General features: G+C 44.6%; 4 protein-coding genes and 1 long non-coding RNA gene across 13 annotated transcripts; 3 read left to right on the forward strand and 2 right to left on the reverse strand.

Annotated features, from left to right (window-relative positions):
* The first annotated feature begins 8,638 nt into the window (after positions 1–8,638).
* On the forward strand, positions 8,639–39,648 carry Sparcl1 (SPARC like 1). Its single transcript, NM_012946.2, is given in 11 exon segments — positions 8,639–8,975; positions 23,060–23,124; positions 26,004–26,126; positions 26,505–27,458; positions 28,987–29,056; positions 29,777–29,895; positions 30,752–30,872; positions 31,895–32,031; positions 33,297–33,445; positions 33,986–34,134; positions 39,207–39,648. Coding segments are annotated over 10 exon segments (1,905 nt in total). The 5' UTR covers positions 8,639–8,975; positions 23,060–23,070; the 3' UTR covers positions 39,236–39,648.
* On the reverse strand, positions 11,712–24,957 carry LOC148001196 (uncharacterized). Its single transcript, XR_015637247.1, has 2 exons — positions 24,817–24,957; positions 11,712–12,643 (listed from the first exon to the last, which is right to left on the reverse strand). It is a non-coding gene; the product is annotated as an uncharacterized LOC148001196 (long non-coding RNA).
* A 1,478-nt stretch (positions 39,649–41,126) lies between the features above and the next one.
* On the forward strand, positions 41,127–49,884 carry Scpppq1 (secretory calcium-binding phosphoprotein proline-glutamine rich 1). Of its 2 annotated transcripts, NM_001195414.1 has the most exon segments (10): positions 41,127–41,171; positions 42,086–42,202; positions 43,790–43,822; positions 43,910–43,978; positions 44,963–45,001; positions 45,498–45,524; positions 47,746–47,775; positions 47,857–47,868; positions 48,595–48,631; positions 49,727–49,884. In NM_001195414.1, coding segments are annotated over 8 exon segments (273 nt in total). In that variant the 5' UTR covers positions 41,127–41,171; positions 42,086–42,145; the 3' UTR covers positions 48,601–48,631; positions 49,727–49,884.
* A 1,283-nt stretch (positions 49,885–51,167) lies between these two features.
* Nudt9 (nudix hydrolase 9) lies at positions 51,168–68,983 on the reverse strand. Of its 4 annotated transcripts, none has more exons than XM_087582824.1 (8): positions 68,902–68,983; positions 65,209–65,448; positions 61,085–61,180; positions 59,703–59,789; positions 58,518–58,629; positions 57,105–57,251; positions 55,186–55,270; positions 51,168–51,593 (listed from the first exon to the last, which is right to left on the reverse strand). In XM_087582824.1, exons 2-8 carry the CDS (start codon positions 65,403–65,405, stop codon positions 51,415–51,417), a joined length of 903 nt encoding a protein of 300 aa, XP_087438950.1. In that variant the 5' UTR covers positions 65,406–65,448; positions 68,902–68,983; the 3' UTR covers positions 51,168–51,414.
* Positions 68,929–118,799, forward strand: Hsd17b11 (hydroxysteroid (17-beta) dehydrogenase 11). Of its 5 annotated transcripts, none has more exons than XM_087582403.1 (8): positions 68,929–69,126; positions 87,655–87,957; positions 90,934–91,041; positions 98,885–99,016; positions 100,171–100,277; positions 106,598–106,735; positions 116,329–116,445; positions 118,067–118,799. In XM_087582403.1, exons 2-8 carry the CDS (start codon positions 87,748–87,750, stop codon positions 118,149–118,151), a joined length of 897 nt encoding a protein of 298 aa, XP_087438529.1. In that variant the 5' UTR covers positions 68,929–69,126; positions 87,655–87,747; the 3' UTR covers positions 118,152–118,799.
* Positions 118,800–126,907: the final 8,108 nt, after the last annotated feature.

Below are 126,907 nucleotides of genomic sequence, written 5' to 3' on the forward strand. Positions count from 1 at the left end.
TCGATGTAGCCACAAGCCAAAACATATCAGGGGTCCTGAGAGCTGCCAAAGAGAGGACAACGGAAAGGATTCCCGAACAGCATCTGGAAGGGGCATTGCCTGCTGACATCTTGACTGTGGCCTTTCAGCCTTCAGAACTCACCTCTGTCCACTTAGGCTCTCCAGTTTGTAGAAAGCTGTTGGGACAACCCTGGGAAATTGGCATACACTTCTTAAAATGATATAGAATCATGTCATTGGCATTGCTCTATGCTAAGATAAGCTTTTGTTTTATTTGTTTTTTTAATCTACAAGGTGAAGAGATTTGGAAGCACTAGCAAGTTATTTAATTTTATTGCACTGTATTGTATCTTTTATCATGTGTGAACGTGAGGGGCAGCATGCAGGGATGAACCTTTGTAGGTCAAAGGAATTGCTTCTCTCCATGCACTTTTATGCTGGGTCTGGCAATGAAGTCGTGTTGCCAGGCTTCAGTGACAAGTGACCCAGTGAGCCATATTCGTGGTCCTATACTTTAAATTTTTAATTGACAAATAACATCACATCTTTACTGTGCCTGACATGATGTTTGGAAGTATAGTCCTGTGTTGCTTAATGATGGGAACACATTGGAAAGAATGTGTCATTAGTTGATATCACTGTGCAAACACAGAGGAATTTACACAAACTAAGGCTACTATGATAGTACAAGGCAATATGACTTAATGGGACGCCACTATGTATTTGCCCCATCACTGGCTGAAACATTGTATATGATGCATGAGGCTGCAAATGGTTAAATCTAGCAAATCATCAAATGCGTTAACTTACATTGTTACCATGCTGAGGTGAGAGCACAAAACCCCTGCTCTCTGTTTTTAAGAATATAGTGTTTCGTTAATAACATAACTTTTCTGGGTGGCATAAATCCTGAAATTTATTCTTGCTCCCACTGGAATTATGGAGTCTTGGGCCAATATCTACTCATCTCTCCAACCACAATAGCCACCATTTGTTCAACTCCACTTTGTGAGAGAAAACTTGTTGTGGATTCAATGTATGAGTGAGATTCTGAAGTATTGGTCCCTTTGTGCTTGGCACTTCACTTAGCATGATTTGGGAACTCAGACTCCTGGCTTATCTGTGCTGTAGCATATAAAAGGATTCCATTCTCCTCCCTCTCCTTCTCCTTCTCCTTCCCCTCCCGCTTCCACTCTTCCTCCCCCTCCCTTCACTGTCCTCCCCCTTCCCCCTCTCTCTCTGTCGTGTGTGTGTGTGTGTGTGTGTGTGTGTGTGTGTGTGTGTGTGTGAGAGAGAGAGAGAGAGAGAGAGAGAGAGAGAGAGAGAGAGAGAGAGACTCTACTGATGGGCATTTAGGCTGCTTCTGAGTATTCATTACAGCAGATATTGCTACAGTGAACACGGGAAATGCAGGGGTCTCCTTGACAAACTAGTTTCAGTTCCTTTGACTGTGTGTTCAGAAGCAATATCATATGGTGATTTGGGTTTTAAATGTGTCAAGACGCTGTTTTCTGTAAGGGTTGTGGTAATCTTTCATCCCATCAATAATGTGCAAGCTTTACTTTTCTCTACATTTTCACAAACATGCTTTGTTCTGAGGTTTTGTGTGCGTGTGTTTGGTTGGTTCTGTTTTCCTAGTAATGGCATGCATGCATCATGGTTTGGCCCTCGAATGTTCCCCAAGAGTTCATGTTGTCATTGAGTACTGGGAGAGGCTTTGTGAAGTGGGGCCCAGTGGGAAGAAGTTAGATCATGGTAGCATGGCCTTAAGGAGTGTTCCATCTCCCTCTCCCTCTCCCTCTCCCTCTCCCTCTCCCTCTCCCTCTCCCTCTCCCTCTCCCTCTCCGTCTCCGTCTCCCTCTCCCTCTCCCTCTCCCTCACCACACTTTCTCTCCCCCACCCTCTTTCCCCCATCATGCTCATCCACCTACTCATAGCCCCAAAGAACAATATGACCATTGATCAAAACCTCTGAAACTTCCTCCTTTCAATTTGTTTTTTATTAATATTTTATTTATTTACATTCCAGCCATTACTCCCCTTCCCACAGTTCCTCATCCCATCCCCCTCCCCCTTGCCTCCGAGAGTGTGCTCCTCCTCTCCTCCCCCCAAGCAACCCCTTCCCTGGGGCCTCAAGTTAGGTACATTTTCTCCCACTGAGGCCAGACCAGGCGGTCCTCTGATGTGTATATGCCAGGGGCCTTGGACCAGCCCATGTATACTGCCTGGTTGGTGGTTCAGTCTTTGGGAACTCCCATGGGTCAGGATTAGTTGAGACTGCTGGTCTTCCTACGGGGTCAACCTCCCCTTCAGCCCCTTCAACTCTTCCCCTGTAGGGTTCCCAGACTTTAGTCCAATGGTTGAGTATAACTATCTGTATCTGTCTCTGTCAGTTGCTGGTAGAGCCTCTCAGAGGACAGCCAGGCTAGGCTCCTGTCTGCAAGCACAACATGGCATCAGTAAAAGTATCAGGTCTGGTGTCCTCACCCCTTATGAGATAGATCCCAAGTTGGGCTGGTCACTGTGTAACCTTTCCTTCAGTCTCTTCTCCATTTTTGTCCCTGTATTTCTTTTAGACAGGAACAATTCTGGGTCAGAAATTTTGACTGTGGGTTAGTAACCCCACCCCTCCACTTGAGACCCTGTTTATCTACTGGAGGTGGACTCTGAGTTCCCTCTCCCCATTGTTGGACATTTTGGCTAAGATCACCCCATTGATTCCTGAGAGTCTCTCACATCCCAGGTCTCTGGGACTTTCTAGGTCACCCTACCTCCCACGCCCTGAGGCTGCATATTTCTATTCATTCTCTCCCATCTTCCTCTGTTTAGGGTTTTACTGCTGTGAACAGACACCATAAGCAATGCAACTCTTATAAGGACAACATTTAATTGGGGCTGGTTTACAGGTTCAGAGGTTTAGTCCATTATCATCATGGCGGGAGCAGGGCAGCATCCAGGCAGGCATGGTACAGGCAGAGCTGAGAGTTCTAATCTTCATCTGAAGGCTGCTAACAGAACACTGACTTCCAGGCACCTAGGATGAAGGGTCTTAAAGCCCACACCCACAGTGACACACCTACTCCAACAAGGCCACACCTCCCAATAGGTGCCACTCCCTGGGCCAAGCTTATACAAACCACAACACCACCATATCTAATCTTGTTCTCTTTCCTCCTCTACCTTCCCTCTCCCACTCAGGTCCCTCCCTCCTTCTGCCTCCTGTGATTTTCTTCCCCCTTCTAAGTGTGATTGAAGACTCCTCACTGAAGCCTTCCTTCTTGTGATCTCTTGGTTGTATCCTGAGTATTCTGTCCTTTTTGGCTAATATCTGCTTATCAGTGAGTACATACTTTGTGTGTCCTTTTGGGTCTGGGTTACCTCACTCAGGATGATATTTTCCAGTTCCAACCATTTGCCTTCGAATTTCATAAAGTCATTGTTTTTGATAGCTGAGTAATATTCCATTGTGTAGATGTACCACATTTTCTGTATCCATCCCTCTGTTGAAGGGCATCTGGGCTCTTTCCAGCTTCTGGCTATTATAAATAAGGATGCAGTGAACATAGTGGAGCACGTGTCTTTGTTATATGTTGGAGCATCTTTTGGGTATATACCCAGGAGAAGTATAGCTGGGTCCTCAGGTAGGACTAAGGAACTGCCAGATTGATTTCTGGAGTGGTTGTACCAGTTTGCAGTCCCACCAGCAATGGAGGAGTGTACCTCTTTCTCTCCATCCTTGCCAGCATCTGCTGTCACCTGAGTTTTTGATTTTAGTCACTCTGATTGGTATAAGATGGGAATTCAGGGTCGTACTGATTTGCATTTCCCTGATAACTAAGGATGTTGAACACTTCTTTAAGTGATTCCTGGCCATGAAAGATTCCTCTTTTGAGAATTCTCTGTTTAGCTCTGTACCCTATTTTTTAATTGGATTATTTAGTTCCTTGGAGTTTAACTTCTTAAGCTCTTTATATATTTTGAATAGTAGCCCTCTATTAGATGTAGGGTTAGTGAAGATTTTTTTTCCCAACCTGTAGGTTGCCGATTTGTCCTATTTGATGTGTTTATAAAACAATACAGAAAGGAGGGAAGATGTTTTGGTGGAGGTGCGGTGAAGTGTGGGGGAAGGGAAGTGCCCACGCTGAGGTGTCTCTTCCCCCTGAAGGATCAGCCACACAAGGGTATAGTATAGAATACAGTTTATTCAGAGCACGGAGGGGAGTTGAGAGGGTAATAGAGGCAGAGAAAGGCAGAGAGAGAGAGAGAGAGAGAGAGAGAGAGAGAGAGAGAGAGAGAGACAAAGAGAGAGAGAGAAAGACAGAGAGAGAGAGAGAGAGAGACAGAGAGAGAGAGACAGAGAGAGAGACAGAGAGACAGAGACAGAGAGACAGAGACAGAGAGACAGAGAGACAGAGAGAGAGAGAGAGAGTAGAGGAATAGATAAATAGAGCGCGGCCTTGAGCATGTGGAGACAGAAGGGGGAAGGGAATGGGGAGAGAGTAGGAGCAAGAAGGAAAGAGTGAGAGCAAGAGAGGAGGGGGGAGATCAGTCCCTTTTACAGTGAGTCAATCACATCTGGCTGGTAACTGGGACAGAGCTTAGACAAAATGCTGTTGATGGTACCCTTTGCCTTACAGAAGCTTTCCAGTTTCAAGAGGTCCCATTTATCAATTGTTGATCTTAGAGCCTGAGCCATCGGTGTTCTGTTAAGGAAATTCCCCCCTGTGCCAGTAAGTCCGAAGCCCGTTCCCACTTTCTCTTCTATTAGGTTCCATGTATCTGGTTTCACATTGAGGTCCTTGACGCACTTGGACTTGAGGTTTGTGCAAGGTGATCAATATGGATCTATTTCCATTCTTCTACATACACGCTGCCACTTAGACCAGTACCATTTATTGAAGATGTTTTCTTTTTTCCACTGTGTGTTTTTGGCTTCTTTGTCAAAAACCAAGTGTCTATAAGTATATGGGTTTATTTCTGGTTCTTCAATTCTATTCAATTGATCAACCCCCCTGTCTCTGTACCAATACCATACTGTTTTTATCACTATTGCTCTGTGATACAGCTTAAGGTTGGGGATGGTGATCCCCGCCCAGAAGACCTTTATCATTGAAAATTGTTTTGGCTATCCTGGCTCTTTTGTTTTTCCATATGAAGTTGAGAATTGCTCTTTTCCATGTCTATGAAGAACTGTGTGGGAATTTTGATGGGGATTGCATTGAATCTGTAGATTGCTTTGTTAAGATGGCCATTTTCACCATGTTAATCCTGCCAATCCATGAGCATTTTGCCACATCGAGTGAAAGCTAGGGTGTGGAGTTTGGGGAGCCCTGAGTGAGTGTGAAGGAGATGTGAAGTCCTAGGTGAATGAGTATTGTTGACATGAGTGTAGCTATATCACGCATCCAAATGATTCAGACCTGGGGGGCTGCCCTGCCTTGCCCAGTTCAGGCTCTGGGAGTTGGCAAAGCCTTCCTCCGGGCTGTGTACAGACGTTGACAGTGTGTATAGGGAGTGTTAGCTAACTCTTCCATGGTAGCCATGGAGCCCTCCTACCAAGATTAGCGAAACCTGCCTACCCGTTCAGCTGCTTACCTGGAACCCGCCTGCTCAGCTCAAGTGTATATGTACGTGCAGAGTTTCCAGGATGCTGCTGGGGGTGATGCCCTGTGTCAGAGCAAGCACAGTGTACCTGATTCCCATGGTTCTCTAAATGTGTTCATGTGCCTGTCCATTACCTCATCATCCCAGTCAGGTTTCCAGAACCAAGCTGTGCAAACCACGGAGATGATACATTATTCCGAACGGAGGGAAGGGTCGTTCTGTTGTCATTTTTATCTGCATTTGCTGATGATCAGAAGTGAAAGTCCGTCTGTCATACACTCCGTTTCTATGTCTGCATTTGTAGGCCTCCTACTGAAAAATGTGTTTTGCACGATTTGAGTTTTTCTGTTTCGCTTTTGTTTTTGCTGTTATTTTAATTCTTTGTGCATTTTATATATTAAAACTTTCCATTTCTGCTGTCCAGTTTGCTCAAATTATTTTTGTGTCTTATAAATTTACTGCCCCCTCTGTGTGGTGTGTGTGTGTGTGTATCTGTGTATGTTAAACAGAACATGACATTAGTGTGTGTCAGATCTCCTGGCCAAAGTTGGCATCCTGGTATCATCTCACATGCAATCATAAAGTCTAGCCGTTATTGAAGTCCTGCTGCTTTCATAGAGAGGTGGTGTGAGTCTTTCTGGGCCTGGCTTGCAGCTCCATCTGTTAGCTGACTGTTGTTGTAGGTTCATTGTTCTCAGCATGGAGGGCTGTAGACTGTTCTAGAAATGACAGACTCTTAAAGCAGTAAGAGCTTGGGTATCTGCCAGTGAACATTCCAAAAATAAAGCCATGCTTAACAACACCGTGAAGTCAGCGCCCTTTTATGTGTCTTTAGTGAGCCTTCTGTTTCCTCCTTTGTGAGTCTGTAGTTATAGATTGCAATGTCCTGAGGGTCTTATGCCTGAACAGTGGATCTCACTAGTCATAAAACTGGGTCAAAATCCTCAAGCTTTACAAGACAAACTTGCTCTCCTCGTACATAAAATCACATTTAAGCCTTCATTCCAGTGTGCCTTGAACAGTCTGTCTGCGAGGAACCTCGTTTTCAGCATTTCACCAAAAATGTGTCAAATTTAGTATTAGGAAAAAAAAAAGTGAGTTGGTCAAGAGGTTGTTTTTATCGCTCCCCAAGTAAAACTTTCTCTTTACTCTCATGTAATTAATCTCATTGCCTGGAATCAAACTCATAAAGCCATCTCAAGTAAGTGGAGAATGCTAGTTAAAATGAGTTAATTTTTGAAGTCTTCCAGAAAATTCTTTAACCAAAAAAGTCAAACCCTTTTCTATATGACCCGACTGGTCTCACAGCTCCATGATCCCTCAGGACACCATTGCAGAAATGGCGCCAGGGTCCTCTATGCTGCCAAGACCAGAGAGATGCATGCAGATGTGTGTGCAGAGGCCTTGGAAGAAACAAACCCTTGTCCCTTCCTCAGAGGAGCTGCTCACGCTCCAGACCTGAGCTGAGGAAAAAACACCCCATTGTCTGAGGCATCCAGACGTCACATCCTTAGCCCTCTCTATGAGGAGCCATAATCCTGACCCTAGACACGTGCGCCCTTCCCAGCTAGAAGGCCTCTGGCAAACTGCCCGGCTTCCTCTGCTCCCAGACTTCCCCACTGCAAAACAGAGATAAGTGTCTTACCTTTCTACTTCAATGTTCTGAAAATAAGTGAGACAAAATGTTCTGGGGTCCACAGAGAGAACTGACTTGAGGCAAACTTTATAGCCCAGGGTCTGATTTCACTTTTCTTGGCTTTTGCTTTTATCGTTCTGTTTGTCACACACTTGGAAAGCCTAAATTATGTTAAATAACAATTTCGCACCTAACCTTCGTGGAGAATGTATAGTACCAGAAGCGTTTGGGCTAGTCACCTGGGGAAGGGAGAGGCATCATCTCCCCCTCAGGGAAGTGCTTGCTCAGTGCTAACAGGTGAGAGGCAAGGAGAATACCACTTTACAATTCCAGTCAGACCCAGGAGAAAGCAATTAGCCCTCCTGAGCTTTGCTGTTTTCTGACATAAACCAAAAACCAAAACAGTTACCATTTGCTGAATGTCTACTCCATGGTAGGAGTTTTATGCAGTTTGTTTGCATTGAGTTATTTAAACTCAGAACAATTACCTGGGGTGGTCATTTCCATACCTGTAGCCTCGGTTCAGAAATAAGAAAGCAGGCACTGGGAGAGATGATAACTCGCTTCGGTTAGGGTGTGGGGAAGCCAAGAAGAAAACCCCAGCTGCCTGGTCTTAAATCTTCAGTGTTAACATTACACTAGACTATCTTTAAAATGGGAACATAGTGAAACCTCCAAGGCTTGTCAGACCTAACTGCCATGATACAGAGAAAGCTGTTAGCGCAGGGTCTGACACACGCAAATGTGCAATAAATGTAGACAGGCACAGCCTTTGAAATGATGACACACATACATGCAGAAGCAGAGCCCGGCCTGCTGCCGCTCCTTTAAACTCAGCACGCAGGAGGCAGAGGCAGACAGGTCTCTGTGAATTCCGGATCCTCTCCCACAGCAGGGTACCATCTTGGGCTCACAGAGGGTGGCTGCGCTGGAGAAGAGCAGGCTGCTAGCCACAGCTTCTCTACACCCGCACGTTTATGCTCTGTGAAGAGCAAGCAACTTCAATTTCCAGAGCTGCTTATGCGTAGGACTGTCAAGGCGTCCGGAACGATCCTCTGTTGACGCTCAGGCTGCAGCCCTGAGGATGGTTTCCAATGGAGCGATGTAAAAGTAAATGCAACAGCTGCAATTAGCCTTCTGCCCTTTAACCCCGGCTTTGCAGTCGCCCTAGGAATAAACAATAGTGTGAAGTCTCTTTTCGACGTCTTAGAATCACCACCCCCAAGGGATCCCGATCGTACGATCTCCCAGGGTTGTTTGGAAGAAAGAGAGAAAAAAAAAAATGCACGGAGAGCCAAGCGCTCACGCTCTGGCCAAGTTGGGAGCCTATGAGAAGGAGAGGCTAGGGGAGGGCTGTTCGCTCCTTGTATGCAGCAGAATTAGCTCTCTCCCTCTGGGTCTGCGCTGCCTGCGAAGCTCTGCAGCACGGAGCCAGCGAGGGAGGGAGATCCAGGAATCCGCAGCAGAAACCATGACATCCTGAGACACCCTGTGGTGCCAACCTTCAAACTCTCATCTGTCACTCTAGACCCTGACGGGCTGGCAGAGCGGCAGAATTTCAACCCCAGTACACTTGAATGGGCTTCCAGGCAAAGCAGTCAAGCTAACGAGGAAGGGGGGTGGAAGAGCTCCTCTTGGGCGTTTGTCAAACTTTTACCTCCTGGCTGTGTGCAAAGAGGGGATTCAACTTCAGCTTCAAGCTACCCAGGCTCTGGATCCATCCACCTCTCAGCAGGTAAATGTTAACATTTGCATCTATTGCCCAACTGCATGTGTTAAACTGACTTCCCTGATCTAAAAAAGACTGCTTGATGATTCTGCTTAAATAATTCAAAGGCGTGTGTTTGTTTTTAAGATCTCATATGGGGGGGGGGGGAGAAAACTTTACTTTTTGTGGTCATGTCTCTTTTCCTTCTACAAAATGAAATGTCAAGCACTAATAAACCATAGTTTTAGTAATGACCAAATAAGAAGTGTAGATATCAAAATCAGAAAATGCGTGTTTGTCATGTTTAAATTCCCTAGCCTTATCCGTCATGGTCATGGACCTGATAGCAGTGTAGAAACACTTTGGTTTTTTTAGTTAAATCTCTGTACCAGTATATTCATCCTCGGTTATTTCCCAGTTATCCCTTCCCTAACAGTGTTAACAGCTCTTTCTCGCCTCCTACTATTCATCGTTTGTTAAGATGTACCCAAGGGACTATGCCCAATTCCTGAACGTGTCTTCTTTGAAAGACAAAATGCAAAAAGGAGAATTTAGAGCTAACAACCACTGTGCTGTCTCTGGGAAGATTCTCCCATCTGGCTCTCCTCAAATGCATGCATTTACTGCGAGCCTTGCTGTCTCGTTCCTTCAGGAACAAGATCACCCTGCAGGAGAAAACTATAACCCCACTTTCAGCTGCCGATCAATACAGTGGAAAAGGTGCCCGGAGAAGTCCTGCAGCACAGTCTCTTCTGCAGTGCCTTTTGTCTGCACAGAGGTTAAACGCGCCACCTTGACATTGCAGACTCCTCTGGGGCAGGCTCGAGCCACACTGAATAGACATGTGACCACAGTGGGGGTGGGGGGGGAGGATTATCCTCTCTTTTCTCCTAGATCTCAGGTTCTTCTGTTTTTAGTTTATAGCTCGGTCAGCTAAGTCTTTGTTTCTGACCGGTTTCCTTTGTTTTTCTTAAAGACCTCCCTTTCTTAGGGAAGATTTGGATCATCTAGTGGAGTCCAGCCAGGTAGAGCAGTCTGTTTCCTCTGCTTGTCAATCACAGGACATGACTTCCCACATCTGGGGAAAGAATGTGTGTGTGGTTGGCAGATCGTGCCCCCACCCCCACTTTTTTCGAAGAGTTTTTGTACAGCCATTGAGCGGTTAGAATACTGGGATGTTTTCCTTGCCCTTCAGTGTCTCTCCAGCAGGCTGTGACGGCACAGACCCACAGTAAAACGACAGATAGTGGCGACCGATGAGGTGGAGCATCTGGAAAACTCCAGAACGTCCCTTTCATTCTCTCTGGACTCATGTTCCTTCTCAGCTGACTTGCAGCCAGACACGGACATGGCCGATTTGGTTAGGTTTAGCATAATCAAAACATATCAGATGACATAAACACCTTGTCAAAAGGTTTGAAGTGTGTCAGATTTTCTTATCATCCTGGAACAATCTTCAGTGGGTGGAAGCAAAAAGCCATAAAGCCAGGATGAGCTCTCACAGGTTTCCCAGGATGCCTTCTGCAGAAGCTCCAGTTGGGGCCGTACCACCACCTAGCCACAGCCTGCTTCTTTGTCGTGAACATCAAAGGATGCACAGAACTCTGGAAGAAAGTGGCTGCTTCAAAGACAGCCAATCTAATTAACATGATGAAACGGGCTCCGGTTCGTACTTGATGACCATATATCTCTGACTTACTTAGACTACATAGATGTGGTTTGTATGCACAGTGTCACAAGAGATAGCTCAGGGGCTCTGGACAAACGACTTTGCCTTTTTGTGCCAAAAGAACCCTTTGTCATAATCATGAATCAGAATCGTGAAAACAATAGATACTGAACAGATTGAATGGGAGGACTAACTGGAAAACAGATGAATGCCTAGTATATATTAATGATAGCAAATGTGAAAGTATTAGTCTGGCTTTATTTCACTGCTTAAACTCTGAAAGGGCATGGACTCTAGCCTCCCCCATGTACTTATATGGTCTGCTCTAACAATCTTCAGAAATCAGACTGAAGTCGCCAAGGCAGCATAGAGAGTGGACAAACATGGCTGCCGAGTCTGATACACCTGAGCACCAATCCCATCCCCATCCCCATCCCCATCCCCCATCTCATCTCCATCCCCATCCCCCATCCACCCATTCCCACCTCACCCCCACCCCCATCCCCATCCCCATCCACCCATCCCCATCCCCATCGACCCATCCCCACCCCCTACCCCATCTCCATCCCCATCCCCCATCCCCCATCACCATCCCCCATCCACCCATCCCCACCCCCATCTCCATCCCAATCCCCCATCCCCATTCCCATCTCCATCCCTATCCCCCAACCCCACCCCGTACCCCATTCCCATCCCCCATCCACCCATCCCCACCCCACCCCATTCCCTATCTCCATCCCCAGCCCCCAGCTCCATCCCCAACCCCATCTCCCAACCCTACCCCCCTACCTCATCCCCATCCCCTATCCACAACCCTATCCCCCATCCCCTACCCCCTGACCCCACCCCTGCAAGTTGTGTGAGTTTGGCCAGTCACATCACACCTCAGGGCTCAGCTAACCATCTCTTTGGCAAATGATACCCACAGATGAGGTTGTTATAAGGATCAGATGCGGTATTTATTAAATACAAGTATGGCCCCACTGGACTCATCAAAAAATTTACCAACTACCGTTGGAAATCCCATATCCTAAGCTATCTATTATGAATTTGGGATGAGGCTTCTAGTACCAAAATCAGGAAGGAAGAAGGAATTATTTCCTAAGTTATCTTTTCTTTATTCAAAGAAACGTAAAAGAAACCATCATAGGACCTCAGCACAAGGTGTTTGTTAAGTCTCCCTGCTTTGTCATTTAGCAGCTTCTGCAATGGCCAAGTCTATCAGAAGGGAGTGCCCTAGGCGCCAGCCCTTCCTTCCGGAGGCTCAGAGGAGCCATGCCAGTCTGCAGTGGGCCCTGCTGGAGGGGTCTCTTTGGACCAGGGGAAATGGCCCCAACACTTTCCTTTCAGATCTTTCTTGAAGGCAAGAATAGAGGTTTTGACTTGCTCTGGGGGGTGTTCTCTCTGTTGACAGGCAAACAAAAAGGCTTTTTTTTGATGGTGGTGGTTGTGTTTTTTGTAAACCTCTCCCCTGTGTTCCTAGCATTGAGATGTCAGCTGCTTTTCCTGGCTGCGTGAAGTAGGGGCTGCCTGTTGTCATAGCGATGAAAGGGTATAGAGGGAGTCCCGAGTCATGACCGGCTCTGTGAAACAGCCCTTTGCTGGCCTTAAAATGCTTCTGTGGGGATGAAGTCTCCAGTCCTGGCTTGTTTCTTTCCTATTATGCAACCAACTTGAGTGCAGCGGTAACTAAATGTTTCCTTTAAGGCTTCGGTGACTAGGAGGCATTGAGCAAACAGCTAGAGCAGAAGCAACCTCCCCCGCGGGGAAAGGAGAAATGGCGGTCAGCCCGCTCGCTCTCAGTGGCTGACACAGCGTTATCACACAGCATCTAACCTGCGAGTCAAAAGCCTCAGTTTCCCCTGTTATTGATGAGGATGATAAAACAAATCCCGCTAAGCACCCACGCGGCACCTCATGCTCTTCATGAGGTCAGCGCTGACAGGGATGGCCCTTTTGAACTTGGAGCCTCCCAGAGAGTGAAACAGCCACAGAGGAATCATCGCTCAATTGTGGACCAGTGAATCTGTAAAGAAAGAGGAAAGGGAATAATTATCCATGTAGGAGTTGATTGGGTTTGTTTGTTTATTTTACATTTAAAAAGGAGACAAAGTCTTTTCTTAGTACTACTTAGACGAAGGTGTAAGACACTTTGTCTCCCCTGAAATGTTAACTTTCACGGCTTCTGTTTCTCTGGAGACTTCTAGGTCAGGCAATTGCTTACGATGCTATTTTTATCTGATGCCTCAAGGTGCTGATGCAGTCACTGCCCCTCACCCAGTGAGATGCCGGGGAAGCAGCAAGGGACAAAACTGGCGCAGGACAGGGTTCCTCAGGCTGAGTGTGGAAAATGGTCATTAATCAAACCATCTCAGGAATGAAAGCTGCCAGTGCAAGCATAAGGTGACCTCGAGGAGGACAGGGCCACCTTCATTTTTCTGGTGCCTTTGGCCAAACCAAAGGTACAAATGAGCGGTGTACGGTAATGCATCCTTAAGAATCCTAACTCACTTCAGGGAGATTTTAAAGATTTTCTGTATTTTATTATCTCGCACTCCCTGGGTTCTGCGGAGAGCCTCCCCTGAGTCTGTCTGATCCACCCTGTAGCTGACTGACAGTGAGCTCCTCTATCCCACCATTATGATTTACCTTTGAAAACCTGCTGACTCTGGGAGAGTAGCCCCAGGCACAAATTCTCATCTGCATTTTAATTACTCACCGCCCTGCCTCTTCCAGTGTTTGCTAAAGCTTATGTAAAACCAGCTAAGTCTGCGACTGAGACTCCAGAACTGGTGTCATTTCAACGCCCGCAGTGATGAAGTCATCCCTTAAGCACAGTGATTAGATCTGCTATATTTCTTTTCTCGCCCATTTTTTTCAAGGTTGCGGGGAACGAAAGCAGGCAAAACTTGAGGCCACCTCAGATTGGTTTCCTGAACAGTTGGGCTTGATGCTCAAAATGAAGTAATTCAGACCATGTGCGTTAGGGAGAGAGACTGCAGGAGCACTGACAATGAATCAGTCCGTTTATGCAGCATGGGTTTTGAGGGTAAATTTCACCCTATATCTGAGCGCACGTTGTATATGATGGTAGCTGAAACCTGTGTTGCATTGGGTGACACATGTTTGTCCTCAGAGAGTTTGATGGAGCTTAACCTCTACTCAAGGTTAAAAGTGGCTTCTCCCCGCTCCTCCCTCCCCACCTCTGCCCCCTGAAGGCTAATCAGAGGTTAATTGTGTGTGGCGGGAGTAATCGTGAATGCCTTGTGCACAGACCTTAGATCTGGAAGCACCACAGCCTACAGTGACAGTTGAACAGAGAAGGAGATGCAGATCTTCAGTTACCCACAATGCAGCACTTCGCCATTAAATATGGGGACTCCCCCTGATTTGGGTTGCAAGGGCAGCTCGACATACTGGTGGCTTTCTGATGCGATTCAAAGCCTTGATGGCCATGAGCCTTGTCTACCCCAAAAGAAAGGAGATTCAGTGGGGGAAGACAGAGGTGTCTGTGGTCTGGGGAAAGTCTAACAATGTCACTCACTCCCAGAACTGCTCTCAGACGGTGATTCAGCAGAAAACTGGAAACAGGAGAGCTTTGTGGGATCCTTCAGAGGATTTTAATGCCGAGCTGTAGACCTCTCCCTGGAGACTCATTAATACTTTAAAAGCCCCAGAGCGCCAGTGTTAACTCCAGATCAGGTAGCGACATGCATTTGGTAGCTGAAACATGACTAAAGGATTTGCTCTGGCATAGGAAAGCCTGTGAGTCTCCTGTGAGACGAGGGGAGCCCGAAGGGTCTGACTACCAAGGGCCTAAATAGCCATTTGTTTACTACCTAACCCAGAAAGGAAATTTTTCATAGCGACAGTAACTACTAAAAATAGCGGCCTACAGGCTTCCTCTGATACAAACAACCTCAGCAGAGGATACCTGGCCTTATTTGGAAGTGTGGATGTACATGTTCCAGGAAATAAACCGTTAATAAGATGGGGAAAAGCAGAGAGAATAGTCAAGGCAAGTGTCTCCCTGCTTTAGGGCCCCTGGTAGGTCTCTCTCAATGGCTGTCCATCGTGGAGACCAGATCCTGAAGGCAGTCTCCACGGTCAGGAAGGGAAGGGGCTCAACTGTCTGGCGACTCAAGGCAAAATGAGGCCAATTAAGGCAGGAGGCCAAACTGTCAGCACCAAGGTTTCCACATAGCACGATGTGGCCCGCAGAAAAGAGGAATCTTTCAGAGGTGAGAGTGACTGCAACAGACAGTGAGGGTCATGCTAAGAAGGCCTGAGTGCTAAGCTAGTCTAGAACTTAAGAAATAAAGTTTAATTTACTTTAAATGTACGTATGTTCTAAATTAATATGATGATTTAATTAATGTTCTTAAAAGTTATGCAAACTAGAAAGAAATTAATAGAAAAGTGTACTCTGCCGAACCCTTACTTGTAAATGTCTACAAAATGTTACAGAGACTGGAATGGAAAAGATTACAAGCACAGAAGAACTCAAAGTGAGCTGACTATTTAATCTGCATGGAGAGTTATGTTCTAGTGTGTGACAAACTTTAGACACCTCGCCCTCTAGGAGACAGACACTTCTAGACAGAGTTAGAGGTCAACCAAAGGCTTCCGTTAGGGGGAATGTCCCGTTCCAGATCCCGGTCTTCAGTCTGGAGGACCCTCCTCTTGTTCCCAATGGCCAAAGCTAGACCTGCTCTCCCAGAGATGAGGGGCGGCTGTCCCAGGTAGAGCCCCTCCCTGTGCCTTGCAGACCTGTGCGTGTGTGTCTCCAGGTCAGTCTGGATTTCCATCTGAAGAATAGAGCATTCCAGCTCTATGGATTGCTTTCCCAAGCATGGAGCTTGAAGGAGCTGCTAAGAAATCTAATTACGACTTCCTTTCATGCTGAAACCCAATTCTCCATCGTTGAAAGGCAATCCTCTTAACACAAGAAGAGGCCAAACAGAGGGGCTGTGTGCTCATCCTTGTTACAATGGCATAACTCTCAGCACTGGTGACTCTGCAGAGAGGTTGCAAGGACCTTGGCTAGGATTGTCATGACCTATTTGCTATCCCTTTGCCCCTGAAGAGGGAAAAAAAAAAATACATATGATACCAGGAATTTAAGGGAATTTTCTAAAGATCTATTAGCTATGACAAAGTAAATTTTGAGCTAGCATCTACTTCCTTCACACAGCTTTTTGTTTGTTTGCTTGTTGTTTGTTTGTTTGTTTGTTTGAGTTAAGCAAGATGGCTTTTCCAGAGCTAAAGAGATGCTCAGCCACTACGAGCTGCTCTTCCAAGGGACCCTGAGTTCAGATGCTAACACCAACAGCTACTGGCTCACAACTGACTGTGTGTAACTCCACCTCCTGGGATTCAACACTTTCTCTAACCTCAGCTTGCACTTAGACACACAGACACAGAGAAAGACAAATACATCTGAGTGTTTTTAAAAGATGGCTTTCCCCTTGTTGAACCTGGAAGGCAAAGTTAAGTAAGTCAATAGAATAAGCTACCTAGGCCGCATTCTGTTTGCGACCACACTATATGTTGCCACACTATGTGCTAACACTGTAACAGCACCTCTCCGCTGGCAGATAGTGCGGAAACAGTTGATGTGGTCTGGAGAGCCGTCTCCCTGACTTCTTCAAACCCAGCCTAAGTGAGTGGAGACAAGTTTGTTTACAGAAATATGCATTTTATAAATATTTGGGATAAATATTTATAAATTGGGTAGAATAATGAAATTGTACATTCCATCGGAATCTCTGTCACACACTACAACCTAACCACTGGAACGCGTCCAGATTTGTAACTTTCAATGAGAAGAGTACACAGATTTTTGGTTTGCCTACGAACATCCATCTCACTTCTGGGTTTTAAACAAAAAGCAAATGGAACGCAGGTTGAGAAGTACTGGCTTTTTATAATAGCATAAACTTCCCCCTGAGTAAAGTACCCTAACAGAATGCTACACACACACACACACACACACACACACACACACACCCCCGCATGTGTGCACACAGGAACACGCACTCACACACGCGCGTGCAACGTAGCTCTAAAGTCAAAGCAGTGTTTCTGTATTGATCCAACTTGAGCTGTCAAGCTACTGACAGGAATTTTCCGGGAGGTCATCCGATGTTCAGAGGCTGAAAAAAAAAAATCACAAGAATTTACCTTCTTTATGGCAGTGGATGGTGTCACACACCACCATGCTATGCTGTAACACTGGAGCCATTTGTACTTCCGGAGCAAGCCACTCCACCAACCTTTTATTGGCTACCAAAAACGACGTTGAGAGACCTCTCTCTGAATGAATGCAGCACTCCGAGAGCATTTGGAAGAAGGAAAACCCAAGTGTCCGTCTTCCTTCCTTTCTTCCAACCCCAGCTCTACACCACTACATCTGAAGACCTTATACTAGAGTGAGGCATAATCGCTATGCAAAAACTTATAATTTTCTAAAACATGGGGAGAATAAAACACTAGAAACCTGTTTAAAGGAAGGGAAAACGTTTAGACCTCAGTGCCACCAACCACGTTTATTCAGTAGTTTTCTAGACAGATGCAGGAGGGCTTCAATGACGTCTCCTTGTGATGGAAAGTCAAGAGAAGCTGCTGTTCTGTTATCGCTTGATTTTTTTTTTTTCTGGGCAAGAATGAATATATTACCCGTGGCCTGAAGTCTAGACGGTGTAGGTTTTGTTGTTCTTCCCACGAGGGACACAGGATGCCAACATATGTTTCTGTTGTATCTGGCTCTGTCATTGTGTTTTTCTCAAGCCCTATGTGTTTGAAGGCTGACTGTAGTGAGGTCTGAGACTGGGTCACATTGAAGAAAAATGTCTAATTTGCCCCACTGCAAAAAAGGGCTCTGGCATCTCACAAGCAAAACAGGGCTCCAAGTGTTAGCATTTTGTCTAAGCTCCGCCCCACAGTTACCTGGCAACAGCCAGGTGTTCCTGACTCACTATAAAAGGGGCTGCTTGCCCCCCCCACCCCGTCAGCGCTCTTGCTCTCTCGCTTTCTTCCTCCCACTCCCCCATTCTCCCCATTCCCTTCCCCCCTCTCTCTCCATGTGTTCATGCTTGCCTCTTCTCTCTCTCTCTCTCTCTCTCTCTCTCTCTCTCTCTCTCTCTCTCTCTCTCTCCCTCCCTCCCTCCCTTTTTCTGCCTCTACTACCCTCTCAACTCCCCTCCCCATGCCCTACCAAGGCACCCTCCTTTCCCACACCTTACCACACATCCACCAAAATATATTCCCTCTCTCTTTATCTTTGTATAAACACAAAACCAGGAATCCATAGTCTAGTTCTTGAAATTGATGGACACATTATTTTGTGTGTACTATGAAGCCAGAATTGTCATAAAAAGAAAGAAAGAAAGAAAGGAAGAAAGAAAGAAAGAGGAGGAAGAAAGAAAGAAAGATTCTCCTGTACATTATTAATTAACTAAAATACAATTATATTTACATTCGGCTGACTGTGTTACTCTTGATTAGATAAAATTGTACGTGTCCTAAGACTAAGTGCAGTGTGAAGGACCCTGGAATAAAAGTAAACAGAACAAAACACGACAAAAGGAATGAGCTACACAGCACCTAAAGGGCCCAGGATGTGGCATCCCCTGGAACGTGAGGTCAGGAGATACTCAAACCCAGGACATCTGCATCTTTTGATCAAAGGTTGTTATCAATCAAAAACCCAGAGAGGAAATAATGGTTCCAGGCAAGAAAATCAAATTTGAGAACCCGAGAATATGATTATGATTATGAATATGATTATGAGTTTACCCAAGTGTGGGCTTTTAGGAACAGGGGACTAAAAACTAGGTTTGTAAATAAGAGAGGAGGGAAACTTCTCCGAACCCAGGTGAAAATGCTGTGAGAGAGCCGTCAGGGAGGGCCTTCAAGACTGAGCGCAGTCACCTGCAGGGAGCTGCAAACTGCAGACCCTGGCCTCATTTTCCTTTAGCTATAACTTTCGGGGCTCCCTGTTGGCTGAACCCAACAGGAACTGGATAAGGAAACCTGTTGAACCCAATCCTGTGGGCCCCACACAGCTGAAGATGGGGGTTTGGGGGAAATCTCTTTCCAGAGTGGAAGGAAACTGTGAACAGTCACAACCCACTGTGTGTTAGCCTTCCTTGGGGAGAGTCCTCCTATGGCTTTCTCTCAAAAGGCAGAAATAAAACTACGGCCTCTACCCTTTACCCAAGAATTCCTAACTAGTTCCAGAGGCAACACTCTTTAGAACTAGTTGCAACTGGGAGTGGTGAGCTAAGCTGCACCACTGGGTAAGCAACTGCTGTCTTCCTAAAGGTGTTGTCCTTCACCAGGCAACATGAGACACTCCTACCATGTGCTGAGTCCTGGAGGGACTACTTGGAGTGCTTTCATTTCCCGCTCACACAGGAGCCAAGACCTCCTCAAAGCACACCACTATTCCCCAAAGGCGCCTGAGACCATGAGAATCAGGCTACTTGGAACTGTGTCTGGGTATTATTTGCTGTTTTTCTTAATCCTGAAAGAGAACTCCCCCAGTGAATAAGTCCTGGTCCATTCACACAGTTGAAAGCACTTGAAATGCCTCTTGACTAGAAGCGGACAACTGACTTCCTTAATGAAAGGGACAATTTCCACTGGGGCCGGCAGCTTGATTTTGTACTCATGGAGTTAAACTACTAAGAGAAATTCAAAGAGCAGTCAGAGGAGAAAGGCAGAACCGGGCATGTAGGGGGGAAAGAGATCTAAAGGTAGGAATCGGATATCTGATCACAGCAGGAGCCGGCCTGCAGATGGGAGCTGCCCTGCTTTAAGCAACATGAGCACATCGCTGTATTATTAAGCCCCTACTGTATCGTTCTTAGTGTCGGGTGCAATGGGCCTCCAGAGGCGCCACACTGAGTTGTGCGGGATTCATGGAACCAGAGTTTGCGTACCGTATGGAGCCTTCTTTGTTAAAATAAAGGAAACACTATCAGGCTCTGAACTCCCTGTGGCTCACACGCAGATGAGGACTCTGAAACTTGAGTCTCTTGGTTTGTGATACGTCTGTCACTCAAGCATCTAGTTAATGATAGATGGATATAGATAGATATGTTGATAGATCAATAGATGATAGAGACATAGGTAGATAGATACATAGATAGATGGATAGATAGATGATTGGTAGAGACATAGACACTAGATGATAGATAGATAGATAGATAGATAGATAGATAGATAGATAGATAGATAGACATGAAGACATAGACAGATAGATGATTGATAGAGAGATGGATGATAGATAGATAGATAGATAGATAGATAGATAGATAGACAGACATGAAGACATAGACAGATAGATGATTGATAGATGGATGATAGATAGATAGATAGATAGATAGATAGATAGATAGATAGATAGATAGACATGAAGACATAGACAGATAGATGATTGATAGAGAGATGGATGATAGATAGATAGAGAGAGAGAGAGATAATTTCAGATATTTACATCTAAAAGGATATGCAAAAATACTGTTGAGCAGTAAATAACATAAAAATGAAGACCCCCTGCATGCACAGAGAAAGGAGAATAGGACCAGTGCTGTAACCAAATTGACAAAGAATAAATACGACCAGAATGACTTCCCTAATTGCACTATGAGGTGGAGTAAGACAGAGGCATGCTAAAGGCCAATTCCTGAGGGGAAAAACACTGAGAACTGCTTTGCAGGTCCGCACCTCCACCTCGCTGGAGGGCAGGAATGAGACAGAGGGAGATTAGCATGTGGTGTGATAAGAGGAGGAGTTCTGAGGGGGATGGCAAAGAGGTTTGCCAAAGTGCTCATTGCAGCCTTACCCTGAAAAGCCTGTGGGATCCTCCAAACATAGTTAAAGTAATCCCTCAATAACACGGCCCAGAGTGAGAGAAGGGAGCCGTGAGGATGCCCATGCAAAGCGCCTGTTGGGGGAGATATGATTTCCATGACCAGAATGGGTACACTGGCAAAACAGCATAGGAGCAAAGTGAAATGTTGGCACAGTTCTCCTCGGTGGGCAGCGCTGAGGAATGGAGGTGAGGTCACAGGTAGAGTACCTGAGGGGCACACAGGGAGAGCTCTGGCCTGCAGAAGTAGCTACTGTTAAAAGTGTGAAATGAAGGCACTTTTTCAATGAAATTGCACTTTAGGAAGCACTAAGAGACTCAATTTCTATTTCAGTCATCTATTGCAGATTACCACAGCGACCCAAACAGTAGCCCTTGTAACGTCTCTAGAGTTTATGGATCAGGAATCTGATCTGATGAGAGTGTCATTCCCGTGTCAGCGAGCTTTACCAAGGACACATGAAAACCCGAGATCATCAGGAGTGGCTTCACGTCCTCTGACGTATGGCTCGGGGCTCCAGAAACAAATGTTCCAAGAGATAAAGATTTAAATTCCGAGACCTGGATGCAGATGTTTGGAACATGGCTGCCAACATGGTCGCGTCATCAAGCAAGTCGCCAACTTGCTGACAGCCCAGGTTTGAGGACAGAAATAAGACTGCATTTGATAAGAAGAGCAGCAGACTTTACCGCCTCCTCACCATAGTGTCCTTATGTAGAGAAACGTGACACGTCCAGACGGCTAAACAGCATCTCTTGGGATACAGCGGGTACCTGTGCAGCTTTGACATCCTAGTAGGAAATCTCTTTCTGCTGCTGAATGCCTCATCTGAATATGGTGCATATTGAGTAGCCAGTGGGAGAATTCTAGACGGTTCAGACTCTCAATGCTGGGTTTCCCTAGAAAAGCCTTACCCATAGCATGAGTCTAGCTGCCACCCTTAAAAGTTTCAGCTTAAGTCCTCTGTCTGGGAAGAGGCATCCTCTTCTGTACCAGAGAAAAAGGCTCCCTACCTCCCTCCAACTTCAGCCTCCCTGGGTTTACGTCGATAATAAACACTGGTGTGTAGGAAAGGACATGAGAATACGCAGTGTCAAAAGGATCTTAAATCTGTGCACTATTCATGTCCAGAGTTACTAAACTGTTTTCTGCCTTGGAGTGTTTCAAGAAACAGACAACTTCTCACTTCCTGTCACAGATGTGGGGAGTTCCAGATGGCTAGATGTTCCCATTCGGATCTCATGGGAAAGTCTAATTCTTTCCCTGTTTTGTAGATGAAGAAATGTCTTGAGCAAGGTCTTTGGGCTGTTGGAAGGCAGTTCCTGCCTGCAGTTCAGATCTCTCTGCCCAATGCTCTTTCCAATGTCCTGCTTTGAGGAGGCTGGTAGACCTGGAGGAGAACTCCCATCGTCTTACCCCCACAGCACAAAATAGAGTCATCGAGTGTAATTCCACACGCAAAATTGTGTTTCTCTCTTCATCTCTCATCTAGAGTTTCATCTGGGTCTAAAAACAAAGTCTGCATCTGTAGAAACAGCACACCAAGTCTAAATGTCTCAAAGGATTTTTACACTTATCCCAGAATAAATGGTATTCATCAGACAGAGCAAGGACATAGTGGGTTTTCATCCTCAAAGTACACTGCAAGCATCAGAAAATTAAGCCTCCTGAGTCTTCAGGCTGGCAGTTGTTTTCAAAGCATCTCGTGTTTCCTAGTATGGCCGCCTGCTTCTTTATACAAATCAGCACATTCAAATCAGAACCTACAGACCATGAAATTGTTCCCCTCAGTGTGAGATAAACACAGTGCCCTTGGCGAGTCAGCATGCCCTTACCTTAAGGGCAAGAAACACACAAGAACCCTCTCCCATTTTTTAATAAAAGACAAGCAAGTATTTACCAATGGCTTACTGGTCGTGTGTCATCTTCCATAGTTGTTATATCATATTAAAAATTACTTTTTGAAATAAAGAAAAAGGATACTGCCTTTTCCTATGATTCTTTACAATTAGCGCTCACTGAGAGAATCAAGGATTTTTGAACTATCATCAGTCATCAGACATCTTCTGTGACCCCTCTAAATTTAGTATTTACTCTAAATTTATCTTATTTTTGCTCTTGATTCCATAAATGAAACATTGTCATTTAAATGTAATACATTTTTGCATGTATTACAATGTTTCTACGCCTTCCTCTTGGGGGTCCCCCTTCCCCTGGGAAAATATTTACTTTTGATACAATAGTCAAAACATACTTCAGAGAAAAGATCGTCTGGGGGTTATGAAGTGTATGGGGTTACCATTGTCTCCCTAATAAAACACTACAGTTGGAGAAGAGCTGGAGGTCTCCATTTTCTCACTGTACAGGGAAACATAAAGGGTCAGTTTTTATGGGGATAAAATGAGGTAAGAACGGAAATAAATTTGCCCTTTCAGGTGCATGAGACTACTAGAATGATAGTCACTTCTAGAGCGGACAATGTCCAACTAGCACTTGTGAAATTATCTGTGAATCTTCCTGAAGGAAACCTCCACAGTCACTGACGCTGTCTTCTTCCTTTGCAGGTCTAGCCAGCATGAAGGCCGTGCTTCTCCTCCTGTATGCCTTGGGGATCGCTGCTGCAGTCCCGGTACAGGTCCTCTCTTCTGTGTTATGTCTCTCCCTCTCTGTCTGGGTTTTGGAGATGCTAAATTAGGAGGCTCCAAAAAGACCCAGTCCCAAACACACACACACACACACACACACACACACACACACACACACACACAGTTCTTTTAGGATGGCTTTGGATTCTTTTCCATTTCAAACTTGATTGCCCAAGAAGTAAATGTATAAGATAAAAAAAATCAAGATAATACACTTTAAAAATATTTTTCCAATTAGGTAAAATAAATGTGCAGCAGAAAATGCCGACTGTCATCTTATTAGACAGAGTGCACCCCAAGCAAACAGCCAGGGAGAAACAAATTAACTTACGGATCTGTGGGAAAATAAAAAATTTAACATGTGTCACACAGCCATTCTCCTCCAGCATTTTCTCCAAGATCAAATGCATGCTATCTGATTTCTCAGACTGAGACTCTCTCCTGATCATCTATAACAATAAAAACAGGGATCGGCGTACTAGGACAGTACAAATGCTGTGGTGGTAATCATAGAATGGCTGCTACTTCATCCCTGGGCTGTCCTAGAAAGTGCGCTCCCAGTAGTATGACTAGAGCATCCTGTAGTTCATGGTCAGGCACACTGGCCCCACCACGGTCAACAAGCAGGAAACCTGCTGCACCTAAGTCATTCCCGTGGGGACCGTGTCTCAGTCTGAGCACCGTAGGAAGGTTTCCTTTTAAAGTACATCCTTGTGACCGTTTCTGATGTCCCACAGATGGCCTGTGTCATCTTTCATTTGTCTGTTTTTCTTTACCCAATGGAAGAGCCAACCTCCTCTAAATAGGAATTTCTTGTGTAAAATTTTGTCCTTGGGTTTTTTTTGTTTGTTTGTTTTGTTTTGTTTTGTTTTTTTTCCCCGGAGCTGAGGACCGAACCCAGGGCCTTGCACTTGCTAGGCAAGCGCTCTACCACTGAGCTAAATCCCCAACCCCTGTCCTTGGGTTTTAGAAGAACGGGAGCTGGTTTCTGACAGCTGTATCAGCAAAAACAAGCCCCATCCCACCCTGATCAAGCAGTTCAACGATAGAAAGAATTTATGACAGACGCTAAGAAGCCACGCTTAACTCGTGTGGAGTAGTCCCGTTGAATTTACAAACAGAACTCTGAAGTCAGAAATATGGGACACACTAACATAGAGCAGAGTTTACCACAGAATCGTCGGTTTTTCTCCCGAAAATATGTTTTCCCTTTGGAGCGGTCATGGATTCGTCTTTGTAAACAGGCACCAAGAGTCTTTGAACCAAATGTTTGGTGACACGCCCACACGTAGACACAAGCCAGATGTTTCCTTTCCGGGACAATTTATTATAAGCAGACCCAGCCAGAGGCTGAGAAGCGAAGTGACTTCACAAGCCTGGCCAGTTTAAACTCTCTGTAGGGTTTTCCAAGCCTGCTTGAATCCTTCAGCAACTCATTTTCTGCCTGGCTGGGAGATTCCAAGCAGACTTCTCCAGAGGCCGTGAGTAATATAGACGTGACCATGATAATGAAATAGATTTCAATCGCCGGAAACTTCTGAAAGAAATGAGCTGCCTGCCGTACTAGTGTGCACTTCTTGGGGCTAGGAGGAACATGGAGGTTCATTCAATAACAAGCCTAACCTCTCCGCTACCTCCACTGTCTCCCAGGACACTCTGAGGATGAGAGGACTTACCAAAACACCCTTCGGCCTTCTTTCAAAACGTTTTCGGTGTTATTCCTCTTAGCTGAGAAGCAGGAGGGATGCAAAAGGGCAGCCAAATCCTCACAGATCCTGCACCCACTGGCTCTCTTCCTAGACCTCAGATCGCTGCCTGGGACACTGACAGCGCATGCGTGCTACCATCGCGGACCACTACTATCGGGGAGTCATTCTAACTCCCTGAGCTTTACAAAATAGTTTACATGCTCACTCTGTGTGTTTCTGCACACCTCGCCAGTGCTGATACAAATCAGCCACTTGTGGAGCCCCAAAAGAGACTAACAAGCAGTCAAGGCTTGAAGGGAGATTTCCCTCCAGGTCTAAATCCTCGGCTTCCCCGGCTTCACTGCCCAGCTCTTCCCTGATGGGAATCTTGAGGGAAGCCATTGTTCTTCGAAGCCAGACTTCACCGCTGCTGTTCCCTAACAGGCTCCGCGCCCCGTCCCACACAATCTTTAAGTTAGTTCTAAATTAAATCGCTTTTTAGTCAAAGATTTCCTGGAGCATGTTGAAACCAGCGGGGCTCAGAAAAATAAGTAAGCAATTTAGCAAAACTCGTACAATCTTTTCTGCTAATTATCCATGAGAACTTAAAAGCAGTCAAGGGGCTGGACAGCACTATTTTGCTTTTCTTCAACTGTGTGTTAAATAACATTCTTCAAGATTATAAAATATAACTGTTTTGGTCAACGTTTGAAAATTCCAAAACTCGGAGAGATGGCTTAGTGGTTAAAAGCACTGACTGCTCTTCCAGGGGTCCTGAGTTCAAATCCCAGCAACCACATGGTGGCTCACAACCATCTGTAACGGGATCCAATGCCCTCTTCTGGTGTGTCCGAAGACAGCTACAGTGTACTTATATATAATAAATAAATCTTAAAAAAAAAAAAGAAAGAAAATTCCAAAACTCAAGGATGATCGTTTATTGAAATATTTTTCAACCAGTCTTTATATATATATAGCCTTTCATAAATTTGACTATATATATATATAAACAGTATGTTTCAGGCATTTGCTTGTAGACTAGAAAATTCTAAAGAATACCATTCGTTAGTGTTATCAGTAAAAATCCCAGTACTGGTAATAATGACAAGAACAACACAGTTTTTTTTTCCAGTAGGTACCTATATATTAGTAACATAAAGTCTTCACTTTTTCAGACAACGTTTCTCTCTGATCATTCCAACCCAACTTCCGCAACACTGCCGACACTGGAAGATGCTACAGTCCCCACTGTCCCAGCTGAAGCTGCAGCAGACATAGAAAAGCACCCCAACGATAAGGTAAAAATAATCATTACATTAATGTCATCATGCTTTTCATTTTCCCTGAGAGTTCAGTATCAAGGCATGCTTACAAGTTTAACAGTTTCATTTCTCAGTTTAATCTTGTAAGTACAATAATCATACAAACTATCTGCAAACACTAGAAGTTATGGTGACTAAGAGTGTACCCCCTGCAGTGAAGGGCTACACACCCATTTCATTTTACAAAATTCAGATGCAGGCTAAACCTGTGCCCTAGAGTGGAAAGAACAACACGACTATGTTCACAAGCTAACTCTGAAGAGACAGAAGGAGGAATGTTTAACGCTAGCTTCGTAGTGGTAAATGAGAATACCATGTCATATGTTTCAAAACACAAACTTTTGTTCATTTAAGGCTGAAAAACCTTCAGCACTGAACTCAGAAGAGGAAGCCCATGAACAGTCGACAGAGCAGGACAAAACCTACAGCTTCGAGGTGGACCTGAAGGATGAGGAGGATGGGGATGGGGATTTAAGTGTAGATCCGACGGAAAGAACGCTAGATCTACAGGAAGGGACAAGCGAACCGCAGCAGAAAAGGCTCCCGGAGAACGCCGATTTCCCTGCTACTGTGTCCACTCCTTTTGTGGATTCTGACCAACCTGCAAATATCACAAAGGGAGAGGAGAGTCAGGAGCAACCTGTAAGTGACTCGCACCAGCAACAGGACGAGAGCGGCAAGCAGACCCAAGACTCGATGACTGAAGAAAGCCACAAACAAGATCCGGGTATTCCCAATGAAGAAAAGGAAGAAGAGGAAGATCCAGAAGACGTTGGTGCACCCAGTGATAACCAAGAGGAAGAAAAAGAACCACCCGAGGAGCAGCCTACCAGCAAGTGGGAAGGAAACGGAGACCAATCTGAAGACATCTTACAAGAGTCCAGTCAGCCAACTCAGATAAGCAAGACAAAGAATGATTTCGAGCAAGGAAGCCAAGGGCAAGAGGGTGACTCTAATGCAGAAGGGGAGGACAAGGCAGCAGGCAGCAAGGAACACCTTCCGCATACGGAGTGGCAGGGCCAAGAAGGGAGAGCTGGCCTTGACGCTATTGGCAACCGGAAGGACACAGATGAAGAAAAGGCTGTTTCCACGGAACCTACCGATGCTGCCGTCGTGCCTAGGAACCACGGAGCCAGTGATAACGGGGGCGGGGATGACTCTAAGCATGGTGCAAGCGATGACTACTTCATCCCCAGCCAGGAATTCCTAGAGGCTGAAAGAATGCATTCCCTCTCCTATTACCTCAAATACGGAGAGGAGACGCCGGACGAGAGCGAGAACCGAAGTGAGGCTGGAGACAACCAAGGGGTGAGCTTATTTACGCTGACGCTTGTCCAATCAGTTAAGCGAGAATAGTCGCAGCTGCTCCGCACATTCCCCTGCCCTGTTGTGGGCCTTTGTAGCAGTGCATTACTAAAATACAGGGCAGGCTGGGCATCCCTCATCTGACCTGACTGTCACCAAAGGAGTTGCGATTGCTTTTTTTTTTTTTTTTTTTTTTTTGAATTTTGAAACTGCATATAGATGGCGAGACATCTGGCAAATTGAATCCATGTTTAAGCACAAAATTTATTCTTTTTACACACTCTGTGCGTGTAGATAACTTAAGTGTAATTTTGTACACTATTTTCTTATGTGACTCTTTGAACTGTGACCTGTCGCACGAGGTCACGTGTCAAGTCTCTACTTTTGTGACCCTGTCAGCATGCACTCAAACAGTAGTTGGATTTTGGAGAATTACTTATTTCAAGCACTCAGATTACGGATTCTCGCCTTGAAATATACATATATATTTATATTTATATATTCTGCCTGTCTCCATCATTAGACTGAAAACATGTTTTATTTGGCCTCCCATTAGAAGCTGACCTTAAATCTGAGTGACAGTTAGAAATGTAAACATTACATAGGGAAGGAAAAGAACCTAACAACAATACCCTTATTGAATTCATAAGATAGCAAACAAAAACCTTTCAAGGATTATTATGTTTGGGAGAATGGGAGCTGGCACACTTATTTTGTCTGGTTCTTGCTGGAGAAGTAATAATTCCCCAACACATTCAGTTTTTGAACAGGTCAGGCAGATATCTGTGGTTGAGGGTGCTCAGAAATGTAGATGATAGAATTTAAAATCCCTGGAGCTACCTGGTGGTGACACACACCTTTGATCCCAACACTCCACACGGGGAGGCAGGTAGATCTCTGAGTTCAAGGCCAGTGTGGGATACAGAGTGAGTTTCAGGACTCAGATAAATGCTGAGTCTGAAATAAATGAGTGAAACAAGCACATGAATAACTCCGTCCCTGGAGCTGGCTGGAAATGTTGACAGACCTGAAGAATGAGGCTGGCATCATGCTGATCCTGCAGAGCCACTGTGTCTGTCAGAACACCCCCAACAGAACCAGAGAGCCAGCAGTATTTGTAAAATTAAAGTACTGTTCTATTACACAAACACATGCCCATGAGAAAGTTTACCAGCACCTCCACCTAGGTGACTGATGGACCCCCATTCTCAGGACAGAATCCCAAGTAATTTTACAGGAACAGTGCTTTCCCAACTCTGAAGGGAAGGTCCTACCTCACATGGGGTGACTCTTGCTCTCCAAGGGTTGCTGTCTTGCTCCGCAGTTGCAGGGGTTTCCCAACTCAGATCTGAGCATGCACGGTTCTACAGAGCTATGCAAAACCCCGTGGAGGTATGCCCAACCCTGTGAAGGTAGGCCGCTCTGAAGAGGTATGCACGGCTCTTTGGAGGTATGAACAGTGCACAGTAATACAGAAGCACATTACTGTTCTCTTGGTAGCCCTGAAAGTCTGCTCTTGTTCTTTTCAAAGGCCAAGAAAGCTGAGAGCTCACCAAATGCTGAACCGTCCGATGAGGGCAACTCAAGGGGGCACAGTGCTGGTGAGTGGATGCTGTGTGAGCTGCAGCTGGTCCAGGAGGGATGGCATCTACCATTTGGTCAGCAGCCCTTCCATTATGACCCAGAAATCCACCTCCCCAAGGAAATAGTTCATAAAGTGTTGGTATTTCTAATGTGTGTGCTTGATAAACTGTGGGTCAGCGTGCTTACAAACAGAAAGACCTGTTGAGATTGTACACAAAGCTATCTGTACTACACATACACACACACACACACACACACACACACACAGAGAGAGAGAGAGAGAGAGAGAGAGAGAGAGAGAGAGAGAGAGAGACTCCACCCTGCTTTCAATTCTGAGAAGGATTGATTTCTGCTGCTTATTCTCAAACCTATCTTTCCCCCAACCACAAACATCTTTAATTTCAAAAAAATTAAAGTCTCCTGGCTTAGCCTCAGACCTCTCTGCACCTCGTTTTCTACACCTGAGATTCCAAGGGTCTTAGGCAAGCCAAGAAAAGCTAGGGTCCTCTTCCAGCTCCAATCCAGTCTGTTGTAAGAAGATATCTAAACTCTTGTGCACAAGTCTGATGCCAGAGAGTCCGTCTGCAGATTAGCACATCAACTAAAGTGGTTCCCAGCATCTTCCCGCTCTCACGTTTTCAGGGATCTGACTTCCTGTCTCATTAGCTAAAATGAAGTTGACCATCTGACTGACTTCCTATTTAATACACAATTCCCTTTCCAATTTTTCCCGTTAGATTCTTGCATGAACTTCCAGTGTAAAAGGGGACACACTTGCAAAACGGATCAACACGGAAAACCCCACTGTGTTTGCCAAGATCCAGAGACGTGTCCCCCTGCAAAAATCCTCGACCAAGTAAGTATTCTAAAGAATAGTCCCCAAGATACACCAAAACTCTTGAGTTTCTTGAGTGGAAATAGTTTGCAATTAAATCTATTTTATGAGTAGGGGCACAGGTTATTAATGTTTGAAGAAATATTGAGTGGGAACAGACACCTCGGAAATCAAAGTATTTGAACTGTGCCATGAAAAATTAATAGTGGGGTTGAGGAGATGGCCTAGTCTTCTAGGTAGGTCTAAGGATGGGAGTTGGGAATCTCCAGTACCCACATAACTGCTAGGTGGCAGTGGTAACCCTGGGACACTCAGAATGCAGAGATGGGGCTCCCTGGAGCCAGATGGCTGAGAAGACTATGGATGAGCTCTGGGTTCAACTGAGAGAGTCTGCCTCAGCAAATAAGGTTTGAGGAGAGATCAAAGAGAACAGCCAGCATCAGCCTAAGCCCTGCCCATCTTCAGCTAAGGCTCTCCCAACACCAACCTAAGACACACACACACACACACACACACACACACACTGCCATGCATGTATGTGCATCTCCCGCGGGTTCATACAGAAACACAGAGTCTAGCGTGTGTATTACACCCGTAGCACATAAAATATTTTTATGTCGATTTCAAAAGATGGTGCCAGCATTTGAGGAGGAGAAATTTTGAATTCCTTCTATCCTTGGGACACTCACAACTACAGTTCTATGGAGACAGATCTATCTGGAGCTAAGTTACCACCACTGGCTTGAGTTGCTAATTGGGTGGACTCTACCAGAGCTCGCCTTTGGCATAGTACAGTACCAGGTGTTCTTCGAGTTCCAGGGAAGTGTTCTCCAGTGAGTATCTTGTTCCTTCACTGCTCCTTGCTTTCCTTGCCTAGGCTTGTGGCACTGACAACCAGACCTACGCCAGCTCCTGTCACCTGTTTGCTACCAAGTGCATGCTGGAAGGGACCAAAAAGGGACACCAGCTGCAGTTGGATTACTTTGGAGCTTGCAAATGTAAGACACTGACTACCACTGTCAAACATCATTTGTGGGTGGATTTGGGGTGATTTTTGTGCCTCTCTGAATTCTACATATACTGATCAAAAAAAAAGTTTATATAGTTATGAGAGAAGTCTGAAACTAAGACCGAGTCAGGAGTTCCCAGGTCCTGATCTTAGGAGACTCTGATTCCATGAGACCACAATGGAAACATAGTTTTGTTTTACTATTTGTTTCCTCAAGACACCGAGACAATTCCAATCCTCCCCACCCCACTCAGGTCAGAGGCACCATTGTAATAAGCAGGTATAGACATGAAAGATGGGGGTTTTCTGAATACTTCCTCCCAATTTAACCTCTTGGTTGAGAACTGTATTACAGTAAGTTCTTCCAGAAGTTGTTTAACACCATCTTCCAAGATTTTCTCAGTTGCGTCTGGCTCCCCTTGGCTCTTCCACAGCTCACTCATGTTTCTGCTTCTCCTCAGTTTCTACACACACAAGATTAAGTCCACTGGGCCCCCTCAATGTTAAGTGTGAGCCTCTGACTTGCTCTGTCCACTAATGTGGACAGATTCATCTATGTACATTCTAAGCAAAAGCCCATGGAGGCTGGTATGTTACTCTGCGGTCTCTCAGCTTGTCACCACACACTCTAAAGCCTTGAGTTGAGGTAGTAGCCACATTGTTGAGGCCCAGGATAAGCGTGATGAAATGAGCCCTCTTGACGGCTGGTACAGACTTGGGTGGTCTGGGAACAGGCATGGGACTCTTTAAATGTGGAGATGTAGCATGATTTGCTACAAGACCTGAGCCCAACGTTATCTTCTGAGGCTCATCAACCTCCATTTCTAAATTCCTGGTCCTTGATCTTACAGCAGTGGCCCTCAGTCCTTTACTGCATGTCAAGATTATTTAGAGATCTCTTAAAACATCCGGATATGCAGGCACAAAAAATACCCAACAACTGGAGGCAGGCAAGGAGCTTCCTGTGACGTGTTATTTGAAGTATGGTCACGACTTTTCTGCTTACCACAGCTATTCCTGCTTGTACGGACTTCGAAGTGGCTCAGTTTCCGCTGCGGATGAGAGACTGGCTCAAAAACATCCTCATGCAGCTTTACGAACCAAACCCCAAACATGGCGGCTACCTAAATGAAAAGCAAAGAAGCAAAGTAAGCCACCTGCGCATGTGCAATCTGCTGCCGGAAGTGTCTCTCCTCAGGACCTGAGTGGGGAAGGGTGTGGTAGGAGTGTCGCACAGCAGAGAAGCCTTCTCTGCTTTTCTGCATCTGGTTAGCCAGCACGCATTAACATTGTGCAGTGGTCACCTTTCAGGTCACTACCTTCATGATATGGCCAAAGTGCCCGCATTCCACTCAAGGGCAGTGTCCTGGAAAGTGTCCCTTTAGTTGTATCTACAGAAGGCGGCGATAGGGAAAAGTTAACAAATTCAGCATTTACGTGGTCAGTTTTCCATGACTGGAATAAATACTGGTAATAACACAACTTAAAGAAAGGTTCCGGGGGTTGGGGATTTAGCTCAGTGGTAGAGCGCTTGCCTAGCAAGCGAAAGGCCCTGGGTTCAGTCCCCAGCTCCGAAAAAAAAGAAAGAAAGGTTCCTTGGCTCACTCCTTTGGGAGTTCTAGTCTGTGACTGAGACTGGCCGTGTTGCTTTGGGCCTTTGATATGGCGTTATCTTGTGGCCAGGAACATGTATTCACTTCATGGTGGACCAGAGAGCAAACGAAAAAGAGGTGCTGGGCTTCCCATGTCCCCGTCAAGGGCGTGCTCCCATATGACCAGGAAACATCCAACTAGGCCCTATCTCTGAATGGTTCTACCTCCTCCATGGTAATGCCGTGTGCTGGGGACTAAGCCTTTGGGGTTTTAGTCATGGGCCATTGGGGGACATTGTTTTCTCAGTCCCAACATGTTTAAATCTAGCATTTCTGCCCTCATAAGCCAGATACAAATTCTGCTATAAAGAGAATTAATTGCTCATTGTGTTAGCAACAGGTTAAGGGTTAAAAGTGTAGTAATTGACTCCAGAAGTTTCGAGGGAAGATTCATTCATCAGGTAGTTATTGAATACATCCTAGATGCCAGAAGTGACCTAAGTAATGGAGATACAGCAATGGACACATAAAATTTCCACCTTAAGACATTTACATTCAAAGTGAAAGGACAGATTACCATAAGAAAATAAGTTCCTCTGTGTACAGTGTCCAGCAACAAACTGAAATTTTATTCTGCTGAGTTATTCTAAAACAAAAATAAAGGCAGGCTGGCTGTATCAATTAAAATCCATTTCATCTGAACCAGACTTCATGCCCTGGGAAGGTTTTCCACTGTCTGTTACCCTTCAAGTAAGATTGACAGGTGACAGTCCTATGACAGTCACCTGGCGTCTGACAACCTTCTCGCATCTTAATCTCAGGTCAAGAAAATTTACCTGGATGAAAAGAGACTCTTGGCTGGAGACCACCCCATTGAACTTCTCTTAAGGGACTTCAAGAAAAACTACCACATGTATGTGTATCCTGTGCACTGGCAGTTTAACGAATTGGATCAGCATCCTGCGGACAGGTAAAACCCCGTACATTTTCTGGTGTGATGATATCTATGTGAAACGGAACTTGAGACCCAGTTGGGAACGTTTCCAGCTTCAATTTCAAATACTAAATATAAACCACCATGTTAGGAATCTAATTAAAAAATCACCTAGAAAATAATTGAACATGGCGACAGCACAGCTCCCGAATTACCATACTGAGTTTCCTTATTAAATCTCTGGAGAGATGCCTTCAGTTTTCATTCTTGAACTAAATCCCCAATATAATCATCTATCGGCCCAACTTGGGTCAAGCGCCACTTCTGGGACAACCCAGGCTGGCCAGGAAGTCAGAGACAGCTCACACAAGCACAACTTCCGGGTGCGCAATCAGAGACTGGGATTGGAGGATTCTCAGTGAAGAGGCAAGCCTCGGGCGCCACAACCTGTTCTCCCCTGTAGCTTTTCGTTTGGCATACACAGTGACCTTGTAGAAGGAAATGATCTCGGTGACCGAGACTTAAGTCCTCATGCACAAGCCAGGCAGTTAGCTGACTGTCATTGTCCTCTTACAGGATCTTGACACATTCTGAACTTGCGCCTCTGCGAGCTTCCCTGGTGCCCATGGAGCACTGCATAACGCGCTTCTTTGAGGAGTGTGACCCCAACAAGGACAAGCATATCACCTTGAAGGAATGGGGCCACTGCTTTGGAATTAAAGAAGGTAAGTTCATTATCAAAGAAAAGTGTCTTCTCAGATAAACGTTCAGCTAAACAGTGGCCTAACATGTAAGATGTGTGTGTGTGTGTGTGTGTGTGTGTGTGTGTGTATTCATATATGGGGGTGCATATGTGTATACATGCACATGGAGGTAGGAGATAACCTCCGTTGTCTTTCCTCCAGTGCTGTCTATCTTTTCTGTTTTTTTGTTTGTTTGTTTGTTTGTTTTCATTTTTTTTTTTTGGTTCTTTTTTTCGGAGCTGGGGACCGAACCCAGGGCCTTGCGCTTCCTAGGTAAGCGCTCTACCACTGAGCTAAATCCCCAGCCCCTTGTTTTCATTTTTTAAGGCAAAGTCTCTCGTTGGCCTGGAATAGCTGGCCAGTAAGTCCTAGAGATTCACTACTTTCTTCCCAGTGCTGATATTACAAGCAGGCACCACCACATCGGCTTTTTTTATGTGGGTTCTGGAAACCAAACTCAGATCTCCAGGTTTGCAGAGCAGGCACCTTACCCAGTGAACTAGGTCAAGCAGCCACCTCAAGGTCATGTCTCACTCACTGCCTTGGTGCATAGCAAGAATGAGTATCCATGGGGAAGCCAGCAGTTAAGCCTAAGAAAGCCACTCAAAACCAGAGATCTGTGCTGAATCTCAGAAGGAAAGACTGTACATCTTCGTTAGCCTAAGTCTAGGACAAACATCTCAAAGTCATAGGAGGATAAAATAGCAAGCTTCTCACAGGGGGACGTTACCACCAATACCTTGGAATTCAGAACCCACCAACTCAACACAGACTCTCACATCACAGGCACTACCTAGGGGTTATTCTCGAGTGGCCGATGGCTGCATCTTCAGAAACAGGTGAAGGCGAAGATGGGTTTTTATTGCCCTTACAATAGCAAATTTAAATTTATTTACACATTGTTGGACTGTGTTGTATCTCAATCTGCGTCCTTTCCTTTTCTTAGGAGTTTACATTCATGAGTAACTTTTAGTAATCAGTTATGAGATATGCCCCAACTGTGTGCATTGAAACTGTTCATAGAATGCAAGTCAATAGTGAACATGGGAGAGAAAAAGACAGAGACAGACAGACAGACTACAGACAAGCAGACAGACAAAGACAGAAAGAGAAACTGTTGGACACAGAAGATGGTTCCTTCAGTACACTATTTGTCCTGTGAGCATGAAGACCTGGTTAGATCCCCAGCACCCTTGTAAGAACACCAGGCCATGTTGGCAAGGATTTGTCATCACGGTGCTGACCGGAGAGCACGTCTGGTCTCCTTACAAAGTTCCAGATGGGGAGAGGCCACATCCAAGATGGGTTAAGGGACTGGAGAAACAGCTCATTGGTTAAGAGCACTTGCCGTTCTGGAAGAGGACCCAGGTTCAATTCCCAGCACTCAGTAGAGCCTCCCAACTGCCTGCAGCTGCAGTTCTTAGGGACCTGATGGTTCTGACCTCCAAGGGCCTCTTTCATGCACATGATAAACACATCTACACTCAGCAACACACAGACACATACTTGTGAAAAAGTAAATAAAATAGTATTTGCTCTGTGTGTCTGTGTGTCTATGTGTCTGTGTGTAGAGGCCTTTAATCCCAGAACTCAGAAAGCAGGGATAGGTAGATCTCTCTGTGTTCCGGACATAGTGAGTTCCAGGTCAGCCAGAGCTGCATTGAAAAACCTTGCCTCAAAATAACAATAACAGTAACTAGGAAAATACTGAGTGACAGCGCTGAGGTTGCCCTCTGGCTTCCATGCACACCTACCCATTTGTACACCACTCTCCCACCTCAGTGCACACACAGACATGCTTTATGGAAGTGTTTAAAAACATGTATGGATGAATATACATTCAAGCAGTAAGAAAAGCAAGACCATCGAACGTCAGAATTTCCCTTGAAGAGGTTATCTGTGTGACCCTCACCCTAAAAGTGAGACCTGATAGTGTCAGAACTGAGTTGTTTAGAGCTCAGCTGCTGTGAGATCCTGCTGCTATAAACGGTTCTCTCTGAACACGGCGAGGAGCCTGTCTCCGTGAGCACCTTGATTTGCTTCATAACAGGTCATCCCCAGAGTAGGGTCAGGAGTCTGGAAGTCACTGGCCTGGACTGGTCTAGCTTAGGGTCATGTGATCAATCTGTGAGCTAATCTAGTGGCTGTCTGCAGGATCAGAGTTTCAAAGGTAGCTCCCTGGGCTGGCTTCAGGCCCCTACCACATGGTAGCCACCTGCAGCATGGGACCTGGTTTCTCCCTTAGTAACCTGTGGCTGAAGTCCATGTCACCGCACCATGTACACAGTCACACAGGACAACCCTGCTCTCTCATGTAGGGGAATATGGGCCATGAGGGATCATCGGAAGCCACTTTGGACACTGGACCTTCTTGGTACTGATAAGAAATTAATATTTTAATAGCTTATTAGACTCAGACCGAAATGAAAATATCAGTTTCCTTTCCAATGCCTATTCTTCAAGTCAGATATTTATATACTCAAATATATCTACTTCAAAGAGAATATTTATATATTCCAATATATCCCCCCTTCCCCAATGGTTTAGTCTGTGCAACTCCTTTTGGGAGAGACAATGCAAATCAACATGAACTAGGCTGGGCCCAGACATTTTTATACGTCTTCTTACAGGACTTGGGATTTTAAAGTCCTGATTTTTAAAAAGGCAATTTTGCATAAAGGCCATTTACTGAAGGAAAGAGTTTTTCTTCTTTGGATCCTTTGCAAAAAAATGCCTGCAAATCCTTCCACATGTCAGCCTGCCAGGCTCTGCAATGGGAGGTTGTCTGGGAGGAGTCAGAGAGGTCAAAGCCCAGTGACTTGCAAAACTACTAATTGTCTTGTTTGTCACTGTGGTCTGGCTGGTGTGGTGCTATTTTGAAGTCGGGAGAAGATTATCGCATACCAAACCAATAAGATGGTCATTAAATGTTCCATTAGAGTAAGTAAACAAGTTATCACATCAGATACAGCAGGGCGGGACAGAGAGAGAATGGCATCTTTTTAGAACTGTACTTCCTTGCCTGCGGAAGCTAATACGAGCACAGAAAGGGAAGAAAAACTTTAGCCAGCATTTTCCTGAATTTCAGCTGCCCGTCCTCTAAACTAGCCATGCCCAATAGCACAGCTCCACCTTTGGCCAGCTATGCGCATCAGGCCGCCTGACCTAAGTCGGTCTCATCTTCAGCTGTAGAAACGAAGTTCAGAAAAGTTGTGGGAGGGTCTTCATTTATTTAGCACTGCTGATGTCCCGTGTCTTAGTTAGGGTTTCAACTGAGAGGATCAACAACATGACCAAACCAACATTAGGAAAAAGGGCTCCTTCCAGCTTACAACTCTCGGGTCACACGATCCCTGAGGGAAGTCAAGCAGGACAGGAAGCTGGAGGAGGAGCTGACACAGAGGCCATGGAGGGTGCTGCTTACTGGCTGGCTCTCCAGAACCCAGAACCTCCTGCTGGTCCCACTACACTGGGTGGGGTCCTTCTACATCAGTCATCAACCAAGAAGATGGTTGTCTACACAGGCTTGTCTGCAGGCCAATCAGGTGGGAACATTTTCCCAACTGATGTTCCCTCTTTCTGGATGACTCCAGTCTGGGTCAAGTTGAAAAACAACAACAACAAAAAGAAGAAAAAAAAAACCAAAACACCAATAATCCACCTATTGACATCTACTCCCATTATTCTTAGGGGAAAACTTCCAAAGTAACTACTAGGGCAATAAGTCAGGCCACACGGGGTGCATCACCAAACAGGAGAGTCCTGTGGTCACATCGTGGAGAGAGTAAAGAACCGCTGAGGATCTTGTGGTAAAACCAGGAGTTGATAAGAATCGGACTCAGAAGTGTCTGTGGGGAAGAAAGCAGTATGGTCAAGACATTGTAAAAACAGGCACATACCCAGCCTGTGCAGCCTTGGGCTATAAGGAGGCAAAGGCTGGAAGGAAAGCTCAGGCAGGAAGCAGACAGCTGAGGGAATCCGGAGAAGGCCCACAGTGTCCCGTTCCTACCTTGGGCCCAGCAAGATAGCTAGAGGCGCTTTGCTCTGAGGTAGGGAACAGAAGGCCAGGAGCAGATTTGGGGCAATGACAAATACCATTTGGACCGGGTGAAATTTTAATTACTGGCAAGACCAGTACAACCCATAGCTCAACGTTGAGTCTGGGTTTCAAGGAGAGTTTAGAGATTGGAATACACACTTGGGGAGTTATGGATATAATTCAGTGGTAGGATTCTCACCTCTCATGTCAATGGCCCTAGGTTTATTCCCAGCAAGAGAAAGAGAGGGATCTAAGCACACGGGAAGTGATTGAAACTAAGGAAGGGGATTATTATACTGAAGAGACTTTATTAAGTGATCAGGGAACGCTCTATAATCCAACACCAAGGAACTATAAAGTGCGGATGGCAGACAGTAGAGAAGGGGTTCAGAAAGGAGAATGAGCAGTCGCCCCCAAAATGAAGAACTACAGGAGAGTTCTGTGTGAAGGCGGTGCAAAGAGAGGAAGAGACCGTGCTGGTTGTAAGATGATCAAAAGCAGAAAATGTTCACAGGTCTGGTGATGGAGAAATAGCAGTGCCCAGGCAGCCATGGAACAGTACATGTGTCCACTGGTGGGGCTGGGAGGGTAAGGCTGTGTCTGCTATCCAAGCAGCAACAGGCATATCTGCAGGTGACTCTGTTCAGACCCCAACTAAGCTGCACCTAGATTCTCTCTGCCACACTTCAGCCACCCTCCTTACCTGGTACTTCTCGGTCTGATCCTCCTGGTCGCCTGCCCTTCCTCCTTTGATGGTTCTCAGTGGTACAAAGACTTTCAGAGCTGCCTCAGGATCCATGTGACAGCTGTCTGCCCCAGGGATTCTTATTCCAGAGGCCAGGGGCAAGACCTGGACACATTTTCAAAAGTTCGAATTATGACTGAGAATCACTATCCTACCGCCTTCTTAGATGGTTTTGCTCACTCGTGGCTCTACCCTTCCTTGGCTTCTCAGATGACTTCCTAAAACTCTGTCTGTCTGTCTGTCTAACCATTTGTTTATTTGTTTTTGCAGAAGACATAGATGAAAACCTCCTCTTTTGAATTAAGACTCGAGAGAATCGAAACTTTCCATCAGCCCTGCTTGCTTTAACCACTTCCGCGTAGGAGCCGCCATGACACTCTACATTCCTATGTAGCAAAACGTGTTTGCATGTAAGAGAAGACAATGATAGTAATTGCTTCTTAGAAATATATATATATTAACTTAGTAAATAAAACTTTAAAATTAAGTAGAGTCGATGTCTAAAAGACTGTCCTGCCTGGGGACAGTTACCCATGGTAATGTCACCCTGTGCATCTGCGTTTGTAATTGATAATTACAAACTATTAAAAACAGCGTTTGTACTGTCCATGACACCTGATGCATGCTAAGGAAGTGGGATATTGTTCTTTCGAGATTAATATACCTTATTGTCAGTATCCTGATGTCCTAATAAAAAGTCTATGAAACCTCAGATGTCTGCTCAAGATTATTTCCAGCTCTTAAACAATCAAATGTAAAAGACCGACCCAGGGCTTACGTTAGAGAATAAAACAGAACGGTGCCTGAAATAAAGAGGTGCCCTTAAAGGAAAGATGGAGTTGTTTTCTGTGGCAAACAAACTGTTACAAACTAATTGTGAATGCCCTCGTCATTATGTGAGGTGTGATGGCGGGGGGCTTCAGCTTAAAATGTGGGTGTTTCTACACTGCTTTATCCAAACAATTCAAACTCTGTGCAGTGGGGCATGTGCATCGGAAAGACAGGGGTCTGAAAACTTTCTGTGTTTCAAATCTCAAAATGAAAGGGAGAGTCAAAGAGCCGTGGGGTTGCTGTGATAGCCAACACTGTGAAAGAACAGCACTTCTACTGGGGTTTGATTATGTCTTAGAAATGTATGTTTCCAGTTGGGCTTTCCTGTTATGCTAAAAGTGTGGGCATAAAAGTACTATTATATTCTTAAAACAACATACTTATATATTATTTATGTGTAATATGTATATATTACAAATAGTATATTATATATACCCATGTATATATTTATAGTGTATAGTTATATAAGCACCATATAGTTTTCCAATATCTGAAGTGAGGCCCCAAAAGTTCCTCAGACCCATTTTTTCCCACTTTTATAATGTCTGTAAGAAAGTGGGAGGTTATGTAGTTTTTCTATTGAAATCAATCAAAAGATATCAATACAAATATCTTCAATTGTTTTTATACTTTATGAGATCAATAAGTCACTTGTTCTTTAACTAAAACTGCATTAAACCATTGACCTTTCTAGATAGTTGGGTTCAATTTGACTAGCCAAAGTCTAATTATTTTTATCGAATAGGAAATTAATTTTAGAAATTATTCTAAACTTCATACCACATTTATGGATACTAAAGTTTCTTAATTAGAAGCCCATTTTAGAAGCTGTTTTAGAAACCACACTTTATAATTATAAAGTGGCATATGTCACTTAGGCTTAAATTTTATTTCACTCAACTTTATAAAAACTCTTTAAAAGTAAGGAAAACTGATTTCATATTATTAAGGATGCCGTCAAACGGTTACTTAAAAATTTTTATGTGGAAAAAGATCACTTTCACTTTGAAATGAAAATCCTAAGAATGGAGATATTCAAATCTTACACAAATCTAAGGACCCCAAATACAGACCTAGAGGACAGGTCTCAGAAGCACATTCATGTTCTCGGTGGTTGGTTTTTAATAACAAGTTGGTTATGATAAAGAACTGCTCTGATCCCAGCCAGGGAGCTGAAGCCGTTTTCCTAGTAATCAGTCTTTAAGTCTGTCTCTGTAATTGTAATCTTTCAGAAAGCTGAGTTTCTCGTCTGAAGCCAATTGCTCAGTTTAGCGTTGACCTGGTGAGTCATGTTACCCATGACCATGTAGGCATTAGTGATACAGCTTAAATACTAGCCAGGTGTAGGGATGCCGGTCCACACTGCTTCCGAATCTGTGGCTCCAAGGACCATTTGAAGCAAAGGTAATTAAAGCGATATCATCTATTACCGTTTAAAGTATGTGGGACAGTCTTGGGTGGACTAGCTCAATGATTTATACCGTGTCTACGTACTAAGATAAGGAGATTTTAGAGTTTGGATCCTGAAAATATACCAGAGGAAAACACGAGACAGAAAGGGTGAAAAGGGAGCCTGAGTTCACACAAAATGATACAAACTCAGCCTGAGTTAAGCTTCAGTATGTCGCAGAAGCTGGCAGATAATCCATAGGTAGATGGAACTTGCCTCGAATGTTGGGGACCAGGCTTCATTAAAATATGGTGAAGCTGTTCTTTTATAACCAAACTCCATAGTACAATGATTTATTTCAAAATGCAGTGGGTAAGTTAATTCTAAATAAGTCTGATTTTACAAACGTGAAGGTTTACTTCAGAAATGTGGGTTCCCAAGGGCGGCGCAGGCCTTCTTCAGTTGCTTTATCGAGGTTGCTAACGTTACACTTTTTCTTATCAACCTTTCTTGCCTTGCAAATGTTTCTCATATCATTTCCTTCCTAGAGGACTCTAATTGTCAGCGACATCCAGGGCCTACGGACTGGTCAGTCTCATGAAGGCACAAAATTTGTGCACTCCCCAGAGACTGTTCTTGCCTTTTAGCTGTGACAGCCACATCCTCACTATAACATTAAAGACAAAAACATTTGTAGAAACATCACTGTCTCAAGTCACTTCGAGGGCAGCACAGCTGGATGTAGGCAGAACTGTAAGGTGTAAGGGAGGGGAGCTGGTGCTGCAGGTAATGTAATGAGCCAGAGGATGTCTCATCCGAACACTTCTTAAAGTTTTTCCAAGCTTAAAAATAAGAAATGCAGGTCTAGAGTCGGGATTTCTCCTGACCACTGTCAGCGTGTCTACCTCAAATCGTCTGTTGGAAACAGGACAAGGAAGGAAACTAGACTCCATCACCTAGTTCTTTACCTCCAAGCTCTCCCTTCAGAATGAAGCTTTTGCTCCTGGCCTCCCTGCTGAGTGCTGCAGCCGCTCTGCCAATCCCTGTAAGTACTCTGCTCTTCCCTCAACTGCATGGTGAGAGGCTTCAGATGTCCGGGCTAGGAAGTATCTTGTTCATGGAAGGGGAAAGTGAGTTCAGTTCAGGAATGTACTGGGGCCTGTAATCTCCCTGGGTCTACCACTCGTGTATCAAAGCTCAGCTTCTGCAGACAGTTGCTAGATGGGTGGACCTTGGACAGGAACTAAGTTATGCTTTCCCTGTCAAATGAGTTAGGATGATTCCACAGTGTATAAATAATCGAAAATGGCTCTAAAACGCTTAAAAATCCTACTTGCAACAGAAAGCTCTTAGCAGTGTAAAACAGGCACTCTACAGGGACCCATGTGGGAAGATAGCCATTGAACTGAGTGTCATTTATACTGCCCTACATCATCCGGGGAAAGGCTTCTCTCAAAGGTGCCCTGACACAAAGACTAATATTAAAAAGCTTACGTCTGAAACATACATCGCAGGAGTGTGGCAAACCATTAAAATATTACACATGAATGTCTCTCCTGTACCATCTTGGGGAAAGAAGTTCAGATAACAACCCATGCCCATGTGCGATGTGCCCAGATAACAAATCAGTCTCTTGTATTAGATCTGCACCTCTCCTTGCACCGTTAACAAGAACTGTTGGTGGAATGCACTCGCGGTAGAGCTGGGGATCGAACCTGGGGCACTGCACGTTCAGGGTGTGTATGCTCTTTCACCCATCTCCAGCCCTGGACGGTCCTCCGTACCAAATGAGAGACACTGCTTGTCTCTGTGGGAACGCCGAGCTAATAGAACTGTTGCAGCATGCACGGTTAACTATGGTCAGCACGCCTTTTCTTCATCTGTGAGCCTCTCTGGAAACGAGTATTGTCTCACCCACGCTGTGCTAAGGCACCCTGCCCACTTGCCAGCAACACTTGCTCTGTTCTGTGAAATAGTGGTGCGTTTTATGACACCATACTGAACACATAAGACACAGCGACAAAACACAACACCAGCTGAACTTTTTGTTGTGCACTGACGACAGCCACACTCTCCACATCCATAAGAAGTGAGACCTGTAGGAACAACATGTTTATTGTAGAGAGTGTCCAGCACCAGTTAAGCATGAAACCCTCTCCCATGCACATTTCTGCAACAAGGGGGCTTTCAAAGGAATGATAGGTTATTCAGAAGTTGTGGGGAGGTTACAGAATTTAGGCTAAGACTTGCACTCCCTTCACCTTGAACTTCTAGATTTAAAACAAGTCTAGAGCCATACTAATGCTAAACATACCAGTATAAAGCATACATACCTCACCAATATGAGGTGTATAATCTTAAAAAGAACTTTTGGGAGTAAAATTTTAAAGAAAAAAAAAGAAAGAAAGAAAAGAAAAGAAAAAAAAAGAAAAAAAAACGCCTGGTGGTCTGTCATTGGACAAAAATCAATTCAGCGTTTCCCTGTTAAAAAATGAAACTTACTTCAGTGGATATGCAAGGCTGTCGGGCAGAATGCTCACGGGACGCTTTTGGGCTGTTCTCATATATAATGAAATGTCTTGATGGGTAACGTATACAGCTGCTTCACCTTGCTGCTTTTCTTGTTTTCAAGCTTGGACAATCTGGAGGGAGTTCCAGTGAACAGGTACACCGCACTTCAAACGGCACCTTGGCCACTTAAAAGCTGTCAAGTTCACAATCGGGACCGTTCACACTGTGTTTCTGTTTACAGAGATTTAACTTGTACCCACCACAAATCCTGCCGTTCTTTCCTCAGTTTCCCCTTCCGCAGGCTCCTCTGGTAAGTAGGGTGTGGGACCTCTCAGGCCTATCATGGTTATTAAACTTTCCAAACTGTGTCCCAGAAATATGACACGTTAAAAAAAGAAAGCTACCGGCTCTGGCTGTTCACAGTCCTCTCCCAGCACAACTTGTATTGGACAGTGACAGTCAACTGGTCAACCTGTGTTCAGCACTGTGACTTGCCTCTGGCACTGTGGCCTCTCCCCATGTTCCTCCTTAGTCAACACGTGCTTGGGCTAATGACGCTGACTGTGAAGAGCCTCACTCTTCCTGAGGTAAAACAGTGGCCGCTGTGACAGCCATTCTTTTTTTTTTTTTTTTTTTTTTTTTTTTTTTGGTTCTTTTTTTCAGAGCTGGGGACCGAACCCAGGGCCTTGCGCTTCCTAGGCAAGCACTCTACCACTGAGCTAAATCCCCAACCCCTGTGACAGCCATTCTTTGGCTGTTACTAAATCACTTTGCCGCTTTCTTTTCTCCCATAAAAATGTCCTTGGGTTTCTATAAGTTTTTGTTAAAAGTCAAAGCAAATGCTTTTAGATATGTTCCCAGACAAAAGTCAACACTGCCTAGGCTTTAACTCAAATCCTTCCCAAAGAAACAGGCCCTGGGCAAGGAAAAGAAATCCATGGTGTAAGGTGGAAACCTCCTTCCGGCCAGCAGAGGGCACCCTGTGTGTTAAAGCAAGCGGAAGGTGCACGTGTGGAGGAGAAATTGAAGGGCTTGCAAGAAAATCAACACTGGACACACGGCAGATGCCTGGGCACTTAGTTTAACTAATTACGCAAAATATAACTCCTAAAAGGAAAATAACATATCTGATCCAGAGCTTCGTGAGGGCAGTGGTCTTGGTTATGGCTGCCCCACACTCAGTGCACACGGAGAGCTTAAAGGGAATTAAGAACAGAAAACAGCGAGGGGGCGGGGTGGGGTGGGAGGCTTGGCTGGTCTCACCCACAATTCACCCGTTCTTTCCTTTGTGTAGATCCCGATTCCTTTTCCCTTCCCTTTTGATCCTAATCAGGTAAGTGTACTTAAAACCTCCCTTAAGAAGATACTTAAATGACTAAAACTTAAAACCTGTTTTGTTTGATTTAAAGAATTAATCCACAGTTCCCACATATCTCTGAGCTTATTTGTCTAAGCTATGTGTTTTATATTATATCATCCAAAAATGTAAATACTATTGGAATTGTGAGAGGAAACCATTGGCTTTCTTCCATGGCCAGTTTGCCCTACCTACAACACAGTGAGCACATGTGAGTTATCACTTATCACAAAATGTCCCTACTGTGCTGAGACCCCCACAAGGCAAACTGTGGAGTGCACATTTCCAGAGAGAGTTTTTTAAGAGGTGTGGGAGGGGTTGTAAACTATCAGTGATATGATTTAATGATGGAGTTTTAGAACTGCTGGGTGTTCTTAAAACTGTTTCCACTTACCAGGGTAATTCAAAGTTGTAACTCCACATTGTAATGCTACATTGTAACTCTTGGTTTGTTCTGTTTCCTTTCTTCAAGGTTCTGACACCTAACCAACTTCTGGCGGTAAATATATTCTGTTCTGTGGATCTATGGGGTCTTTAAGAATACAGCACCCAATAGCATAAAAATGAGCCAGTTTATTCTGGAAACCACTGCACTTATCCAGTTCATCCTGGCACACAGTAAAGACACCTGTTAAATCCAAAGGCCAAAACCAACCCAGTACAGGAGAAGAGCTCTTTTCATTCATTCAATTCATCCATCCATAACGTGACGAGATTATGTCTTTATTACTGATATGAGTTAAGTGACATAGTGGAGGAGTCGGGAAATCTAGAGGAACAGAATAAAGTGCTTTAGGAAGAGAAGATAGATTCCACCACTAATGAATTGCCACAGCATGTAATATGTGAGGCCTTATCAAATCTAAACCCCAAAGGAGGCTTGCTTGTTTTTGAGACAAGCTCTATATAGTCCTTGGTGGTCTGGAACTCAGTGTATAGACCAGGCTGGTCTCAACTTCTGAGATAACGCCTCTGCCTCTGCCTCTGCCTCTGCCTCTGCCTCTGCCTCTGCCTCTGCCTCTGCCTCTGCCTCTGCCTCTGCCTCTGCCTCTGCCTCTGCCTCTGCCTCTGCCTCTGCCTCTGCCTCTGCCTCTGCCTCTGCCTCTCCCTCTGCCTCTGCCTCTGCCTCTGCCTCTGCCTCTGCCTCTGCCTCTGCCTCTGCCTCTGCCTCTGCCTCTGCCTACCTCCCAGGGCTGAGATTAAAGACATGCACTGCCATGTCTGACCCACAAGATTTTTTTTAATTAACTGCACATAATTCAACTGTTGAATGAATTGTTTACTGGCTAGTAAGTTCCTTAGAATATCACTTTATGAAACTGTCAGAGGGATACCTTGAATATAATTACAAGATATAAAACTAGAAGATTCCAGTTCTGTCTAAAACAGACAAACCTTTCTGAAGCAGAAGCACATTTCACAATGAATAAAATAACATGTTATTCCTTTAAATGCTATTAATAAAACAAGTATTTTTATAGTTGCTGGTGTCTTAGAAACACGGGCACGCAGTATTCTTTTAAAGTCAGAAAGTCGAGCCACAATAGCTCATGTGTGTGAGATAAAATTTCCCAGGATTTTAAAATTCAGACCGGCTCAAGTCATCTTGGATATATAAACGTACCAGGAAGTCAACTTCGGTTCAAGAAACTGGTGCTCTCCCCACAGTATACTCTGTTTATGTTATAACCCACTTCCAAAGATCGAATCATAAAACTCCAAGCACTCTTTTTTTTTTTTTTTTTTTTTTTGGTTCTTTTTTTCGGAGCTGGGGACCGAACCCAGGGCCTTGCGCTTCCTAGGTAAGCGCTCTACCACTGAGCTAAATCCCCAGCCCCCCAAGCACTCTTACTAAAGGTGCTTTCAGGGCCTCCTTTGGTGACTGATTACTGGTGATTATTACATCCCCCAATTGGGCCTTCCAGTCCCAGCCCAGCTGCAGGAGCACCCAGCATCCAGTGCTGGGAAACTAGGTCCCGGTGTCACCTGTAGACTTGACCCAGCTCTGTGGCTTTGCCCATCTACCTGCATGGAAAGCAATGTCCTGCCTGACTTCTGAGCGTGTTCTCTCTTCAGAGAATCTTATTCAAGTTACCAGGGGCCTTCTTAGAGAACCCCAACAACACTTACAGAGCTGCCCACCCTTCTCCTCCCTTCCCCCTCCCCCAATCTCCCTCTACCCCTTTCTCACCCTCCCCCAAAACTCAGTACCCAGAACACTGCTTATACAGAAGAATGCCGAGGTTGGCTTCACTATTCCTATATGTTCTGGGGCAGGCAGCTTTATACATAAAGGGATTCACCAATGAGACCAATTCAAGCTCTTGAAGAAGCCGTTGAGCTCTTGAGGAAGCGACAGAGCAACACATCTCCAGTGAAACGGCTGTGTAAGCAGATCTGCAAGACAGAGCTCCCCTTCATAGCTTTGCCACAATAAGTCATTCAACAGGGCGTTCACATCCATGACCGAAATGCCACTTGCTCAAAGTGGACCAGAGTTTCCTCAGCTTTCTACCTTTGAGGTACAGCAAATATAGTTAGAAGGTAGAGTATTTATGTAAATTAAAGGAATTCGAATCATCCTCAATCCTGTACAAACCAAGTATAGTTTCCAATTCAAACATCCACGTACAAAACATTTCGACAGACCCGAGTACTGAGGTGAATGTAAGTTAAAATGCAAACCCACTGAGAGGACTAACCCTTTTCTTCTTTTACAGTTAATCACTTCTATTTTGAACCAACTGCAGGTAAATCTTATTTTCATAAACTACGAAGTCACTAAGTGAACTGTGGTGAGTGTTTAACTTTTTTTTTCTTATTTTTTTTAGGGCTTCCTTGGGGTAAGATTTTATTTCTGGTTATATTGATAAAGGTGACGTCCATTGTCAGGGAAGGGGGGGGGAAAACCCCTCTAAACCAACCCAATGCATTAAGCCAGTCATAGCCCATGGTGTTATGAATTCAGTTCCCAGACCTTTAGGCCTGGGTCTCTGCATCTCTAACAGTAAGTACCCTCTCACAAGGCAGTTTCACAAAGTTAAGATTATGGAAGTCAACACAACATTAGGTCATGAACTCTCAAGTACTTACATTTTGCTTTAGGCTTACTTCCCTCTAACAGACAATTCACAGTAACAGACTGAGCAAAGCCCATTGTAAAATTACCGAATGCAATCATGGCCTTACCTCAAGGCAGTGCCCAATCCCAATTTTAAGGGGGTGGGGGTGGGGGGATGTGTTTTCAGCCACCAGCCTTCCTTGCATTAAGTTTTACTGCCCTGGAATATTACTAGTCCTTTTCACCACCGTGAAGATTCCCCTCCGTCAGACCTCCACACACCATGTGGAAGAAATTACCCTCTACTTAACCCAAGATACTTAAGGTTTCAGTTTCTCAGCGTTTGCAGATTACCAAAGCACATGGTTTTCTATGCCAGTCTCCCAGTCACACCAGTATTAACACAGCAACATCAAAGTAAACATAAGACCGGACAGGCCGGCGGAGGTGGGAGGGGAATCCTGAAAATGTCTCAGATACTGACAGTAAATGCTCTCTATTCCAACAGAGATAATCTTCCCCGGCTACATCTGAAGACGCGCACGGTGAGTACAGTCTCCAAAACTCTTTCATGAACTAATATGTTAAGTAAATATTCCCATTTTTTTTTATCGTAAGAGTTTTGCCACCACAGATGGCATCTCTGTTAGTAATTTAACACCAAGATAAAAACAATTCGGAAGACCAACGTAACGCCACAGGGTGTGTTTCTCCAAGCATGTTTTGTAACTGTATTTGAGTGGGCTGGGCTGTGGCTCAGTAGGAGGACTGCTTGCCCCTCAAGTGGAAGGCACTGGGGTACACTCATAGCACCACAATATAATAAAATATGAAATTATTTGGCAAGACTCCAGAAATAGAATATATATCACAGAAGTTCTGAATATTTAAAACTTATCCTTTCAAGCCAGAGTGGTCTTGAAAAATAGCTGGAATTTTCAAGTTCCCTCTATAACCACACCTTTAACTTTTAAGACAATTATGACATTAAGTAAAATGAGGATATATTTGTGTTTGAAATGTTTTCAAAAGCTCAGGAGTGCCTGTGTCACACAAATGCTGGCTCTGGTCACTATCTTCGGATTAAGAAATTGTGAAATAAACTGTCTCTGGCCTAAAATTACGCACAATTTCAATAGTATTAGCCAATCAGACAAGTCTTTACATTCAATAGCACTGGCCAATCAGACGAGCCTTTGCACTCTGTGCACCACCTTGGCTCATGAAGTCCAGCTTACGCAACAGAATTTACATCACGACACATCGTCCATCTAGCAGCCTCCTCGAGGATCAACTCACAATGGTGTCAGAACCTTGGTGTAGAATACAGCAGACAAGAGTGGGCTCTGGGACTGGGGAAGTGGAGACCAGATCTTAGTTCTGTCCCTTGCGGGAGATCTTGAGCAACCATTCTAAAGTCAGCTGCCTCACCAGCGAAATGTCTGAGGCTGGAATAGCATTTAATAAGAGTCACCTAGCTTTCCTAGTGTTCTACCAGTGCCTCTAGGAGGAGAGAGCACTCTTCACGCTGAACACGATCGAGTCCAAGGAGTAAAAGGACAGACCCCCCAGCGACCAGGAGTAGACACTCCTGACAGGAAGGCGGGAAGCTAACAGCTTCAATGTTTCCTCTATTGCAGATGGGGCAGCTGTCCAGGTTCCCTGCCCTGTTATCCGCAGCTTGGAATGGTCTTAACGTCTTGTAGACTCTATAGAACGTTCTGTGAAACACCAAATACCACAGGCAAATCTACTATCTACAGCCATACGCTCTAAATAAAATTCTCACTAAAACGCCTGTGTGGACTCCAGTTCGGTGTTGTAGTGACTGTTCAGTTTCTTGCGAGCTTCTGAAAGCAGTTCTGTCTCGGTGTTTGGAAACAGCATCCCCCCAAGCCGGGTTCACCCAGGCCCTCCTGAGCAGCCATCCTCACCAAGCCCAAGAGCCCATGATATGCCCTAATGCCAGGCACTTCTGGCCTTTGAAAAATAACCCATTAAAAAGCTTACTTTGAAATCAAACATCTCACAGCTCCTCCAAAAGCATCGTCGCACTACAGAAAGGCTTCCTACCGGCTCAGCTCAGCTCTAGGTTACCACAGACCGGTCCTAACAACACACACTTTGTGTTACTGTCTAGCTACGGAGTGGTCGGTATTGTCCAATCCTGAGAAGACAGAAGCACCGTATCTGTGTCCCTACACCTGAGTCTTCAGAGGTCCCACTGCAGTACAGACAGAATAAAGCAAGTATGAGTCCCCACTTCAAGCTGACTGGACTTGCCAAGGGACAGCCCTGGCCAGCACGGACACCTGGGTTCACAGGGTAGCTGTGAACACTGGGTTCACAGTATTTCACGGTAACTACTTCTCTTTCTTTTGAAGGGACCCGAACAACACATTCTCCACTTTATCCAAGATTTATGTTATTAGCCGCAGTTGTCTCAAAAAAAATGAGTCCTTAACTTCCTGTCAAAGACCACCTGAAATCACAAAGGCTCCCTGTACACTCTGGTTGTTTGCTGTGTTTATTCTTTGTCTTATGATAGGTATGATCAGGTGAAATCCCTATAAATTACTAAGTTACCTAGGCAAATTTTTAAGTTCTAGATATCCTAAAAATGAGAGTATAAATTTCTATTCATTGATTTTGATCTCTGACTACAAGAATAACTGAGACGCGGTGAGATTCTGCCTATAAATCAATCAATCAATGGGATAGCTGAAATTCCATGGTAAAAACTGGTACCTCAGGCTAGAGGGACGGCTGAGCAGGGAAGAACACTGGCTGTTCTTCCAGGACAGGGGTTTGGCTCCCAGCACAAGCGTGAAGGCTCACATGCACGGAGGCCCACAAGCATCTGCAGATCTAGTTCCAGGGGATCCAGTGCCCTCTTCTGGTCTCTTCAGGCACTGCATGCACACGGAACATCATGAAGCAAAGTTTAAGGGAATCAGGTGGGCCATTAACTGCTCGTAAGGGGGCACCCTCCAAGGGAAGCCCAGTTCAGCAGGACGTCACTGCCTCTAAGGACAGTGGGAAAAGCTAACCATAAGAACCAGAAACACAAGTCACCAGCAGTGGGGTTTTATATTTATTGCAACTACAACTTTTCAAAGAACGTTAGTTATTTAAATTTTGTTCAGACATGCTTAAATATATACAAAACGACAGTCTCTAATCCCTTGAGGAGAAGGCGGAACTTCAGTGTTCCTCATCGGTTCAGGCACCTCGCCTTGTTGCAAGCATTTCCAGTCGGCCTTTGAGTGTCAGTTCTGCAGCACTGCTTCTGCAGCGCAGCCCCTGCCGGCTGGCTCGCGGGGACAGGCTATAGCCCGCGGCTGTCAGCAGCACAGTCCTCGCTCCAGTGGGCATCTCGCTTCTCTGCCACGAGTTTGATGAACTGTGAGTGACTGGCATACAGCTTGAGCTGGTCGCTGATGTCCACCCACTTCACCTTCCCCGCATCATCTCCAGCCTCCAGCGTGAGGTTGTCCATCGTCTCCCCTAGGTTCCAAAGACACAGCACCAAAAATAAATAAGTAAGTAAATGAATAAATAATAAATAAAGATAAGGCAGGACTGTTTATTCCATTTTTAATGTAATTCTGAATCTTCAAATAGTCTTACTAAAAATAAGATTAAATCATCATTATTAGTGGCCAAAGAATTAAAAAATGGAATATTCCAAAATGCCTGAACTATAACTAAATATTTGATGAAAGTGTACCAATACAAAAGTGTTTCTCCTTAGACAGGAGAGAGAGAGAGAGAGAGAGAGAGAGAGAGAGAGAGAGAGAAAGAGAGAGAGAGAGAGAGAGAGAGAGAGAGAGCTACCATTTTATATGAAACTCACTAACCTCCAGGATTACAGAGTTAAATATAAAAAGCCTAAAAGCAAATTTCTAATTCACTTTGAGGTCTTATGCTATGTAATTGGATGGCAAACAGCAAACTATAAAATATAATATATCTACAATTGAATTTACTGTTTATAAATGTCACCATTGCTAGAAATGTAAATGACTATCCCTGCAGGTCAGATGGCGGTGTTTACCCAGTGTTTTAGAGAATGAATTCTCCCACTTACTCAATAGGTGTCAGGATGCCCTATGCACCAGACTCTGCTGCAGGCCCTGATAGATGGGGGGTTTACAGGTCTAGGACTCAGCTCAGTGGCCAGTGCCTGCCTACCAAACATGAAGCTCTGGGTAACATCCCAAACACTGGAAATGAGTCCCAGTGAACAGGGAGTGGCAGCTTACAGCAGCAATGCCAGCGGCCCAAGGACTGAGGCAGAAGTACTGATGTCAGCTCCGAGCCAGCCTAGGCTACATAATGACACTCTGTCTCAAAAACTTAACCAGAGGAGACAGAGAGAAAAGTATTCAAGGCAGCACACGTGTGTGCTTTATGTGTGTATGTATATAATCATGTGTGGCTTTATGTGTGCATATAAACATATGTGTGTATGTATATAAACATGTGTGTGCTTTAAGTGTTTATATAAACATGTGTTGCTTTATGTGTGCATATAAACATGTGTGTGCTTTATGTGTGTATATAAACATTTAGTATCATATACTGCCTTCTGTAATTTTTATTTATTTTTATGTGTATGGGTGTTTTGCCTGCATGTATGTTTGTGTACCACATGTGTACCAGGTGCTGGAAGAGGCTAGAAGAAGGCACTGGGAATTGAACCTGGGTCCTCAGGACAAGCAGCCCGTGCTCTTACAGCAGGGCCATTACATCTTTCATTCTTTAAAATGAGCAGAATCAAACTTTTCACCTTTATGAAACAGGTTAAGGACATGGCCGTGATGTGCAATGGGGTGCCACACTCATTAGCATGGAGATGACTGAGCTCACATCATCGTCCAGAACTGTAATCCCAGTGTTTGGGAGTCAAAGGCAGGACTGCCCATGAGTTCATGGCCAGCCTGGGCTATACAGTGAGCTCAGGACAGCCTGGGCTATGTGACAAGACTATCTCAAAACAAGAACAAGAACAAAGAAACAAACAGTGCTGGAGCTCAGGGACGCTGTCAGCAAACAGTGCCCAGGATGTGTTTTTAAGTGAAACGTCAAACAAGAAACAGAACATGCAGTTTAGCACCTTCTTATCTATTCACCGTAAATCCACAGCGCCTGAAGACGCCAAGGAGAGAGATGCTAGTTAAAGCTGGTGGTTTACTGTGTCTTTACATCTATTCTCTAAGTCAGTTTCAATTACTCTACCTAAGTAAAAATCACCATTGCAGTAAGACGGCAAAAGCCCTCCTTAAAGATAAAGTTTTGGCAACAGGCACTGAGTGCCAGGCTGGCATCCATGCTCTACGTCTATCTGCACTGCAGTCCCCAGCACCGCCACCCGCTCCCGGCCCTCCACAGCCATTACGAAGCTGTTACCTCAGGGCAGCCCCAGCATCCCGTGTTCTATCTGAACCAATGATATCTGGACTTCCTTTTACTCCTCCGACCACTTGACCTACCACTCAAAACAAAACTGTTTAATATCTGAGACGCAGAGTTCAACAGCCGCGTCTCTCACAAGAAAGCTGAACTGAAAACAGAGTTCTCAGATCCAGCAGAGAACATGAGTCACTGGACATACCCACCCCTCAGGCAGAAAATCCCTTACAGCAGGGAGAGGGGACAGCAACCAATCTGAAACATACGTTCGCTGCCCTCGTGAGCAATTCTTTTACCAACAGGGATTGGACCGAAGGAGGAACACACCTTAGCTCTTACCAAGGGGTCTCTTACAGATGCCCAGAGGTGCGGGGACGACAGATCAGTGAGATGAGGGACAGGCCTAGCGCCTACAGCTATGGCCGAGAGCTAAGTCAGCGGAGCATACCACCAGGCAGAAAAACCTGTACAGCTCTACGCTACTTGCCCTAATTCCTTTTGTTAGATAAACCATGACCAATCTACACAGGCAAAGCAAACACATTAAAACTTATGAGCAAAGAATGTTCTTCTTACAGAGAAAGAAAGGTCAACCATGCATCGGATACATAGTCAACCTTCATCTCTGGGGAAAAGGCCATCTGTTTTGAGCCTCACAGTTAAATAATAGATTGTGCCCAGTAAAGCTGGGAAAGCCCCATTCTAAACTCCATTGCACACATCTTCTACGTTCTTGTACTAAGGAATGAACTCAGTATCTTCTTGGAACTGCTGCAGAGAGAAAGGAGATGGTGCTGGAGTTTCCCAAGGCCGAGGAAAGGCCGAGAGAAAGGAGACCTCCCAAGTGCTGGCTGCCCAATGAGGACAAGTGATTAGCATAAGATTGGGCAACTCCGCAAAGAGCCAGGAGAGCTGGGAGTCCTCTGCAGCCGGTCTTGTTTCACTCCTCTACAAAGGAGTGCCAAATGCTTCAGACACCCAGCCTAGCAAGAAAGGACCTTCTGTGCATCAGCTAATTTGTGAAGATCTTAATCATTCTGAAGACAGTGGCTCCTTCTCTCCCAAAGTGACAGTCTCCTGATAATTCTTAAACCTAGAGATCAGGAAAAGCGTGTACTCAACACACACGCTTATTACATGCATGGCAAGCCCAAGGCTGCAGCACAGAGAGGGTCGTACAGCAAGGTAAATGCAAACGCCATTTCTTCCCCATCACCAACTGCCCCACGCAGAGTCTCACCTGCTTTTGCAGTGACTGCTCTAACTGCTGGGCTTACACTGCGTTACTCAGGCTAACCCGGCCTTAACTTCACATGCTACCAATGCATGGAAGACTTTAGTCACTGCTGATAAACGCTGACAGCTTCGTCCCAAGGACTCTTAATACCAACAACTTCACCTGCAGATGCGACCCTAAGCTCAACAGGTGATCGATTTAAAAAGCTGTATTTGTTTTTTTCTCTCTCCCCCTTCTTCTCTCTCTGCACGCTGTCTTTTCCCTTTTTTTCTCTCGTCCCCTCTCCCCGCAGTGACTTCCCTAGCCTCAATCCTTGGGGCCTAAAAGCAGCTTTTCAATAAACCTGCCATAAATATATATGTTAAACTCTAGATCTGATGCTGTCCTAGCAGACGTCTCGGCTTCAGCTGGTCCTCGAGGTCCAGTCATAGTTAAGTATAAAATTACCTGTCTCATCATGGTAGTTCACTGCCTCAGTCTCCATCCATGCGTTGTCAGTGTTCCGAGGGTCGTCGACATAGCCCTTATATATCTGTTTGCAAGAGGGGAGGCCAGAGTGAGGGGAGACGGACGAGCTTCCTTCCCTGGGTGACACTTGTAAATACTCTGCTGCACACATCACCCTACTGAACTGACAGTTAAATGGCTAAGAGTTTCTGCTATATCACATGTTTTTACCACAAAAAAAAATGCTTATAGATTAATATAAATGGGGGCTGGAGAGATGGCTCAGCGGTTAAGAGCACCCGACTGTTCTTCCAGAGGTCATGAGTTCAATTCCCAGCAACCACATGGTGGCTCACAACCATCTGTAATGGGATCCGATGCCCTCTTCTGGTGTGTCTGAAGACAGGGACAGTGTACACACATACATAAATAAACCTTAATATATATGGCACAGAATCCATAACATAGTTTCATAGACATGTTTATATTTCTCAGGGTGCAATGTTCTCTTTTGAGGCAGTTTTAAAATTCGCAGAGTCCTCAGGAACACACAGTTTGTGAGGCCCTGGGGCGTAGCTCAGTGGTGGAGCATTCACAGTGTACTGGAGGCCCACGTCCGACAACACCAAGGGCAACTGAGAAGTCAATCTGAGCCATACTTTCTGTAAAGGTTCCATAAGATAAACATTTTTGTATTTTAATAATTCCTGTGATTATGACTTCATATACTGAAAGGTACATTGTTCTTGAAAACCCTAGATAATATATAGATAAATCTAAAAATTTAAATTTAAAGCTTATTGATACCGGAAAAAAAAATCTAGATCTAGTCATTCAACACAAACGTGGGAAGACATGAAAACACAAGGTCCCCTTGGGAGGCTGAGGAATGGATTAGGAGACCCAGTACTGGGTCACAGAGAGCTCAGGGCAAATGCTGGGCAAGCCCAGGGAGACCATGGATCCCTGGGGCTTCGACCATCTGTCAACCAGGCCTAACCAATGAGATCTCTGTCTCAAAAGCAAAGAAAATGGCACCCGAGAACAAAAGCTTTAGTCTTTCTCCTCAACCTTACATAGACAGACAGACAGACAGACAGACACACACACACACACACACACACACACACACACACACAAAGACAACATAGGCACACAGCAAATACTTAACCAGGCTGAGCTTTGTGTACAACCCTAAAAACACAACAAAGGTAAGAGATCCCTATTTTGGGAGAAAAACAAAGCAAACCAAATGACAGTCAAAAAGAAGAGAGACTCTGTCATTTCATTATTGACGCCCCAGGCTTTCTGTGGTGTTTCCTTTTACTGACAACGAGTATATAAACAATATAGGCATATAGACATAAACCTTAAATGATTAGCAATAAAAACAAATAAACCTATAATGTAAAGGGCTTTTCACAGCAAGCTGGACTTTTGTAAACAATGAGGTCTGTTTAATGGATTCTCAGTGTGTAAGAAAATAGCCTGTGTGTCTATCACGGCAAGGTCGGCCCTCAGCTAAGAAAAAGAGGGTGGGGAGGGCAGCAGTAAATGACCACGTGGGCTAAGGCCAGGCTATAACCCTTCAGCAAAGGTGCTGTGAGCAGATCCCAAGGCCCACCCGACTGAGCCCGACTGAGCCCGACTGAGCCTGACTGACTGAGCCTGACTGAGCCTGACTGAGCCTGAGTGAGCCCGACTGAGCCCGACTGAGCCCGACTGAGCCCGACTGAGCCTGACTGAGCCTGACTGACTGAGCCTGACTGACTGAGCCTGACTGAGCCTGACTGAGCCCGACTGAGCCCGACTGAGCCCGACTGAGCCCGACTGAGCCCAACTGAGCCCGACTGAGCCCGACTGAGCCCGACTGAGCCCGACTGAGCCCGACTGAGCCTGACTGAGCAGGCGCTCCTTACCACGAGATGCTCCTGGCTGAAGAGTGCGTGCAGCTTCTCCTCGATCTCCCTCTTCTCCGCACTGGACTTCTGTAACGAGTTCAGGGCTTCCTCACCAAACTCCCTTTTCAGTGTGGCACTGATCTTCTCTCCGGGGTCCACCATCCCCTGCAGTCACATTTTTGAGAAGTGGTGAGCTTTGGCCCACTCCACACATATTTACTGAGTGGTACAACAAACATGTCTTATTGTATTTGCACACAACAGTTACCCTTACCCTTCTGAGAAGCACTGCTTAAAACCTCAGTTTCCAGCTGAAGCAGCCAAGAAAGGCAACTCATACACTGGGCCACAGTAATTGGTCCAGGGTTAGCCTATGGCAAACTGGGCCAGGCAATGTCACTTCCTGATGCTTTCCAAACTCAAAGTACAAGGCCTGGGAGCAAGGAAACAGCACAACGGCTCTTGTAGTTCATTGCAGCCAATGGCCCCTTCAGCAGAATGCACTCCCTTCTGAGGGCTGCCTCACTGCTGTTAGGTTTATCCAAAATGTTTCTGCCCAGAACCCATGCGACTCTCCACAGAAACAACTCCTCCACTTCCTTTGGGACGTCACTTAAATGTCACGTCCCCTAAATCATCTTTTACTTCCCTTCAGTTTTCTTTTACCAGCTACCAGCACTGTTCACTCATCTCACCACACTGTCTGCCTTTCCTACTGAAACGTGCCCGAAGGCAGGGCTGCGTGTTCATGTGGCTGCCATACCTCACGGCCTACAGCATTAACCCATGAAGGCAGAGTCAGTCAAGGAGACCAACAGGTCTCGGGATGCAGCAGCTACTGTAGCTGCTCCCGTGACCGGAATTTTGAATGGAAATAAAAGCCATGCAATCATGGTCGTGTGAGCAAAGCTGGCTGACCCAGCTCATGGAAACCAGCCTACACTGGATCAGCCAGCTACAGCCTGTAACTCATCCTGGTTTTACACCACAAAGAGAAACACATCCTTGCCCACAGCAGGGTAAAAAGCGTCATCATTTCATTATGTTTGAAAACTGTGAGAATTCAACAAGTAATACTAAAAGCATAAAACTGAGTTCAGAGTAGTAGATGGACCTGACACAATGAAGCCAACCATAGGCCAAATATTCGAGGGCTCGCTCTCCATGGCTACCTTCATATGAAGGATGAGCACCTGGGCTCACCCAGCAGCAAGTACACAGGACAGAACACGGGCCTCAGTCTAGCCAAACCTCCTGCTCCTTCCAAAGACACCAGAATTGTCCTGGAATCCTGCGAGCCTTAGACTATCATCCTAAGGTTGGTGTCGGGGAGCTGGAGGGAGCAGGCTCCTCATGAGGGAGCCTCCCAGCAAGCAGCAAGCAGCGAGCACTGACAGCACCAGCAGCACCAGCAGGGGGCGCCATGCTCACCCCTGGGATCGCCCACTCTCCACAGTCTTTCCTTTTGATGGCGACGAACTGCAAGATGCATTTCCCAGAGACAGGGTGTGTGATCTTGTTCCCGCTCTCGTCCCTCTTCCACCTGTGGGCAGGAACACAGAACAGCCAGTCATGCCTTCCCAACTGCCATTATCAACAAACAGGTTTTCTAGAGAACACCAAGCACGTTACTCCAGCGGACTCACAGGCTGTTCATTCAGTAAGTCTCTCTCATCGAGAGACGCACTGACTGATGGGCCTGTGTCATCTAGTATAAGTACACAGTGTGACAGGCAGACAGTGAGGAAATTGCCCAATGATTCAGTTCTTGGAACTAGTCTCCAGTGCTGAGCAATGCATGACTGTACTTAGTCACACTACATGTTCCGTATACCAAGTTTGCAACCTTCTACAGGAAGCCACAGCTGTTCAGTGGCCAAAGTCTTGATTCTTATACTGTTTATACTCTAATGTACCTCCTCGGAGCTGAGAAAGCCCAGATGCTTTAGTAAACGTCTGCCGGGTGTGTTCAAACGTTGACACCGCAACACGGCTTTGTCATTCACAAACCTCATGTCTGAGAAACGGGCTCTCGGTAACTCCACCCCTGCCCCAATCACCCCATGTTTTAAGCGAGGGTACCGTGTTATGCTGGGCCACACCATGTAGCTTCTGCACACCAAGCTGGACACGCTTGGGAGACAATGCTTGGTGTACACCCGCAACACAAAACCACAGCTTGATTAACTGACTGCTGAGGACTGAGTTTGAAGATTTCGGACAGGCCTCAAATTCATAGCAATTCTCCTGTCTCAATACGGGAACTACAAGCGTAAGCCACAACACTGAGCCACAACTACAGGTTGTCCGTATAGCACAGCATTATGGTTTCACATAGAGTCCTGTGTTCTTAATAGAACAAACATATAGTTCTACACACACACACACACACACACACACAGAGACAGACAGACACATACACACACACACAGAGACAGAGAGAGAGAGACAGAGAAAGACACATAGAGAGAGAAAGAGAGAGACATACATACATACACACACACACATACACACACGGAGAGGGAGAGGGGGAGAGAGAGAGAGAGCGAGCGCTGACGTCTGCATTTTTTTGATCACTCAGCTCTTTGCTACTGAAACGTCTCACCCAGTGTTTACCTGGTTATAATAGGATCTGCTGCATGATTTGGGCCCCATCTCCCCAGAAGACCCCGGCCAACTAGTCCTGTCCTCCCTGCAGGATTTCTAGGGTAGAAAAGGACAAAAGACCACCATGCAATCAATGAAATAATACATTCACTTTTAAAAGTCTAGCTTGACACAGCCTGTACCTGTGTACACGCATGTGAATGTGTGTGGGCAGGTGTGAGTGTACACGTGTGTAGGCAAGAGTATGACATTTGGCCTGCAGTGTCCGTATCAACAGCTCTCCAGCTTAGTGAGGGAGGGGCCATCAGCCCGTCTCCAGCGCCCTAGCTAGCCAGCCAGCTTACCCGTCTCTGCTCCTTTCTTGAGTCCTAAGACTACAGGAGCCAGCATGCCTGCCCAGCTCCCCTATGGGCTCTGGGTGCCCAAACTCCTGTCTCTAAGCCTGTCTGAGAGCTTTATCCAACAGGCCATCTTCCCAGCCTGCAACTAACTTCTTAATCTAGTCCACAAGGCGCTCACACCCATGATTTTTACTGCTGATAAAACTGAGTGACTTCTTGTATGTTTTGTACTAAAATCTTAAGCATTTCTTTTAAGTCACCAGGATAACTGACAATAATTTTTTTCTTTCAAAATCACAGGACAGGAATGGGAGGTGAGCCACAGGAGCCTTGATGTTAACATTACTGGGTTTTACTTGTCTTTTGAATTACGTGTGTATGTGTGTGTGTGTCTGTGTGTGCGTGTGTGTCTGTGTGTGTCTGTGTGTGCGTGTGTCTGTGTGTCTGTGTGTGTCTGTGTGTCTGTGTGTGTCTGTGTCTGTGTCTGTGTCTATTGGAGAACAAGCTATAGGAGTCCACATCTCCCTCAACCATGTGAGCCCAGGGATCCTCTACAGGCGGATGGGCAGGCGGGCGGGCGGGCAGGCAGCCTTGTCCCAGACCTTACCTACTGGGCAATCTCACCCCACTCAACAAAGCTTTAATTTTAGTCTTCCATGGCTCATGTTTGCATAAATTCTTCCTTTACCCATGAGTTCATATAATAAATAACCAATGAAAACATACATTTCAATCCTTTTTATAATTTATTAAATTAATTACTTCAACCTTCAAGGTAAAATTGTGAAACCTCTTTAATTCCTGTGTCTAGCACTTACTAGTTGTATGCAGACTGCTAACATTCCTTCCCAGTCCAAGCTCAGTGCACATGCGATTACTTCACATGTGTAAGTTCCGGGCCGCGCCTGGCCCTTACAGCCATGCTCTGAAGGCCGGCACCTTCCTTCCCTCAGAGCCACCGTCCCTCTGCCCAGCACCTTCCTTCCCTCAGAGCCGCCGTCCCTTTGCCTTCCTTCCCTCAGAGCCGCCGTCCCTCCGCCCAGCGCCTACCTGGGCCTCCCGTTCTCAATCTCGTACAGGCCGTTCTGGCTCTTCCTCTCCACATGCCCGTCCTTCTCATTAAATCTGGGAGAGAAGCTACTCTCGCTGCAATGAGAACGACAATTCGATAGAGCAACGGTTAAAGAACAGCCACAGCTCAGCAACAGCTCACCGCTCTTCATCACAAACATAGAAATAGCAAAAGCTCATAGCACTGAGGTCTGATTTCAAATCACCTTACTCAATCAGAAAAGACCCAAGCAGAAAAAGATGCAGTGTTATGAGCTGTGTTGTGCCTCTTGAAAGAAGAATGGAAGCCCCTCCCACACAAGCAAAAATGTCACCAACACAGACCCATCTGTGGGCACACTGTGGCCACTGCTGGCCCCCACACAGTTCCAAACTCAAGACTTCTCTGAACACTGTGGTATCTCTACTGTTCCAAAGCAACATTAATCACTTTAATTTAGTGCATATTGGTTAATGCTGTCAAACATCCATATTATCAAAATTCATAAGAAGTGACTTTATCCCATCAACTGTAAAAGAAATATGATACGTAAACAGACATGATCCTCTGGAAATGCTGGAGATGCTGGCCTGAACTGCACGTTTCCTAGGCTGCACCTGCACACTTCAGAATGAGCACTTATGTCGCCTCAGCAGGAACACTTTGTTAATAAACAGTATTAACAAACTTGCAAAGAGGCCAGGCACGGCACACACCTTTAGTCTCTGCTTGGGAGGCAGAGACAAGGGGATCTCTGACTTTGAGGCCAGCCTGGTCTACAGAGTGAGTTCCAGGGCACCCAGGGATACACACTCAGAAACCCTGCCTTGAAAAATAAACAAACAGGGCTGGAGAGATGACTCAGTGGTTAAGAGCACTGACTGCTCTTCCAGAGGTCCTGCGTTCAAATCCCAGTAACCACAAGGTGGCTCACAACCATCTGTAATGGAATCCGATGCCCTCTTCTGCTGTGGCTGAAGACAGCTACAATGGACTCATATAATAATATGATTGTAATTACAGTATAATGATAAATAAATCTTTAAAAAAAAACCACAGAGTTTAAAAAAAAGAACAAAAAACCCAAAAACCCAAACAACAAAACAAAACAAAACCACCCTTGCAAATAGACCCAGAACCCACACAACTCAATGAATCTCTATATAGTTGGCAGAGGCACTCAGAACAGAAGCTGTGAATTTTTTTTTCTATTCTTTTTTTTTGGAGCTGGGGACCAAACCCAGGGCCTTGCGCTTGCTAGGCAAGTGCTCTACCACTGAGCCAAATCCCCAATCCCGAAGCTGTGAATTTTTATATTACATTTACACTTTCTGTATCAAATATATTTTATGTACTTATCTACCACCCAAGCCAAAAAATAAAAAATAAAAAAATCCATGAGAATTAGAACAAACGTGCAAAGAGTAGCTGCATATGCTCTTTTGTGACTCCTGTCCATCACCTGCACTCAGCCCTCACTCTGACCACCCCGACAGTTCTTGATAGACTGTATGAGGGAGGCCTGGGGCTCTGCTCCGAGGAGTTATACACCCCAACCGTCAGCACAGAAAACAGTGCTGCTTGCTTTCTGACTTTTTAATTGATACACAATCACTGTGAATACTATGGGTACAGAGGGGTGATCCGATACACATAAAAATGTGATTTTGATGTGCTGTCCACATTAGCCATGAGCACTTACATCTCCTTCACAGTTGCCATTTCTTTACATGGAGAGCTTTCTCTCTTTTCTCTTCTCTAGCTCTTTGCAGCATATATAACAAAGCACTGTGAACAGTAACGCCCTCTATGCCACAAGACAGCAGAACTCACTCTCCCTATGGACTCTATGTAGGGAGCTGCTGGTTATCCAGTCGTCTACTTCCGCTTCCTGGCCAGTAGTTAGCACCCTCCTAACACCTACCTCAATCACTTCCTCTTCCTGGTCAGTAGTTAGCACCCTCCCAACACCTACCTCAATCATTTCCTCTTCCTGGCCAGTAGTTAACACCCTCCCAACACCTACCTCAATTACTTCCGCTTCCTGGCCAGTAGTTAGCACCCTCCTAACATCTACCTCACTCAACTGCTTTGATTCTTGTTGTAAGTGTGGGGCCGTAGGAGGGTCAACCTCGAAGGAGTTCAGTCTCAGGATTCTCATCTACTCATTGAAGAGCCTCTTACTGGCTTGGAACTGGCCAAACATGCTGGGCTGCTGGCCAAGCTCTGGAATCCCACAACCCTGCTTCTCCAGCACTAGGGCTGCAAGCCCATGCCATCCCTCCTGGCTTCTTCCATTGGTGCTAGAGCCCAGCTGCTTTCACAGCAAACACTTTACCCACTGAGCAATCTCCCCAGCCTAACATGTCAGACCAACAGACGGTCTGCCTCCCAGATTATGAAAATAGAAACGATGTTCTAAAAATGTTATATAGTGACTGGCTCATAGTGAGTGCATCAAAAAAGAAAATGTCATCATCATGTGGTCTCAATATTGTAGAACCTACAAATCTGATCTCATGGAGGCTGAGGGCAGCGTGGAGGCAGCCTACTCAATGGGCACTGAGGAATACTTACTTACACAAGGTTTAGGGTCCCAGCAGTACTATACACTAGAGTGACGTCAGAGCAGCCATGGACTATTGCAAAAGGCTAGAAGAAATTATACACTAGAGTGACATCAGAGCAGCCATGGACTATTGCAAAAGGCTAGAAGAAATGATGCGGAATGCTTCCAACTTAAAGAAAGGATGTCTGAGGAGAAGGCTATGGTTGTTTACGCCGATTCAAATGTGTACGTGCATCAGAACATCAATACGTGCAGTCTTATGTCTTTACACGTGAGCTAAATACAAACGTAGGCTGAGAATTTACCTTAGTGGTAGATGCCTATCAATGCCTGGCACAAAAAAAAAGTAAACTAAAATAATTCAAATAATTCGAGTGAATAGATAACTTTTAAGAATGACGTTTAGGCAGGGCTGGGGATTTAGCTCAGTGGTAGAGCGCTTACCTAGGAAGCGCAAGGCCCTGGGTTCGGTCCCCAGCTCCGAAAAAAAGAACCAAAAAAAAAAAAAAAAAGAATGACGTTTAGGCTGATTTCAGGCTGAGCGCTTTGCCTGCATTTATTATGTGCACCATGTGGGTGTCTGGTGCCCATGGAGGTCGGAAGAGGGAGTTAGAGCCCTGAAGCTGGCATTATGAATAACTGAACACCACCATGTGAGAGCCGGGAACCAAAACTGGTCCTCCACAGGAGCGGCAAGTCCTCCCGACTACTGAGCTCACTCTCCAGCTCTAAAAGAAAATAATTCTACTATGGTGTTATATTTGTCGCTTACACGAGACATAAAGGCAGGGGAAATGGGATGACACTTCTGAAAAGGCATAGGGTTTTGGTTCCGTGGGAGGGCTGCTGCCCCGGCAGTGACCACAGCTGGTACTGAGGGTAGCACCTGAAGCTTGCTGAAGACAGAGCTCGAATGTCCTCGCTGCAGGAGAAGCCTACGGGCTAGAGATGGCTGTGTTAAGTGTTTTACTGTGGTAATCATTTCACAGTGATGCGTGAACCAAACCTCTGGGCTGTATGTCATATCCATATAACTTTTGTACACCGTAGCTCGGCAAAGCTGGAAAGAGAATAAAAGGGAATGTAATCCTAAACTATGAAGCAGTCCAGCTCTTGCAGGGACACCCAGCTCTCACTCTCTCTCCTATCTCTCCACGCTCCCGTGCCCGTCATCGGGTTCTGGTAATCTGGAAGAGAATCTGACAAGTGTTTTCACAACCTCAGATGTCAGCCCAGCTCTGTCAGAAACAACAGAGGGGCACTGTTAACCCAACTAGAACATGTAAAATCAGAGGCCGCCACTTGTCATCACTCCGAAACAACAGCAGCGATTTCAAACCAAAATAGATTCGCCCATTAGGGGAAGTCCTCACAAAACATGGCGAAGATTAAACAAGCATGGACTGGTCGGTTTGGGAAAATTCAAGCAAATGTAGAAATGGACTTGGAAAAACACCCAGCATGGAACAAAGCGATTTTTTCAAATATCAAATGATAACTTAAAACCCTGACTTTCCATCAGTCTTAGAACCAGCCACCCACTTATCTACTCACCTGATCTGAGGGTCTGCCCACTGGGGTCCAGCCAACACAGAGACCGCGGTGTACTCCACTGGGTTGTAGTCCTGCCACTCAACAAGCCAGCCCACCTTCTCATTGGGAACCTTGCTTCGCTCGACTTTTGAACCTGGGTAAGGAGATGTCCGGGCCTTGTTGTGGGAATTGTCTTTGACACCATTAGAACCAGACATGATGTTGGCTTTAAGGTGAAACCCACAGGATGGAAATGGGTTTCTAAGGAAAGGGAAAGAAAAAAAGACATCTTATAGACATTCCAAAAATATATGAATTAAAGAGCCAAGTTCAAATATCCTAGAAGCAGGACATTTTTCAATCTCAAAAACTTGTAAAAAGAGGAAAATAATAGATGATTACATGTGTGTAATTGTTCTTCCAGAGGACTCAAGTGTGATTTCCAACCACCTATAACTCAACTCCAGTGTATCTAAGGTCTCTGACCTCTGAGGACACCTGCACTCCTATACACCAGGCACAGGAGCATTAAAATACAAGACAGGATGTGAGGGCGATCTGGCTGCGACATCTGTCACCCCATTGATCGCCAGGGTCGATTCGGCTGATCTGGCTGGCTAGGCGGGTGTCCCCTTCCTCCCTCACCGCTCCATGTGCGTCCCTCCCGAAGCTGCGCGCTCGGTCGAAGAGGACGACCTTCCCCGAATAGAGGAGGACCAGTCTTCGGTCAAGGGTATACGAGTAGCTGCGCTCCCCTGCTAGAACCTCCAAACAAGCTCTAAAATACAAGACAAACACTTTTTTTTTCTTCAAATCAAAAAGTTCAAGTTAAGAACATGTAATATCCACAAAAGGTTTTTCAAATATGAAGATTTTTAAAATTAGCTAACTCTCGACTGGAGAGCTAACTCCGAAAAATGCTTGCCACGCAAGTGTGAGGGACTGAGGTTGGGGCCCCAGCACCAACACAGACACTGGACCTGCAAGCACACATCTGTCACCACAACACTGGAGATAGAGTAGGCAGAGAAAGATCAATAACCAGCCAGCCTAGCCCATAGGTGAGCTCTAGGTTCAGGAGGAGACCCCATCATGACAAGGGACTAAGACCTTGTCCAACATCAACCTCCAGCTGCTACACACACACACACACACACACACACACCACCCATAAATATTTAAAAAATAAACAGTAAAATATATGCAGACTATGCGCCTTCCCCACAGAGACGTGCTAATCCATTTACATCTGCTCTCTAATATGAGACAGTGCTGGCTATTGGAACAAGAATACTTACTGTGCACATATACAAAGCCTAAATATTTTTTATTGTATTACAGGACTGTGCAATCAACAGATAGGAGTTAGGAAATTAATAACATGCATCTTACGAAGCAAATACCAGTTCCCTAAGACTGGCAAAAGAAAAAGAAAGAAAGAAAAAAAGAAAAAGAAAGAAAAAAAGGAAAAGAAAGATAGATAGAAAGAGATCCAATATCTGCATGCTGCTACGAACTGAAGAAAATCTTCAATACTATAATTCATAAGAGATAAGTGTACACCTACAAAGCACTTTTCGAAGCGCTGGAAATACTCATCTGACCCACACAAATCCTTGCTCTGGAAATGTCTAGTATTTCCTGTTGCACCTCTGCTTAATGTTTAGGTAACACGTACATGTGAGCACATGAACAAGCTTATGCCACTGATAAAACCTGTTGAGAGCCGGTAGGTAACCTGACTTTCCAGTTTTTACTAATAAAGATTTTTGAAACTAGGTAAATCACAAATTCTCACCGCAAAACTATTGTACTGCCCTGGGTTTCCCTTCACTGTTAGTCACAAAATTGTTTTTAATATATTTTTATTCACTTATTCTTAGAGAATTCTATACATATAGATGCCTCACACTGGAGACATGTGTGTGTGTATGTGTGTGTGTGTGTACACATAATTGTATTTTGATCATACACCCAACTCCTCCCAGATTCCCACCCAGCAGTCATGTTCTCCTACATTTTTATATTTTATTTTTGACTTTATGTATGTGTTCGTGCATGGGGCCCTGCAGGAGGGCAAGGGGATAGCAATGGAGCAGGAGTTTATACCTAACTTGAGATCTGAGAATGAACGGGGACCACCCACAAGTCCACCAGAGCTCTTAACTGATGAGCTATTTCTCCAGCCCTCTAGTGGCTCCTTCTGTTTCTTTTTAGATAGCCTTTTTAGACAGTCTAATTAGTGCTACCTACATAGTCCTGGGTGTGGAATGTGGCCAATCCATGAGGGGCCACACCCCTAAAGGAAACGGTAGTCACAAAACTCTTGAAATTACATGTCTCTAGTTTCTCCCCAGATGTTTTACAATATTAGATCAGCAAGCACTCAACTCGTACTTGTTGACTCAGCTTTGGGCTGTTCTTTGGAATATGCAGTTTCGGTTCTTGATATACTACTTTAAGAGTTTCTTTCCCTGTCTTACTAAAGAATAAACTCCAAACAGCTTTACACTGTTCTGGTAACAATCGGAGGTGGGGTGGGGGGGAATGCCATTGGTGATTTCCAGAGAGCTGGAAGTTCTTCCCTCCACAAACCCCACTGAAGATGTATAAAAGGAAGTTAACTCACACCATCAGAGAGAGGACACCCTGATTAAGGGGTTTTTAAGCATTGTCAGGAAGGCAGAAAACGGATGGAACCGTGGGGCCTACAAACCAAAGGAAAAGTAATTCTACTATCAAAAAAATGAAGGAAGATGTCACTCCTGTTAGGAGAGCCCACAGAAATTTCAAATTCGGTCTCACACACCGACCAAAGAACCAGGGAACTGACCTCTTTCCCCTTCGAACTGAAGCTTGGTGAGTTTTGCCTCCTGGATAAAGTCAAGTTTGAGGCGTGGGTGTACGAGTTTTAAGGAAGACACTTACAGACACTGGTGTCAGAGAACTTAACAGAACCAGGCTTACAAACTTTCCAAGTCACTAGGAAATAAAGTTGTGGCCACCTTGCTCAGGAGAGAAGGGAAAGAGCGAGGTTCCCAGTCCCCAGGCACTGGCACACACAATTTCCAGTCTATCCAAAAGCCAATAGACAGCGCACAGAAAGCACTGTCTGCTACGCAGATTAACAGTATACATGTTTCCATTATATGGATTCAGTATCACCCCTAGCACAGGGCGACACGCCACAAATGCTCTTTAAACTCTGGCGATCTCTGAATTAACGTTGGCGCCTTTATCTAGAAGGACAAATTCGAAACTCAGAGATCGAGGAGGGTCCTTGCTATTGGGTTTTCCAAAATTGACTACGCCAGCACAGCCTACATAACCTTTGGGAAAGGAAGGAGGGGATCGCAGGTCCACCCGAGATCTGGGAGCCGCAGCCCATCCTAGAAACGGGGTACCTGGGTGCGGGGATGGCGCGGCAGCCTGAGGACCGGACAGTTACGGACGCGAGGGCCACCGAGAGCGACACGGTGGCTACCGCCTTCCCCAGGGAGCGGCCAGCCATCGGCGCCAGGCGAGCGGCCGGCGAGGGGTCTGAGGTGTCCGACCTCGCCGGGAGCCCCGCCGCGAGCCTCACACCAGCAACCAGCGGGCACTAGGACCCCGCCGCGCTTCCCCCCAGCGCCGGACGCCGACAGCCAGCGGCGCCCGCAGCCCCACGACGTACCCGGCGCGCGACAGCGCTTTACGGCGACGCCGCAAACCAACCTGTGTGCCCAGCCTCTCCGTCTGCGCAGGCGCACGGAAATGCTGAGGCGCGCGGCTGGACGCGGAGACCGAGAACACTGAGGCGGAGCGGAAGGAGGGTCAGGGGTGTGATGTGACGGACGCTGCGACCACGTGTTTCCAGGAGAGGAAGGCGGTACGGAGTCACGTGAGCGGTGCGAAGTTTGAGAAGACGTAGAATGAGTCAGTGGCGGTCGGTGAAACAAGGTGGTTTGGGCGATTCATGAAACACGGTGGTTTGGTTTCCAGAAGTAATGTTGGCTTGCTTTTTGAAACTTGCCCACATAGCGGATTCAGAGACCGCCTGTGAGCAATAACTGTGGGCTTCCCATCAGTCAGGTGATCCGGTCAGTCATGTGACCGCTCCCCCCGGAACCCATAAGGAGGGACCCCAACCCTGGAACGCACTCTGAGCTCCCCAGAGTCCCCTTCATCACGCTGCTGTCCGTGGTGTATCTCTGATAAGCCTCTTGTCCAAAAGGACAGCTGGCCTCAGTGTCCCACTCTTGAACCCCAAAGCCAAAACTTCTAGACGAGCTGTGAAATTAGCACGCGGTCTGGATAATAACGAAGGACTGAAGTTAATCAGGTTGAAAGTGGTAAAGGCGGCTTGCACTCCAGCTTTCGTTGGTTTATTTGTCGGTGACACAAATTTTTATTTGTCGGTGACACAAATTCTAAGTTTTAAGTCTATCGTCAACTTTGGCCTTTCAAAACACACGGTAAGGCACTGGCTCTTAAAGCCAGATCAATCAAATACTAACTGTATTCTGAAATCCATCTTGGGATGGGACAACAAGAAGAAACAAAGAAGAAACGACTCTGCCGTAACGGTTTACAATACTTTAGGGCATTGCTTTCCAGACTATGCTACACCCCTTAAAATACCCGTTTAGAAAAACCTAAATTTTCTCCCACCCCTAGCCCAAACCTGGTTACTTATAGGTAACTACCTACAAAGTAAATATTATACCTTTTATTTCTCTGCACTTTGGGGCGCAAGCCTACCACCCCACAGTTTCCTAGAGATATGACAGGTGTTCTTTGAGGTAAGAGCACTCAGGAAGATAAATCACCTCGGGCTCCAGCCCCTTCCAGAGATGGATGTCTTCAGCTTGCTCCACTGCTCCTGTCCTGAGAGACGAGTTTATTTCTCCTCTGAACAAATAACAATTAAGAACCCATATGTCCCAGTCCTAGCCGTCAGCACACCCATGAACACCGTAGATCCTTCAGCATTATCCCCTGGCCTTCTACTTTTCTGAGTCCAGTCCATAATGTAGGCTTTCTTAAAGCAGTGTATCCAGTAAACAATTTCCTTGTGACTTTTACTAATATCTTATACAAGCTTTTTTTTTCCAAGATGTATTTACTTTTAAGTGTATAGGGGGTTTGCCTGAATATCTGTGCACCCCAGGTCGTTAGTTCCCACATAGTCCAGAGGAGGACTGGAGCTACAGGCAGCTAGCTGTGCACCATTGTATAGGTGCTAGGATTTGAACCCAGGTCCTCTGGAAGAGAAGCAAGCCAGTGCTCTTAACTGCTGAGCCATCTCTGTAACTCAGGCATTATTTATCGTTGGCCGCTCTTTCAGATAGCATTTTTCTTAACGAATTGTTGACGTTAAAAAAAAAAAGCATAGTTCTCACTGCAAAGGGTCTTAGTTTCTTCTGGAGCAAAATATGAATTCCTCTGGCCCCAGGAACACAGATTTAGATTACCCCAAATATCATGTTCCTAGCGGTAACAAGTTTAAGTTTCAGTAGCAAAAGAACAGAGTCATAAATTAAGACATTTTAAATACATGAATGGAAACAGGTTACAGCAAATCAGTGAAATCCTCTAATTAAGACATCATATGTTATCTGATCTTTGGAATAGAGTCTGTTTATGCATTAAAATGGGGTTTATGTAATAGTCACACAGAAGGCAATAAATAGCTCTTTAGATAGATAACCCAAGACAATTTGACTCTGGACCTGTAATTTCAACTCTTCACAGTGATTGATTCCTAAGCAGTTAACCAGCCCTATAGAATATTAATGTAGTCGTGACTTTTTCTAGGAACATCAGTTCAATGTGCAATTGAAAGCAGATCCTAGTAGCTTATGAATGTAAATTCCAGCTCTCAGGAAGCTGGGGCAGAGGGATCAGAAGTTCAAAGCCAGCCTGGCCACATAGAAAACTTTATCCATAAAAAGAAAAAACTGTATTTAAAAAATAAATACCAAGCCGAGCATGGTGGCACTCCAGCACTCCAGAGGCAGAGACAGATGTACCTCTGCAAGTTCGAGGCCAGCCTGGCCTACATGGGGAGTTCCAGAACAGCCAGGGCTACATAGAGAGTCCCTGTATCACAAAGCCCTCTCCTAGAGGGGAATGAACAATAACTAGTAGTAACATCAGACTAGGGGAAGTGCTCAGCGGCTGGACATGTAGCTAAGTTATTAGAGTGCACAAAGCCCTGGAGATGCCCGGTGATCATCTTATAATCCTCAAGCAGGAGATCAGAAACCCAAGATCATCCTTGAACCACATAGCACAATCCAGAGGCTATGCTGCCTCGAGAAAGGAGAAGAGAAGAGAAAGACCAGCCAGAGGAGAAGGGGTGAGCTGAGGGAGGCCCTACAAAGGAATAGATACTCTCCTGTGGGTGGAAGTTACTGATTGAGAAAGGATCACTGTCCATTGTAAAAGACATGTCTGAAGCTTTCCTGAGACCGAAACGGTTAGCAGAGATGGAAGGATATGAAGTGGCTAGCCACTGGACAAGCTGGGAGAAGAACAGGCCATCTAAGAGCCATCCGCTCTGGGCTAGGAAAGAGCTTGCCTGTTAACAAGAGGAAGGTGGGCACAGTGAAGCATGGTAAGCAGGGGTTAAGCTGCAGAGAGGCTGAGAGGGAAACCTGGGTGGACACCAACGACTTCCCAGCTGTGGTTCCCGTGGAAAATACCTACAGTAAAACATCATCTTTCCTACACTCCCTGCTGCCCCGTGGCCCTTTGTGGTCAGTGAGATTAAGGTGTAAATTTGCTGTGTGGATCTTGTGAAAACTTGAGGTTTCCATGGTGAGAGAGGGGGCCTGACTTGCTTCAGAAGTACTTTCTTTATCCCTGCTGGGAAAGGGGCAGCTCTATCCTGTCAGAAGCTGTGCCGAGTAAGGTATAATAAGAAGGAAATCTCAAGCCTGGACAACCTTCAAGAAGAACAGAGGAAAACAAATTACAAATTTCTACTTGGCTAAATTATGGTTGGAGATCATATGTATGTATGTATGTATGTATGTATGTATGTATGGCAGACGTGTCACATGAGAGTGAAACATCTGGTAAGGTTTTTCTAGATGCCCATGCTGTAAAAGCCACTAAGACCCACAGATTTAGTCTTCACAAACTAGAGAAGTGGCTGGGAGTGGCAGTGTTGCTTTTAATCCAAGAAGAGCCAGAAGCAGAGGCAGGCGATCTGAGTTCAAGGCCAGCTGGGTCTAGGCCAGTTAGAGCTTCATAGTAGGTGCAGTCAAGAAAAACAGAAATTGAAACTGGATAAACAGAAATTATCATGGTGGGGCTGAGTACCTGGTAGTCAGTTTTCCATGATCTCGATGAGATACATGAACATGCAGGACGGTCTAGTTGGGGACATGGTTTCCCATGGCTGGTTGACCCTGTTGCTCTTGGGCTTGTACCCAAGCAGCACGCTGTTTGCAGAGTACAAACAAACTGGTCACTTTGTGGCCAGGATGTGAAACAAGAAGGGACCGGGGCCAAGGTCCTAATACCCCTTGAAGGGCAGTGTCCAAACCATCTTCCAACAGGCCTGCCTCCCAGAGGTTCCACCAGCTCTCGGTAGCACCGCATTCTGGGAGCCAGACTTAAACATGGTCCTCCTGGGAACGATGACTGCTTTCTTGATGCGTCACTCACTCTCACTTCCATCTAGCATCATCAACCAGGTCAGACGCTTCCCCCTTCACCCCCACTAGTGAAAACTTTCCTCTTGCTCCTGTGTTCTTTTAGCTTCAGCCCACAGGTTCTGCTTTTTGGTAAGTTAATGGGAGATGAAAGAATTTTTTTAAACTCTCAATTAACAAAGCTTGGCTTTCAAGATTAATCCTGTGCTAGAAATTTGAAAATCCCATTTGACAGTCAAGCCTTTGTTCTAATTCATATCTTTCTTCCCCTCTGAAACACTGAAACTATTATTTCAATGGAGAGAGTGCATCAGGCAGTGGGATATGAGAATATTTTAAAAACTCATCTAGAATATTTCAAAAAATTACTCCCGTGGTATTATTCATTTGATTACACAATTTGAGCAAACTGTTTAACCTCCCTGTGTCTGCTTCTCCACCTGTGAAGTGAGGAGCTGTGACAGTCCACACAGTGGAGCTCTGAGAACCAAGCCTGACAGTTCATAAAATGCCTGATGAAAGTCCCAGTAACTTTGCCTTTCAAGCACTTCCAATATCATGTCTACAATCGACCATGCCACGTCCATGCTACCTCATTCATTCTCTAGGGCTTCGGCTGTGGTTTTCCCTGTGGAGGATGTGGGGAGCAGGAGGGAAGGATACAGACTCAGCACCAAGTTGTACTTAGGTAACTTGTCCAGGTTCGTTCAGCATGTCTAATAGTTTGAAAAGGGCCAGAGTGTTCATTTTCTTTCGTAGCCGTAACAAATCGGTAATCTGAGTGTGATATGTATTCTCTCACAATTCTAAAACTCAGTAATCAGTTTCATCATTCCAAATTCAAGATGGCAGCAGGCCCTCATTCTCAGGAGGCTCTTCAGGAAAGTCTCTAGGTCCTTGTAGCTACTAGCATTCCATGGCTTGTGGTCACATGACTCCAGACCCTGCTTCTTCTGCCTTTTCCATCCTGCAATCCAGGGTAACAAGCCCATCTCAACCTCAACATCCTTTTTTTTTTTTTTTTTTTTTTAGATTTATTATATATAAGTACACTGTTACTGTCTTTAGACATACCAGAAGGGGGCCTCAGATCTCATTACAGATGGTTGTGAGCCATCATGTGGTTGCTGGGAATTGAACTCAGGACCTCTGAAAGAGCAGTCAGTGCTCTTAACCACTGAGCCATCTCACGAGCCCCAAATCAACATCCTTAATCACACTCGTGAAAGCTGTGACTTCCATCAGTTAATATTTACAGGTTCGTGGAATTTAAGCCTAATACATTGGGGGATAGTGTTTGCGCTTACTATACCATGATTCAAATTTAGATCTGAATAACTATAAGCTTCGATTCCTAACTAAATATGTGTGTGTTCACTATGAAATACTTTGTTTCTATAAGCACTATAGCAGATTATAGATATAAATGGAGCAAAATCAGTCACATTAGTAATCAGGCTGTCCTTACAAACCAGTGGGTTAGTGAGGGGATAGACAGTGGTTTAAAAAGAAAATCTTAGTCACACGAATAAATACCAAGCCTCAAGTATGACGTGTGTCCTAACTAAAGAGTCGTGCTGCTCTGGTGGGGATGGGGGTGATGATGAGAGAGCCGTCATGGCTGGGAAGGTTGGCTCTAAGAAGCAACACTTGATGTGAGACCTTAAGGAAGAGTAACGATCACTAGACATGATATAGAAAAAAGCCTTGAACCGCTTGTGCTGCAAAAGATGCAGCACATTAAGTGCTCAGAAAATGAGTTCCCTCTTTCCCTCTGTTCCTTAAAGAATCTGCTAGGACATTGCCGGAGAGAGGGCTGAGGTTAAGAGAACTGGTTCCTTTTCTGGAGGAGCTGAGTTCTATTCCCCAGCACCCCATAGTCACAGACAGCTATCTGTAACTCCAGTCTGGAGGGATCCAAAGCCACCTTCTGACCTCCTAGGGCACCAGATAGGTACATGGTGCACAGACATGCATACAGGCAAAACATCCATACATAAAAATAAATAATAAAAGTGCTACTAATAAAAAAATAATCTAGTAGGGCAGCTGCAAGATTATTCTTGTCAGTACATTGCAAGTACAATGTGGCTATACAATACCCCTTTCCTCAGAGTCTTCCTAACCAATAGTGTGTGCCTGTAGGGTACCCACCCCCAGAGTCTTCCTAACCAATAGTGTGTGCCTGTAGGGTACCCTCCCCCAGAGTCTTCCTAACCAATAGTGTGTGCCTGTAGGGTACCCACCCCCAGAGTCTTCCTAACCAATAGTGTGTGCCTGTAGGGTACCCTCCCCCAGAGTCTTCCTAACCAATAGTGTGTGCCTGTAGGGTACCCACCCCCAGAGTCTTCCTAACCAATAGTGTGTGTCTGTAGGGTACCCTCCCCCAGAGTCTTCCTAACCAATAGTGTGTGCCTGTAAAGTACCCTCCCCCAGAGTCTTCCTAACCAATAGTGTGTGCCTGTAGAGTACTCTCCCCCTCAGTTTTTCTAACTTGCACTGCAGCATATCATACAACATTGTCTCCAGCATTCATAGTTGAGTAGAATAAATTTTAATAAGTATATTCTATTTGTATATACTTAAGCAATGCAGAAACCAAAAAGCAAATCCTTAGTCTACCATGCCAAGAAACAAGCATTTTCTCAGTTACACAGCATTCTAAGATGGGACACATCAAGGATGTTCAGAGAGCCCAAGAAACACTCTGCAACTAAACAAACAGCTTTGGTTTATCTCAGAGTTACTGTTCAACAAGACAGACTTGTTCATGTTTACAGTGTGTTGCTATGTGTTGCAAGAAAGAGATTTCAGGAAATGTGCTTTTGTCATTGAAAATAAGTACTTTTCAAGGTTTTTCATCAACATTTTTACATGAAATAAACTTATTTAAGCAGCTAGTTGGAAACAAATATGCATGAATTTTGTTTATAATAGTGTTCCCTGTAGTGTGTGCTCCATAAGGAAACTCCCATCAATACATTAAGATCAACTAAAAACTAAGTGATGAAGCCAGGCTTGGAACATGTGCCTGTGTTTCCAGCAACCACAAGTCTGAAGCAAGAAGATCATGATATTGAGGGCAGCTGGGTCTAAACAGCAAGACGTATTTCAAAAAAGACTGGGACCACTTCAGTTATTTTGAGTATGTACAGTTAAATGAAGCCACAAGCCACGTGTAGTATATAACCTATGTGAATACCCAAGAATTATCCTGGAAGACTCCTATTGTCTAATTTCCACTTGTAAGACATTAGCAAATCCTATTGCTTAGATTCATTTTCACTCTTTCAAACCTCAGTCACTCTATTCAAACCCACCAACAGCTTTTCCTTGCTCTCCTGTGATCATTTCTTCCATGTATGTAAGTGCACCAGGTACATGCAGTGCCCATGGAAGCCAGAAGAGGACAGCAAATCCCCTGGAACTAGAGCTGTGAGTCACCATAAGGGATCTGAGAAACAGCTGAACCATCTTTCCGACCCCCACACCCGCCCCCTTAATGATTTCAGATGTACTTAGAATTCACATAAGAACTGGAAAAGTGCTTGCCACATGACCCTGATAATCGGATTTCAATCTCCAGAACCTATGTAAAGGTGGAAGGAAAACCAGCTGCACAGAGTTGTCCTCCACATGCACACAGCAATATACATACAATTTTTTAAAATGAAATCAAATTACTATAGCTTGTAAGATCTTGCATACTCTGGCCTTGGCTTAGTTTTAAAACTTCATTTTACGACACTCTCCTCCTTGATTGCTATGTCAACCATGTTCTCTTATCACATGTTCTCTTATCAATTACATCCAGTAATTGCTGCCATAATCAGTTCTGCTCGTGTCTAAACTTACAACACACCAAACTCACCTGGATACCATCTCTATCTGCCATAGGGATTTTCTGATGCCAGGGTTGTAAGATACACCCTACAAGGACCCAGTATGATTATACTAGAGACCTTCTGCCCTTCTGGAAAGTACGAAGTGACATAGTATGAATGACTCATCAGAATCACAAGTCTCAACCTCCTACATCATCATGCGTGATCAGCACAACTCTGCAGTCCTTGGCTTTGGCTTTCCCTGTTTCACAGCTCCTGCTTTCATCGCCCTAGAACCATTCAAACCTAGAATCACCTCAAAAGACCCCCACAAGTGTCTTGGGGTCTGCTTTTCTGACATCTGAGCTGTGACCTTGATATGAGAATTGCCTGACAATGAGCTGTCCGGGGTAGGATTCTGACTCAGCCGTGTAGACTTCGTGGCAGATGATTAAATGGAGAAATGATAACGGAGAGAGTGCAGTAGTAAAATCCCTACCAAACCCCACTTCTGTGGGTGGCATTGGCTCTCCAATGATCGGAGAAGTCATTAGGCTAAGGAGTAAAGTTGACTGGCTTAGAAATGGTTCAGCCAATCAACAACCCCAAAATATACCAAATTTTTGAGGTTTTTATCACCATTTAAACACCTTATATACTCAACATGTAGTACATTGAACTAAAGTGCAGGCCTAATGTTTAGTTCTAAAGGTAGTTGAAGTTCAAAAATGAATGCACTTTTCCTAAGTGTCAAAGTGGGTCCGAGTAAAAAAAAGGGCAAGATCTCAAGGGCTGGGATGGGTATGTTTAGGGTAGAAGAAAAGAACCTAGAACTTCCAGGACAGGTCAAGTCCAACAAAATGAATTACTAATTCCAAAAGAGAACTAGCAAGATGCAGAATTGGCTACTGAGAAATGGAGGTTTTTAAGAAGAGAGGCACAGCAGGCTTGTACAGAGTCTGATAGGACAGGGACAGAATGCCCAAGTCTTGAAGAGCCTTTCTTTACAGGCTGAGATAGAGGCCTGCTTGAAGAGGGCATGGCCATGGTTTACTGAATGACAGACCAATCATCTTTGTCCACTCACTGAAATGTCTCAAGATTACCCACCTGTGTCTTATGGAGACTATACATCTAAGTTGCCAGAAAAATCTGTTCAGAGAGTGACTTCTTCCCCAGAGTTAACAGTAAATGTCACTAGCTTCTGGCTGCTGGCTGCTGTACACTGCAGAAAACAGGTAGCCTCACACACCTGCACAGAGAAGTCAGGATCAGGAATTCTTTTTTCTTTCTCTTTTCTTTTTCTGGTTGGTTGGTTGGGCTTTCATTGTTGGTGTTGTTCCTCTCATAACTTAACCGTGAGCGTAGCTAGCAGAGGAAAAAAAAAAAAGATGTAAAGGAATCAGGAGATTTTATGAATCAGGTAGAGAAGGGTGGCTTTGGAATGAAAAAGCGATAAGTCAGGAGGAGGCATAAAAACAAGGAACGGAATCCAGAAAGGAAATGTAAGGGTGGGCAGGTGGCTTGTTGCACAAGCTTCAAACAGGAGTTCAAGTCCTCAACTCCTGCATAAAGCAGGCCACCTATAATCACCGTGCTTATGGAGCAGAGACAGGCAGACTGGTTATCTAACTAGCTGAATAGGGAAGCTCAGGTACACTGAGAGAACCTACCTTAGTAAATAGAGAGGGATCAGTCAAGGAAGACACTATTGGCCTCTACACACCACACACACACGTATGCATGCACACATATCACACAAGCATACATACCACGCACATCACATCACCCGAGTAGGCAAAAATAAAAGTAGAAGCAAAATGTAGATAGGGAGATAGATATGATAGATAGGGAGATGCTATTGACCTGGCAGCATCCCCTTGTGACTCTAGGTTCTACAAACCCTTGGAGTTGTCTTCAGAATATTGCTGGAAGGCCTCTGTTAAACTTTGCCATGAGAGCCTGCAGAAATGATATTAAAATGTTAGCCTTGTCTTAGCATTTGGAAAATTTGTCAGAATGCTTGGGGACATGGGGACATTAGAGTGAGTTTGTATTTGAGATGAAAGAGTCCACTGTGTCCTCTAAGAAGGTCCAGAGGATCTAAGACTCTTCCTGTGAAGCAAAAAGTTAGGAAGACCCTAGTGTCTTCTACAGCTTGATAGCCAAGATCCTGCTGAGATGCTGCAATGGAATTGTGCTTTCTTCTGCTAGAGGAGCAAAAAAGACTTAAAATGGCCAGCACCACAGAGGCAAGGTGAGCATAAATGCCACAAAGGACAACAAGCCTAAAGGAGAATGATTACCAACCCACAGAGAACCTTGACCATGACACTAAAGATTCCTAAGACATGTGTGGGTATAACTTGAATTAAAGAGAGAAGGAGAGGCAGAGAGAAGGGAAGGAGAGACTTGCCATCAGTAGTCATAGTAGATAATCATGATCTTTTGCCCAGTTTGTCACTATGAACTTTGATCCAGAGTCACTGATCAAAGGAGAGTACTAAACTGACAGCACAGAAATACAGATAACACATTCCTCCAGCCCTTTTTCAAACCTGTTTATGACTATTCAACAGAGCAACTGTATACAAGGCAAAGGTAACAGCCAGACTTTACTAGGGCTCTTTGATGCAATATTTGCTCTGATACTCATATCAGGAAAAGTGAATTGCTATAATGACCTCTCTGCTAGAAATTCACCCACACTAGGTGATACATGGAATCTTGGCTACATTCAAGGCACAGTGGATCTTTTGGCTCTTTGAGCCCATCCTATAGTTATTTCCTTGATCACCAATAGAAATTGGGGATAGGAATACTTCCACACCCAAGCTCGGAAGGGCCACTGGGGAGAGGAGGGCCAAGTGAGTCAAAGGTATTCTTACAGTGCTGCCAAGAGCAGCACCACTATCAAGGGATTCTGTAGCATAGGGAAGTCTTCTTCATCAAACTCTCATTGTATCCGGTCCCACTTGCCAGATCAGAGGCATATTGTGGGTGCTAGTAGACAGACTCACAGAGAATTAATCAGACAGCTGCCTCAATCTTAGGAGCTCTTCCACTGTGATACCAGTCTTACTACAGCTGCGGCACTCTGTATAATTGCTGACCTGGTTCACATTTTCCCTCCAATCTTAATCATTTTAAAGAGTAGCAAGTGGTTTCCTTTCAAAGGAAACAGGGCAGGGACACATTCTCTGTGACCCTTTCAACTCTTCCACCAGTAGAGCTCACAGGGACCTTACATCAAGTGACATTCTGCAGAGCACGCTTCTGGATCATTATGGTGATAGCATCAGAGTGCATGGGCTCAGTGGTATAGCAAACAGCTTGTGATCTGGATGCATTAATGAGACATTAAACCCCACTGGAATCCAAACATCTGTGACATCTATGAAGTGTATAGATGCCCAACAATCCGAGGTGTCCCTTGAAGGTAAGATGCATGTTGATGCTATTTCTGTCGTGTCCTACTGAGAATAGGTGACATCATGGCCTCTTTGGGTTTTGAATATCATACATAGAGAGACAATGATTGGGAAAATGGCTTTGGCACATTTATTATCTCAAAATAATTTTACTTTTGAATAAAACCCAGAGGAACACAGTGTTCTAAATTAATCCAGCCTGTGCTGAAGGATGTGGTTTTGCCCCAGAACTTATCTATGAAGGGGATAAGAGACAGAATGGTGGGACTGGAGAGATGGTTCAGTGGTTAAAAGCACTGACTGCTTTTCCAGAGGTCCTGAGTTCAAATCCCAGCAACCACATGGTGGCTCACAACCATCTGTAATGAGATCTGATACCCTCTTCTGGTGTGTCTGAAGACAGCTACAGTGTACTTATATACATTACATAAATAATGTAATCGTTTTTTTTTTCAAAAAAGTGGCATCTTCCAGTGAAGAGTAAGAGTAGGAGGCCCTAGGGGTTGGGGATTTAACTCAGTGGTAGAGCGCTTGCCTAGCAAGCGCAAGACCCTGGGTTCCGTCCCCAGCTCCGAAAAAAGAAAAAAAAAATAATAGGAGGCCCTGAGGCTCTGCAGCACAACTATGAATTTTATAGCCTGGACTCACTATTTGGAAACCCCACTCCAGGCCTATTACATAGCCCTAGTGGATTACCAGTCCCCAACCATGGGAACTCAAGTGACCGTGGTCCATGAAGTTCCAAAAATAACATTTATTACCCAATGAAGGAGTCTACAAATGTTCTTCCAAATTCTGTAAAATCAGTAAATATTTCCTCCCCCAGTGCTTTTTGCTCAATGTTTTATCATAGCAGCAGAAAGGCAAACTAGGACCCAACCCTCTCTCCCATACAACAGTTGTGTGTGTACCTTCAGTCCTGCCTCTAAGAGTCACATTTTTCTATTATAAAAAAAAAATCTTTCTTTTTCCCTAAACAATCTTTTACCAGTTCTCAGGCCCTCAAATGCCAGATACTGGAACATAAAGTGTTTCCTCTCTGACAACTGAACCCTTGGGCTCTGAAGGAAGACTGTCTCTCCTTGCTGTTTAAAACCCAACTCTATCAGGAAGAGGGAACAACTGCAGAAGGCTGGAAGAGATGAGAGATGCCTATTGGGGGTGGGGGGTGAAGCCAGATCACCTCTCCATGGCAACAAAGGAAGAGACAGTTCTTATGACTCAGGTGTGGTGATGGAATGGGAATGCTTCATGTGATCGGTCCTACTTTCATCATAGGCCATGATGTCATAAGATGAAAGGAGGGTGGGAAAAGTAGCATAGACAGTTTAAAGACTGACAGCAGTTCCTCCAGAAGCCTGGGGATCTCCCATCAGCAGTGATTGAGGGGTTTGTTTGCAGAGGGTTCAGCTTGCTGCAGGCATGGCATATGACAGAATGGCAGGAACCTCAAAACACGTTAGAACAACCAACCTGGGCAGACTCAGGAGATCAGAGAGGAAGAAGTCAGGAGTCAGAAAAGTGGAAGCGAGTCTTCATTAGAGAAAGACAGACAAGCAAGAGAATTTAGTACGTTCAGTCAAGTGGATAAGGTAGAGGGCTTGGGGTGCTGAGCATGGAGGACTCCAAGCTGAACTAGAGATCAGTACAGTAGTTGGGAGACTCAAGGTCATGAATAAAAGCATGGATAATAAAACCAGATAAGAGGAAGGGGAGGAAGGCTCTAATTTTTTTCTTATTTACACTTTCCAGCATAGATTGGCCTCTAATGCATAATACTATGTAATGTTTTCATTAGTTTTCACCCAGAGAGTGAGCTTCCTTCTCCCCCAATGTATCAAAGAACAGTGAACTCCCAAGAGTTATTACAGGTTATCACTGGTAGATAGCTAACACCAGTAAGTCAACTTCTTACTTAACAGTGATGATAATAAGGGGATCAAGGGTTCTCACAGTTTCCTAAAGCCCTCAGGGAAATCAAGCAGATAAGTCTTTAGGGGCTTAGAAGGCTACAAAAAAAAACAAAGATGATCTTTGAAAATGTAAGGACTAGTGAACCTCAGGTAGCTCAGTGCTGAGATGACAATAGGAGCAGGAAAGAGGAAGTGTGTGAAGCACAGTGACTAATGCTATGTATAGTTAATAAAGGACACCATCCCACACTACGCTGGGAAGGTAGACATCTAGATCTAAAAACCCTTGGTCCCCTTATTATCTTGTTAAGTAAGAAGTTGACTTACTAAGAAGCATAGATGCTCATCCCTTCCAATGTTCTTAGTTAAGAATGGTTTCATTTTGGCTAGATGGTGGTCTTAGTAGTGGAGTGCTTCCCTAACGTGCTCAGGTTCATAGTTTGACCCAGTACTGAAAATAATAAAGATAAGAATAAAAATGTATACTTCGGACACCAGGAGTTGTGACATTCTCAAATAAGACATCTAGATCTAAATCCACATCACACTTGATCTTTATCTAATCCAGTGCTGGCCTCACTACTTTAGAATCGGTCAGGAGTTTACTTTTCTCAATGAATGTCCTTCTGAAGTATTCCCATACTTAGGAACTGACTATCATAGCTTTCTGAAATTACTCTGTGGCTGAGTTAGTCTTCAAAATGATTGACATGTAAAGTTATGTGACCATCCTTTCTCAGATTTCATCTTTAGAACATAGAACACCGTGTCAGGACTCATAGTCCAGGTTAATGACAGTGTTCTGCATTTTAAAAGAACCTGGGGAATGACAACTTGACTCTTCTTTAAGAGCTACCACAACTTATCCATTGCCTAGCTGTCAAGATGTACAGTCACCCTTCAAAGCGCTCACCACATTCAGTGTGAGGACCAGAATTCAATCCCCAAAATTAACATAAAAAGCTGGTGGTGCATGTTTGAATCTCAGTGCTGAGGAAGCAGGGACAGGAGGCTTCCTGGGCCCAGTCCCAGAGACTATGTCAAAAACCAAGATGGACAACACTTCTCAGGAACATTTGAGGTTAGTTGACCTCTGGCCTTCACCTGAGTGCACACATATTTGTATCCTTGCACATATGCATGTACCAGTGCACACATGAGCATACACACATGTATACACACACACTCAAACACATTGAATACAATCCCGTAATTACGCTGTAAAATTAAAACAGCTGAAGAGGAGTGAAAAGGTGTGCTCTGTAGCCTCCTTCTCTGCGGTTGTCACCACACCAAGAGCTAAGGTGTGATCAGGTGTGAAGACAAAGACTGGGGAGTTTTCCTCAGATTTGCCAGAGTATGATTCTCAAAGAGTTTCCCAGAGTGGAAATGCACTGTATATAGATTATAGGGAAAACTGCTCATACCACGAACAGCTGAGACCCTACAATGCTCAGGGAAGCAGACTCCTACTCTCCTGAAAGGGAAACTATACAGCCAGGCTGTACCTCAGCTAGATCCTCACCCTAAAATGATTACTGAACTATCAAGTGGCTGTTGTACTAGGTACAAGTCCTGGGGTAACTCACACAGAGCCAGCTGGAAGGAGGCTGTTGGTTACATGAGCACAGTTTGTCTTGAAACAAGCCCTACTCTGAGCATTGTGTAAATGTCTCATTTATTCATGACAATTAAGATAATACTATAATTATCCTCCTTTCATTTACGAGGAAGCAAAAACAAAATAGTAATAAAACTTGCCTTGGGCCACAGATAGTAGTTAGTTGAACAAAGATTGAACCTACAGCTATCTAGCCCCAGAAACTATTCTCAGTAACACCGTAACAGGTGTATATGTAAGTTCTATCTTAGACCCCCACCTCTCTTTATAAAAACTAAGATACAGGTTGCAGTAGAACTTACCAATCAATACCCTGGGGTACTTGCTACAAGGATTCTATCAGCATATTTGATTTTTAAATATCAGTATAACCTTATAAAATAATTTGGCAATAAAACTGATTCTCCAACTTAGTAGAGGTTGGTGCACAAATTTTAAAATGCTAGGTTGAAATATTAGTATAGTTTCATTGGCTGGAGTTTCTTTAGTTAGCTTTGTTATAGCTAAAACAAGTAATTTTTTAAAAATTCTTTATGAATATTTTGCCTGCCTGTTTGTCTGTGCACCGTGTGCACAGTGTCTGTAGGGGCCAGATGATGTCAGATCTCCTGGAACTGAGATCTCACAAACAAAAAATGTTCAGTGTTTTTATCCTTCCTACAGCCCCTCCAAAAGGACAATTGTTGATTCTCTCTATAGGAGAGCTGGGAAAATCCCAAGGGGAAGCAAAGGGCAGTGCCCCTGCAGCATGGCCCGCAGGACCTCTCGGAGGAGGCTGGTGTTTGCTCCTGTGTGCGGTTTCTACAGCCATCCCTAGCCCTAGGGTATGATAAGAAATTCCTGCCCTGTATTTTCCCCTCTGTCCCTCTGCTCCTATTCCAATGGTCAGTTTGCTTTGTTTTAGGCAGGGCAGTTCTCCAAGACTGAAGCAATCCCTGAGCCTCTCTGGACCTCAAACTCAGTGCGTGAGTGCTTCCAAGCCACCAAGGGTGGCTCACCAAAAGGTGTCAATAGTTAGCGTCTGAGGCGCTGCCCTGACTTATGGAGGAGGAGGAACTGGAAGTCTGGAAAATGTGCCTTGATAATGTTAGCATTTATCCACCTCTTTGGGGAGCCTGAGATTGCCGGCTGGGCTCTGGGTGGGCTCCTTACAAGAAAGCCTTAGGACTAATGGTGAGTGAAGCTGAGAAACCAGACCCTCTTGTCCTAACTTAATTAAACCTCCTAGGATGAATTCGGGGAGTGAGGGAGTTGGTTAAGAGCATTTGCTGCTCTGACAGAGAACCTCCAGCTCTGTCCCCAGCACCCACATGGTGGTTCACAGTCACCTCGGAACTCTGGTTCCAGGGTTACACCCTCTTCTGACTTTAGCGGGTGTCAGGCATGCATGTGGTGCTCATACATCCACGTAAGCAAAACGCTTATACACATCAAATCATAAAATGGCTTAAAAAAAAGACAACACTCAATGGCTGTCTCTGTGACGTATAGTATTTGAAATATTCCTAATCTTACCTCATTTACTCCTCAGGGGATTGTAGTTTCTATCCTCTCGAAATTTAAAAGGCACTTAAAATTTATCATTATTCTAAATGTTTTATTAATGCCTTTTAATCTTCCTGAAGCCCTATAAGGTAGCTGTTAATACCCTCATTTTTAAGAGTGAAGAAACGAGACACAATGCTTTGTCAAATTCAAATTCATCCACCAAGAAAGTGACACAATGTCCTTTAGTTGTATTTTATTTATTTGGATATTTCTGCTTTTGTTTTGCTTGTTCGTTTGTTTGTTTGGAGACAAATTCTCTCTACATAGCCCTGGCTGTCTTAGAACTCACTATATAGACCAGGCTGGCTTCAAACTCACAGAGATGCTCCTGCCTCTGCCTCCCAAGTGTTGGGCTTAAAGAGGCAGGCCACTGTGCCCTGCTAACAAGGTCTATTACATATCGCGCTCACATATACAGGTGAGCATTGAACTTTGGATCCACCTTCATTCACCTCCACCTCCAGATAGATATTGGGATCATATGTGAGTGCCACTGTGTCCTGCGAAAGCCCAAATCCTAACCCATGATAAGGAGATTGACTCAACACCAGGCTGCTTCAGATCTAAAGTCCAGTGGGTCTACACAGTTCATCACTTCAGGGTGGCACGCCTTTCCTCTGCTGTGCTCTGTCCCAGGCAGCCAACCCTCTAAACGCAGCCCCGATGAGGACAGCCACTTTTGATTCACGAGAATGTAAACGTGGCTTGTTGACTTTCAGTTTTCAAAATGAACTGGTGGAGGAAACAAAAGCAATGGCATCAAGACAGGAAGTAAATCTGACCAGTCCTACCGGTGGGGAAGTAAGCCTACCCATGGCAGAAACTGGGAATTAGAACCTCCAGGTTCTCCAGCACTCCCTTTCCCCACTCTTGAATTTTCCAGCTCAGAGGCCTGACTGCCCTTCCCCCAGAGGCTCCTCTCTATATAATCCAGACATTTTGGTCTCTCTCTTCTTTTCCTCTTCTCTCTTTGGGCACCCCCCCCCCTTTTCCTCCCTCCCTCCCCCCCTACCCTTTTCTCATGGTGACTTCCCTGGCCTTGGTCCCCAGTAAGCTTGCCTTTACTATAATTTAATCTGGTTTAAATTGGCTCCTTTCACCAGCTGCAGAGAAATAATCTATTGTACTCCAGGGGAGGACTGGGACGTTTACTTTCTCCTCCAACATCTGTAGCCTATAGTTGTTAGAACAAGAAGGAAACATTAGAAGTTTGCTCCCTAAAGTTACAAGTAACACCTAACGGAAGTAGCAAAGAGAGAAATAATTATATTGGAATAACAGGTGACAGTAAGATGACAAGCAAGCAAGCCACATCCCCAGTGTCACAGGAGAAAAGTCAACAGCTAACATTTACTGTTCATAAACTGAGAACTAGCTGTTGGGAACCTTTATTAAGCGTGAAAGAGTCACCCACTCAACAGACAGGCTGTTAGCTTGTTCCTGCCGCTAAATGAGACACTGCCTCAAAACAACTTGGGGAAGAGAGTGTTCCAGACCAGCCAGAGCTACAAGAGAGATACTCTGTCTCAAAAAGTGTGGGGGGGGGGGGGGGAGGGCGGGGGGAGTGGCGGGGGAGATGATGTAGAGATAGGTTCACAGTAACTTCAGTTCTAGGAAACCCAGAATCCTCATCTGCCTTCCACGTTCACCACGAGCAAAAGTGGTGGGCTTACCTGCGGGCAAACCGCCCACCATCCTTGAATATATGTTTTGCTTCTTATTTCCAGATTCTCTGAGGCCAAGTAGGAACGGGTTGCCTGACTACACGGCTCCTCCCTGGAGAAATGGGTTTACTCCCTTTCCTAAAACTTGATGCTGCCTAGGGAGGATACAATCTCCTCTGCCCTCCAGAAATCGTGCTCAATTCAAATTAAATCGCGATGTAGAGTCATTTCTAAACCAGGAACAGAATGACTTGCTTTTCCCCCTTGTGCTGTTTTGTCTGAAGTGTTGTTTGTTTTGTTGTTAATTTTTGGCTAGCGTGCAAAGAAATGGGCTTGTGACTTTTACACACAAACGTGCCATGATTTGTTCTAACCCGCCCCTCCCCCATAGCCGTCCTCCCATCCCCCTCTTGCTACTCTTCCTTTCCCCAAGAATCCCCTTCCTTGCTTCCTGGTCGTTTGAGGAGTGGCTCCACATTTTTGCAACCCTTATGCAGAAACAGGCGACTGTCCACCACATCCTGAGAGCTGCTAGCACGGCCATTCGCTCTTTACTGCGCGGGCATAACGACCTCTCCCGAGGTCTGCGGCAGGGAGGGAGGAGATTTCTCCAAGCGCGCAGTAACTAGCCTTCCTAGGAGGAAGTCCGTGAACTCTATCAGGGTCCCACCGCCCAAGGGCTTGCCTCTGAACTTCGTCCCTCCCAGATTGCCAAGCCAGCGAGCCTTTGCTCTGACTGCAATCCGAGCCAATGGCAAAAACCCTTCTGAAGCCCGGCCCCGCGGAAGGAATGGTTTTTGAGTTGTTTGTTTCTCTTTAATAGGGGAACTCTGCCTTGCCCACGCTTTTACTTTGTGCTTGACGGACTCGAGAGGCAGTTTAGGACCCGGAACAAGAACGCCGGGCTACAGAAAGGATGAAGTACCTTCTTGACCTGATCCTGCTGCTGCCTCTGCTTATCGTCTTCTGCATTGAGTCTTTCATCAAGCGTTTGATTCCCAAGAAGAAAAAATCCGTCGCTGGAGAGATCGTTCTGATCACCGGAGCTGGTCATGGGATTGGAAGACTGACCGCCTACGAATTTGCCAAACTAAACACCAAACTGGTTCTGTGGGATATCAATAAGGTAACCGCGCTTCGTCCTTTCCTTTGTGGTCCACGCTTGGGAAACAACCACCCTTCACAGTTCTCTGTAGAGTCCATAGAGCGTTTAGTACTATTGACATTTTTCAGATTGATATCTGTTAAGACCACATGATGAGCGGACGATGAGAATCTTGGTTGCCTCCCTTCTCTACAATAGCACTGTAATTCCATCCTGAAGATGGCCAGTGACCTCCTCCTACTGACCCTCATGAACCTTTGGAAAACGCAGCAGTTTTAGGTGCTATCCCAGGAGTTAGAGGTATGCAGCTGTCAGGTCTCATTTGCAGCTACCGAGATGGGTACAGAATGACACCCTACAGGAATCACCGTTGCACTGTCACATTGCCTACAAGAGTCATTTAAGTCCGCTTGTAGAAAAAATAATTAAAAGTGAAATCACTTCAGTGTGGTCTCCTGTACCTGCAGGTCGAGGTGCAAGGCAAGTCAGAAGGACCCAGCAGTGACATGTTGATCTGGCTTTTGGTGGATGACAAAGGGAGGCACCTGTTGGCTTAGCCTGCCCCTCACTGCACTCACTGTGTGCATCCACTCTGTAAACAAGGGGTCAGGGTTCATGAGGTTAAATAGGAGCTAACTCTAGAGTGGTCGAGGCAGCAAGTAACCAGTGTTCCACCGTATCCACAGCCTAGACGTGAAGACCTGGTGCAAGCAAGAGATGGGGGTCCCTCGGTTTGGTGGAGAAAACAGATAATTAGGTATTTATACAATAAACGAAAGGTGCAACCTGGCCAGCATAGGTCAGCTGGCCAAGGCTCAGCAAATCATATAGTCAGGCACAAAATGGGCTCCACTTCTTACCAGAGAAACTCTAGGCTTCCCAGGCCTTTAGGTTTCAGAAGGCCAGAGAGATGGTAGGTTAATTCGTGAAGTAATTAGCCAGGAGTCTAGCAGTTGGCATGAAACTAGTCTGAAATTCTATTCTTTAACAAGAGTGATTCGGGTTGATGGTTTCTGATCCACACAATTTTCTCTAATGTGTGTTAAGCCAGCGAACATTTGGTGACCATTACTGTCTTCTGGACAGTGCTAGAATACAGAAGTACAGATACCAGTGATGCAAACAGCCTTCGTGAGCTAAAGACCATCAGCAGGCAACCTGTACAATAGAACACACGATCGGGTGACATCGCAAAAAGAAGCATGAAAGGAGCAGGGGACCGTGGGATGGGAAAGGCAGACGGCAGGTTGTCTAAGTGGCCAGGGGAGGCGGACGAGTTTGGAGTCAAGAGAGGCTGGGGTTTTAGAACAGTGGTACAGCGCTACCCCAGCATGGCAAGGCACCAACACAAACACAGGGACAGCAAACTCAAAGCCTGGATCAGACTGAAGAGAAGTCTAAGATCTGGATCAAGGTCTGAGCTGAGAATGTAGGTAGATGCCACTCATCCCTCATGGCTGTTCGTTGTGGATAACCCACTTGATTTCAAACACATATCGTGAAGAGAGGGATGCAGAATATTATATTAGAAATGTTGAAGTAGTAAGACTTTGGTGGGGAGACTGGGTTAGATAAAGGGGTGGAGTGAACAGCAGTTCTCTGAGTCAAGTGCACAGACTCAGAGAAACTGCCATCGGACAGCAGTTGTCAGCCTAGATAGAGTAATGGTTCTGCCTGAACTTCCTTACCTGTTTTATCTGTTTCTGTTAATTCACTCTGATTTGTGGGCTGCATATAATGTTTTAATTCAGGCTCTCCTTGCCTTCTAACATATTTAGGCTAATTGTAACATTACAAATGTCTGTGTTGAATACAACCAAAACATGGAGTCCTGTGGGAACAGTGCAGAGATAAGCAGAAGGCCACAGGAGCCCTGAGGGAGGACACTGAGGGAGGAGCACTGGGGAGGGGCCTTGGGGGAAGAGTAGTAGGAGAGGGGCCGGGGAGACAGCTTGGGTGATAATGTGCATGAGGGCCCAAGTTTGGAACCACAGTGTCCACTTAGAGAGCCAAGGGCAAGGGGACCAGGGCCTGTAAGGACTGTCACTGAGTGGGGAGCCTGGAAGATCTGTGGACCTTGTGGCCAAGCCAGCCTAGGAGGGAGAATTCCAGGCTCAGTGAGAAACCGTTTCAATCAATCAATTAATCAATCAATCAAATGGAAAGTGGTTGTAAAAGAAATTGTTGACCTTCAGTTTCTATGTGCATGTACACCACTCACACAAGTGTGTACACATGAACATGAATACATACATAGACCACACACATCGATGCAACACATGTAATGCATGTGCTCACAGGGACAGGGGCACATGCATGTGCACATGTGCACACACATACAAAGGACCTGGTCTTTGTTTGTCAGCAGAATTGTGTTCTGCCATTGATTGGGAAATGACACTTCTAGTCCCCTTTACTATCCTAATATTATAACTAATCACTGTGACTTGATTGATCTGATGCCAATACTATGCTTGTCAGAGCACTGTCCCATTCTGGCTTTTGGCTGTGCTGTATTTTGCTACAAATATTTGGGGGAAATGTCTTTAATTGAATGCACCAGAGAAACAAACTGTTCCACTAGTCAAAAAGAATATTCTGCCAGGTTAAACTTTATTTTTGTAATATGCTACAAGGAAAATTAAAAAGAGGAATGTGACCCTCATTACCCTTTTGGAGACCCAAGGCCAGGAGCCCCTGTTCAGGGTACTTTGGTTTTGACTCCTGGAGAAGTATTGGGAGCCGATTTCTACTGAGGAGGGATCCTCTGGCCACCAAGTAGAGGGGACTGGAGAGGAAACATGGAAGGAGAGGGAAAGGAAAACGGTTAAGACACTGACAGCCATGGTCATGCAAGGGAGTGTGGACGCCTGGTTAGCTTGGTTTAAATAATCCACCTTGCGTTTTAATAGTATGTCTTCCTACTTGGTCCCCAGCTTTCGGTATGCACCCCCATCATTTACATTCTCCTTCTGGTCTCCTCGTGGTCTTTTCTAGAATGGCATCGAGGAAACAGCGGCGAAGTGCAGGAAGCTAGGTGCCCAGGTCCATCCCTTTGTGGTGGACTGCAGCCAGCGGGAAGAGATTTACAGCGCTGTGAGAAAGGTAAGATTCCACGTGTACTTAGGAGTGTGTCAGGAGGGGAGCTAGGAAGTGTGGTGGAGATGGTCGTATTTGTCCATTACACGGTCACTGAAAAACACTGTGGCTCGTGTTTCTCAAGGCTTTGTGTCTGGTAAGTGACAGACCTGGAAGTAAGAGCCTCAGACTCCAGTGTGCTCTGCAGCCTCCCAGGGAGCTTACGGACTGAATGGGATGGAGAACTGGCTCTGTAGGTAAGATAGAGGCTCAATGGTTAAGCATGCCTGCTGCACAAGCATGACAATGTGTGTAAGACAGCCACATACATGAGCCTGTGGGTGCTGGCTGCCAGCCTGGCTTGGAGCTCAGGGATAGACTATCAAGGGAATAAGGTAAAGGACAGGAGAACAGGACCCCTTCATCCTCCTCTAGCCTCTATGTGTGTGTATATAGGCACATGCACCTACATGTATACTACACACACATCACATACACTATACACAACGCACACATCACATATACTGTATACAACACACACAACACACACCTATATACAACGCACACATCACATATACACATATACTACACATATATCATATACACTATACACAACACACACATCACATATACTGTATACAACATATACATCACATACACTATATACAACACACACACACCACACATGCTATACACAACATACACACACACATTTGGGGGAACACTATGTAGCAAACTTTAGCAAGTACGAGACCTGGGCATCAAACTGGAGAAAAAAACCACCAGGGCGTGCCTGTGTAGAATATGCACACGCGTCAGCCTCCCCTCCAGCGGTTTTCTTTCAGCAGGAGTAGAGCAGAGTCCAGGAATCATAACAGAGTCTAAACTGTTAGCACTCCCTGTGCGACTCCCTCCCTCTGCCGTGGTCTGATACTGTTGTACGCCCTTGACTGTCTCCAGCCACTTCCCAGCACTGACAGTGTCTTCTGAAGCCCAGTCAAGGATATGGGTGTGAAATTTACAGTGTTCGGGTCTTGTTTGACTCGAAGGTTGATCTAGTCCCACAAGGCATGGCTGTCCTCTACCTACACTTGAAATGCTGTCTGTACGAAATGTGCTCTCATTTGAGCCAGTGGAGGAGGGCCATCAGAGTAACAGGCACATTTCCTTAAAGTCTGCTTTCCAGACCTCTCCTTCAGCCAAGTGCACACAAAGACCCTGATTCAACCCAACTGAGAGCCGCTCTGTTCAGACCCAGATATGATTCAACTTTTTCCTCCTATTTTTAAATAGTTTGGTTATTTTGGATTTTTTTTAATTTAAAATTTTTTGACATTGTAATACGATTGCATCATTTCTCCCTTCTCTTTTCTCCCTCCAGAAACCTCCCATACACTCCTCCTTGGTCTCTTTCAGTTCACGTTTAGGCAGTTGGTTGTTGAGACTCTATGGACGTGGCTTCTAAGATTAGGAGGCACAGGCTCACAGCAAACTCGCAGACCCTCTGGCTCTCACAGTCTGTCTGCAGCGTTCCCTGAGTCTTAGAGTCCAGACAGTTTATACAATGTGTCTGTTGGGTCTTGGCTTTGCAATTCTGCATTCTGATTGGTTGTGGTTTTCTACAGAGGTCTGGTCTGTTGCAAAGTTTCCTTAATGAGGGGTAAGGCCCACAGCTATCTGTGGGATAAGGACAAATATTTAGAGCTTCCCTAGGGATTATGCTAGTGTAGTAAAGTGTGTGGGTTCCCCTCCAAGATCCATGGCTTTACCACCCCTGGGTATTTAGCTAGGTTTCCAGTAGGAAACATGATTCCTCTTGTTGAACAAGTCTTTAGTCCAATTAGAGAGGTGTTGGTTACTGTCACAGTTAGAGTTACGACTGCTGTGAAGAAACACCATGACCAAAAACAACTTGGGGAGGAAAGGGTTTATTTCACTCCCAGTTCCACATAACAGTTCCTCATCAAAAGCAGTGAGGACAGGAACTCACAAGGGGCAGGAACCTGGAGGCAGGAGCTGATGCAGAGGCCATGGAGGGTGCTGCTCACTGGCTTACACCCCATGGCTGGCTCAGCCTGCTTCTTACAGAGCCCAGAACCACAGTAGGCTGGGCCTCCCCAGTGATCACAAATTAATAAAATGCCTTTCAGCTGGATCTTATAGAGGCATTTTCTCAGTTGAGGCTCTGGCTTGTGTCAGGTTGACATAAAACTAGCTGGCATGGTTACCACCAAGGATGTGTACCTCCGCTATACCTTATAGTTCCCATGCCTTACTGGTCATTGTTATGGGTCACGAGCATCACAGCCGGGTAGGACTGTAGGTCGCCTCCCTCCTTTGGAAGCTTGCTTGGTGCCATCTGGTAGCATAGAAGCTAGGCTTCAGGACAGGACACTCAGGTCAGTTCCTGTTCAGGTGTGTCTAGGGCCTGTGTCTGAAATGCATGGTATCTTCAGCAATGAGGGCTTACCTATTAGGTCTCTTCACAGTAGAACCATGACTAAAACGAGTCGTCTTCTTGATTCTTTGCTTTTTTTTTTTTTTTTTTTTTTTGAGTTCTTTATATATTTTGCCCATGAATCCTCTGTCAGACTTGTACCTGGCAAAGGTTCTCCCATTCTGGGGGCTTCTTCACTGATTATTTCTTTAACTGTGCAGAAGTTTTTTAGTTTTCTGAAGCCCCATTTGCCAAGCGTTGGCCTTAGTTCTTGGGCAAATGGAATCCGATTCAGAAAGTCTGGGTGCCGCCTGTGGATTTTGTCTACTGGTTTCAGGGTTTCAGGTTTAGGTTTTCGATCCATGTGGAGTTAGTTTCATGCAGCTAAAATAGATACGCGTCATTCTTCTGCATGTTGACACCCAGTTTTCCCAGCATGTTCAAGATGCTTTCTTCTTTCCAGTATATGCTTTTTGCCTCTTTGCCAAACATAAAGTGCCTGCGGGGACATGTATTCATGTTTGGGTCTTTGATTTTGTCCCATTTCTTCTTGTCTGCGTATTGTATATAGCTCTGCAATGTATCATACGATCTGGAATGATAATTCTTTCTAGCATGGTTCGGAATTGTTTTTGCTAACAGGGGTCTTTCATGGTTCCATATGAGTTTAGGATTTTTTTTTTTCTTTCTCTGAAGAAAGAGATGGGGGCTTTGATTGGGATTGCACTGAATCTGTAACTAGCCTTTGCTAAAACAATCATTTTCCATTGTTAATTCTCCCAATCCCTGAGCGTGGGCTGTCTGTCCATTTTCTACTGTCTTTTTCAAGCTCTCTCTTCAGAGGCTTGAAGTTTTCGTTTTTGTGGTCCTTCACCTCCTCAGTTGAGTTTACTCCTGGATATTTTACTTTCTTTGAGGCTATTGTGAATGGGAATTCACATGTCCATAATCTCTTATGTATGTTTGTTCTTGGTGTATAGGAAAGCTATTAATTTGTACAACTTGATTCTGTGTCCTGCTGTGTTGCTGAGTTCATTTATCATTTCTAGTTTTCTGGCAGAGTTTTGGGGATCTGTAATATACAGTACCATGCCATCTGCAGTAAGAATGGTTCCATTTCCCCCTACTTGTATCCCTTTAGTTTCCCTCTCTTGCCTTATTGCTGTGGCTAGTACTTCAAGCACAGTATTGAAAAGGAGTGGGGAGAGTAGACATCCCTGTCTCATTCCTGACTTCAGTGGGATTGCTTCAACCTTTTCTCCATGTATGATAGTGTTGTCTGTGGGCCTCTCATGTAAAGCTCTTACTATGTTGAGGTATGATCCCTCCAGCCCTGCATTCTCCAGGACTTTTATTATGAAGGTATATTGGATCTTGTGAAAGGCTTGTGTTTGCATCTGTTGAGATGATCCTATAGTTCTTGTTGGTAAGTCTATTTATGTGATTGGTTACACTTATTGACTTATAAATGTTTCGGGAATAAAGCCAGCTTGGTTTGGTGTCTGTCTGTACTCTGCATGGCAGTATTTTACTGAGCATTTTTGGGTCTGTGTTCTTCAAGTATGCTAGCATGTAGTTTTCTTTTGCAGTGTTTCCTGGTAGTGGTGTTTCAGTGATACTGGCTTCCTAGATTGAGTTTGGGGACACTCTGTAATGTCTCCGCTTGCTTGAGTAGATTAAGAAAGATTATTAAGAGTTGGCTGTTGATCTTTGAAAGTTTGGGAGAACTCTGCTGTGAATTCATCTGGCCCTAGCGATTTTTGTTTTAGGGGTGTGTGTGTGTGTGTGTGTGTGTGTGTGTGTGTTGCATTATTTTTATTTATTTACTTACTTTAGCTGAAAGGCTTTTCATTATTATTGGGTCTCCTTCTTCACTGTGGGTCAGCTTAGATTGTTGAGTTCTTCTGATTTAATTTTGGTGGTTTGGCTGAATATAAGAATTCATCATTTTTTTGTTTATGTTTTCGAAAATAGCTTAATGGTTTACAGGCTTCTAAAAATATTCCCTTATGTTACTCTGAGCTTCTTTGGTCTCTGTTGTAAGATTTCCGTGTTTGTTTCTCATTTTGTTCATTTGGGTCTTTCTTGCCCTGTTTTGGCTACTTGGGCCAAGAGCTGTCTGTCCTGTTTATTGTCTCAAAACACTGGATCTTTGGGTTATCTGTTATCGTTGCTCCCATTTCCTTGGTGTCTACTCTGATTTCTTTTTTTCTTCCCATTAATTGGGTCTGCATTTGGTTTGTACTTGTTCTACATTTCTTGGTTGTATCTTTAAGTCATTTATTTATGCTCTTTTTGATTTTTAATGCACCAACTTAGAGCTGTGCGTTTATCTCATGAGTCGCTGCGTTCACATTGTGCCCGAGGCTTGGCTATGTTGTGTGTTCATTCTCATTCAGTTCTAGGACATTTTTAGTTTGTTTTTGAATTTTTTTCCTAAGGCCCAATTCATCATTCAGTAATGTGCCTTTTAATCTCCATGAGTTTGTGTGTTTGCTAAAGATTCTTTTGCTGTCAGTTTTAAGGTTCATTGCTTTGTGGTCAGATAAGAAACCAGAAGTGATTTCAATCCTTTTGAATTTTTAAAGATTTGTTTTGTGTCCACAGATGTGGTCCAACTTAGAAAGGCTTCCATGTGCTACTGAGTGGATTGTACGTTCTTTGGTGCTCGATTGGAATGTTCTGTGTCCATTAAGTCCATTTGATGAATGATGTAGTTAATTCTGGTGTTTCTCTGGTTCAAAGGCTCATGGAGAGTATGAGCCTATGGGTATTGAAATCTCCTAGTAATGCTGGACGGCTACTAAACTGTGTCTTTAAATCCAGCAGCAGCTGTTGTTGGTTTGTTTGTTTGTTTGTTTGTTTGTTTGTTTGTTTGTTTGTTTTTAATGAAATTAGGTGTCCCAGAGTTTGGCACATAAATGTTTAGGATAGCAACGTCTTCTCGGCTAACTGTCCCCTTGATTAGACTGGTGCGTCCCTCTTTATCTCTTCTGACGAGTTTCAGTTTGAAGTTTCCTTTGTCAGATTATAGTATAACCTCTCTGTGTCTACCGAGTGTACTGGGCTGTAGACCTATGCCACGGGGCTGTTGGTGATAATCAAATTCGTTAGCTACATGAACTACCTGACAATTCAATGGTCAGCATGCTTTCTCTGCTAAGGAACATGCAAAATTAGCAGCATTCCCACCTGAAGAGAGAATAGATAATGAAAAAGAAAAAGGGTTTGTTTTGTTTTAAAGCATCTGTAAATAAATTATATGAATGTAAGATTATAGATTAAAACCCATATGTCCCTAAATAACGAATTGGGTTATTAAACGTTAAAAACCTTTTGTACAGGCACAAAGCTGTAATGCTTTCCTAGATAAATATACTAAGCACACATCCTCTAAATAAATAACTATTTTTAAGGGAGAAAAAGTTGATGGTATTGGGGACATTCTTTAGTAACAAGAGACAGCAGTCTGAGGACATTATTAACAATTTTCATTCTGTGCTAAAGACGTGAGAGTTGACCATGGATGAAGGATAAATACTGCACAGCGGCCCTCACCACCTTAATTACACCCCGATGTGATTCAGCCCTGGTTAATGAGACCTCGGCATGTCAAACGAAGCTTCCCCAGGCTCTACTGAACCTTTGTTCCCTGGCAGCCGTTCTGTGTGAGGTCCTTTGTGGAGATCTGGAACAGTTCAGGTTCCACTTTTAAAAGCCTAAACCATTCTATGGGTCCCTGTTTCTCAACTGGGCAAACAAGAGCATCGCCTTAAGTATTGTGGTGAACATTAAATACAAAAAAGATGAAGCCATCTACAAAACATGCAAGGAAGCAAATGATCCCCGGGGTCTTTGTCACTTTCCCTTCAATTCCCAGCACACCAAAGCCTGAGCTCTAAACAACGGCAACTGTCTTAAGAGAAGCTTAGCTTTTATTTAGAGCCCAATAGATAGCAGAGTACTGTCTGACTCTCCTGTCTGACTCTCCTGTGTACTCCTGGGAGCTATGCAGCTCTGGTCTTCTGAAAAGGACTTTAGGCTTTGGGAGTCTGGGAACTTTCTTATTTACAGGTGCTGTTAGCGATTACAGTAGAATCCAGAAGATGCAGCAGTAACTTGGGGAAAATGCATCACCCTAAGTTCTTCCTTCCTGAATGTGAATAGGCTTCACTGCTCAAGGATGCCTTGTACAGCCCTTGGCAGGCAGCCCTGTTATCTTGCTTATATTTCCTCAACTAAAATCATTTTACCCAGAGCTGCAACCTTTGAGAACTGCAGTGGCTTATATGACACTCCACTACAATCCCTTTGGTTTCTCAAATGTTCTTCCTTCTGAACTAATACAAAGGGAGTAGTTAATTATCAAGAAGAAACACTTACCTGGTAGGAACCAGACATGTGATTTTTTTTTGTTTGTGCTTTTCTTTTGTTTTGAGACTATGTAGCTCTTGGCTGACCTAGAACTAACTCTGTAAATCGGATTGACCGCAAACTCACAGAGATCTGCCTGTCTCTGCCTTCAGAGTTCTGAAATTAAAGATGTATACCACCTTTCCCAGCTATGTATGACATTTATATTATTTATCTCATATCTATTTCCATATAAAGACCTTCTCAGCTGCCCCATAAGGCCCCCTCCCAAAAGAATCTACAAACGTATCCCTTGGACTTAGGTATAAGTGGATGTGTATCAATGACATAATATTAATAGGACATTTCCACCAATAGCTCATTTGTACCAGATAGTTCAAAGAGAGCAAAGTCAAAACTCTACTCAAGGCTGACCAAAGAGCCCCTACCTGACACTCCTAAGCCTTTGCCACCTGATGGAGAGTGGCTGGTGAGCAACTGAGGAAAGCGATCTCGAAACTAGAGGAGCATAAGAGGTGACCCTCTTAATAACGTAGTCAGTTTCACGTAATTTCTCACAACTGTCCTAGAATCTGCTAGTAGATTTAGTTAATTCCTGCTTCTGAAGAAACGTTTTAAAGTCAATGCTATTTAGCCATAATCAATAGAGTAGGGTCAAGAGACTAAATTACAAAACAGAGCCACTTTGAGCATAAGCATTAAGATAGATAGTGTCTCTTATATTATGTTGGGATATTGGTAACAAAATTGCTTTTTCTCCCCATGCCTACTAGATAAAAATGTATCTATCCTCTTGGGGGCGGGAGAGATGTTTCAGCCATTGAGAGCACTGGCTGCTCTTCCAGAGTTCGATTTCTAACAACTACATGGCCTCCAATGCCCTCTTTTGGTGTGTCTGAAGACAGCTATAGTATGCTCACAAACATTAAATAAATAAATAAATAAATAAATAAATAAATAAATCTTCAAAAAAGAAATATGTGCTTTTTTAATAGTCAGAATATGCAAACCTACAGCCAAACCACTTAACGGATATGGTTTTCTTCTTTGATGTTTAAGGTAAAGGAAGAAGTTGGAGATGTTAGCATTCTGGTAAATAATGCCGGCGTTGTCTACACTGCAGATCTATTTGCTACGCAGGACCCTCAGATTGAAAAGACTTTCGAAGTCAATGTGCTTGCACACTTTTGGGTGAGTGTGATTTCTTTCACAAAATATTCCTTTTTGAAGACTCAAAGATTGAGTTTATTTCTAGCGTTATGACTGTGTTTTACCAACAATTGCACTTTCAAAATTAATAATGAGGTAAATCACTGTAAGTTTCAGGTGTGGTGAGTGCTCCCATTCTTCTGGCTTCTGGCATCAAGGCCTCAGTTATTGCAGACTGGCCTTAAACTCAATATATAGCTGAGGCTGGCTTTGAACTCCTGCCTCTGCGTTCAAAGTTCTGGGTTTGCAAGCATGCATCACCATGCCTTCCTTGTGGGTTTTGATTCTAAACTAGATTTGCACAGTTCTCTTTGATAATACAGAGAACACAGAAAGGAGACAGAGACCACCCAGTCATTGTCTATGATAATGTAACAAGCTGAGTGGGACGTGCTTTCAAATTCTCATGAGACTCAGACCCAGATTATATCCTGGCCTCAAACGCTTCAGACTTTGTAATGGAACTCACCATTCAAAGACATTAGTTGTATGTTTCTGAAGATGCCAAGTATTTCCCAGAGAGCTAGTTTATAAACCACCGCTTGGTATTTTCTTAGGTGGGAGCTTGGGGGTGATTGGAGCTGCTGAAAATGCAGCCTGCTTTTACCCTGCCTTTCCCAAGCCATGGATACCTATCTTCCTACGTTTGTGTTTGGTACCATCCAGTGTGTTATCTTTTTTGTTTCTGTATATCCCCAGTACACAGTGGGTACTCAATAAATGTTTAATGTATGAAATGATTAGTAGCCATTAGAAGACTGCTCCTCATGGTATTTTGCAATCATGACCAGATTATTGTGTAGTCATTTAATGTTAAGTGTTACTTCTTCTTGTGCTCGCATGTATCATTTCTGTTCCATTTATAAAATGGTTGAGATATCAATGGCAAGAGGTAGCTGGCTAGGGATATAAGTAGTTAGCCATTCAAATGAGATGAGTTCTCACCACTTCCAGTGTCTGTTGCAGTTAATCCGATGTGACTTGCTGTCCCCTTGTCTTAAGCCAGCCTTGGCAATCAGAGGTTTTCATTTGTATCAGGAACAATGTCTGGAAAGTATGTCTTGCTTTTAAAGTATTCTTCACGAGCTATAAACCAGAAGTAACACACGATTTCTCATAATAAAAATTATTTCTAGACCACCAAGGCATTTCTCCCAGCCATGATGAAGAATAATCATGGTCATGTTGTCACCGTGGCATCGGCAGCAGGGCACACCGTCGTTCCCTTCCTGCTGGCTTACTGGTACGTGAGTACTTTTCCTTCATTGACTCTGACACTTGTATGCCTTTATCTCTCATTAGTTTAATTTATATCCTTGTAAACTTTTATATCATATGCACACATATCTTACATAAAAATAAATTACTTTCTACCTATATACATGTCTGCATATTTACACACATCTCTAGTTACCTGTGCAGATATGTACATAATTTGAGTTTGGGTGCTTAATTTTTCTTACCCTATCTAGTGAGGACTCTCTTCATCATGATCATATACTTGAAGTTGCCAAGTAGGAAGAGCCTCCACAAAATTCTGGGATTAGCAGTATCATCAACTCTTAAGCCCTCTTCAGTTCACGTCAAGGGCTGTTCTAGAAGTCTCCCTCTAGAACAATCACTTGTAAGACAATCACTTAAAACGTCTCCCATACCTTCTAGCCATAAGGAAGCACAACAGCAATGTTTGTGCACAATGAAGATGGCAGTGACGTGTCTTATAAAGAGGAATGGGCTTTTAAAATTGACAGAGGCTGTCATCTGAGGCAGCTCTGAGCACAGAGCAGTGGGTACACCCCCATCTGAGCTCCAGCCCTGTGACTTCCGAGCTGTGCAGGGCACCCATTGGTTCTCAGCTGCCAGCTGCATTTGTGAGCCTCACCTATCACAGCGTCTTCATTGGTTCCGATTTTGCTCAGCGTCTACTCAGTGCTAGAGTTCTCCCAGAAACACTATGGTGTCTCCCAGCAGAAAGCCTGCCCTTCAGGTATTGTTGACAAGCGAGCTCCTGAGCCTAGATGCTTCTAGGCAAACACTACTTTCTTTTTCTTCTTTCTTCGTGCCCCCCTCTCCCTCTTTTTCTCCCTCCCTCCCTTCCTCCATTCCTCCCCATTTTTTTTTTTTATTTTTGAGACAGGGTCTCCTATAGCCAAGTCAGGGATGATCTTGAACTCCTGACCCTTTGTTTTTACCTCCCAAGTCTCTGCAAGTGTGTACCAATGTGCCTAGTCTACACAGCACTGCAAATTACAACTATGGCCTTGGCCATGCTAGGTGAGTGTGCTACCCTGAGCCACATCCTGGCCCTGACACTTTCCTTTAATTGTAAAGTTTTTAGAAGCATAACACACATTTATAACAATGAAAATTAATTACTTCAAAGTAGATGCATCCATTAAAAAAAAAAAAGACATTACCTCAGGAACCCTCTTAATGATTTCCTTAGTTACCACTCAGAGGTAACCACACACTGGCTTGTAACAGCACAGGTTAAATATGCCTACTTTTGATCTTTATACACATGGAATCTCTCTGTATTTGCCAGATCTACCCATAATGCCATTTGCAGATATTGTTTGGTCACACATAACTCTTGTAGCATGTGACTCTACAACAACCTGTGTGCCCGCTCTGCTTTTTATGAACGTCAGGAATGTTTCCAGACAATGCACAAATATTGACCTAGTCATTTACTACGTTAGCTAGACTCTCGAGCCCTTAGGCTAAGTACTCAGCATTGTGTGTTTAATTTCCCTCACACATAAGCAGTTTAATAGCAGTAACTAACTTAATCATAATGAATGAATGCAGCACTGATTCTCGGATCCTGTGAACGTTTAGTAGCAGAAGGGCACCGCTGCAGTTTCCCTCAGTGCCCTACACACACAGAGCACGAGGGCCTCACCTCTCAGCTTCCAGAGTATGCTTGGAAACTGACTCCATGTTCTCTTGTTGCTTTTTGTGGGATGGAGGGAAGGGAAGACCAAGTCCCCACCTATCACTGTCCTGAGCTGTCAGAGCAGTGGAATCGCCTGTAACTGATCATCTGTCTCAGGAAAAAGCAATCATGCTTTCGGAGTTACAGCTGAACAGTTTCAGTGACTAACAGGAAGAGTACACAGTGACAAGCCGAATTCATAGTGGGGAAGAGTGGCACTTTTTTAAATTAATTCTTAAGACCAGTTGGGATGTTTGCTCAGTTTTTTTTAAGGTATCATTGTTTTTTTAATGTAATATTTTATTAAGTTTTTGAGAATTTCACATATTTTGATTATAGAACAGTCTCCCATTTCTCCCCCTCACTCCTCCCACATCTACCACCCTCCTCACCCGCCCCCAACTTCAAAGTTGATTCGAAAAGAAAACAATGAGCTAGAAATTTCATCTTGTCACAAATAGTGTAGGAAAACTTAGAGAAAGTGCACATTGACATCAGCTTACAACGGAACGCTGCTTTAAGAAGACTTCAAAAGAAACAGCGATTCTGACTGTCATGAAGAACTGAGGTGAAATTGCAAAGGGGGGTCTGCTCGCCTAGGTTTCCTACATTAACATGTAGGTTGGCCCTGAAGCTCAACCCTACTCTACAGCCATGAACTCTTCTGAAAATCTCTTACATCCTAAGAGACTGGACCTTTTGCTGGACCTCACAGCCAGAGTTAATAACACCCCTTTCAGTCACTTAAGACTGCTATCCTACTGTGCACTCAAGGTGTTGAACCCGCCTTTAGCAGAACAGTGTAACAACCAGCCTTACTTGCCTTGGCTCTCCCGTGGAATCAACTCAGGCAGCCAAAGCTAATGCACAGCTGCGGTCTTAACTCACTCTTCCGTGCCTTGACCCAGACTAATGCATTTCTTGAAAGCTGCCAACGTCCTAAAACCTACCATAAAGGTTGAAAGCATCCACTTACGGACACTGGTTGATTAACGGTGATGTTTGTTATCTGGGTCAGTTGGAGCCAGTGACCTGATCCCTTGTAAAACTCTTAAAGATTTCTGTAACGTCTCTATTCCCTTCCCCATGGGGTGCTTTCTGTGTGGTTCAATAAATACAGAACAAAGTCCTTTGTTAGACACACACACACACACACACACACACACACACACACACAGTCAGAAGACAGAAACAAGGACAGTTCTCAGTGTTCAGGCAGGCACAGACTCTTTCAACAGATGGAGGATTTGGAAGACAGAAGGAACATGAAGTAGAAAATCCAAACCTGAGCTCAGTCCTGACCGACTCCAAGGGGAAGCAGCGTCCTTAAGGCCACACCAAGGCATTATCCGTGACTCAGCTAATCCCTGATGCATGTAATCATGCCCTTCCTCCCTCAGACACTTGAGACTGTAAACTCTGGGCTGTTTCTGCATTTTTTGATTCACTTAAGAAAAAAAATCAGAGGGCTGGAGAGATGGCTCAGCGGTTAAGAGCGCCCGACTACTCTTCCAGAGGTCCTGAGTTCAATTCCCAGCAATCACATGGTGGCTCACAACCATCTGTAAAGAGATCTGATGCCCTCTTCTGGAGTATCTGAAGACAGCTACAGTGTACTTATATATAATAAATAAATAAATCTTTAAAAAAATCAGAAAATAGAATTTAGTAAAAAAAAAAAAAAATATATATATATATATATATATATATATATATTGATAATCTCCCCAAGCAGAGATTACCATGTTAGGCACTTGGTACGACTTTTGGACACTTTAAACAGAGACAAACATGTGAGAAATAATCCACCGTGAGTCGTTACTGTTGGTGGTACACACCTGCAACCTCAGGACTTGGGAGCTACAAGTGAGAGTTTCAGGCTGTGTGAGCCCAGGGCCAGTCTGAGCTGTACAGAGAGATGGCTTTCAAAAGCAAGGGCTAGAGTGACAGAGCACTTGCCTAGTCTGTACAAGGTCCTAAGTTTACAGAGAGGACACTGAGGCAGGAAAATCGCCAGTTCAAGACCAGCCTGGGCTGTGTCACAAGTTCAAGACCATTCAGGATATAGTGAGACTTTGTCTTAAAACAGAAAACCTAGAAAGACCAACTGCATTATGATCCTGTCTTTTGAATCTAAAGCTATTAAGCGATACATATTAATAATTTATGCCAGCATCCCTTTCAGTTCCTGTGACACGATACTGTGCACGTCACTACGCAATTATTCAGACTTTTGCACAATCTCAGTTAATGGGAGGGCAAACCTCCAGATCCAGGAAGGGTGCAGAGTGAATCTCAGGCTGCCTTCTTTCCTCTCTTGGTAAGGATTAGCCACCAGCAGGTCAACTGACCTCTTTAAACCTCAAGGTCACAAGACTATCATTTCCCCAAAGTGCCTTCACACAAGCAAGTTCTAGACTCTGGGATCTAGACCAACTTGGATCATCGTATAGATTTGGCAGCTTGATGACCGTGATGTGACCAAAGCAGGGGGATCTGAATGCTGCCCGTCACAGCCATTTTAAATGCTGTCAACTATTTACTTTCATGAGCTTTCCCCAGCATTAATCTTTGGAAGCTCAGCTGATGATTTCTCAGTGTAAACACTTGTACATGACACCGAGTCAAAGAGTAGGTCATGGTGAATTTGACTCAACTTCGTGCTCTTGTCAAACTGCCTTCCAGAAAAGGCCGGCATAACCATGCTTTGGAAACCAGAAATTTGTTATTTTGTTTTATTTTATCTCACTTTTAAAAAGAAGCTCAGATCCAGACTTTAAAAGGTTGCTAGCCTTAGTTATATATGATGAAATCTGCCTGTGTGTTGAAAGGCAAACTGAAAAAAATACGAATGTTCACATTACTTGACCATTACATACTGGAGGAAAATGCTACCCTGTGTGATAACAAATGAGTATGTCTGTATGTCTGTCTCTGTTGGCAGTTTATCTTGTAGGGTTTCTTCTAGTTTCCTTTAGTCTACCAAACTTTAATTCATGTCTCGAACCTTGATTCCTGTTCGGTAAACAACACTCATTAAAAATACCTCCATGGTGGAGTCGTGAGACTTAAATAAAAATAAAGCCTCTGACCAACCGTGAGCAGGTTCTGTCCTACGTCAGATGCCGTCGCTCTCAGTCCTGATGTTTTTCATGGACGGAAGCTCTCTACCTTACTACTGCACCAACAATATTTCATTTACAGCTTCAATATATTTCTAAGCTTAAAAAATGAAAAAGGGCAGGGCGTGGCTCCCATCTTTAATCCCGGCACCCATGAGTCAGAAGCAGGAAGGTCTCTGGTCTGCAGAGTGAGCTCCAGACAGCCAGAGCTACACAGAGAAACCCTGCCTCAAACAAACATATCTATATATTAAAAACAAAAGAAAACCTTCTGCAACTTTCTGGTTTTCAGAGTACAACTTAATTGGCAAAAATGTATAGATACTTTATCTGATTTCTAATTCATAAAGCTTTAGAAGCATAAAAGTACCTGGTAATTAATGTCATTTGACTGTACACGGGAGTGACAAATTTTATGTTACACGTAGCTTATGACATTTTTAAAATTAGTAATATAAGATACCAACAAATGACTGAACTATATACCTTCCGTAGTTGAATTGAGTCCTATATGACCTAATGTTTCAGGAAAGCTCTTTTTTAATTTAGCTACCCAGAAAAATAAAGTTCATTTGAGTTAGTTTCAGAATACTTCTGAGTTTTTGTAAGAATTGCTTTGCACTGTGATTCATTTATGACAAGTATTTACTGGGTGCCTATCAAGTGGCAAGAGATAGGCAAGGCCCTGGATACTCATTTGTGACCAGGATAGTCATGCCAGCTACAGTAAAAATGTAAGCAAAGACCTCAGGATGAGTCAGTCAGTAAAGTGCTGGGCTGACCACACAAACATAGGGACTGAGGTCAGATCCCCCAAACACAGCAATGCATGCCTATAACCCAGCACTCTAGTGGCAGAGAAGAGCAGCCCTGGGGCTTGCTGGCCCGGCAGTGTAGCCAGTGGGCAAGCTACAGGCTCAGTGAGAGACCCTGCCTCCAAAATTAAAGTGAAGTCCATTAACGGAAAACACCAATCTTAAGGTCTTGCCTTTACCCAAATACACACATACTATACCCCCACCATGCACGCACACGCGCGTGCACACACACACACCCACAGGCACACGGCATGCATTACAAATCTGAAATATTCTATCCGAGAAAACTTAAGAGCCTTATATAATGAAGGTGGGGGTAAGAAAGGGCTCTGAGGAATTAAGCTATGACTTAAAGAAGAATGGACGTTTACAAAAGAACTTCCCCCTGAGTTCCATGACCATTTTAGAATAAATAGTAAACAGATTACTGCGACGTTATGGCAACAGCAACAGTCAAAGCAGACACTCCACAGGGTTCTTCACTTCAGTGCACTGAAATCCACCCGGCTAGGGACACAACACGTAGTCACGTGCCGGAGGCTTTCGTGTGCTTAGGAATTAAGCTCTGACCCACTAAATCTACACCGGGCATGTGATTAGGGGCGCCCCTGCTGCTGGTCGGAGGAGCTCACCTAACTGCCGCACCCCACTATTTTTGAAGTCACTGTGAGCTGCTTCCTTTCAGTTCTAGCAAGTTTGCTGCTGTTGGCTTCCACAGAGCCTTGACTGATGAACTGGCTGCCTTGGGATGCACTGGAGTCCGAACATCCTGCCTCTGCCCTAACTTCATAAATACCGGCTTCATCAAGAACCCGAGCACCAAGTAAGCTGGGACAGGGCGAGGTCAGAGTAAGCTGGGAGCTGGGAGCTGGGAGCTGGGAGCTGGGAGCTGGGAGCTGGGAGCTGGGAGCTGGGAGCGCGCCACGCCACCCGCCACCGCAGCGCAGGTGCTTGCTGTGGATCTGGCTCTGTGGACTTCCTAAACGGATTAATCCCTGAAACTCCTGATACCTGATGCTGTTCACCTTGCTTTCAGTTTGTGATGCTTGTGGGAAAACAGGTGGGGAAACAAAGAAAGAAAGACTGGGAAGGGGGTAAGAGGGGGAAGGGGGTGGGAGGGGGGAGGGGGGTCATGGCTGTAAATGCAGACCTGAATGTCGCAGGGGACTGGTTAATCTTTCCTTTGTTTTTTCAACCCTGGACCAGCAGGTTTCAAACTCTGTACACACATCTTTGTCTCCCGCAGTGCTTGGGACAAATGCCGGACCAGGCACCAGCTTACGGTTTACCACAGGGCAGGGGGCATCTTCATCAGTTCCTTGCTGCTTACCTGTTAATCACTGCCAACTCCGTGGGTGCAGAGTCTTTGGATATAATATTAACAGCTCACACAACTGCTTTGGGCGCTTGTCTGTCTCGTGGTATCTGCTCACTTTTCTAGGGAGCTTCAGAATTTTAAAGCGAATATCTAATAGCCCTTCCTGTCCCTGAGCTCCATATTGGCTGCATACAGTTTTCCCAAGTGCTCCCCCATGGCCTTTAGGTTCCGTGAGGTATTAGAAAGGTCTCTCTCGTGCCACACTGAATCTACCCATATCAGCCAGGAAAAGACCACACAACATTTGAAATACGGTGTGTGCAGAATGTAGAGCCATTGTAAAGATTCAAGACCATGGCTTAAACCACGAACCGTCTTAAGTCCGTCTGTAGTGTAAGAGTTCTCTCTTTCGGTTTTTCTTTAAATTTTTTAATCCTAGAAACTTCTGTTTTGTTTCTTTAATTAATCATTTTGAAAGCACTGTTTTTACAGAGCAATATGCAAGTGACAGTGAGCTTGTAACATACTACAAAAATGTGTATACTTACACAGTTTATACTAATAACAGTGTGGTGTATGTTCATCTCTCCGGTGGCTGCTGAAATGGAGCACCTTTTTCACGTTTATTGACCATTTGACTTCTGTCTTTTGAGAAATATCTCTTCTTTAACCCATTTATTGCGTGGGTTTGGTATCTTGAAATTTAATCTTTTTAGTTCTTTTTACACCCTAGATATTAATCTTTTGGATGGATGGACAGCAAAGCTAGGCTTCTGCCCCATTCTGCAGCCACAGATCTGTCTTTACTTGGTTGTTAACTTTTCTGTGCAAAACTTTTTAGTGTTGAGAGACCTCGCCCCAAAATTATCTATGTTAAGCTACAATTTTGTTAGAAAATAAAAGACAAAACCTGGGTCTTCAGCTAAGTTTCACAACAGTACAGGCAACAGAGTCAGGTCTCCATCAACTATAGAAACAGAAGCATACAAGAAGCCCAAAAGCAAGACTCTCTCTGGTCAGAAAGCTAGTTCTTAACTCCTTCTGTGTCAGCTGGAAAGCCCTAACTTGACCCCGAAGAAAGGACAGGTCAGTCTGGGGCTGGGGAACAGCCTTGTTCATTAAACCCAAGAGCAGGCATGCCAAAATATTCCTTAGTGCTTCCTCTCCATCTCAGGATCGAGATGCTGAAATGACATATTGTCATTTTTAAAAAAATAAAATAAAAAAACAGGTTATCTTTCAGTTTTTGAAACCAGGTATCACATTTTAAAGCGATTGCTGTTTTAACCCTGCCCCAGGACATGGCTGAACAGGGAAATAGCGCCCTCTGCTGGAACAAATGTATTGTCCACAGGAGAAATAGAGATGAGCTGCTTGTTTTGAGCACAGTACAGTCTTTTTCTTTTCTTCTCTTTTCTTTTTTAAAATTTGGATTTTTTTATTTATATTTCAAATGTTATTACCTTTCCTGGTTTCCCTTCCATAAGCCCTCTATCCCCTCCCCTCCCCCTTCTTCTATAAGAGTGTTCCCCCTTCCCAACCACCGCCCCTTCCTGCCTCCCCGCCCTGACATTCCCCTACACTGGGGGTCCAGCCTTGGCAGGACTAAGGGCTTCTCCTCCCATTGGTGCCCAACAAGGCCATCCTCTACTACATAGGCAGCTGGAGCCATGGGTCTGTCCATGTGTACTCTTTGGGTAGTGGTTGGTATTGTTGTCCTTATGGGATTGTAAGCCCCTTCAGCTCTTTCAATCCTTTTTCTAACTCCTCCAATGGGGACCCCATTCTCAGTTCAATGGTTGGCTACGAGCATCCACCTCTGTATTTGTTAAGCTCTGGCTGAGCCTCTCAGGAGACAGCTATATTAGGCTCCTGTCAGCATGCACTTCTTGGCTTCATCAATATTGTCTAGGTTTGGTGGAGATATATATATGCTGAATCCCCAGGTGGGGCAGGCTCTGAATGGCCATTCCTTCAGTCTCTGCTCCAAACTTTGTCTCCATATCCCCTCCTATGAATATTTTTGTTCCCCCTTTTAAGAAGGACTAAAGCATTCACACTTTGGTCATCCTTCTTCTTGAGCTTCATGTGGTTTGTGGATTGTATCTTGGGTATTCTGAGCTTTTGGGCTAATATCCACTTATCAGTGAGTGCATACCAAGTGTGTTTTTTTGTGCCTGGGTTACCTCACTCAGGATGATATTTTCTAGTTCCATCCATTTGCCTATGAATTTCATAAAGTCATTGTTTTTGATAGCTGAGTAATATTCCATTGTGTAGATGTACCACATTTTCTGTATCCATTCCTCTGTTGAAGGGCATCTGGGTTCTTTCTAGCTTCTGGCTATTATAAATAAGGCTGTTATGAACATAGTGGAGCTTGTGTCTTTGTTGTATGTTAGAGCATCATTTGGGTATATGCCCAGGAGTGGTATAGCTGGGTCCTCAAGTAGTACAATGTCCAATTTTCTGAGGAACCTCCAGGCTGATTTTCAGAGTGGTTGTACCAGCTTGCAATCCCACCAACAATGGGGAGGGTTCATCATTCACCACATCCTTGCCAGCATCTGCTGTCACCTGAGTTTTTTATCCTAGCCATTCTGACTAGTGTGAGGTAAAATCTCAGGGTTGTTTTGATTTGCATTTCCCTGATGACTAAGGATGCTGAACATTTCTTTAGGTGCTTCTCAGTCATTTGATATTCCTCAGCTGTGAATTCTTTGTTTAGCTCTGTACCCCATTTCTAATAGGATTATTTGGCTCTCTGGGTCTGACTTCTTGAGTTCTTTGTATATATTGGATATTAGCCCTCTACCAGATGTAGTATTGGTAAAGATCTTTTACCAATCTGTTTGTTGTCCTAATGACAGTGTCCTTTGCCTTACAGAAGCTTTGCAGTTTTATGAGGCCCCATTTGTTGATTCTTGAGCATAAGCCATTGGTGTTTTGTTCAGGAAATTTTCCCCAGTGCCCATGTGTTCGAGATTCTTTCCTACTTTTTCTTCTATTAGTTTGAGTGTATCTGGTTTTATGTGGAGGTCATTGATCCATTTGGAGTTAAGCTTTGTACAGGGTGATAAGGATGGATCAATCTGCATTCTTCCACATGCTGACCTCCAGTTGAACTAGCACCATTTGCTGAAAATGCTATCTTTTTTCCACTGGATGGTTTTAACTACTTTATCAAAGATCAAGTGCCCATAGGTGTGTGGATTCATTTCTGGGTCCTCTATTCCACTAATCTACCTGCCTGTCTTTGTACCAATACCATGCAGTTTTTATCACTATTGCTCTGTAATACTGCTTGAGTTCAGGGATAGTGATTCCGCCAGAAGTCCTTTTATTGTTGAGGATAGTTTTAGCCATCCTGGGTGTTTTGTTCTTCCAAATGCATTTGCAAATTGCTCTTTCTAACTCTATGAAGAATTGAGTTGGAATTTTGATGGGGATTGCATTGAATCTGTAGCTTGCTTTTGGCAAAAATGGCCATTTTTACTACATTAATCCTGCCAATCCATGAGCATGGGAGGCACACTGGGGTAGGATTTGCTGAAGGAGGCAGAGGCAGGAGGATCATGAGTTCGAGGCCAGCCTGAGGTACAGTCTTTTTCTTACACCCAGAGTGCTGGGGCAGATGCTGTCTAGCAATCACGTAGATGAGTCGTCTTAAGGCTTAGAGTTAATCCCCATGAGCAGCAGAACGGTACCTCAGACCCAGTTACATAGAGCCAGATTTCTCACCGAAGAAACTGGAACGGCTTCTAAATGGCCGAATTTGAAATGATGTGTCCCAGACTAGTGTTGGTGTTTAAATCCACTCCTGAGGTCACTCGTGTATCATTTATCACTTGTGTTTATACATGTAACACACTGCAAGGATACAGGCTTTCCATAAAGTCAGAGGTCACTGTAGTCTGAGTATATGGGGAATAAGTATCATCATTCATCCTAATTAAGTTCTTGAGATCTAAGGATTATTCTTATCAAATAAACTTGGGTAGAAATAGAGTTATTTCTGAACATTCACTTGCTAACTGCATCTTGATGGATTGAAATCTCTGTAATGGTCAGCAACTGTTACAAACAGACGTTTCCTTGATGAGGGGTGAAGACCACACTTACCTGTGGGTATAAGGGTAGCTATTTAGAATATAGTTACAAACTATGATGGGTTAGTAAAGTGGCAGTTATAAGTTCTCTGAGATACATGACTTTACCAGCCCTCAGTAGATGGCCAGGTTTCCAGTACCAGCCCAACTCCCCTCCTGTTGAACGAGCCTAAGTCCGAGTAGAGAGTGGGTGGTTACTCCAAGTGAGTGTACAGCACTGCACCTTAGGCTATCTTGTCCCGCTGCCTGTTGTTGTAGCTTGTAGGCCTTATGGCAAGAGAGGACTATTGGGGCTTCTTGACGTGGATTTTCACATCACTTGATCTGGTATTTTTCTTCTTTTGAGTGCAGATGTTCCCAGCCTTGGGTTCCCCTCTGAGCACCGTGTGTCACACATTTTTCTAGGGTGTAGCTTCTTTTCATCTCAAAGCCTTTCTGGTTTCCAGTGGCTTCTTCTCTATTGCAGGGGTGACCTGTGTATGGTGCTCACTTCCCTGTGACTGTGAACTTTCCACTTCCCGTTGTTACTGATTTCTAACTGCGCCCCATTCTAGGTTTCCTCCGTTATACATATCATCATATACAGAACATATTAGGTTCCCATTTCAGTCTTTTTGTTCTTACCAAGATTTGTCTTGTGCCTTAACATGGCCCACCGTAAAGAAGATTTTTCTATATGCTCTTGGAAAGCAAAGCTTGTCTGCTACTGTTAGGGGAGTGCGTTGTCCATACTGGGCCAGTCTAGCTGACTTCAGGTACTTGTGAAGTCTTCTGTCTTGTGGTTTCACACACTGTTGAAAGTGGGGAATAAACTCTCCAACCATGTTGTCAAAACTGTGTATTCTCCTCTCAGTCTGACTGTTTTAGCTTCATATAGTTTGAGACCTATTAGGAGAAAGAAAAAAAAAAAGTCCCAGCACTTACAGACCCCACTAGGAAAACCAGGAGTGCTATATCTCAAGTTCCCGTGTATGTGTGTGTACGCGTGTGTGTGTGTGTGTGTGTGTGTGTGTGTGTGTGCGTGTGCGTGTGTGCGTGTGTGTCTGTGCGCCTGTGTGTTTGCATGTGTGTGCGCGCGTGTGTGTGTGTGTGCGTGTGTGTGAATAAAACTTTACTTACGTACACTGAAATTAGAATGTACTATAATCCCACCTGAACTGTTAAGCCATTTAAAATACAAAACCTATTCTTAAATTACATAAAGACAGGCAGCTTTTAGACTTGAACCACGGCTCAGGGTCGGCCAGCCCTGCTCTAGGAGACCAAGGAGGAAGACATGTCCTCTCAGGAGAAACACAGTGCAAGAGAAAAGCCTCTGCACTTCCCTAGAACTTGAGAACAGAAACTCGGTGCAGCAGCCATCATCAGAAGACGGTCAGAAGCCCGCTGACTGCTTTTCGTTGTTGTTCTGAGAGAGGTTCCGTGTAGCCCAGGCTAGCCTCCAACCCTCTATGGACCCCACAGTGACCTTAACCTTTGATCCTCCTGGATCTCCTTCAGGTGCTGGGATCACAGCCACGCACTCCCCACACAAAAGGGAGGCGCAAGGGCTGGAGGGACGGCTCAGTGGTTAGAGCTCTGACTGCTCTCCCAGAGGTCCTGAGTTCAAATCCCAGCAACCACATGGTGGTTCACAACCATCTGTAATGGGATCTGATGCCCTCTTCTGGTGTGTCTGAAGACAGCTACAATGTACTCACATATAATAAATAAATAAATCCTTTTTTAAAAAAGAAAAGAAAAGAAAAAAGGAGGTACATGCCTGTAATCTCAACACCTGGGAGACAGAGGCAGGAGAATCTCTGAGTTTGGGGCCAACCTGGTTTACAGAACTAGCTCCAGGACAGCCAGGGCTACAGAGAGAAACCCTGTCTCAAAAAAAAAAAAAATCAAAACATTTCAAAAATAAAAAAGACCGCCACGTTCTACAGAATGCTGAATTTCCTCCAACTAAACCAAGCCCAGTCTGTCCGAATCTTAGCCAACATAAAGCGGTGATGTCACCCATGCTGCCAAGAGTCAGTTATTACAGACACAGTCCCGGGGTGTCCCTGGTACACAGAACACACCCTGAAGCCGTTTGTTTCTTCTTCCTCTCTTTTATTGATTTTTTTTAGCTTTAAAAACTCTGTGCGATTATATTTAATTCATATCTTTTTTTTTTTTTGGTTCTTTTTTTCGGAGCTGGGGACCGAACCCAGGGCCTTGCGCTTCCTAGATAAGCGCTCTACCACTGAGCTAAATCCCCAGCCCCTAATTCATATCTTAACAACGTTTTTCCCCCTAAATCTGCTACTAGGGAAATAGAAAAGCCAAATTATTACTACTTAAAACACAGATTTTTTTCCAACTGTTTATTACATAGCAAAAGGCTTACTTTTTCTCAACCTGGAGACAAAAGAGGAAAGTACCCTGCCAGTACTCAGGGGCCAGGGACCTGACTGAGTGTGAGGAGGACTTTCCTAACATGCATGAACCCTGACCCCCGGCACCACATAAAACCAGGCATAGAGACACATGGCTGTGAGCCCAGCACAGAGACTTCAAGGAAAAAGATGGGTATACTATCTTTATGACTGGGACCACATCCAATTCTTCCCTAGGACCTTACGCTAATATACCGTAGTCTACCCCTAAAGCCCATCTTGGAAGAAGTGACATGGACCTAAATTGATCTTTGATGTAATTGTGCCTCCTTGTGGACAGAGAGAGTATTACACCAGGAAAGTCCTCCAAATTGCACTGAGCTTAAATTTGCTTGCAATAAACTACTTGGGGTCAGACTGCGAGTTTGAACCAACACTGGCTAACTAAGTGGTATTGAACCGAATTTCCCTCTTTGCCTTACGCTGATCAATATTCTGCCGGTCCTGGTGGTCACAGGGACCCCCATAGAGACCCTGGTGTTTCAAGAACAAGCTGTTTTCATTAAAAGTCTTCTGGAAACGATTTATCTCCCTTTGCCCCATTAGTGTTATAAACAATGCAGCCTAGTCTAAATTTTTAGACTCGGTGTAATTGATAACGCTTAGGTTTTCCATAGCCAACTCTTGAAACATTTCTCTTTTACGCAAATATAGCTTTAATTTTACTTTTGATACTTGGAAGTTGTGTGCGTGTGTGCGCGTGCATGTGTGCGTGTGCACGCGTGCATGCATGTGTGCGTGTGTGTGCACACATGTGCATGTGTGCGTGTGTGCGAGTGCATGTGTTGCCCACGTGCATGTGCATGCGTGCATGTGCGTGCGTGTGTGTGTGTGTGTGTGTGTGTGTGTGTGTGTGTGTCATACTATTTTACCTCACCTGGTGCATAGGTAGATGGATGCTATGCTCCAAGGATTTTGCAGCAGAGCTGTACAAAGTGCTAAGAGCGAGTGCCCATTTCACCATGGTCACATTCCAGGAGTATCGGTGCTCATCCGTACTCACCAAATGATGCCCCGTGGGTCACTGAAACCTGCCATGGGAGGGAGCATTAGCACCATGGAAACCATAAAGTTCTGCAAAACTGGAAAGTCTGTCCTTGGGAGAGCCACTACACGCTGCCTTGTGCCCATAGGCTAAGAAACAGCAAAAGTGAAAACTCAAGTTTTGGTCATAACAGTTGAATTTGTGCTCCCAGCCATTGATCGAGCTGCTTGAGTGATAAGCCAATCAAACCCAATCCTTTGGCCTGGGAATCCTTCTCAGTCGTCCTCTTTGTCCATAATACCCTCCTTCCTGACCCCGAATGATTGGCTCATAGTACTGATGTATACTTTGTACAAAAACCATTGTGAGCATTTTAAAAATTCGACTGCATTTCCTATCGACGTGAGGATTTTGGGAGGCTGAACTTTTTCTGAAAGTCCTTTCTTTCAGCCTTTCAAACCACAAGGCTCGAGAATCACTGCACTTCATTCAGAGTTGTCTGATCTTAGGGACATCAAGGAGTGCTCAGTCAGTCACTACAGCACCCCCTGGTGGCGGGTAGCAGCCTAGTGTGTGCACTTCCTGGGGTGGGTGCCGGGTCACAGTGTGCTCTACCAAGCTATGGTGTCGTATGTAATTGTTTCAGAGTCCCACGGTGTTCACAGTGTTCTAACACATGCTTATATATGCTAAGAATGAAGAATTACGTAGTGTATGGCTAGACTAAAATCTCCTTTCTGTGTCCTATTATTGTGCTCACTTTTAAGTAGAATGCTACATTCTTCTCAGTTTTATTTCACAGTGAAATAATTGTTCTTTCCGAATGAACTATTCGTAACTCCTTCCATTATTCTCATTTCTTTGCACCGATCCCATGTCAATTCCATCTTCACTCGTTGGGGGTATGAGCATACTTAGTGAGTCTGTGGTTATACAGCCCTTTATAAAACCGAAGACCAGCTCTCACACAGCCTCTCCTAGGTGGACTCACTACCGTGCCTACATTGTTAAAAGCCGCGTTGAGAGGCCCCTTGCTTGTCGTGTTGCCTCACAGGGAAGATGGGCACAGATCAGAGAAGGCGGCTGGAAGGGAAATCAAGAGCCATTGAGAAACAGAGCTTCTGTATGGACATTGAGGACCTGGAGCCAGGCACACAGGCCACATGCCCATCCCCCTGACACGCTAGACATCGTCCAGTAAAGCTACTTAATATACGATCGCATGTCAAAATTCTACTAATCCCCAAGACGCCTGAAGTTTTAAAAGTGAACTTGTCAGCTCTGTTTTAACTAGCCATCTCCTAACCGTCAGCTTCAGGATTCTGTTCTCTCTGGCATTAGGTCCTTGTAAAGCTTCAGCGAGAGCACCTTTGTGGAGGGCTTAATGTGCGTGTGGTGCATAACATGCATTAAATAGGGTGGCTGGTGTTAGTGGGACCGTGTGCCTTACTGAGAGCCTGGGTTGGGGTCAGCTGCCTTGATGAGTTAAGGCTCAAGCCGCACAGTAATCCTGTGTGTTCAACACGGAGGTCCCGCTTCAGCGAGATACCTGGCGTCTAAAGCCTGTGTCTGTTTCAGTTTAGGGCCCACCCTGGAACCTGAGGAGGTGGTAGAGCATCTCATGCACGGGATCCTCACTAACCAGAAGATGATCTTCGTCCCGGGCTCTATAGCGCTTTTGACAGTATTGGAAAGGTAACGGTGGGTTCGTCTGCACCGGGAGTCAACATGCTCGTATTAGACTTGACCTCAGTTCATAACGTGTGGTTGTATGGAGCAAGCCAGCGAAAAATAATAGGCCGAGAGTCTATCAGATTTTAAAACTGAAGGTACCGATCATTAAGGACCATTAGAATAGCCACTGGAACATACCCACGAGTTTTTAAGGTTTGTTGGTTTTGTTTCCAAAGAAATTTATGTGCCTTATCCGTGAACAAGAATGTCTTTAAAGTATTTTGATAGTAGAATCATGGTAAGATTTGGGAGGAGACCAAGGTTATCGTCGTAGATTTTAATACAGGACATTTGAATCCTGACTCAGAAATTTGTATTTTAACAGGTAACTACTACCAACATCTGTTCCAAAACAATCGTATTTTAAGAATCATGGAACTAAAAATTAATTAAAAAATAAAACTTGAGAGATTTAAGTTATAACAAGCATTTTATCACCTTCTGCTCAAAAGCCCTAGGGTTTAGGTAAAAAAAGCTCAAGGGAAGGGCTAGAGAAATGGCTCAGTGGTTAAGAGTACTGACTGCTCTTACAGCTCAGTCCCCAACATGGAGGCTCACTAATGTCTATAGCTCCAGTTCCAGGGGGGTCTGGCATCTTCTTCTGGCCTCAGACGACACCATGCGCACACGCAGTGCACTTAAACACGTATAAAACACTCATCATAAAAGAAAAATAAAGAAATCTTTTATTAAAAAATCTAAAGTGCTCCCTAGGCTCCCTGGGAGCCTTGAGCCGTTGTAAGCCACCATTGCCGTTGTAACTGCTCTTACGTTGATGGGTGAGGAGTTTCCAAACCCACCCTGAATACGGCCTAGTAGATCGCTGTGTGTTGTCACACTAACCTAGTATTCCATGTTCTATCTGTATCTATCTCTCTCTCTCTCTCTCTCTCTCTCTCTCTCCCTGGACTGTGAAAGGCTTTTGAACATTAGTCCACAGGGAAAGAAAAATGAGGTGGCTTCATGCCTGTCACTGTTCAGAAACTTTTTATACTAACTTGGAGATTGTTCGCAAGAGTGGCTGGGCATAAACCTTTTCATATATATGCGAGAAATTTGAATGCAAAGGTCAATTAATTGGTTCAACATTATGATCAAACACCAGAGGACACTGCCTGCATTTTAATTAATGGTTCCCCTTCTCTGGAAAGAGAAAGCAACACATTAGCTCTGAATTTTACTTTCTTCCCAGGTTTTTTTTTAATCCTTTAGTGTCTCGACTATTCAGTTTTGTATAACTCCACTCTGAGATCTTTTGGGAAAAAAGAATGAAGTATTTTTATTTCACAAAAATAAATAAATGCACATGTGTGTATATTTAAAAGGTACTTGGGACCTAAAGAAAGATATTTGTATATTTAAAAGATACTGGTCCTACCCTAGAGAAGGTTAAACCCCCCCCCGTTCCTCATTTACAAAGAAGTAAATTTAAATGGAAAAAATTAAGTGCAAGTTAAGATTCATACTCATGTCCGTAATGAATCTGACACATCAGAGATTAAATATTAAGCATCGTAAATGAACGTGCTTTGCAGATGTACTTAGTGTCCCTTTCCCTGGTCTGCTTACCTGTCTCCTCTAGGGTGTTTCCTGAGAGATTCCTGGACGTTCTAAAGCGCAGGATCAACGTTAAGTTCGATGCTGTTGTTGGCTACAAAGATAAATGACGCAGACCGCCTGGTTTTCCTGAAAGCTGAATCACTGGATTCAAGTTGATCTCACCAAATATTAATCCAAATTCTGATGTTTTTAATGTTTTCTCTTTATCTTGTCTCTTCATTGCCTCCCCTTGAAGCTGTGACCATTTCCATGAAAGCCAGTTTCCTGTCATGGACCCAAACAGCCCTAAGGAAGTTGCTCCTATGAAGAAGGGGCAGGGACGATTGGCCTCGTGATAGCGATTTCCCCAGATACTGTAGCTCACCACCGGGTTATCAGAACTTGAACTGTCACTTTTTACTTATGGTATCTGTAACTGTACTTTAGTTTGTTCGATTCACACTCTCCGCTCCGTCCCGTATAACGTTAGAAACCTTAACCTCCCCGGGTAGAATGAAGGACTGAGTCTAGTGTCATTTCACAGCGGTGTCATGTGCTCTGAAACATTCCGTCCCATGTATCAGCGCTGTTTCCTGAGACGCCGGCCCAAGGTAGCTTGAAGTAAAAGTGTCTGTGAGATTTCGGGCTGGGGACAGATGGACAGGTGGACAGGTGGAAATAATAAATGGACCAAAACTCATGCTCAGTGTCTCTATCTGCTGCAAAGAGACCATGGCTTGACCTCTAAATAAAAGGAAAATCATTAACTTGATAAAGTCTCTCTCTCTCTCTCTCTCTCTCTCTCTCTCTCTCTCTCTCTCCCCTTCCTCCTTCCCTCCCTTCCTCCCTCTCTCTATCTCTACCTCCTTCCAGAAATTTCTTGGATGTGAGGTTCAGTGAGGCGGGACTTCATGTTGAAAGTGAGACTACCTCAGAAGACGACGTAGGCATAGAGCTCAGTTGGTAGCGTGCTAACCTGAGAAGCTCAAGCTACTCCTCAATCTGGATGGAGCTGGGGACAGGGGACAGTTCAAGGTCACACTCAGCTATGTAGTGGTTGGAGCCCAGGATACCTGGGACCCTGTTTTTAAAAGGAAATGATGCTTGGAGGTGAAGAGCCTGGTACATAGCTTCTGTCGCCTTCCGGCAGCTTTGTGCATTTGGCTTACGCATACGCGTACCAGCCTGCTAACCTCGGTTGCCAGTGTAGCAGGTCTGGTGAAAGCCTCCAGAAACTTTGGTAAGAGAACTCCCTAGGTCACTCAGTATACAAACAACATTTCCCTGTTCCCACTCAGCATGCTTTCGGCTTCCAAAACACTCATCGGAAATTAACACAAGGGTGAGTTTTAGCAGTGACCAGTATACAAAATGAGCACTGTTTGTTTGCATATGAAACCAGGAAAATGGGAACTCATCTTGTTTACTGAATGTTTAGACACACAGACACACACACACACACACACACACACAGAGAGAGAGAGAGAGAGAGAGAGAGAGAGAGAGAGAGAGAGAGAATCACTGCTAATCTCGCAGCACGCCTGTGCAGTAGAACTGACAGGACTATCTGAGGATACAGCAGCAGCCCCAAGAACCCAGAAGAGCAGTTCTGAGCCTAGAGCCCCACTCTGCAGGGATGATAAATGTATCCAGGATGGGCGGGGCTTCCGATGGTTTCCCTCTGCGTTTTTAAAAAGGCTTGCTCTAACTCAGGAACAGTGGGTTTCAGCCTGCCGCTTATTGAATGCTGTTTGAAGTTAATCCTCACCTGAAAGCTAGCTACCTCTCACTGGTTGGATGGGAACATCCACCTCTAAGGATTACCCCCTATCCAAGAACTGAGAAAGGCTGAGAGACAACTGTCTTGGGAGCTTGTGGCTCTGCACTGGGCAACCTTTGATGTGTGCTGAATAACCCGACTGTCAGTCTACATGGACTAAGGAACGCCTGGAGAGTTAGCAATGCACAGTACTGGGTGTGCCAGTGAGGTCGTTCCTTCCAGGCAGTAACTGTGAAAGGAATGCCCACCCTGATAGCCTAAGATGGGGCAGAAAGGGGTACTGAAGGGCCAAGGTGTCCTGTTTCGTGACCATCACAAGGAGAACAGCTCTACCAACCAGCCCTCTGCCTTCGTGTTTAATCTCACCACGGGTCAGAAACAGTAGATGAGCTGGTCTTGGATTAAAAAGACTGGGAAGGCAGGCCAAGGAAAAGCTTTAAAACGGACCCTAAGCACTGATTTAGCTAATGGCTAAAGATGATGATGATGATGATGATGATGATGATGATGATGACGACGACGACGACGACGACGACGACGACGACGACGACGACGACGACGACGACGACGAGTGTGTGTGTGTCTGTGTGTCTGTCTTTGTGTCTGTCGGTGTGTCTGTCTGTGCCTGTGTGTCTGTCTGTGCCTGTGTGTGTCTCTGTGTGTGCACATGTGCAACAATCATGACAAGAGTTATAAACAGCCTCTTCTTGGGGGGATGACTCAGTAGAGCCCTTGCTTTCCCGGGGGAGGTGACAATGAGCAAAGCAGTGTAGTAGATACCCTCGTCTCCATTATAGATGAGCCAACGGTATAGCCCAGGGAACAGCTTACCTAAAAGCCCAAATTCTCAGGATTTGATCTCAAGTTTGCCGATCTTCAACCACATAACCTCAGTGAACCAAGAACCAGCTTATTGCCTTAAACGTCCTCTATCTCCACTGCGATTCAAAGATTCTTAGGAATTCAAAAAGATATTTGAAATCTCAGCAACTAGAAGTTGAGGATGGGAAGAAAATTGCCTTCCCTAGAATGCCTTCAGGCGAAAGGCGCTGAGCTCCCCCACCTGAAGAGTACTGCCTGATCTCTTTGCCGTGACTTGAGATATCCCGAAACGAAAAGAAGCACAGGCTAGCAAGGGAGCGCTCTTCATCCTCTCGGATGACAAATTCTTCCTCAGAATAGATAAGAATGCTTATTTTCCTTACAGCTACCACAGCCGCTCAGTGAGGGAGTTGGTTTTGGCTTGTTTTACTCTGCCACCCTTGCAGAGTTAGGGAGGTGAGCCGTTCACTTAGAGGTCTCCTCCTGTACAGTGTTAGGGGCCAGCATTTCTGAGAACAGTGCACAGCCCAGCACAAACTGGATGGGCATGAGCTTCAGTGTCTACCTATAAAGTACTGACTTAGTCTTCCTAGTCAACCAGGGAGAAAGCAAGTGAGAGGTAGCACTTTCTCGGCCTCCGTGGTGTTTCCTACCAGAATGAGACTTTGAACAAGTGCCCAAGACAAGTCCGGATACTAGCGAGTATTTCCATTGAATAAGATTCCAACTATGGAAATGGTTCTAGCTTAGTTTGGAAATTTTACAGAGGATAACTTGCCCTGAGATGTGCTATGAAAAAATTGGCGTGTAAGTTTCCAAACTCATGTCAGAAGCAAACAATTGATCTAAGTCACGGACAGACTAAACTTGCAATGAACATTTGTTACTGATACAGTAACAAAGGTGTGTGCCCTCAATCCCAGGAAGACTGGAGCAGAAAAATCATGAGTTTGGGGCCGGAATGAGCTACAGAGCTAGATTCTATCTCCAAACAAACAAAACACACATACACACACACACACACAAAACACACACACATATACACACACACACGCACAAAACACACACGCACAAAACACACACAACACACACAAAACACACATACACACACACAAAACACACACACAAAACACATACACATGCACAAAACACACACAACATACACACAAAACACACATACACACACAAAACACACACACACAAAACACATACACACATACACAAAACACACATACACAAAACACACACACATACACACACACATACACACACACAAAACACATACACACATACACACACACAAAACACATACACACAACACACACAAAACACATACACACAAAACACACAAAACACATACACACAAAACACATACACACAAAACACACACAAAACATATACACACAAAACACACAAAACACATATACACACACAAAACACACACAAACACACACAGAACACACACGCACAAACACACACAAAACACACAAAATACGTACACACACACAAAACACACAAACACACACAAAACACACATCACACACACACACACACACATACACACACACACACACACACACACACACACACACACAAAAGGATAGTTTTTTTAATCAGGAGATAGGTCTGTTTCTATCGGGTAGAAATCCTGTGCCTGAAGAACATGAATGTTCTGGTCCAGAGAAAAAAGTTGACCTGCCGATGTCTCTGATTTCTCTCACAAACTGACTAACATCCCAGCTATTTGAGAAAAACACTACTGCTTTGCACTCTTCTTGGTGTTTCTCGATTCTTGGGTATCGAGTGTCCTCTAGAAGTCACATACGGGTCCTGCTGTAGACCTAAGGCTGCCTTTCTGTAGCCGGTGAGAATGTGTGAACTTGGACGGTATCTGTTACACACGAAGCCCGAGGCAGACTGAGCACAGAAGCTCAGTCCAGGGTCTGCCCTAAACTGCGTTAATGTTTGAGCGTTCTGTGAACTCTGTAAACCTCCATGCTGACCTGCATATAGGTCTTAGCTTCATTCCGGTGCTGTGCACTGCTGGGTGTTCAGGCACATGCCCAGCCTAGCTCACCCTCCACCTTTAGACCTCGTCTGACCAACACAAAACCCTAAACTTCACACATGGTGAGATCTTTGTGATCTGCTTAATAGCTTGCTCAAGTGGTTCTCAAGGGTGTGATCTGTAGATGGCCAGTGCCATTTTCCAGTGTCAAAAGGCTGATTTCATGTTGGTAGCATACCTGCTCTGTGGCAACCAAAAATATCTCAAAGCATTCCCTGAGGAACAAAAGTAACTCTAATCCAGAGGCACAGGTTAAGGTAAAATTGGAGCCTTGGAACCAGCTCCTGCATTCAAACTCTCTTGGCTTAGGAGCTTGCTTCCAGCCAGCTGCCTCCCACGCCAACTTCAGTTTCATTGTTTCCAAACGAGGATTACTTATGTGTGTGCTGTGTGAGTTTGTGAGCAACTTGTGTGTGCAGGTGTCTAAGGAGGCTGGAGAAGGACACCGAATTCCCTGGAGCGGTAATTAAAGAAGTTTTTGAGCTGCCCGATATGGGTGCTGGAAGCTGAATCCAGGTCATTTGCAAGGGCAATAAACACTTAGCCCCTGGGCCATCTGTGTAGCGACTGCAGATTTTTTTAAAAAGACTTATTCTTTTTGCTTATGTGTTTGTGTGTGTTTATGCCATGTGTGTTCATGTGCTCGTAGCAGGGACAAGAGGTGTCAGATGCCCTGGAGCTGGAGTTCCAGTTCCAGCTGGAGTTGTAAGTTGTCAAAGGTGGGTGCTAGAAACTCAGGTCTACTGGAGGACTGAACTCAGGTCCACTGGAAGAGCAGCAGGTACTCAGTATCCGAGCCAGCCCTCCAGCCCCGAAGTATATAGTAGAAGGCAGTGGTGGTGCTTTATTTGAAACAGGATCTCTCTGTGTTATTCCAGGTAGCCTGGCACTCAGTAGGTAAACCAGGCTGTCCTTGAACTCACAATCTGCTCTTTCCGCATCTCTAGTGCTGGGATTAGAGATGTATACCACCACACCTGCCTATTCCTGAAAAATTTAAAGATTTTTTTAACAGTCTTTAAGTTGTGTAAACTTGTGTTCACTTATGAGTACGGACAGGCGCCTAAGGAGGACAGAGACATCGGCTCACCCTGGCGCTTGAGTCAGAGGTAGCTATGAGCTGCCAGACATGGGTGCTGGCAACTGAACTCAGTTCCTCTTCAAGAACCGTATACACTCTTGACCCCTGATCCATCTCCCCAGACCCCAGTACAGATTTTAATAGTATCTCACCAAACACATTGTGAGGAGTAAATAAATGTATGTGTAAAAATCCCCTTAAATCAGCTCACCATGTGCTTAATAAATTCAAACCATCACTATTTGATTTCTATAACCTTTGACTACTTGCAAATTTTCTTGTGTCTACATGCATGTGTGTGTGTGTGTGTGTGTGTGTGTGTGTGTGTGTGTGCGCGCGCGCGCGCGCTTTTTCATTTCGTTCCTTTTTGCTTCGTTTATAACTGACTTTGCTGGCAAGTTTGTGTGCCAAGGTACAGAATCTCATTGTGCAACCAGGCCTGTTGCACATCCTGAAGGCTGCAATTACAGGCGAGTGCCAAGGCAACCAGCTTCATACAGCAGACAGAGCTGTGGTTGTGGGGGTGGTGGCTGTCTCTATATATCTGACTACCTTAGGTACCTCATATAAAGGAAGTCAGAACACGTGTGGTTTATCTGGCTACTATTATGCTAGGAAGCGTTCATCAACCCCAAAAGAACACAGTTTGGAACCAGTTCCAATGTGATAGCTTGAGGGTCTTGTTTTGGTAAAAAAAATAAAAAACTGCAGAACCAGTTCCCATGCTACCCTGGCAGTTGCACTCTCTTGCTAGTCCTGGCTCTGGAGGGCCATTGGAACTAACTCTAATTTATCTCAGCAGCTTCACGCTGCCCCCTTCTACTTTCTGACCTGCTATCCGAGAGCCATTCCATCGCGGCACGCTGTCAAGCTGCCCAACCCTTACAGCTCTCTTGGCTGGTTGCCACCATGCTAGGCATACACAGCCCAATTCCGTGGCTGGCCCTGTGCCTCCAGCCACCGTACACTATCTTTTTTTTTTTTTTTTTGTTCTTTTTTTTCGGAGCTGGGGACCGAACCCAGGGCCTTGTGCTTCCTAGGTAAGCGCTCTACCACTGAGCTAAATCCCCAGCTCCCACCGTACACTATCTTGAACTCAATTAAGTCGCCACATGAAAGAACACATCACACAATAATCTCTGACCCAATTGATAAGATATAATTTGCCCATCTAGACAATACCAAATCCTGCACACACCCATCCCTTAAGAATAGTCTTAACAACCTATAATATGTGCTGAGAGGAATCTTAACATCCACTGCCATATTCTCTCAGCTCCCTCCCCCTCGCTCTGGCTTCCTCAGCCTCTCTAAAATTTTTCTCCTGCCCATTCTTCCTTCTTGTCCAATAACAGACCTCGTTCTATCCTGTACCTGCCTTCACCTGCATAATGACATCAACTACAGGGTCTCTTTATTACAAGCTCAGGCTTGGGCTCTCCCCTAACCCAACCCCAACACAGCAGGACAGGAAGGGAAGGCAGAGCAGCCTCGAACTCTCAGCTGAACAAAGATTGATAGAAAGTAAATGGGGGGGGGGGGTAACCTGGCAACCATCTAACTGAACAACTATGGTAAGCCATCAACAGGTGGGTGCTCTGAAGCAAGACCCTATACAACCACAAACACTCTGAAAGGACATCTCAAACAATCAGACTAATCTTTAAACTGTTGCTAAGAAGTTGCTAACTCCAGCCAAGGACAAGCTGTGGGGTCCTTCCTGGTACATGGGTGCAACTCTGGTCTGTTGTAGATAAAGTCTCAGACTTTCTTTTTGTTTTCTTTTCCTCATATAAATGAATTCAGACCTTATGGTGTCTGGCTTATTTCATTTTGCATATCATAACTGAGGACCACCATATTGTAGCACGTATCTGAATCTCTTCCTTTTTCGAAATTTATTTATTTTTACATTTTTGAATACATTGCCACTGTCTTCAGACACACCAGAAGAGAGCATCAGATCCCATTACAGATGATTGTGAGTCATCATGTGGTTGCTGGGAATTGAACTCAGAACCCCTATAAGAGCAGTCAGTGCTCTTAACTGTTGAGCCATCTCTCCAGCCCCCTGAGTTTTTTCCTTAACAGGAAGAATACTATTCCATTGTATCTATCTATGGCTGATACTTTACCTATCTATTGATTGATAGAAGTTATTTCTACTTTTTGATTTTTAGAAATGACTCTAGCCAGAATGTGTCCCCTTAATTTCTTACGCTAGAATCTAGCTTCTATTATGATCAAATCCGGATGATGGAATTTTGGGAGGTGATTATGCCATGCTGGCCATCTATGGTTGACCACAGAGAATCCCCTCATCATTCTGCAGAGTGCAGTGACTGTGAAAGACAGCTGTCTACAAACCAAGGAAACAACCCAAGTACTTACAGCTTGGGCTACACAAACACTAGGACTGTGTACAGTAAGACATCTCGCCCATGGTATTTGTTACCACTGCCGAGGCTAAGACAGTGCCAGCACTTTTAAGTTGAGGTTTATGACATCTGCTCTTGTGATTTTCCCAGTGTTGTGGAGAGAACTGTTTCCTATAACCTAAATTCTCCTCAACCTCAGGGGTTTCAGAGGAAGGTCATGACTTTAATGCTGAACTTCTGTGAATACATGACTTGACTAGTTAAGCTTCCTTGACTCATATTTTAGCTTCCTCTTTTTTATTATATATGTGTCTGTGTAGGTGTGTGACTGTGTGGGTCTATGTGCATTTGTGTTATGTGTATATGTGTATGTGTGTGTGTCTGAATGTGTTTGTATGTGAGTGTCTATGTCTGTGTGTTTGTGTGGGTATGTGAGTATGTATGTGTCTGTGTATGTATGTGTATGTGTGAGTATGTATGTGTGCCTATGTGTCTGCATGTGTGTATGTCTGTGTGTGTATGTGAGTATGTATATGTGTCTATGTACGTGTGTTTTAGGTGTATGTATGTGTGTATATGTGTGTATGTGAGTATGTATGTGTCTATATGTATCTCTCCCTGTGTGTATGCGTGTATGTATGTATATGTGTGTATCTCTTTCTCTCTGTGTGTATATGTGTGTGTGTCTCTGTGTGTGTGTATGTGTGTGTATTTGTGTGTGTATGTGTGTGTATTTGTGTATGTGTGTGTCTGTG

The sequence above is a fragment of the Rattus norvegicus genome, chromosome 14 (assembly GCF_021556685.1).
Source record: "Rattus norvegicus strain SHRSP/BbbUtx chromosome 14, alternate assembly SHRSP_T2T, whole genome shotgun sequence".
NCBI classification, from domain to species: Eukaryota; Metazoa; Chordata; class Mammalia; order Rodentia; family Muridae; genus Rattus; species Rattus norvegicus.

Coding starts and splice junctions, on each gene's coding strand:
- Scpppq1 (XM_087582061.1), top strand. CDS start 42,146: ATGAAGCTTTTGCTCCTGGCCTCCCTGCTGAGTGCTGCAGCCGCTCTG. Junction 42,203..43,789: donor CAGCCGCTCTGCCAATCCCT/GTAAGTACTCTG, acceptor CTTGTTTTCAAG/CTTGGACAATCTGGAGGGAG. Junction 43,823..43,909: donor GAGGGAGTTCCAGTGAACAG/GTACACCGCACT, acceptor TTCTGTTTACAG/AGATTTAACTTGTACCCACC.
- Nudt9 (XM_087582824.1), bottom strand. CDS start 65,405: ATGTCTGGTTCTAATGGTGTCAAAGACAATTCCCACAACAAGGCCCGG. Junction 61,181..65,208: donor TGGGCAGACCCTCAGATCAG/GTGAGTAGATAA, acceptor TTCTCATTGCAG/CGAGAGTAGCTTCTCTCCCA. Junction 51,594..55,185: donor GAACTACCATGATGAGACAG/GTAATTTTATAC, acceptor TTTGGAACCTAG/GGGAGACGATGGACAACCTC.
- Hsd17b11 (XM_087582403.1), top strand. CDS start 87,748: ATGAAGTACCTTCTTGACCTGATCCTGCTGCTGCCTCTGCTTATCGTC. Junction 87,958..90,933: donor TTCTGTGGGATATCAATAAG/GTAACCGCGCTT, acceptor GGTCTTTTCTAG/AATGGCATCGAGGAAACAGC. Junction 100,278..106,597: donor CCCTTCCTGCTGGCTTACTG/GTACGTGAGTAC, acceptor GCTTCCTTTCAG/TTCTAGCAAGTTTGCTGCTG.